The sequence below is a fragment of the Neolamprologus brichardi genome, chromosome 7 (assembly GCF_056152115.1).
Source record: "Neolamprologus brichardi isolate AB-2024 chromosome 7, ASM5615211v1, whole genome shotgun sequence".
Taxonomy (NCBI): Eukaryota; Metazoa; Chordata; class Actinopteri; order Cichliformes; family Cichlidae; genus Neolamprologus; species Neolamprologus brichardi.
The window spans coordinates 32,159,437-32,288,960 of NC_142110.1; the positions used below are offsets into that span (position 1 = coordinate 32,159,437).

The window sequence follows — 129,524 nt, forward strand, 5'->3', positions numbered from 1 at the left end:
TGTACTAAATATGTTTAAAATATGGTTAAATATATTGAAATATACATTTATTTAATGAACATATGATTTGATGAACATTATATCATTATAATATTTTTGAATTCATTTGCATTGTTAAAAATGAAAATAAATGAAACTATCTGCGACACCTAGTTTTACACTTAGATCCATACAGGTCCATGCAGTGAAAGCAGCATTGCATCTATTTATTAAACCGATTAACTGAAAACTGCACAAGGAAAATGTAAAAGTAAGCAAAATCAATATCTGACTGTGATGATAATAATGATGTTAGAACCAATTCATTAGAATAAACCAACCAGATTTAGAATAGTTAAATAAAACTCAAGTAAAACTAGGTTATTGCCCCTGTAAGGTAAGATTAAGAAGAAAGTATAAGGATTATAAAGAAAATGGCATCGACAGAAAACAGAAACAGCATCATCACAAGTCAGCCCATGCAAACCGCTAGAGAAGCAACAATGGCGAGTAATTAAAAACTGAAAGGAGAATAATTCCAGTTCATTCCACAGCAGCTTCTGATTTCTCAAGGTCACAGAACACAGCAGAAGAGCCTTCACCTAAGAAGTGATTAGCCCTGAATCCGGCATAGAGCGGCTGAGTGAACGGAGGAGAGTCATGGTTTTAGAGATGCTGTAGGACAGAATACCTGCTCTGTGATCCAGTTACACTCCAATTTTGTAAGATGGAGGGCTTGACATAGATGTAAAGTATTTGTCATAAATGAATTCATATTTGTGCGAACATTGTTATGCCCAAAATTCACTTTGATCTCCCATTCTGCTTATGCTTTTGTATGCAACTGCTATGTAAATACCAAACCCACTCCACTCTACCTCCCAGTAATGATGTCCAGTCAGACTTTCTCTGTTCAGAACCTGAGACCTGTTCATGAATCTCTCAGGGTGACCTGGATATGCCTGTTTTTTTACTCACAAATGTTGCTTTTCTGTTCTCTTCAGATAATAGCAGTCACATGTTTACAGTGTCTGGATCCAGTGTGAGCTGAGTTGAAAACTTTAAGAATTCAGCTCTGGTTTGGGGCTCTGGTTGAGGTAGCAACACGTCTACATCAGTCACTGTGCGGGAAACTTTTTGCCATCCTTCCTGAAGATCATCCTGCAGTTTATTTTTCACCTCTAATACAGCAGCCGGCACATCATCAAAGTACAGCAGAGGACGGTGTTTAGTAAAAGGTATCTCTGTAGATTCAGTAAAATTTGAGAACAAAGGGAACATGTGTAGAAACTGAGTGTGATCCTCTGTGTGAGAGAGCTGTTCCAGTTCAGCATGTTTTCTTTTCAGTTCACTGAGCTCTTCCTGCAGTTTTTCCAGAAGCTCTTTGGCTCGATTTACTTCAGTTTTCTGTTGGGATCTGATCTGTTGCTGGATATGAGAAATGTTTTTCTTGATGAGAAGGAATAGTTGTTGAAGTGTCTTCTCAGTGTCCCTCACAGCTTTATCAGCAGACATGGCCTCCACCTCCTGCAGAAGCACCATCACATCTCCTTCTCTGTTCTTGATTCTCTCCTGAGTTTTTTCACGACTTGAGTTGACCTCTTTTTGCCGTTTCAGTCCTTTCTCCTTTCATACAGTTCATACAGTAGCTGTGTCCACAGAATTCCTTGCTGCGTCGTTTCACCTCTCAAAGACAGTTATGTGAACTAGTTTAATTTTCTAAAATAGTAAGAACATTATTTAAATTACTTTATGTTAATTACACTCTTCTAAGACAAAGTAATTATTTTTCTAAATATCAGTAGGATTTTAAAAGCTTGGAGGTTTTTTTCTTGGAGGCACATTTTGAGGATAAAAGCTCCAGATATCAGATCACCTCTCTGTCTCTCTGAAGCTAACTGTGGCTAAATGCACACAGTTAGCTTCAGATCATTTCAATGTGAAATTCTTCATGATAGCTGTTTAGGCATCAATTATAATCCATATTTATCAATGACCTGCCAAGTTTCTTAAAAAATGCACACATTGCAATATATATAGATTATAGATAATAGTAGAATTTATGTATGTGCTGATAGTACAAAACAACTTTAGCAAATACATAAAAAAAAAAGAGCTGATGTTGGTATTCTGATGGGTTTCGGAAAACAGGTCAAAGCTTAAAAACCAAAAGTCCAGTGCTTGTCTTTAGGCAGAATCTCAGACAGATCAATGTTTCAAGATACTAATCCCCCAAAAAAGGACAGTATGGAAAAGACGCATGTCAGGATTCCATGTACAGTGGAACCTCAACTTACGAAAGGAATTTGTTCCACAGGGTCTTTCGTAAGGCAAAATCTTCGTAAGTCGAAGCACCTTTTTCCATTGCCTTATGAGTGAGGCGATGCTGGCTGGAGACAAAGTTCTTGGTGGAGGAGGACCTCGCTCATATTTATCAATAATTTCTCTCTTTGTTTCCATCGAGAGCACTTTACGCTTCTTCTTTTCACTCGAATCACTTGCATTAAGTTTTTTCGGCCCCATTATGAATGAAAGATAGGCTAATTGCAAATGAAAAGCACACAAAATAGAGCACTGCAACAACAATACGTCTTTGTCGATGGAGAATTGTACTTAGTAGTCAGTATAAACTTTTAATGATATAAGTTTGCATATAATAGAATACTGCATGTTGACCTTTTGATGACTTAGACTGTTGTTCACTCCAAGACTTGTTCTGTTCTCTTTTATCAGTTTCTTCCCACAGCAATAATAAGAGCTGAACACTCTTATCTTCACTCCCTAACAAGAAGAGGGGCCGCTTCCTTCAGAATCTCACACACACACACACACCTACATACGCACAAACATTCCTCTGTCTACGAACAGACGTATTCACTATTGTATTACCCTTGTATATAAATAAAGACGAGCAAAATTAGAGTGCACATCACAGGGCCCCCACTCTCGTGTGAGCGCGCTGTGACTGCCCTTGCAAGTAAAAACTGCAGCGTGTGTGTGTGTTTCTACTCTCATACTCTCAGCTGAAGAAGTGTCTTTAGAATACATCTCTTGACAGTCTTTCGTGTGGAACAGCGAAACGCAAGTACGAAAACCAAGAAGGCATTCTGGGCTCAGCCAGCGGATTTTGTTATGCAGGCATTTTGCCGTACCACAGGCAGAAATATTGCCGTTAAGTGCCTTCATAACTTGAATTTTTTGTTAAATGGGGTATTCGTAAGCCGGGGTTACACTGTATTTTGATCTTTTAGGTAAGAAGCATTATGCTTTTATGAGAGCTTTTTACATTATCTTTGTCATTAACTTTTTAAATTTTGTGAAATTTATCAAGCCATGCCAAACTGGAATAGGCTTCTTCTACTTTTTTCTTTTTCTTTTTTACAGAAACCAATTGCACATGCAAGCAAACCAAAAATTAATAAGCAAGCCCTTTGTATGAAAGAGCCAAAAATCCAAAAGTAAGTATCAAGAATCAAAGCAGTTAAGTACTCAAAAAACTTTATAGACACTGAGGACTCATGGACAACAGGAAACAAAATCTGAGACTACAAGACCGGTCCACGGTTAGGAGAGAACTGGGTTTTCTTTTAGAGACATCTAAAACAGGAATTTCTTATTTTTCAACTCGTTGCAAAATAGGCTGAGCGTAAACCAAGTCCCAACTATCATCCTAAACCTAGAGCCATTGACTTGGCATTGGTACTTACTGTATGGTCAGTAGCAAGTTTTGTTTGCTATGAGTGCTTCAGTTTGTCTTTTTTAAACATTCTTCCCTGCAAAATACTCTGTAAGGGTTAACTCATATCATGCACAGTTGCCTTATTTCTTCCTGGAGCATCATTATTGTCAAGATCGCGTGGAGGTTGTGGTGTGAGGACCCTAATGCAGATGAACAAGGCAGAACTGAACTTTAATAAAAAACGAGCCTTTATTGTGGCTAAGAACAAAACACAAGCCAAACAAAGGAAATAACCAGGGGAGAAACTAACATAAAACCTGAACTGGAAAAACTGAGTACATGAAACATGGAGATGCAGGAAAGAGGAAAAAAAACAGACGAACGGACAACAAACATGGGGACCTCATAAATACACAGAGGGATGAAGAGGGAAGAGGAAACACATGGGTAGCACAGCTGGGGTGAATAAACATAAGGACAAAACAGGAGGAAGCAAAAGTGAACACGCTGAGCACAGAACACTTGACTGTCAAAATAAAACAGGAAGCACAGAGACGCAGACCTAAGAGAAACACAGGACAAAGACACGGGGGGGTCCTTAACAGTCCAGGTGCCTTGTGCAATTGAGTTCTTCCTCAACATCTGAAGTCATCTCTATCACACACACTTACTGAGGTAATCAATTTCAGGCAATTTTTGTTTTTGCTTAAATGGGGAAGCTGTGACACACTGTCTTCTCACCTCCAGTTAAAGATTTTTAATTACTTTTTAAAATTTCTTTGTTCATTTTTATAGCAAGTAACACAGGCCCATGCCACATCACTGCACTTATAATCTGTGCTATTTTGCAATGCCCAGTCCTAGAGAAAAAAATCCCAACAATAAAACAGATAGAAAAAGAAAATAAATTAAAATGACAAAAACTTATCATCTTTAATTTCCTAAGAACATGACAATGGTAAGATCCATTAGCTTCATGTCCAAAATTTTAACTTCCCAATTCACAATTGGTGCTTTTACAGGCTTTTGCAATGTAACTTCTAGCAACCAACAACAAGTTCAACTGTCATTCATTTCTCCTTTGTTAAAAGTAAAAGATGAGGAAAGAAATAATGGTATATCAGACTGCATTAATAGGAAATGGATATATTTTGCCTGACCTCTTTAGGAGAGACCTCTTTTTCTAGACTACTTGAGCTCACACAGCTCAACACACGATCCAACATAAAGCCAAAATCCAGCGTAGAGTGGCTGAGTGAATGTGGTCTGGACTCTGTGCAGGAGAGACATGGTCTTTGAGACACTGTAAAACGACAGCATACCCGCTCTGTGATCCACGTATACTCCTATTCTGGGTGACTGAGGGCCTGAAATGACAGTTCTGATTTTGTTATGCCTCAGTTCATAACCATTTTTGAAACACTCCAGTGCCCAAGAACTGTCATTGTTCCCAAACAGACTTTCATCTCCTGTTCTGCTGATATTCTTGTATGAAACTGCCACTGAAAGTGCTCCTCCACTCCACACCACCTCCCAGTAACAACATCCAGTCAGACTCTCTCTGCTCAGGACTTGATGTCTGTTGATGAATCTGTCTGAGTGATGACTATATAAAATTTTTTTACTCATACATTTGACTTTTTTGTCCCCTTCAAATAAGAGACTTGTGTTTGCTGTGTTAAAATCCAGCGTTAGTTCTTGTGATAGTCGGAGGAACTCAGCTCTGGTTTTGGGTTCAGGTCGAGACATTACTGCATCCACTTTCCCCTCCAACTGTGAGACTGCGGCGCCAAAACGGATTTCCTGTATTTTACGTTTGAACTCTGACACAGCTGTCATCACATCCTCAAAGTACTGCAAAGTACATGTTTTAATGTCGAGTGATCCAACAGATTCATGCACATGTGACAGTGAGGTGTACGTCTGGAGAAAGTGGGTGTGATCCTGTGTATGAAAGAGCTGCCCCAGCTCAGCATCTTTCCTCTTCAGCACAGTGATCTCATTCTCTATTCTGTCCTGAAGCTCTCTTGCACGACACACTTCAGCTTTCTGACGAGATCTGATCTGCTGTTTCACATCATTAAAGATCTTCTCACTGTCCCTCACTGCTTTATCAGCAGACTGAGTGATGGCTTCCACCTCCTCCTGAAGCACCTTTATGTCTTTTTCTTTGTCCTGGATTCTCTCTTGGATTTTCTTTCGACTCACCCCAAGTTCTCTCCGCTTTTTATTCCTTTCTGCTGTAGCTGAAACTGTGTCGTGGCCTTTATGTTCATCCATGGAGCACAAATAACAGATACACTGCTGATCAGTGCGGCAAAATATCTTCATCACCTCATTGTGTTGAGAACAGATGATTTTCTTAAGCCTCTTTGATGTGTCCACCAGCTTGTGTTTCTCAAAGGCAGTAGATTCATAGTGAGGCTGGAGGTGCTGCTCACAGTAAGAGACCAGACACTGCAGACAGGACTTGATGGCTTTCAGTTTCCTCCCAGTGCAGACATCACAGGCCACATCTTTAGGTCCAGCATAGCCATGATCAGCTTGGAGTTCAGTCTTCTGCAGCTCCTCTACTAACTCTGCCAAGACAGTGTTTTTCTTCAGAGCAGGCCTCGGTATGAAGGTCTGTCTGCACTGAGGGCAACTCTGGATGTTCTTCTGATCCTCTTCATCCCAGTAGCTTTTAATACACTTCATACAGTAGCTGTGTCCACAGGGAATAGTCACCGGATCCTTCAGGAGATCCAAACAGATCGAACAGCAGATTTTTTTCTGATCCAGTCTGCTTGTTTGCCGTGCCATTATCGCTCTCAGATAACAGAATGATAAAAATAGTACTACCGCATTAAAATTAAAAACGATTTTTTTAAAAGCAAATTACACAGAAACTACACCTTCTTTATGTGTGCTTCATTTCTGCATTGGGGCTCGTTAGTAACAGCATCCTGTTGTCTTAACTTATGAGAAGATCTGTGAGAGTGAAGCTGTAGAAAAACACTGAGACTGAACACAATTGGTTGATTTTGTGAATAGGGAGGAAGTTTTCAGCCTGCAAGTCATGCCACGAAGCCACAACTCTTGAGAAAAGCACCATGTGGTTCTACCCACTGTTGACAACACAGAGTATAAGATGCAAATACTAGTCACCTTACACAACCTTAACTCAGTCCTTGACAATTTGTAGACAATTTCAAAATAACAATGTTCTTTAAAATGGATCAGTGAGTACCACTTTGCATTTATCACTCTGTCAGATCCATAAGATTATCATTAGGTATTTCAATGCTGATTACAAACTCGTTTGAGGCTAACAAATGGAAATTAGATCCCAAATTCAGAGTGGAGTTTAAGATCTTGGGAGCGCTTCACAGGGAGTGGGACTGAGGCTGCTGTTACTGCATAGATGTCTCCAGGAAACCAGCTACATTTCTACTATCAGACCACCCTTTCTTGTGTCAGAGTATAAAAACATGGGAACACATAGTTTCAGAAAATAAGAGCCCACACCTAGTGAGGAAATTCATCTGTCAGAAAACATAAAAGACCTCAGCTGTGCAGTCCAATAATACAACAGTCAGTTTGGATATTTTAACGCCCCCATGATCAAAAGGATGAGCTGCTGCAGCTGCAACTAGCTTGTTTTAAGAAACTTATTACACTGGAAGACCAAACACTTTCAATTAATGGTGAACAAACATCTCTATTTAATGTGGGTTTTCCAAAGTATGAGACTTGAGAATTTTTGTGAACATATTTTCACTTAAACTGTTCCATTTCTAGAAAAATAAGCTTAAATGTCATGCATTTAACTGTATTAATGAATATGTATTGAGTTTAAATACTCCAATATTATCCTAGAATGCAACCAACACACATTTACAGTGGTATGCAAAAGTTTGGGCGCCCTTGATTAATTTTCATGATTTTCCTTCATAAATCTTCAGTTGGTTGGATCTGCAATTTTATTTAAATGTATCATATAGCAGAGGAACACAATGATATCTGAGAAGTGAAATGAAGTTTATAGGATTTACAGAAAGTGTGCAATAGTTACTTAAACTAAATTAGGCAGGTGCATAAATTTAGGCACCCTTGTCATTTTATTGATTTGAATACCTTTAGCACTAATTATTGGAACATAAAATTTGTTTGGTAAGCTCATTGACCCTTGACATACATAAGAAAGGGTATTTAAGGTGGCCAATTGCAAGTTGTTCTCCTCTTTGCATCTTCTCTCAAGAGTGGCTACATGGGAGCCTCAAAACAACTCTTAAATGACCTGAAAACAAATATTGTTCAACATCATGGTTTAGGGGAAGGATACAAAAAGCTATCTCAGAGATTTCAGCTGTCAGTTTCCACTTTGAGGAACATAGTGAGGAAATGGAAGAACACGGGCACAGTTCTAGTTAAGGCCGGAAGTGACAGGTCAAGAAAAATCTTAGATAAGCAGAGGCGAAGGATGGTGAGAACAGTCATAGTCAACCCACAGACCAGCTCCAAAGACCTGCAACATCATCTTGCTGCAGATGGCTTCACTGTGCATCGTTCAACTATTCAGTGCACTTTTCACAAGGAGATGCTGTATGGGAGAGTAATGCAAAAGAATCCTTTTCCACGCACATGCCACAAGCAGAGTCGCTTGAGGTATGATTAAGCACATTTGGACAAGCCAGCTTCATTTTGGAATAAGGTGCTGTGGACTGATGAAACTAAAATTGAGTTATTTGGACATAACAAGAGGCGGTATGCATGGCGGAAACAGAACACAGCATTCCAAGAGCTAGCCACAGTAAAATGTGGTGGCGGTTCCATCATGTTGTGGGGTTTGTGTGACAAGTGCAGGTACTGGGAATCTTGTTAAAGTTGAGGGTTGCATGGATTCCAGTCAGTATCAGCAGATTCATGAGAACAATGTTCAAGAATCAGAGACAAAGTTGAAGTTGCACTGGGGCTGGATATTTCAACAAGACAACCACCCTAAACACTGCTCAAAATCTACTAAGACATTCATGCAGAGGATCAAGTACAACGTTCTGGAATGGCCACCTCAGTCCCCAGAGCTGAATATTATTGAAAATCTTAAGTGTTACTTAAAGCGAGCTGTCCATGCTCGGAAACCATCAAACCTGACTGAACTGGAGATGTTTTGTAAAAACAAAATGGTCCAAAATACCTTCAACCACAATCCAGACTCTCTTTGGAAGCTATAGGAAGTGTTTGGAGGCTGTTATTTCTGCAAAAGGAGGATCTACTAAATATTGATGTAATTTTTCTGTGGGGGTGCCTAAATTTATGCACCTGCCTAATTTAGTTTAAGTAACTATTGCACACTTTCTGTAAATCCTATAAACTTCATTTCACTTCTCAAATATCATTGTGTTCATCTGCTATATGATATATTTAAATATGAAAATTATCAAGGGGGCCCAAACTTTTGCATACCACTGTATACATTTAAATAAAACTAAACTAAAAAATTCTTACTGAAAATGAGGTTGGCGAAACTCATGACACAAAAAAGCAGCAAATTTAATGGAACAACATGTAAACTTGTGCATTTTACTGAACAGAGTATGAACAGAGTATAATGAGCTGATTTATATGCACTAAATAATAGCGTGAGTGTTTTGCAGTCCTGGAAGAGGAGCACCTTGAACTTTGAACACGACTGCTTAAAGATTTCTATAGTTATGATAGTCACAATCTTTATGATCACCTTACATCCTGGTTGGATTTGCTTCAATAAAACATCTCAAGGCCACCTGACATCTGATTGATTTTGATTCTGACTTCACTTCCACATTTGTTGATTCAGCATCATATTAGTGAGGGATGCTTGGGCCTTAAAAAAAATCACCTAGTACCCAGTTGAATGAAATAGATTCAAAAGCCTGCTGGAAACATTCCTCAGGGATTTTGCTAAGATCATACAGATCTGCCGGCCATATGTTGTTTACACCGAATTTTGACCCTACCCTCCGAATGTTGCAGAAACGGAGACTCTTGAGATCAGGCAGCACTTCACCAATCTTCTATTGTGCAGTTTTGGTGAATCAGTGTGAACTGAAGCCTCACTTTTGTATTTTTAGCTCACAGGAATGGCACCTGGTTTGTTCTTCTGCTGCTTATCAACCTGATAGATTGCCAGTTTCTGAAATACCAGCCTGTCTCGCACCAATAACCACGCCACGGCCAAGGTCACTTTCATCACATTCTTGATGCATGCTTAATCATCCAGGTCAGTAAACCCCAAAAAGTTGAGTCTGTTCATTTGGACGTTGCATTTTCAGTGGGAGGGCTGAAATGTTTATCCACCTGAAAATGCTACGTCCAGATGAACAGAATCAACTTTTTGGGGTTTCATCACATTCCTCATTCTGATGCTGTTTGAACTTCAGCAGGTTGTCTTGATCATATCTACCTATCTAAATGCATTAAGTTGCTGCAATATGAATGGCTGATTAGATATTTGCACTAACAAGCAGCAGACCAAGTGTACCTAATAAAGTGGTCAATTTAAAAAAAAAACTGTTATTTTTCTGATTTTTTAAAATCATTTTTACTTCTATTATTACAAATATAAGCTTTAAAAAAATAAAATAAAATTAAAGCTGCAAGCAGCATTATGAGGGCCCTCGCACCCCGACGTGTTGAGCCACGCCCAACACCTAAAACCAGCACGTCCGATCTGATGTCACATTGATGGAATTCATGCATTTAACCACCAGCTAAAATTTCATCTCATTCAATCATGATTGTAGTCGTCCCAGTAGGTGGCGCTCTAACCATTACTAATGTTTTGAAATTTTGTAGGGGGCGCTGTGGAGCAATTTCGCGCTATTCAATGAAAATGATCACATAACAACAAAACGTTCGTCACATTGGAGGTGTGCGCCAAATTTCAAGACTTTTTAAACTTTCCAAGCCCCTCAAAAGCCACTTCATTTTTCATGGTAAACTACGTTACCACCAGGGTGCGCCGTTCAGTTTAAAGTCACAATTTTCTCACTGAAGCATCATGAGGGACTGATGGTGATATTCACCGCTTTTGAGGTGGCCATGATGAACCTGTGAAAATCAGTACAACAAAATGAAAGACATGACATTTCGTGTTGCCACTAGGTGGCGCTCTGTGTATTTCTGACAATGGGCACATCAATCTGTTCAGGGCGGGTCTGACATCATGCCTGTAAAGTCTGGTACTGATCAGACTGGATTTCAGTGAGTTACACTAATTTGTTCCTTCATGGTGAGACATCAAAGTTCGCCATGCTGCTGGGGTCACACCCTTCCACGAAAACTCACAGTTTTCACTGTAACCCAAGACCAACTCCTTAAGGCTTTTCTGGACAAATTTGAGGCTGCAGATGTCACCCATCACTATACTGTACCCCAAAATGTAAAACATGACATTTCCTGTTCCCACTAGGTGGCGCTGTCCCTGATGTCAAATATGGCAGTTGAAATATGTTCAGGGGTGGAGCCTTATCATATGTGTGCTCTTTGGTCCAGGTCGGACAATGTATGATAGAATGAGAGGCAATAAGATTTTCATGGCGAATCATCGAAATTCGCCGTGGCGCCACAGCCTCACCGTATCCCGAAAACTCAAAAGCTCCACAATTTAACATGGCCCAGGTGTGTAGTTGACACTGACCAAAGATAAAGCTTATATGACCAAATCCCAAGGAGGAGTTCGAAAAAGTTCGAGGCATGGAAATGGCAAAATTAGAGCCAAAATGTCACCTTCACTTCTAAATTGCGGACTTCCTGTTGGGTTTGCGCCAATGGTCCCACTGACTTTTTTGTTCGTCTTGGCATGATACACATGTGTGCCAGATTTCATACATGTAGCTCAAATGATGTGTTCGTAGGGCTGCATTTAACAAGGCATAGGTGGCGCTCTAGAGCCATTTCCTAGTGCTCATATGTGAAACCATTAAAATACAAAATTTTTCACCAGACCTGGCATGTGTGCAAAATGTGTTAAGAGCACCAGAGCACTTTCCCATTCTTGTAATCATTGATCTCTTTTCTATTTCTAACACTCAGGACATAAAAACACCCCCTGTTTTGTGAAACCACTCCTCTTCCTGGAATTATCTGAACCATAAAACACCCTCCTCCTTCTTCCTGTTTGCCCTTTGATCAACATAACTTCCTGTTTTCTGATCCTTCCAAATATATGCCAGAGTGCAGATGTATGTAATTAACATACCATAACTGACAAGATAGCAAAGCAAGAAAAAGGAACTGAGTTTTAGTTTGGATCGGGTGGCAGGAAGTGAAACTCTCACACACTCACTCTCTCTGAGGTAAAATGGCGCAGCAAGGAATTCAGCTCGACCAGGACAAACTCTGCTGTTCGATCTGTTTGGATCTACTGAAAGATCCTGTGACTATTCCCTGCGGACACAACTACTGCATGAACTGCATCAAATGCTTCTGGGAAAGAGGTGATCTAAGGAAAATCCCCTGCTGCCCTCAGTGCAGACAGACCTTCATACCAAGACCTGCTCTGGTGAAAAACACCATGTTGGCAGAGTTAGTGGAGGAGCTGAAGAAAAGTGGACTCCAAGCTCCTCCTGCTGATCACTGCGATGCTGGATCTGAAGATGTGACCTGTGATTTTTGCATTGGGGAAAAAATGAAAGCTATCAAGTCGTGTCTGCAGTGTCTGGTCTCTTACTGTGAGCAGCACCTCCAGCCTCACTATGAATCTCCTGCCTTTAAAAAACACAAGCTAGTGGACCCCTCCCAGATGAGGATTATCTGCCCTCGCCACAATGAGGTGATGAAGATATTCTGCCGCACTGATCAACAGTGCATTTGTTATCTGTGCTCCATGGATGAGCATAAAGGTCACTGCACTGTCTCCGCTGAAGCAGAAAGGAAAGAGAGGCAGAAAGCACTTGGGGCAAGTCATGAAAAACTCCAGCAGAGAATCCAGGAGAGAGAGGAAGCCAAGAGAGTGTTTCAGCAGGAGGTGGAGGCCATTAATCACTCTGCTGATAAAGCTGTGAGGTGCAGCGAGAAGATTTTCACTGAACTGATTAAAACGATTGAGAAAAGAAGCTCTGATGTGACCCAGCAGATCAGACTTCAGCAAAAAACTGAGGTCAGTCGGGTTAAAGAGCTTCAGGAGAAGCTGCAGCAGGAGATCTCTGAGCTGAGGAGGAGAAACACTGAGCTGGAGCAGCTTTTCCACACAGAGGACCACACACAGTTTCTCTGCACTTACACCTCACTGTCACACATCAACGAATGGACAGATTCACCGAGCATCAACATCCGTCCTCTGCGCTACTTTAAGGATGTGACAGCAGCTGTGGCAAAAGCCAGGGATAAAATGCAGGAAATTTTTAGTGATGTTTATACCAACATCTCACAGACAGTGCGTGAAGTGGATGTTTTACTGCCACAACCAGATCCCAAAACAAGAGCTACATTCTTACAGTATTCCTGTCAGCTCACACTGGATCAGAGCACGGCAAACTCATTATTGATATTGTCCGAAGGGAACAGGAAAGCAACAGGAATGCCCACTTTGCTAGCGGCAGTGCAACTGGCAGTGGATTTATATGCCAACAAACCAGAATCACATGCTTTCACTAACAGGTTTCAGGTGCTGAGCAGAGAGACTCTGACTGGACGTTGTTACTGGGAGGTGGAGTGGAGCGGAGGAGGGGTTACAGTGGCAGTCACATACCGGGATATCAGCAGGAAGCAGCAAGAAGAAAGTGAATTCGGACACAATGACAAATCCTGGGCTTTGCAATGTGTCAACCAAAGATGCTTTTTCAAACATAACAAAAGAAAAACTCCCATTTCAGTCTGCTGGCCGTCCAGAGTAGGAGTGTACCTGGATCACAGAGCAGGCATTCTGTCCTTCTACAGCGTCTCTGGCACCATGACTCTCCTCCACAGAGTCCAGACCACATTCACTCAGCCCCTCTGTGCCGGACTCGGACTAGATATGGGATCCACTGCTAAGCTGTCTGACCTCAAATAGACTGGAGTTATTTAACAGCTGGTGTGAGTGGATAGAAGCTACACTAATCATGATGATGTTTGTTATGCTTCTATGATCATTTCTTTGACTAAGTACAGTAATTTGTGGGAAGTTTTGATGCATGTTCAAACATGCAGGTAAGGAAGTCCCAAAAAGTTGATTCTATTCATCTGGTTGTAGTGTTGTAATTTGTGGGGTCAAAATACAGAAATACTACATATTTCATAACTTCATTTATGTTTCTAATCATATCTCATTAAATAAGTGTCCCTGTGCTGGGTGCTTATTCATTTAATGTTTCTTTAGGTGTGTTAATAGCAGAAGAGCAGAAGAGAAAAGGTGATGAGGGTCACTGAAAAGCAACAGTCCATGATTATTAAGCCTTATTGGTGTGCAAAGTGTTCATGATATAAATGGGTGCATGTATATTTCGTACTCTGTTCAGCTGCGCTATGTGGACATTCTTTATTTTCCAGTGTTGATGCTGCCTATGGGGGTGCGCAAGGGGGAAAGTGGTGGCAGTCTGGTCTGATCAGGGGGCAACATGTGACCCCCTTTGCACGACAGGAGGTGGATCTCTCTCCTGAGGGCTTCAGCTTGCTGCGACTGTTTTATCACCAGGTCTTGGAGATTCTGGATAGCCTCCTGGTCTGTGCGTCTCCTGTAGTCCTGGAACTGTTGTCTGCCCTGGATACATTCACACATATATAGATTATAGAGTATATGGGCAAAGTAACACATGATAGCAACAAATATTTTGTATATTTTGTACAAGTCTCTGGATCTGAATGAGAAAAGCAGAAGTGCATAATTATAGCAGGATTCGCTTTTTATCCGGAACAAAAAGGAAATATTAACATATTAAAAGTATTTATGTTAAACAACACTATTAAAATAAACTGTACACCAGGTGACTGCATTATTTATTTATATATGTGTGTGTGACACCGTGGATCCCAGGCTCATCAGCCTTGCACATTGTTCACCATTTTCTTTTGGCTGGTGCTGAGTATAAGCTGTAGCTCCTTCTTCTGTTCATTCAGACTCGTTGCACTGCGGAGATGCTCCGTATTACACGTGGTCACCTCCATCACAGCTTGACGTGCCTCTTCTACCTTAGCCTGAACACACACACACCCCAAGTAGAAGATTAAAAAAAACTTAACCCGAAGTGGTTTTAAAATGTTCACTTTGCAAATGATCAAAACAGCACAGATGTAGACATCTCGCACACACACAGACAAGCATACATCCCACTGTCTGATCTCCTTGGCGTATGCAGCTTCTTTGAGGAGTTTTTCCTGCTTCAGCTCCTCCAGCCTCCTGTTCCCCGACAGCATCTGCAAAGCTTCCAAATCCACGAGCCTCCCAAACTTTGTTCTCATCAACTCGTTGCATTGCTGCTCCAGTGCTGCACCAAGATACAAGCAGGCACCCAACAGCACAGATCAACAAACACATGATCAAATCTACGCATGAAGAAAGTCACAGGAATGTTTTCTTGAAGCCATGTGGCAAATCCTGCAACACAAATCTGTATTTGTTTTCATCTGCATGTGTGTTTTCTTTTAAAGCTAATGTCTACATGTGACCTGTGAACTTCTTGTATATCTTTACACTTCAGCTCTTCCATGTCAGAGACTCTTACTCTGGATCGTGGCAGCCATGTTTCTGCGGTCGTGGATGAGCTTGGTGTGCTGCTGGCGAGCTTGACGGTGCAGATCTTTCTGATGGAGCTTTTCCACCTGCAGCTGCTGGATGCGCCCCTTCAGCCTGTCCAGCTCACTCTTGTCCAGCACCAACGCCTCGCTCAGATCTGATGGCACTGAGCCATTAACAACATACTCAATCTGGAAGACACAGGGTGAAAGTGGAAAAAAGGAGAAAACAAAAAGAAAAAGTTTAAGAACTTCTGTAATATACACTAAACTGCACTGTAACCATTTCTTTTAAATAAAACATCACAAAGTATTGCATGGAAGTCTATTATGGTGAATATTCATAATAAAAATCTGTAAAATCCAAGAAAATGTTTTGTTTTAATCCTGTTTGGCTGTGGATCAATAAAGATCAATAAAATCACGCATGCAAAAGAGTGTTCTTCTACTTTGTTTCTTCATTTGAATTTTTGTTTTATTCACTTTATTTAAAGACTTAAACATCTGTGCAACTCAATAACTCTACGAGGACAAAAAAACCCCATGTACACAGAATTTTTTTTTAATGGCTATTAAATTTTGTGGATATTGTGTGATCGCCACGGTCCAAATGCCCATTCTGAGAAAAACCTTTTATTTTCTGCAATATTCTTTTAAAATTTATAATTTCTAAAGTGTATTTTTGATTAACATACATTTAATTTTTTAAATATTAAAAAAAAGGCAGGATTTGTATAGATTTTGTAAAAGCTTGGATATTTGGTGAAATGGACTAATCAATTGTTTTTGTAGAGACTGAGCTGGTTGTACTAAGTGCACTATTAACCATCTGTTATGTGTTGTTATGACTTGCTTGAAGCAGTTTTGTCACCAGAGAATATCCAGCATGACATCCCATTTACCTGGTGCAATCTCAGAGGAACCACAACATCCAGTTCACTGATTTTCTGCAGTTTCTCCCTGTTGATTAAATCCAAGTCGTCTTCTAGTGCAGCCCGGCTGCTCTTCACCGATTTCTCCTGCAGAGCAGATCAAATCCATGCAAAAACACAAGCACAATAACATGAGTGCAAAACACACGAGTGATAACAAGAGGAAGGTACAGAAAGCCCAACAGTGATGAAAACCGATGAGTTTGACCTTTTTTGCGAGGTTGTCGTTCTCCTTCTTCAGAGCTTCAGCGCTCTTTTTCTCCTCTGTTAACAGTTCCTCCAGGTCCAGTCGACGTTCACGCAGCTGCAGTGTGTTCTCAAACAGCTCAGGTTCACAGCCTGAGACACACAAACACAGACTTATGCTTAAAGTCAAATTAAAGAGACCTATTTTCAGGCAAAAAATGAAATGACCTGAAATATGTCTTTAATGGTGCGTTTCAAAGTACTGAAACGTTTCTGTGCTCCTGCTGGAACAACAGAAAAGTTTTCACTGTTAAAAAATTAAAGGAGGTGAATGTTTTTCACCACTTTACTGACCTTCAGGGCAAATACTGTCATTCACAGCAGCTCCTCCTTCTTCACTGTCATAATCATCATCCCAGTCATCGTCTTCTTCAGAGTCTCCCTCACTGTCCTCTTCTTCTACAAACACACACTGTGATCATAAAGTACTGATGCACACATCGTTACACACACTGTGTTACTTTCCCTCACCTTCATTTCCCGTCTGCTCCTTCTTCTTCACACGTTTGATCTTCTTCTTGAAGACTTTGGTCAGAAACTCTTCATACTTATTGTTTTCCCCGAGCGAAGCCTGGAAGGCAGCGGTCAGAGCCTTCTCCCTCTCCTGCAGCTTGGCTATGTCTCTCCTCTTCATCTCCAGCTGTTCATTGCACTCTCCCAGCTTTGACTGTGAGTGATCAGAGGAAGGAAGTGTGAGGACTACAATAACTGCAGGCCCAGTGTTGTGCTTACACAGTTTTTTGGCAAACAATGATTTCCAGGCCATCAGTGTTTGGCAGCAAACACTACACAGTTATTGTAGTTATGTGTGAAAAAATGAATTGCAAATTTGAGTCACAAATCTGAGCCAGTGCAGACTTGCATGACTGCATGGCAAGAAATATTTCCTGTTTAATAAAATCTTCATGCTTCAGGTCTGTTTTCAAGTCTTTTTATCAATTTAAAGTAAGTCAGTGTTATTTTAAAGCACATTTAGCAGCAGAAAAAAATTTGAACAGAGAAAAAAAATAAGGAATGTCACTGTAAAATAGCAATGTATGAAGCCACCAGAAGCACCAAGAGTACAACAACTACTGATGAATGCAAGTGACAAGCTTTCTAAAAGCTGACAATTGTGCCGACCCTAAACAAACAAACCACTTGCTTCCACGTCTTCCTGTTATGACAGTCACCTGCATGCCCTCTGACACTAAAAACCTCCTCTTTCTCTTTCTCCATCTTTAACATCTACCTTTCAATAAGCCCAACATCTCTCCCCTGCTCGTCACCAAATGAGCCACTCTGTTTTATCCCTAAACTGTCCATTCAAAATAACGATGCATGTGGATGTGCAAAGGTGAGCTAAAACATAAGAACGCTGCTATATCCTTTTAAGCCGATTACTAAAGCGTATTATTAAATAAAAACACCAACTCCAGGCTAATTCAATCCACCTACTGTGATGCTGTTCTCCTCCGTAATGCAGGTGTTGAGCTTCCCATGTAAGCCTCCCTCTCTCCTCTGAAATTGTTTGAGGAGCAGCATCTCCTGAAAGAGCGTCACCAGGCGGAGGTCAGCCAGCTTCAGCCGCCAGTCCAGATGCAGCTTCTGTTGACACAGCAGCAGCAGCTCTGCGTCAAACTGACAAACCGCAGTCTCCATCTGAGGATAAAATCCATCCCCACATCAGTTATTATCGAGAAGACATTCCAACTAGTTGGCCTTTTATTCAGTTAAAAATCAAATTAATGTCAATGACCTCCTCCAGCAGAGTGTTCTGCTCATACAGCAGTCTGATCTCCTCCTCCTTCTGAAGCTCCTCCTCCAGCTCGCTCAGTTCTGATCCTTCGTCCACTGGTGTCTCCTCTTCTTCTCTGGTTACAGATGAAACAGACAATCTGGGAGTTTCTTCTACATCTCTCCTCTGCTCTTCTTCCTTTTTATCCGCCTCCATTTCTTTCTCCAGCTGCTCCAACAAACTCGCTGCTCCCTCCTGCTCCAAATCTCTAAACCTTTTTAAAAACAAAACAAAACAAATCGACAGTTTTTGTTTTCTAATGTTTTTCATGTCATTGTTGCAACAATGTCAAGCAAACCAACTGAAACCATTTAAATTTTTGGTTTTCAAAGAACAGCCATCCTCTGTACCTCTGCTCCCTCAGTGACCGGTATCGCTCCAAGGTGGAGTGGCTGTACCGCAGCTTCTCCTCTGGCACTTCCTCTGTTAACATGTTGGGCAGGATGGGTGGAGGCCGGCGGAGATGAACCGCCAGGCGCTGCTGGACCTTCTGCAGCCGCTGAGCCCGAGCATGCAACCAAGACACCAGACGAAGTTTGGAGTCCCGCAATGCCACGATCCGTCTGTTCACCTCACTCTGCTTTTCATGCATCTAGTGATGATGGAGTGAGTCATTAGATTATCCAGATAATTTAATAATGACATTTAAGGACCATAATTATATGCCTGCACGTAGGTGTGAAATAGATAGCACAAAGTATATTTAAAGCAGATGTGAACATCTGGGTATTAGTGTGAGTTTGTACATTTTCCTCCAAGGAAATCAGTTCTTCTCTCTTCATCTCCGCGTTCACCCGCCGGTGTTTCACCCCGCTGTAGTCCCCGATGTTCTCTTTGGCTTCACGGATGGCTTCCACGTCCTTCGGATCTTCATAGTCCTCACTTGGTTTCTCTGCGTAACTGAGACACCAAAAATCCGAACACATTTTTGAACCAGCGTTCAAATTTAAGCCCCAGCTACTCCTTAGTGGGTTAACCTGACACTGCAGAGTCACTCACATTTGTGCCCATTCCTGCTTCTTCTTTTCTATTTTGGCTCGAGCTTGCTCAGCTTTCTCTGCAGCCTTTCGAAGTCTCTCTTCCTGACGATCTCCCAGCTTGATCTTTGCTGTACGAATCACTGGATGGCATAACACCTCCTCCTCTGGATGCACACAGGTGACAATGCAGGTCAAGATATATCTTTGATGTGTAAAACAAAGACACAATCACTTTCTTACCGTCAATTTTGGTGCTGCCTTTTGCAGTCTCTGCTCTGACTTTCCTACAATTTAGTGCAGCATCTCTGTGTCCAACAGGCTCTCTGGTTGTGCTCCGATGCCTGACCTGAGCTGAAAGCTCGGCAGGCTCCGGTAAATGGTAAGTGGAGACTCTGTGGCTGGTCTGGGTGGCAACCACAATGACTATTTTTCCACCAAGAGAGTTCCTGAACCTGACATCAAGCATAGGTGTTTGTCAGTTGGCTACATACACTATTCTAAAGATACACGCTCATATTTCACTTGGCCAAAGTTTCAAGTAATGAAGTCTGTGCAGGTCAGTGGTCAGGTCAGGAACACAGCTTTGTCCCACCAACTGTTCAAGCTTTCTGTTTGAGGGGCAGGCAGTCAGAATCAGAACAAAGCTGGCTGAAAGGGAGGCTAACCTTAGAAGGAGAGGAGCTAACAGTTTGTTTCACACCAAAAAGGCTCTTTTTAAGACAAATTACTATTTTTTTGATTTGTGAATAATATAAATAGTTGTATAATAAAAACTTGCATGTACCAGTCCTGTAGTTTTTTGAGTGCTATGCTGCAGCGCTCCTGCTCCCAGGCTAGCTGCTTCCTGACCTCCATCACGCGCTGGGCTTTTAGCCTCTCTGCCTGTTTGTAACATCGCTGGTCCAGCTGCAGCTCCTACAGACACACACCAACACATACATCTAACAACAATTTACTGTGTCTATCCCTTAGTAAAACATTCCAGATCAGATTATTTTTCAGATCTCATTGAATCTCGGTTTCAGTGGCAAGGCAGCTGAATTTCCCAACTCAGGGATAGTGCACACATACACATCCCAGATTTGCATTTGTACCTCTGGTTTCAAGCGAATGTGCTCCGACAGATTCTGGTTGTCATTCAGCACTTTCTTAAATTTCTTCTGGAGTTCACTCAGGTTCTTCTGCTTTTCAGAAACCTTTAGCTCAGCCTCCTTTTGCAGTTGGTAATTTTGCAGCTTTTGCTTAGCCATCTCTAAGCTGGAACAAGGAGACATTAGAAAGTTAGAAGAGAGAAAACTTGATATTTTTCATGAGCCACAGCAAAGTTTCATTGTGAAGAGTCAAGCTTTCACCACCCCCACTTTGGCAGTTTATAACATGATGTCATGAGCTATGAAACCGAGGAACCCTGCACGCTCATATTCTGCCTTCTTGTCAACCCTGTAAAGTATGTGTAACTCTGATGTCCAAAATAAACATAATGCATTAATAAGACTTAAAAGTAGTGACTGAGACCATTAACTCATCAGGAAAATGTTTACTTAGGTCACAGATGTGATGGTTGAAAGGTTATTTTCTTTCTATGTCTTTGTGAAACAGGAGTCTCCTTCTACTGGCCATTAGAAATAATGCAGGGTTAAGGTATCTTCATGTTTCAGATCGGGTGAGCTATGTTCATCATATACAGGTGAAACTAAATTTGAATATTATGCAAAAGTTAATTTATTTCACTGATTCAACTTAAAAGGTCAAACTAATATATGATATAGACTCATTACATGAAAAGCAAGATATTTGAAGCCTTTATTTTTTATAATTGCTTCAATAGCGGCCTTCAGCTCTTCTGCATTGTTTTGGTCTCGTGTCACTCATCTTTCTCTTGGCAATGCCCCATAAATTCTCTATGGGGTTCAGGTCAGGTGAGTTTGCTGGCCACTCAAGCACAGTAATCCCATGGTCATTGAACCAGGTTTTGGGTACTTTTGGTAGTGTTGGCAGGTCCCAAGTCCTGCTGGAAAACAAAGTCAGCATTTCCATAAAGCTTGTCTGCGGAAGGAAGCATGGAGTGCTCCAAAATGTCCTGGTAGATGGCTGCATTGACTCTGGACTTAAAGCACAGTAGACCAACACCAGCATGACATGGCTCCCCAAATCAACACAGACTGTGGAAACTTCACACTGGACTTCAAGCATCTTAGATTGTGTGCCTCTCCATTCTTCCTCCAGACTCTGGGAACTTGGTTTCCAAATGAGATGCAACATTTGCTCTCATCAGAAAAGAGGACCTTCGACCACTGAGCAACAGACCAGTTCTTTTTTTTTCATTTAGCCCTTTTTCTTCCATACCTTTCCCTTCCACATAACTTTCTATTAATGTGCTTTGATACAGCACTTTGGGCACATCCAACTTCTTCTGCAATTACCTTTTGAGGCTTTCCCTCCTTATGGAGGCTGACAATGATGGTTTTATGCACAACTGTCAGGTCAGCAGTCTTCCCCATGATTGTGATTCCTATGAACCAGACTGAGAGAGCATGTAAAGGCTCAGGAACCTTATGCAGGTGTTTTGAATAATTAGCTTATTATAGTGTGACACTTTGAGCCTAAAATATTGAACCTTTTCACAATATTCAAATTTTCTGAGATTTTGAATTTGGGGTAAGCTGTAAGTCATGAGTCTATATCATATATTAGTTTTACCTTTTGAGTTGAACTACTGAAATAAATGAACTTTTGCACGATATTCAAGTTTTCGAGTTTCACCTGTATATACAGTTTATGAGAGTCCCAAAAAGAAAAAATGGTAGATATACAGAGGAAGAAATTATTAATTGATACGAAATTATAACTAAACTTGCTATTTATTCTCACCTGTAGGCTGCTGGATCTTCAATATCCTCAGTCTCATTCCCAAGAGTTATCTAAATCATGCAAAAAAGATGATATTGATACAAACTCACATATATAAAACAATTTTATTAAACGGGGTTGTCTGTCTTCCACTGAACTGTTTTACTTGGGAACACGTGACCACAAGTTCAGCATTTAGGCCTATAAAGTGCCCCTTTAGAGTTAGACTTATGAACTAGCTCAATTTTAGTCCCTTACAAACTCAAGCTGATTATTATATAACTGGTTTAAAGACAATAAGCCATCAAAATGTGACCGACCTTGGGTGAAGGAATCTTGGCTCTCTTTCTCTGCAGGCTTTGCTGCATCTCCTCTGGAGGAAGCAGGCTGAAGGAGAAGATGTTCCCGTCATCTCCCGCTGTCAGCACATACAGGTCGTCGTGGCTACAGCAGATGTGTCGCAGGTGTCCATACTGGTTGTCGTGGATGCTGAGAGTCCAGTAAGCCTGCATGGACGTGAGGCTGTGATCACCAGGCTGCAGGGGATAAATCCTGATGGAGCCCGAGTTCATGCCGCAGAGAAGCAGCTGTCTGTTGGAGCTACAACGCACCAGGAATTGCACTTCAATCACCACCCTTTTCATTCAAAACATGTAAAGTGTAAACAGCTGCACAAAAGTTTAGAAAAGCTAGTCTGTCCTCAGGCTACCTGAAGGTGATGGAACAGATGGGGTCATCCTCTGCGTTATGTACAGGCAGAAAGCTGAATGGTTCATCCTGCCGCTGCTCAGGATCCTCGTCTTGATTCTCAGAGAACTTACAGTGATATAAGAAGCCTGAGTCAAAGCCTCCCTACAGGGTTCAGAGAGACAGAAAACAGTTAGTCGTGAAGAACAAATCACACTTCAGGATATTTACCTATATCTCATCAACTTCCAGAGCTAAACAGATATCATTAACTCCTTTCTATAAAACTGCATGGCTGGTAACTGATATTTAGATACCTGCATAGGATTAAACAGAATCTCTAGACAAGGCAGGGTTTTAGCCAGAGCCAGCATTGTAATAAAATCAATGTAAACCTGTTTTGCTCATTGTTGATTAAGTTATTCAAAATGCGATTACCTGCTCAGCTCTGTTGTAGAATTGACCCATCATCTCGTTCAGTTTAGTGCTTTTCATTTGTTGCAACTTTCTGATGCAGAAAGTTAGACTGATGCTTGCTGATGAATGTGACTGTAATGTGTGGCCATTTCATTCAATTACACTAAAGACTCTCGGAGTGTACAATATATTTGAAAGTGGAGATGAGTTTTCTAGTCTTCTTGTTTTTTGGACTATATCGGATATTGCACAATGGTTTGTTTTTTGGACAGATTTGGTACCTCACCCTTTTAACTGTGGATTTTACATGTTTTTACTCACTGACAGCAAACGCAGGTTGTAGTCTAGTTTATTTTCTACTTTTGTGGGTGAAGGAACTTGGTATCATATTCCTGAATGACTGTAAGAAACAGACACATTATGAGTGTGTGTGTTTGTGTTTGTATGCATACCATGGAGAGCCAGAAGTGTCCAGGCTGTGAATAGAAGCCGCAGCAGAGAGGACTTGGTGGATCAGGGATATAGATAGGAGGTAATTCTTCCTTCTCCTCTTTTTCTTCTTCTTGCTCTACATCCAGCTTTGTTGTGTCTTTTAACTGCTCTTCTTTCGCTTTCTTCTTCTTCTCCTTTATGGCTTTATTTCTTGCAATATCCTCCTCTCTCTGAAACACAGAATTTAAAATGCAAAACATCTGATCTGAAATTACGTTTCCATTCATATTCGAGCAGCAGTTCTTTTAAACAGAGTAAAAAGGCAGGAAATAAAGAAACACCGAGTACAAAAACACAGTTAATGGAGCCATAAAAGTTAAGAACAGCGGCCGCACAATTAACCTTAGCCACAGTCTTGGTAGATAAAGTTAGTGGTTACACATCCAAGTAGTAAAACTTACATACTTAAGCTTTTATAGCTGGTTAACGTGCTCACAGTTACTGTGAACCTGCAAGCCTCTTCACCTCTCATCCGAGAAGCTTTTTCAGTTCGGCAACTGAACTGAAGAAGCTCATCGGATGAGAGGTGAAACGTTTTTAGGCAACTTAAAGAAGTCCAGACGCTTTTCTTTCCAAGCTCCTTAGACTACGATGACCTGGATGACTGAGAACCTTCACAGACATATCTGTAATTATTAATTCCTTTTCAGTTTTTCACTGGGGGAGGGCAGGCGGGCGGGGGGGTCATAGAAGAACGAGGAGGTCCCAGCACAGAGCTGTACTGCCAAAATATGAACACTCGCAGAAGTGAATGTGACAAAAACCTGACAAAAATGCATTTATTTATTCAAACAGACTAACGTCAAGAAAGACCACTTTCAGACCTTGATTCGAGACTTGATGCTTTTAAACTTGAAGGATCTTCTGGGCAGCTCCGACAGATGAAAGGTGTTGGTTGGTTTCTGAGTTGCCAGATCAGGACTGTGCACCTCAACCACATGACCGCTCTGACACAGGATGACCAGATTGTTATCGTTCTGTATAAAAAAAGTACAAAAAACAACGTTATGCAAATCTATCACAGAGACCCTTCACATTCACAGCAGCGATGATTAAACACTGAGCTTACGTGAGAATGCGGTGACCACTCCAGCGCCTGTACCGGCCCAGGGACGTGGATAAAACCGATGGGGTTGTAGTTCTCTCCAACAGTGAAGAAGAACACAGTGCAGTCAGCACTCTGAGGAGAAAGATCAGAATAAGAAGAGATATCAGAAAGATACAACAAACACCAAAACTAACCTTAAACTGATAAAGTGTCTACAGAAACTTTACAAACTTCACCTCTAGCTAACTTAGCTCTAGCTGAACTTTTAATGGGTGGAAATTCCTTCTTGCCAAAGCCAATGAATGCTGACAAAACCTAGCTTTGTGTAGCAGATGAATTTAGCCTATCTGAAGAAGCCTTGTTACTGGTACTCCATATTATATGCTTCCACAGTAGTAAACTAGAAAACCGCTTACCCCTGTGGCCAGGATCTCTCCATTTCGTTCATATGCCACAGCTGTAACAGCAGCATCATGTGGTTTGAAGGGCTGTCTAAGGCGCAGCTCGGCATCTCCTTCGGGGCTCTGTCCTGTGATAGTTTGCAGCCTCTGAGGGTTGTACAGCTCCAGCAAGCGTACTACTCCATTCTCAAAGCCGGTCACCAGTAAACCTCCACTCTGGCTCACCTTAAAGCCAACACCGGAGCCATTGTTGAGCCTTTTGAGTCACACTGGAAGAAGAATTCTGTTTTCACTGACACACTCACCTTAGCTGGAGCCCAGCATAGAGCAGTTCCTCCCTGATTAAAGCGTCTGGTGGTCAGTTCTCGTTTTGCCAGGAAGTCAAAAACTTTGACAGAGCCTGGATGGCATGGACAAAATAGCAGCTCTTACAGAGTTTGTATGTGTTTTCACATATATAGTATATTTATATAAACTATATATCTATAGTATTAGCTCTTGAGAACAGGCATGTGTGATTTTGGTGATTTTTCTCATATCTACTGACATGAAAGTGGTTCCAAATCTGGGCCCAATAGCTTTGGGGTGTGGCGACAGTTTAAGTGTAACAGCATTTTTCTTTGAAATGCATGGAACTGCTAGTGGTTGATTGGCCACTAGCACTGAATCAGTGGAAAAGGAGAGCATGGTACAGGTATGTAAGCACACATGGACTCACAGTCCAGAGTGGTTGTTGCCATCAGGTGGGATTTCTTTGATACGTCCAGGCCTTGAATCATCCCACCATGGAACGAAAACAGGCACTCTGGATCAGGACTCTGCACACAAAAGACTTTATTACACAGGCCGGAACCTGCATACTGTATTATGACACACAGTGGTTTAATGAAGTTCCTATGAAGAACGGAGAATATAACATTTTGGTCTTTATCAGTTACAATCCATCCATTTAGAAATGTCTGCACTGTTACTTGTTCATTCAAATCCCCAGTAAACAAATTGCTGCATTTACATAGCTTCTCCATAGAAACAAAAGATGCAGGAAACTTACTGTGTTGGTGAATGAAAGGTCCAGTTTCCAGATGGCTCCATTAGAATCCTACAAGTTCACACAGGAGAGAGATCAGGACCGAGGTGAGTGTGGATCATGTGTTATGGTTTCCAAGTGCAAACCTTTTTTTCTGACCTGGGCAAACCAAACGAAGGAGTGAGGCAGGGAGCTCCCCCTCACCACAGAGGAGAGGCACACATTGCGTCCGACCACCAGCTCATTATTGGGCTCCATCTCAAATCTACTGCCGTCGCTGTTACTGTCAGCTGTGTTGATCCTCTCAAAGTCCCAAACCTGATGGGAAAATTTTACTTTTGCTATTCACACATTGATACAATTTTACAACTAGAAAGAAAAAAAGAATGGTATTGATAAAAATGGTCATGGTGAAAGTATTACAGAAAATTGGTTGTACTGTAAGCACCAGGATTATCTTAAAAGAGAATGTCAGCATTTTTTTAAATAACTGCTTGAGATGATCTCAATAAATCCATCTACTCAAATCCACGCTCAACACAAATTCCAGTTTCTTTAAGAGAAAGAGAAAGTGCCTCGATATTTCTACTCTAGCCCTTAATTAAAAAATGTATGCTTGTCCAATAAAGTACTAATAATTAACAATAATGTATTTTAATCCACTAGGGCAATAGTCCCCAACATAGTTTGCAAAAGAATAATTATTTCCTCCTTCTTCAGAAAAAGTTCATTATTAATTGTACCAAATTGACTTGCAGTGGCAGTAGCCTTGGTGGAACAAGCTGAAGGACAAGAAGTATCTGCTGGCAGTTGCTACTGTTCACACCCAGGGGACACATGGCCATGCTCTGACAGGTCAAATGTTTTTGTTTTTGGCAAAGTAAGGGGACTCTATGGTTTAATGTTGTAATTGGTGTAGCAAGGATCTTACCCTGACAACACCATCAGAGCCAATCGTCATCAGCTGTCCATCTTCTAGGGAAAACGGCTGGACCGTCCCTGCATGACAGGTCCGGCCATCATTACGGCAAATCTCCACCTTGATGGTGTTCCCATCCCACACCAGCAAATTGCCCCAATCTGTTCCTGACAACACCTAAAAGGAAAAGATGAAGTGAAATATTAATTCTCTTGTACAGAGCCGATCTCGCAAAAGTTCATCTTCATTTTTTTGCTCCAATGTCCCTTGCAAGGCTCCATACTCTTGACTAAAACATGAAGTGGTATGTAAATACTTCTTTCTGAGCGTCACTGACCTCTCAAAGGACTTTAGACTAAAAACTACATTTACCCATACGTTCACACAGAGCTTTATTTCATGCACTTGTATAATTCAATCTACCTCTTATCTACAGTTAATAACAAATCACCTGTTCACTTTAATTTACACATGTAATCAATACTATAGTTGTAAAAAAGTAAAATTCTTGCTTTTTATCTGGAGACTTCACTCGATGATGTGTGGCCAGTTTCAATTTAAATGGACTAATGGGAAATTAAGAGGCTCTCTTGGAGGTAGCCTCTGACTCTCGAGTACAGACCTTTCCATCAGGAAGTTCCACGTAGCCCTCGATATCAGTTGGTACAGTTTTCCCAAAATGTCCTATAAGTCCTTGTAATTTAGGACCTGTGAATGTGTTTGCCATTTTCCAAAACCTAAGAGAGAGAGAAAGAAAACAAAATCATTCGATATTGCAAAAGAGTAAAAACCTCAACTCTGCAGTCAGAAATGACTGCAGAGTTATTTTTTGTTATTCTGACCCCAGAGTTTACCACAATATCCTCTGCATAAAACAAGAAACTAACTCAAAGTTGTTTTTGCAACATTTTCAGAGGACTATACTTTGACTTTACTTGATGTGCCCAAATCCAGACGTTGTGAGGATTCCTGGGTTATATGGGGAAAAGCTGACTCGATAGACCTCCTGTGAAATGGCCTTGCAGCTCAGTATCACCTCCTCCTGCCTCCAGTCCCACAGTGTCAGCGTGTAGTCAGGTTCACTCCCCACACTGGCCAGTATGCTTCCTTTGTGGTTAAACTCCACAAAACTGTACTCCCGCTCAGTACCACCTACAGACATGCAGGTTAAATCAAGAGCATCAAATAACATTAAGATAATAACTGCAAAATGAATCCAATTTACCTCTGAGGATGCGGTAAGGTCCCAATGAAGGATATTCATAGACTATGATGTTGGGCTGTTTTCCCTTCTCTGCTACAACAAAGTACTCTTTGCCAGGGTGGGCCTTTAACCACACACACACACAGAAAATCCAGTCATCAAGTGATTAATTATGCAACTGGACCAAATGCATTTTATAATAAGGGATTGTAAATCTTCCTGTAAATACTGCATTAAAACAATTGAGGTATTAATTGTATGTACCTCAATCATTTCTGCTTGAAAACTGTAGTTGCATAAATGTACACTTCTGCAGGAAATCTTTGGAGTGCCTACGATATAACCCACATAAGCAGCCGACCAGGTTGCTGGCATTTATTCTGGAGTTTTACATTTGATGCTAGCCGCACTGTTAAATTATAAAACTACAGCAGAAACGTTGCTGGAAATGCATAGGAGGATTTTGCGGTAGTAGACAGGCCAATCATATTAGTTGCGGGCTGAGTCAACATGATGTGTAGTTACATTTCTAGAGAGGTGCATACTGGGTTACACCGAGGGCTTTCAGAGGAATTTGGGGTTACGATGTAGTTGTGCCGTAGATTTCCCACTAAAGCTTAAATCCCCAGTAGCATTATTTAACTCCTCAATGTGCCTGCTGTCAGTCACAGAGATTGCAGATTCCGTGGGACAGTTCACTTGCATGATGAGTAATTTCCCCTTACCGTGATTGCTCCAATTCCCCCTCCACTGCAGGAGCGCAGGTATCTCTGCTCCTTGGTGTTCACATCGAGCAGGACGAGCATGTTCCCCGCTATAAAAATCAGAGTTCTGTCATCCAGCAGCTTCAGGTTTGCCCTGCGTCCACAGTCATAGCCAAAGGAGTGACTGATTGCATCATTAATTAAGGATATCAAAGTTAAAATTCACATCAGTGTTATAGAAAAATGTTTTTTAGCAAAAGTCCCATGAAAATGACAACTGCTTTTTTATAATAATGTATAAATATACTAATATCTCTGGCCCACATACTGTTTATACATACTATTACTTTAGAAGCATTAGTATTAGCAGAAAAATATATGACACATACCATAAGATAATGGCACTATAATGCTACTGTATTAAACAATATTACTGCTTAGTCTATACTACATATTACTTACAATATACACAACGCATGTTTAAATGTACAGTATATTATACTGAGCATTCATACTTACACATACACTTATATAATACAAGCTAAACATATAATGGCTGCAAACATCAGCACGATATAGAGTTAGGTAGTGTTTATAACATATTTAAATAAAATCGTGGGGTGTTTACCTTACAATATAAAGTGCCTTGAGGCAACTGTTGTTGTGATTTGCTGCTGTATAAATAAAACTTAATTGAATTGAATACATAAAAGCTGAAGTTAAAAACTACTCAAAATAAACTATGTGCACTATTCTTATAATGGAAGGTGTAAAAATATTTTTCAGCAAAGGATACGAGAGATGCAGGAGGTTCTCTGGGATTTCAGAATCGGGTGTGATGTACGGTCTGGAGTGAAGCTCTTCATATTTGTAGTACATGTCTGCAGGGAGTTGCTTTTTTGATTGGCTCCCAGCCTCCTGCTGCATTGCTGAGTGCTTGGTATCACATTCTGCGAGGAAGGAAAGATGTGAAAACCGTTTTTAGTCACTGGTGACTTGTACCATTTAATTAACTTTATTTTTCCAGCATTTTAGCACTCATAACTTAGGAACTACAGGGGACAGCCACATTTTTTAGTGCTTAATCACATTTATGTATCAATTTTACACCCACTCCAAGTGTAACAATCTACAGCCAAGGAAAGGAGGAAAGGTCGACCTTTCCTCCAGGACACTGTCTTCACAACTTATTTTCTAATTCAACCTAGGACCTTCTTGCTTTAAAGTGATAGTGCTACCACCTCACCACGCAAACTTTACACTAAAGGGAAAACACCGATATCGGGTATTGTGAAATGGTTTTTAGTGAAACGGGGTTTTACGTGGTGCATGACATAAAATGATCAGCAAACTACAATAACAACTAAGTATCTAAAACTGATTGGCTTTAGCTTGGTACATTCATGAGAATACATGCTTTATTTACCCCAAGGTTTTGGCTACATTAGCCAAAACTACTTAACACAACCTAGAACAAAGCTTAAATAGGTAGAATGAGGACATTGCAATGTACAATAAAATTCAAAATCAAAATAAATGTCTCAATAAAGTAAAAAGAGAAAATTAGAACAAAAAAACAACATTTTAAGTTTAAAATGTAAATTTAAAATATGAAATAAATTAATAATAAATAATAATGGATTTTCATTCATTAAAAGTTGAAATAAAGCGGGTTAATAAAGTAAATTAAAATAGCTGACATTAAAAAAAAAACAATTATTAATTAAACTTGGGGGAAAAATAGCATTAAACTGCCTGACCTTCATGTGAAGATGTCCGTGTGCTTTCAGTCTGTTCACTAACAAAAGTCCCGTTTTCTCCCAACATTTTCTGTTTGTTACCTGCTCTGTGAAACACACACAGACAGTCTATTATTCAAAGGTATTTATAGCTTGAAATGAAGGAAGTTAAACTTTAGAATATGATAATACACAATGCCACCAGATGGATTTAAAGTCCTATCTTCTGGATATGGCTCCGTAAAGTCTGTTGCTACGTTGCCGGGCAACGGGGAAAATCAGTGAGTTGCAAAGCCTTGTGGGTTATGTAGTTCTCAACCGTTGTCTTGCGTTTGGAGCGTAATGGGTCGTAATTTTAAAGAAAATGACATAATTTTTACAAACATGATTAACTTTAATATTAGATTAAACTAACTTGATTTTTAAGGAATTTTAAAGAATGTCTATTTCTAATTCACATCGATGTAACCACAGTAACGAGGTCTGCCCTTTTAAATGACAGTCTGTAAACAAACATGGCCGCGTTATAGTGGCTCGGAGCCCCACAAATCGAAAGAAAGAAGTTCACTTTTTGTTGGTACACTTTGGGACTGCACAACCACTCAAAGTGTTAAATATTGGGAGCTGAAACGAATAAATCTATCGGTGCGGCGTTTTTGGGCGATAATGAATTGTCGCAACAACCAACGTTTTACGGCAGTGGAGTTTCAGTTTGATTGGACGCTTTGTGCCGTAAACCGTGTCGGTTAAAGAACACATGGGACGGAGCTGAGGTAGCGTGTACATCTGAAATGTGAGTTAACTGCTCGAAAAAATCACGTTTACGTCGTTATGTTATAACAAAATGCTATTTTTATTTGCGCAATAGCAGTTGCCAACTTGTGTTATATATGTTATTAGCTAAGTAGCTTGGGTAAAAGCACCAGAAGCGCTTTATGGATCGAAAACACATTTCGACTGATGGAAAAGTGGTTTATTAATATTAAAATTTAAGCAGAGTTTCGTCATTAACAGGTTCTAGATTAACGCCTTAATTTACAAAGTGAGGAATCAAATAGTTGGCAGAGCCAGTAAGTGTATAGCAGGGAAAGCTCCCATCTGAAAGTCTTCTAAAATCCACATGAATCTACTTCTGGTGTCCTAAATGTGAGACTTGGAGATGGTTTTGAAAAAACTGTGTTCTTGTCTCAGAAGCTCGGCTTTCTGTTTATTTTTATTCTAAAGCTAAAAGCCTAGGTCAGTGTTTCTAAAGCTAAAATTGGACCACCCAGTTGCAATCACAGAACCAGTCTTCGTGATTCCAGTTCGTACAGTCTGTTAGTATCACCAGCTGTAGTGCTGCTTCTCCTGTAGATCACAGCAAAGTACACTGTACTTGCAGTAACTGATGGATAGAAAATCTCATCATCACTTTGCAGCACACAGCGAAGGATTGTGGTGCCTGCTAAGCCTCTTGTTGTATACAGCCCGAGTGTGACAGCATGAGCGGTCACTCAGGGGTTTGATGAGTATGAAAGAGATATTGATCATATGCTACACTCTCCATAACCAACAAATTTCAACCCAAATAACCGCTTGTGGAAGATTGGCGTTCCATCCTTTCTTTCTTTCTTTCTTTCTTTCTTTTTTACTTTAATCTGCGTGTATGTGACATGTTAATCTTCCTACTCTTGTCTCACTTTCTCTCTCAGACAGACATTAGGATGGAAACTCAATCAAAAAAAACCTTTTCTCCTAAAAATGGGAAGAAGTTCATGCAGAAAGGAAAAGGAAAAGGTAAAGCATCTTTTACAACAACGCTTCCAAGCTTCATCACACCAAACCAGTTTTGTGATTGCTGTGTCTCATTTTGCCCAGATTCCACAGGGACCAAATTTGGTGGAAAACCGGGCAGCAAAAAGCCCTTCAAACAGTACAACAATGCAGAGAGGAAGAGCCGACCGGGGAAGGGCCGGGATGGCGGCAAGAAACAAACAAAGTTTTCTTTCTCTAAAGGAGGGAAGAGGAAACTGACAGGTGCTAAAGATGAAGGAGGAGAGGGTGAAGGTGAGGAAGTATCTGCTCTTCCCAGACCAAATCTGACACTGCCTGTAAACATTGGAGTTGGTTGTATATCATGGGCTGAACATAATTAACACACATACATTCTGCACATATACAGCACATGTTATCAGCGCACTGCTTGTTAGTTTTAGAGTAAAAATAAATAAATACATGAGACAGACTCTCTGTGCTACAGCGTGGACAGTCAGACTGCTGAAATGACACATTCTGCTCTAAATCACTGATTCTGTGTTTGGCTTCTCCTGAGAGCCTTTCTGTTAGAGGACAGTCTTCAAAAGCAAAAGTTGTATTTCCTCTTTTATGTGAGATCAGGTCCTGGGGCTAAGAAGGTGAAGAAGGATGGGTTTAAATCAAATGAGAAGCTCACAAAGGAGGAGCTGAAGAAGAACAGGCAACAGAGAAAGAAGGACCTGAAGAGGAGTCGACAGGAAGCTGAGAGGAAGGACATGTATGAGATCATCAATCAGTCCAAACATATGTGGGGAGACCTCAGGAGGTACATGTCCACACACACACTCACTCACAGGGTCGGAGACAAGGCCGTCATTTGTGTTGCTGCGGTCGGTTCAGTATTGGATGTTTGTGTTAACAGGAAGAACTGCGAGAAAGACCTGAAGAAGAAACGGCTGAGAGAGCTTCGTGATCTGATCCATGGAAAAGTCAAACAGGTTCGTCTGTTTGTTAGAAACTGCACATTTGGATTTTCTTTATTTTTAAACCTGTTTAATTTTTCTTTAAAATGAACCCATCCTCAAATGACCATATTATGAACATTCACTCTTGTTGACATCATACAGAGCCAAGAGTGGGGAAAAAACCTCCTGAAACCTAAGCATTTGGCTCACAGGGATTACGTGTACATACACTAGCCTAATCATATATGACGGAAAATAAGAACAAACAGGATAGGCTTCCAATAAGATGTACCTTTTTAAAATGTAGTTGTCTTAGGATTGTTCATCATGTCTGCAATTAACTCAGAAAGTAAAGAGGATTAAAAGTGGACACATGGATCATTAAACATCATAAAAACAGAGGAAAACAAGCAGTTTCTTGCATTTTATTTTAATTTTATGGAATAATTTGGATTGTTATGTGACCGTGCTTTCCTTCCTCCAGATGGCGTTTGCTCACGACGCCGTGCGAGTGCTGCAGTGCTACATTCAGTTCAGCAACCACGAGCAGAGGCAGGAAGTGTTTGAGGAGCTCAAAGGTGAGCATCATAGTTTCATCTACTGTCTTTGGAAGTGTTACAGTGTGCGTGTGAGTTTCCCCAAACTCTGAGCTTTTTCATCACCAGTTAATTCAGAGGTGACGTCTAGAAAATAACCCAAATACAGACAGAAAACTCAGAATGGGCTGTGGGCATTTAGCAGTTCTGGATTTTAATGTGACAGTGGATAGTTTTCCCTTTATTTTTTATTTTTTGTTTGTTTTAACTTTTTATTCTTGCACAGAAGAAGTTTTAGAAATGGCAAAGAGGCTTTTAGCAAGAAAGGGAAATCACAAATTAACCACACATGGTGCTTTAACCAGCCAGAATCTGAGAAAACCCTGGCGTGCATGAGTAATGTACGTTCATTTTTATGCTGGCATAAAAATTCAGCACACAGTCCAAAGACATATATTTAGCAGGGTTAGGTTAATTGCTGTTTCTAAATTGGCCATAGGTGTGAATGAGAGTGTGAATGGTTGTCTGTCTTTCTCTGTTAGCCCTGTGACAGACTGGTGAGCTGTCCAGGGTGTACCCATGCCTCTGGTGCCCGGGACAGGCTCCAGCCCTCCTGCAGCCCTGATAAGGATAAGCGGAAAAGGATGGATGAATGGGAAAAATGTCTTATATGTTTGAGTAAATGGGACTACAGACCAGCAAAACTGATTAAAAATATTAGAATTCTAGTGAGGTTCCTTTGGACCTTTTCAAAACGCATGCAGGAACGGCCCTGATAACTTTGCTGGTGACGAATGATTTTTGGGTCCAGTGGGTTTTCACTGCTACTTCCCTCCAGAAAATTTATATTTTTGTCGTTTTATCAAAACCAACAGAAATCTATCAGCGCCAAAGTCATATTTGTTGCTACTGAAACTAGCTTCTGCCGCTTTTTTCAAAACACCTCATCCACGGATTATGAATAGGCAGCACATTTTCCCTTTTACATCAAAATTCAATAAGAAAGATGTGAGTAGATATAAAAAGATCCGGTTATACGTCTGTGTCCTTGTTTTCTTTTAACAGATGACATCCTGAGTTTGAGCAAGTCACAGTACGGCAGACATGTGGTGAAAAAGCTGCTGATGTACGGGTGAGTCAGCTTAGAGGGTTTTTTTCCCCTTTCTGCAGATGCCTCTTGAAACAGGTGTTTCTATTGTTTTGTCCAACCAGTTTAAATGAATTCAGCTAAATATGACAGAATAAACTGCAATGAAGTTCTGCAGTAGATAAGTGTAATCTTAGGTGTATTTATTATTTATGTATTTACTTTCTCCACAGGAACAAAGAGCTGGTGGCAGCAGTGATTAACAGGTTTAAAGGTCACGTGCGACAGATGCTCCGGCACGCCGCTGCCTCGTCCATCATCGAGTATGCGTACAATGACAAAGCGGTGCTCGCACAGAGGCTCATCCTTACAGATGAGCTATACGGCAACACCTACACTGTCTGCAAGGTAAACACACACACACACACACACAGGCTTAAAACTATTGTTTTGTATCAGCACCACCAGAGGGCAGACAAACAGGCCGACCACTATTGTGATTATTATTTTTGAGAGGTGTGTTTATTAATTGGTGTTGTGCGTCTCTTTGTCCGTGTCCAGTCATACGAGTTCAACACCCTTGAGAAAGTTGTAAGGACGAACCCGGACAAGCTGAACAACATCATGGACGAGATGAAGCAGATTCTCACACCCATGGCCCAGAAGTAAGACCAGGAAAAGAATCACCTGCAAAGTTTGATTATGAAGTCCTTTACAAATGTTTTCTGACAGAGTGTGGTTAAAGCTTTCAGTTTTGTTATACTAATGAATAAAGCAATTCACATTAAGTTGAGGTAAAATGGCAAAAGATTCAATAAAAACATTGTTTAAAATATTTTTCCTAAAGATGAGAACAAATCTAAGCTGATGTGGAAACTTTGATTTGGTTTGAGACGCATTTATGGTCAGAATTTAATTCTTTTAGATAAATTAGATCCTAAAAGAAAGTTAAAGTTATAAAATTTCATTACTGAACTTAAAAGTTACAAATAAAACCTTGAAGTCGATTCGTCCACACATATTTGAGGTTTTGTAAGTGAGTGAGAGAGATGTTACATGCTGTTTTAGACATTTGTACGCACACAAAGGTTTTTGAAAGTCAGAATTATCAAATTGGTGAGCTGAACTTATTCAGGTTTGGATGTACGCATTTGTAAAATAGTTTTAGGTCAGATTTGGTATTTCTGTTTTGTATTTGTGGATTTAAACACGCACGTGTGAGTCCTCAAAAGTTACACACAAATCATTGTACACATTTGTTAAACTTAATTTATACTTGCAGATCATATTGTACGCACTGAGACACATTTCTCTCCATATTTCGGAGTCCTGTCCATCTTTGGGTCCGTATACCTATGCGAGAAGGTTTTCTCAAACATGAACTACATGAAGTCCAAACGGTGCTCTTTCCTGACTGATGCCACTGCAGTACTGCATTAATATTACAGCCCTGATATGGAGAAGCTCTGCAATGATGTTCCGAAACAGAAATCACATTAAAAGAGCATTTAATATGCTGTTATTTTTCAATAAATATCTCTATATTTTTGACCCTGAGTTGATATAGTTTTACGTTCAGGGCTGGACCCCAGACACAGACACACGGCTCTGTTTCTCCTAGTATTCAGCCTGAGGGGCTAAAATGTCTCTTTGGTGCCCTGAGTCAGACCTAAGTTACTGTCATTCTTTTCACTCAAAGTCTGCACGTTGTGCATATGAGTGGAAGAAGGAGGTGATTTTACGTGTTTGAATCATAGGCCCCAGTTTTGAAAAATGAAGCACTGGTTTAGTTCTAGGGTGAAAGTGGCCTACATCAGTTGGCACCACTGTGGATTTTCTACTATTAGAAGTTAAAGGTTTAACCTCTTTTGAAATGCCACAAATATTCTGTCCAAACTTTTTAATCTTCAGACCAAAGCTCACAGAAGCTATCAGATGGATTTTTAGATATTTTTGTATTTTTGTATTTCAGGGAACAAGTGATCAAACACTCTCTAGTCCACAAAGTCTTCCTGGATTTCTTCCAGTGTGCTCCTGAGAAACAGAGAACGGTGAGCCTCTTTTTAAAGTTTCCATGTATTAAAGAACAGAAGCTGAATATCACTGCTTCATTGGAACTAAAAATGGAATAATAATTGTTTCTCCTTGCTCTGTTTGTTGCGATTCGAGCAGGAGATGATCGAGTCCATCAGACAGTCTGTCGTCTACATGGCCCACACTCACGACGGAGCCCGAGTGGCGATGAACTGCTTGTGGCACGGCACAGCCAAGGTGCGCACACGCTCAAATGCAACAACTGCACGTGCACATGCAGGAGTTCTGTTGTTACAGACAGTTGAGAAGCAGCCTTCACTCTTTTCTTTTTTCCTCCATGGGAGTCATTTAAAAAACTCTGCTCGAAAACAAAACTTTTGGGCTCAAAATACACGAAGAGAGAGCCTGATCGGATTTTGTTTGCGTAAAGTCTCTTGTACCCAGTTTAAAATCGGTGGCATAAATGACCTCAAGTCATCACCTGTGTTTATTTATCGGTTCATTAAGGTTAGCAGGAGGACACACAAACCCAGGCTTTTACCTGTACTAGTAAGCCAGTACAGGTAAAAGGGTTGCAGCTCCATCCACTGTGACCCCTTGGGAAATAAAGGTTAGGCTGAAAGTTGTTTTTTTTATTATTACCTATTAGCTATCAGAATTGTTCCATGTACCACAAGCCCCAGGGTAAACTGATATTGTGGTGATCAAAGAGGTTTTCTTCTGTGGTGTAAAAGCAAAGCTATCAGTTCAGTGGTGCATCTACACTCTTACCCTCAAGTTCTGGGTAGCAACCAAAAGATGAGGGGAAATGAGTTTCCTCTAGAAGATGCAAGATGGCCTGTTCTTCATTAGAATAGGAGTGAGCTCAGAGTAGAGCTGCTGCTTTATTCATGGAAAGAAGCTAGTTGAGGTGGTTCATGCATCTGATTAGGATTCCTGATGGACATCAAGTGGCAGAAGATGGATGATCATAATTATTTCCTAACGTGCCAGCCGCACATTAAAGCTTCTTCAGTTTCCCATAATCTTTAGATTGGCACCATCCAAACTTCATATATATTTAACTAATGTTGATGACTGGCAGGAAATGGAAGCGTCTGCTTCACAAAGTCATTGTTTTATTTTTTGTTTCAGGACCGAAAAGTCATCATAAAAACTATGAAGACCTACATGGTGAAATTTGCCATGGTGAGTTCATTTAATCACGTGTTGATTGATTAAACCAAAACCTACGTTTATATGTTAACAATTCATGCAAAGTGTCTGCAGGTCAATTAAAGTATGTTATAATCAGTTTGGATGTTTTTAGTGTAGTGTAAAATAACTTCATGGTTGTATGTCTGCCAAAAAATAATCACTGTCAGTGTGTATTTCTGTACTTTGTATTCTCACCTCCACTTCTACCTCTCATTAGTCTTATTTTTCTTGTGGATTTCTGTCAGTGTTTCAGAAGTTTTGTGATGAAATTCTGTTCTTGATGTATCTTCTAAAACGTCTCAGACAACTTGTTATGTGCACAATTGTTCAAAACTAGAAAATAGCAGCTGATTATTAGATCTCTTTAAAGATACATTGTTCTGAAATTAAAATTCCTCAGAGTGAGTAAGAGTGAGGACTGATATATGTATGTATCCACAGGGGGAGTTTGCTCACCTGGTTCTTTTGGCCATATTTGACTGTGTGGACGACACCAAGCTGGTCAAACAGGCTGTGCTCTCAGTAAGTCAAATGCAAAATACTTCATTGGTATGCAGACTCAAATGGTTTTGGAGCCCAGCAGGAATCTGCAAACTGACTAGAGAGTGTAGAGAAAAATGACTGTGAGTGGCCTGAGCCAAAGTGCAAATCTGTCTGAACAGGAACAGGGCAGACACACACTGCCACAGCAAAAGAAACCTTAGCTTCAGACTTGGATGGTTCCTGGACTCATATGCTCCTGACTGGGAGGGGAAAGAATGCAAAGCATGACATGTTTAAGAAGTATCCCCATTAAAAACTCATTTGTGTCCCACCTTTCCAGGAGATCCTAGAATCTCTGGATGAGGTTGTAGGTAACAAGTACGGTAAAAAGGTCCTGGTGTACCTGCTGAGCCCCAGAGACCCGGCTCACCTGGTGCCGGAGATCATCAAGGTGTTGGAGCAGGGAGACGGAAACGCACACAGGTAACAGCAATATGGACGGTTTTGTTTAATCCAAGAAAGTAAAAATAAATAGTAATGCTGACATATAAAAGTCTGAGATGGAGTGAAGGTCACATGTTTCTGCTCTGTTCAGTAAAAAGGACACAGCAACTCGGAGGAAGGAGCTGCTGGAAGTTGTCTCCCCACCGCTGCTGGAGTACCTGTGTAACAACGCAGCTGCCATGGCGATGGACAAGGCGACCAGCGTCACCATCAGCGACATCTTGGCGTCGGCCTGTGGGGACCTGCGGCCCGCCATGACGGCTGTGGCTCAGCTGGCCAATCAGGAGTTGGTACCAGGAGGGATTAAAGGCGAGGTGTGTGTCAGCAGTTAGAAACAGAGCACAAAAGTGTCAACATTTAAACAACAAATATGAATATGAAAGGATTTTTTTTTTTTAATTGGATATTCACTAAAAGAAGCTTTGATGGTGACTTTATGTTTGATGCGCTGTGCTCTTTGTGCCCTCTGTAGCTTCACATGGCAGAGCATCCAGCAGGACACCTGGTGCTGAAGTGGCTCATAGAGCAGGACGTCACGCTGGCAGAGGCTGGCAAGGAAGGTAAGGACACTCTGACACACACACGGTAAACTGGTTTTAATGAGAATGTTGTTGAATTCAAGGTCATTTCTGACGGTGTGCTGAGCATTTAAAAAACCTGTTTAAGTGGGTTTCTTAGATTAGCTTGAGTCGTTTTCACACAAACTCCAGATATTTGCAGGGGAATCAGGCTGGATTTAGATGTGTTCACAATGCTGGGAACACTGTGTTTTTTTAGACAAGCAGGCAGGACACATGACACCTGCTTGGAAGCAGCAGCTGTAAATAAATAAATAAAATTTTGTCAACAGCCTGGCTGCAGCATTTTGCACAACCTGTAGACGATCCAGAGAACCTTTGCTTAGACACATAAAGAAAGAGTTACAATAGTCCAAGCGTGAGGAAATAAATGCATGTATAGCAATCTCCAGTTCAGGGTGAGATAAAATAGGGCTTAACTTAGCCACATTTCTTAAATGATAAAAACAAGATCGAACCAGAGATTTCACATGCCCATCCAATGTGAGAGTCGAGTCAAAAGGTACACCTAAATTCTTGATAGAGGATTTGACATACACTGAAAGAGGACCAAGGGTTTTCACTGTCTGGGATAAAAATCTGTCAGGAGCGCATACGAGGACTTAAGTTTTCCCCTCGTTGAGTTGGAGGAAATTTGCAGCCATCCAATGTTTGATGGAATCTAAGCAGTCATTCAGAAGCTGAAGCTTAGATAAATCCTGGGGCTTAAAAGAGATGTACAACTGAATATCATCAGCATAACAGTGATAAGAAATGTCCTCAAAAGAACCCATTATATGCTGGAGGGGGAGAAGATATATATTAAGAACAATAAAGGCCCCAAGACCGAACCCTGAGGGACACCACAAGTAAGGGAGGTAGAAGATGACCTAAAATCGGAGACCACCACAGAAAAAGATTGGTGATGTAGATATGAGGAGAACCACTCGAAAGCAGTACCCGATACACCAACCCAATGCTTAAGCCTTTCAAGGAGGCTGCGGTGGTCAGCAGTGTCAAAAGCCGATGTTAGGTTCAACATAAGTAGGACTGAGCATTTTCCTGCATCATTACTCATCAGAATGTCACTTGAGACCCTAAGAAGGGCTGTTTCTGTGGAGTGAGCTCTGCGAAAGCCAGACTGAAACTTATTGCAAATGCTATGTTTGTCCAGAGCTGCTATAAGTTGCTTAGCCACAACCTTTTCTAGAAGCTTAGCAATTAACGGTAATTTAGAGATAGGTCTGTAGCTGCTCCAAAGAGAGGGAGTCTAGCTGAAGTTTTTTTAAAAGTGGGAGAATAGCAGCATTTTTAAGATAAACCGGAACTATGCCAGATGCCATTGAAGAGTTGATTAGAGTGAGCACAGATGGACCAATAACCTGGAAGACATTTTTGAATAATGATGCAGGAACAATGTCAAGTGGACAAGAGGATGCTTTCACTGAATTCGCTAGTTTTACCACCTCAGGTAGTGAAACGGGAGAGAAAGTATCCAAAATGACGTGCCGAGATGGGGTTGAGATCGACATAACAGGTGCTGAATGAGAAAAATTCATTCTTACGTTCTTCATCTTTGCAAGCAGAAAAGAAAGAAAACTGTCAAGTCGTCCTCATTAGATGAAATAGCGGCTGCAGGAAGAGCAGGAGTAACAATGTCCCTAATTGTGTTGAATAGCACCTTAGGATTACCTCTGCTCTTTGTAACTAAGTGTGAGAAATAGGCAGCCCTCGCATCTCTGATAGCATTATTAAAAGAAGCTAAATGGTCCTTTAGGTAGAGGAGATGAACATTTAGATGGGTTTTCCTCCACCTGCGCTCCGCTTTACGACAATCACGTTTTAGACCGCAAATACTGTCATTTAGCCAAGGAGGAGATTTGCAAGCAGAAACTCTCATTTTAACTGGACAAATATAATCTAAAATAGAAAGGCAATAATTATTCAAAAGATTGGTTGAATAATCAACATCATTATGAGGAGATAGTAGGTTAAAAGCATCCGCAAATTTCTCAGCTGTGGAGGAGTCTAAGATACGAGAGCTAAGTATCCGTTGAACAGGGGACAAAAGCCCATTAAAAGACAAGTTAAAAACAATAACATGGTAATCACAAATAAAAATGTCCTCAGAGCAAATAATATCAATAGTTATACCCAAAGTAAAAACAAGGTCCAGTGTCCAGCTGTCACACTTTTAGCATACCGCCAGGTTAAAGACCAGCTAATGCCTGATTCAACTGAGCTGGACATTGTGTTCTCATTGGCAACTCTCTAGAGCAATGTCTCCAAATGTTAATGGCCACATGTGTGAAAACAGCTTAGTGCCTGTCCCCTCTAACCCGATTGAGGATTTAGTCAGTTATAGCTATGGATCAAAAGAGAGAAGTGAACTTTTTAAAAACATGAGTACGCTAGAAGCAGACAGCTGGTATTCAGTGGACTAAAAGCCAAACACACAGCTTTGGAGTGTGTCTCTGCTGAGCTGAACAACAGAACCACAAACCACCACAAACTGCAATACTCCTACATACCTGCAGGAAAATCACTTCACATCAGGGCTAGAAAGTGGAAACTATGTATCTTCTTATCTCTGTATCTTGTTAATCTCTGCCTGTCTGTTTTACCCTCTCAGAGCGATTTGGGAGGATCCTCGTGGACACAGTAGGAACAAATAAGATGAAGAGCTGGGCCAAAGTCAACAGAGGAGCCATGGTGCTCTGCAGGTCAGTGAACAAACACATTTTTATCACTTCAGAGGATATTTCTTGAGGGTTGTATAACAACTGAAGTTCAGCTCAGATAGTCTTTTTATTAACTGGCTGGACAAAAACTCAAACCCCAGTCAGGGATGAAGGGTATCATAATGTCAAATGTCACATGACTCTTCTTTAGCACAAAATAACCTCTGAGTGCCGCCTACTTCCATCCTAGATATTATCAGATGATGATGATAAAATGGTGATTAAAAATCTATCAAGAGCATAAGAATCTAACCGTAAGAGCAGATAATCGATACTGATTTTAAAACATGCTCAAAGAACATGTGAAAACATGGCACTTCCAGCTAATTTTAAACTGAAGATAACCATGTGTTTGTTCTAAGGACCAACAGGGGGCGACTCTGGTATCACAAAGAAACCGTTTACCCTCTTTTTTTGTAAATTAAAGTTTTTTGGGGGGGGGGTTTCTTTGCAGTTTGCTGAACAGCTGTGACAAGTCTGTGGCTGCGGAGGTGAAGGCGGTGCTGGAGTCCATCAGGTCGGAGCTTAGCAGCATCAGCAACAACAAAGGCGTGGAAATCCTGCTGGAGAATCTGAACAAGTAGACCTTTTTCTTCCAAACAAACTGCTGATGTTTAACCCATCGCTGCCTCTGTGGCACCAACACCTGCATGACTGTGAGCGATTGAAGCAGAAAATGGGAACATTTTTCAGGAAGTGGATACAACCTGACACACTGCTGTGTAATTACAGTGGATGGGAATTTTTTTGGAATCTGGGAAATTAGGAAAAGTGTTTGGAAAAATGGTCACCGCTACAAGAAAACAGATTACAAACATGGAAGAACAGCTGGCAGTTCAAAAGTCAACGGACAGCACACACAAATTCTCAGATAATCAGTTTCGAGTCCATTACTGTCTTTGAAACTCAGCACTTCATAATTTACATTAAACAAATCTGGACAAAGTGATGGGTTTCATGGACAGAAGCTAAAATGTTTAGATACAGAGCTGATTAGTGAATGGGAAACAGCCTCTGTCTGCGATTGATGAGCTTAGCATGACTGAATGAATCATGACGAGATCTTCAAGAAATGAACAGAGGTCTCTTATACTTACTGTAATTATAAGAGAAAATCCTGCTTATTTTATGCTTGGGGTCTTCTCCAGTTGACTTGATTTTAAAATCTATGCTCAGGCCAACTGAACATGCAACTCTGCAGGTCATTAAAAGCACAGAAAAGGTGTGACAAGTAAAACCATGTGCATAACATGACAAAGCCCAAAGTTTTTTGGTAATTTGTGTGAACTAGGATTCATCTGGTCAGCCTTCAGATTTGTTTTGTAAGATTTTATGTTGTAAGCATCAGCTACAAAGTTACTGTGTTTGCAAAATAAAGACTATTGTGACAATTATCATAATATGAATTTTTTTATGTGATGCTGACACAGAACCCCAAAACCTGAGTGTGAGCAAGCAAGTAATCAACAAGCATAGTCAAAGTAGACTTTAAAATGTTGGTTTATTTCAGTGAGCGGAAGAACCTGTCACATTTCTGCCATAGATATTGTTCCAATGGTTGGTGCTCATGGTAAATGGACTGGTAATACCTGTAAGATAAATAACTTTGAACTCTGAATCATGCAAAGCCACTCCTATAGAGCCTAAGAATAAAAATATTTAGGGGGAAATGAACATAATGGGTCCTCTTTGACAATGTCATGCATGTAATTTGATTATGTTGCTTTCCTGTGAAAGAACCTGGCTCAATTCTTCTTTTTGCCATTTGAAGCAAGAAATTGCTTCAAAAAAATCTGATATTTTATAAAAGAAGGTTGTCGGCTCCAGAGATACAGTGATTCATATTTTGAGGATAGAAATTTCTGTACACAAACTGTTGAAGACAAGATGAGAAACCATTTCATTCTTACAGAGACTCATAGAGCAGATAAACAGGTCTCTCAGGCACTGTCCAGATGTTGGATGATTCAATGTTATCGGGTCCCATGTCGGGGATGGAGGCTTTAACAGCTTCACCACAGACAGGTTTGGAATAAATAAACACCTTTAATTCAGAGGACATTTTTTTTTGACTTTGAGAATTGGAATTGCAATTAAAAAAAAAACCTTGTACAACAATAATAAGCAAAAGTGATACTACATATAAATTTGGCCACAGCCCCCCTTCAAGGTTATCTCCTTTTGCACCAGTGAACTGTTTCCAGTGCTGCTTTCAGTTTGGGTCACTCTAGAAATTCTGTCCTGATCATTTTAAATCCCTTCTGTGTAAAACTAACCGTTGACTTTTGTGCCAAGGATCATTGCTTGTGAGAGTTGAGACCTGGGATACTTCAGGTCAGGACTGTGAGCAGGAGCAATTGTGGGAGTGTTCATGAACAGAGGCAGATATGCATCTACAAAAGGTATTTAAACCTTGGTTAAAAATAAATTTGGGGGCTTGTCCAGGATCGGTACTTCTGGCCTATAACCTGAATTTTTGTTGCTACCCAGCTCACAAAGCTAAAACATAAAATTGAGACTGACATCGGATCATTTAGAAATGTGAGTTTTTATTCAATTTCTAAATAATCTAAGTTTACACACAGAAAAATAAATTTAAACACTGTAGCCAGGAGAGCATGACCTAGCAAGAAGAAGTGGTGGTGCATTAAACACCAACTAAGTCAGTTTATCAGGTCCATGGTTATCTGTTAAGGTCATACACCCCCACAGGTTTGCACTGCAAAGCCAATAGGAGTTGCAGGGAGCACAACAGAGCAAGAGTATCCGGTCATTAAGTCTGACGTCACTAGCCGTTTCTGGGCCTAAACTCCGCTGCAGGTCCATATATCAAACGATCACTATGGCATTACTGAGAGTTGAAAAACTGTCTAAAGTCTTTCATTTTTAATAAAATGATCAGCGTTCTGCTCTACCAGGTGTAACAATTGAGTTTAACATTCAGGCATACATGAAAACGGAATTTATGACATTTAACGGAGTTAGAAGTTAGCAGGAAGTTAGCTCGCTAGCTTCTATCTAAATACAATATAGCATGTCCTGACTGCGGGGTTTTTGAAACAAATTAAAACGTACAGCTCTGTTATCACTTCCAACATAAATGAAGACAGAAAACTAAACAGCAGTGACGTTTTTGGGTTACTGAAGTTTGGCTATAGCTGGTATATAATGATGTGCTACATGACCGCTAGCGACACAGCTATGTTAGCATAATATAAACAAACTAACTTTTTTTCCACTCGATAAAAGTTAACGTGAGTGTTCTCGGTGGTCAGGAACAAATATAATCGCATGGCAGGATGCTGTAAAAGGACCAAACTTCAGCCAGGAGAACAACTGAGATAATCCATCCACAATACGAGGTTAGTCATTCATATACTGCTGCATGGGCTGGGCTGTAGTTACATCCTAAGGTTTTAAAAACTGAGCTTAAATAAATGATTAGCGGTAATAAAAGCCGAGGGAGGTCAACAGTGATCACTGACTGTTTTAGGAGCTTTTTGAGATTAAATAGAAGAAAATACAAAACATTAAACATGTTAACAACACAAAAGCCATATGAAATGCAGACTACTTTAGGCCCGGAAGTAGGATTCGTCATGTCATCACTTAACGACCGGATAGTAACCAAATTTGAACCACCTGTGTTTTTTGGGTTTTTTTAATGGGCGGGATTACATCATGTATAATGGGAGGATGGATGAAAGTATGCATAAATAAACAGGTTTGCCAATTCTGTGGCCAGAAAGTCCTCAAGTTTGACTTTAAATGGCTTCTGGAAGTTGTTTCACTGAAATGTCTCTTGCCACATTAGTTTTCACTTCCACCAGTGCTGGCATCTGAACAGTAAATAGTTCTATTATGAACAATAATATTGCTCTGAACATTGTGAGAACAATTTGTAAAAATAACTGAATAACCTGAAAAAGAGGTAGAATGACAAGTACAATTCCTGGCTTCTATTTACCTGTACACCCCCTAACTGATATCAGAAAAGTGTTGTTGGTGGAGGAAGTTTCCAGCAGCATCTCACCATCCGGCAGTTCATCCAGATAGAGTCTAGCTTATATGGAAATTTCAGGTACTGTCTGCAGTATGTGTGATCAGGAACCTGTCACACATGTCACAAACACATGTTTGTAATTCTTCTCTTAAAACTTCTACAAGCTACTGTCATCACTTTTGGTGAATGGTGTCATCGCAGAACTCTGAGAACTTCTTTGCTGCCCTCCTGGCAAAGCCCACCTTCCCACGAGCCTTGGTCACAGCAGTGTACTCATGGGCCTTGAGCTTGGTGTAATAATCAGAGAATTTGTTGTAGAGGACGGAGATGGGCATGCCATTGAGAATGATGCCAAAGGAGATGCAGGCGAAGGCAAAGATACGTCCAAGGTTGGTCTCTGGGTACATGTCGCCATAGCCCACTGTGGAAATACTCACCTGAGGGGTGAAAGAGACAATAACTAAAGATGCAAAGGTAGACAGAGATTGAAGGATCTTAGGTAGGATTTACTGAAACATATCTTTCTTTTTTGTCCCACCACACAAACACTTACTTGTATACATTGTTATGTGTTATGTAAAACACTGGTTCTAAAATGAAGTGTAAGATCTTCATTTCGTGTACGTTGAATCAGTGGATATGAGTTAAAAGTCATAAATAGGGGTTTCATGTCCAGAAACACAGACATTAACAGATGCCAAGAGGCAACAGTACATTTACTGGTACACCTTGCTTGTCTTAATTGGCAAAGATTCAACAAGTTGCTGGAAACATTCCTCAGAGATTTTGGTCCATATTAACATGATAGCATTAGATTTGTTGGACTTACATTCCTGATGCAACTCTCCTGTTCCACCACTTATTTGCATTAATGAGCAGTTGAGCAAGTGTACTTAACAAAAATTGTTGGTGTAATTGTGTGTCGACTCACAGCAGCCCACCACCATGCGTGTGGCATGGAGGTGAAGTTGGTGTTGTAGCCATCATGCTCCACTGTGTACACCATGGCTGAAAACATGAAGATTCCCATGCCAATAAAGAGCAGCAAACATCCCACCTGGAGAGATATTTTAGAGCAATTTCAGCATTTAGTTAAACACTTTCTTCATATTTCTCTCAACCTGCAGATAAACCCTGACCTGCTGGTAGCACTGTCTTAGCGTGAAGCCAAAGGCTCTGAGGCCCGTTGAGTGACGAGCCAACTTCAAGATCCTGAAGATTCTCATCAGACGCATTATCCTCAGAACCTGCCCAACCTACAGAGAGGGGAAAAAACACTACTAAACATGGATAAGACCACCATATTTAAAGTTTAACAACAACAACTCTCCCGCCTTTTCTTTACCTTCCCGACACGTGCTACTGTCTCAATGTCTCCAGAGTGCACATGGATGTCCTTGTCTTCAAAGCATTCCAAGATCATCTGCAAGTAGTGTGGCAGGATAGCGATCAGATCAACTGTGTTCAGCATGCTGCGTCCAAAACATTTCAGGTCAGGGGTGGAGATCAGGCGCAGCAGGTACTCCAGGGTGAAAAAGCTGATGCATAACGTCTCGACGTACTCGCCGTAGAACCTGCCGCTGGGCTCACCTGATGGTGTCTAGAACAGAGAATATAAAGATAAAGCTTCTGTTCTGAAACAATAAAGGATCAGTCATGGTTTTAGTGTTATAGACACCTTGTACTGCATCTCCTCAACGGTGTTGAGGGTCATGGCGACCAGCGACACCAGCACAAACATGGAGGATGCGACTGCCACAAGCTTGGCTGTGATCGAGGAGAATGGCATCTCCATTAGGTTCCAGATTTTCCTCCGGGTCTGCCCAAAGGCCATGCTGTTAAATAACACCTCATTCTCCTCGGTTTCTACCTGCAGGATGGAAATGCATGAGCAACAGGATACAAACAGCATTTTTTGTTTGTTTTTTAGAGGGGAGTCAAACTTGATGCTCACTAGAAACAACCAGAAAAATAGGCAGTATAAAAACATCTTATTTTTCATTGAGGATAAAACTAGACGAATGAAATGTCAGGACAAGTCACAAAGATGAAACGCGCTTGAATTAAAGTAAAAAACGGGCACAGCAAACTGTAATGGAAACATCTGTATAAATCTGTGCCAAGGAAAAGCTTATTCTCTTCTCCCCATCTGTCAAGACAGCAGAGCAGAGCGCTGATTTATAATGTAGGTCAAACAGACTCAGAGTCAGCCAGCAGATTACTGCCAAATCAGAGTTAAAAAAAATAACTGCTGAACCAATGAGGCAGCAGTAGGTGATGAACCCGTGACATTTTATTTTGCAGCACTGTTAAACATATGGAGTCGAACCGGTGGTAAAATAAATAAAGTCACTGATTACAAACTGCCTCCTGTGTCCTGTGGATTATCCACTTCTTACGGAGAAGGGTCTAAGTTTTCTAGGCTGTGAGGGCTGCAAATAAAAATCCATGGCCACGTATATGTGTGTGTGTTACATTTGAAGACGGAAATCCCAAAAGGGTCACAAGATAAACATGAGGGATCCTGACATGAGATCTTGCACTTATTTTTGAGAACTTTTATAAAACGCAGCACATAAAAGATATGTTTCCTATTTGGTCCTCTAACATTTAGCATCCATGAAAAAAGCCCCACCCACCTGTAATTCAAAATATTTATTTATGAGGGTCAGCTAATTACAAGAAAACTGGTTTAAAGAAAAGAGACAGGGAGCTATAAAGGTTGTTTCAGACAGATGGTGAACTGAGCGCCTGCACTATGGTGTGGTATAAGATAAATACTGTGAATCATGCAAAGGTTTTTTAAGTCTGTTCAACTGAGGTGAACTTGAGCACAATAATGTAAATGTTTATTTATTACACACAATTTAAGTAAAAATGCACAAAAAGTGTGACATTACTCACCAGATCACCCATCTCTGTAATCAGCTGCTTCTGTATTTTCAGCTGCTCGTTCAGCTCGTCCTGCCTCTCTTCAAAGGAGATGCGGCAGCAGCGCTGGCTGTTTTTGATTCTGACCCCCCAGTAGTTTATCTCCTCCAGGAAGTTTCGGGGACACAGCTCGTCTTTAATCCACAACACTCCAGTTCTGACAGAGAGGAAAGAGACAAGAAAACAGCATCCATGATCATTCCGAGATATCACAAAGGAGTGTCCCTGTGTTGACTTATAACCTCACGTGTTTTATGTCACCTGTAGAAATTAAAGATGTTGTGGAAAATTGTTGGGTCGCGGTCAAAGAAGAACTCGTTGCGCTGGACGACGTAGTCATCGCAGAGGTCCAGCTTCCTGCTATGGTCTGTGTATGTGGCCAAGCGACCGATCCGAGTCTTCGGATACCTGGCGGCTAACCTGTAAGGTAGGTGATACACCTGAGAAATAAAAAGAATTAATCTCTTCTCTTTAGCATAGACATTTGAAAAAACATGGAAAAAAATTTCATTACAATTACAAAATGCTAATATCACAAAAAACATGCAATGTACAAAACCAGTTTAAAAAATCCAGTTTTTATTCATTGCTCACAACTAGCGCAATTGTAAAACTTATAGTAGCTTTGTTTGGTGGCCTGTAGGTGGCGATATTTGCAGCTCTTCAACTTTCCAACCAAATTTTCTCTAGTGAACACTTACAGGGAGTCCCATCCCCACAGACGCCGTTGTTCTAGTCAATAAAAATCCTAGTATTTTATTTGTCTGATGCTCTACTGTGTGCTGTAATCTGCTGATAACACAGCACTCCACTGGTGGCCCAAAGACTAAGGATGAGACTTCAAAATGCAGATTTGAAAACCAGTGGATGATATCATGGGGGCTACATCCATCTTTTATATACAGTCTTTGGTTTTAACACTCTCTGATGACTGCGAGCTTTGGGTAGTTACTGGAAAAAGTCAGAGTGAACTCAGAGGAGACCTCCTGAATCTGTAAGTTTCTATGGGATTGGATCAGAACCACTGATTCCACGGGGTCAGCAGTAACATCTGAGCAAGACGGCTGTGACAGATATGCAGCTCACAGTCTGATAATGACGTATGAGTGCCACCTCTGCTGCTTGTTAATAAGTGTCAGGTTCAGTCCTTCTAACAGTAAAATAAAAATATTAGCAGTTATGCAAAAGTTAAGTGGAGTTACCGTTCCTCCAACATTGATGTTGAGAATGAAGTGTTTGGTTGGAGAATTCAGCAGGCGGGAGGGAGACACTGGCAATCGATCCTCCACCTCCTCGTTTTCATACTCGGCATAAATATCGTAGATGTCTCTGCCAAGGTCCTTCAAAATATAACAAAACACAAAATGAACAGAAAAACTGAAAAATATCAGCTTAGATATGATCGTAGTAAAATAGTAGATTTGTTTTTGCTCATCACAGTTCCAATTAGGTGAATGCTACTCTACACCAAACCTTTTGTGTAATTTTTACCTTATTGGTTGCCGTGACAGATGACTTTCCAAACTTATGAGAAAAATAAGTGGCATGGTGGTTCACTAAATTGCATTTCTGTCTCACATCATAGCAAGATGGTTCCCAGTTCACCTAGTCATCTACAGTCTTCTGCGTGGAGTTTGCTCTGAGTACTTCAGCAAATTTAAATAGCAGATTCTGAACTGGCTGTGGATTTGAGGAAAACACAGTGCAGATGGAATACTAAGTCCAATTCCACTTCCTGCTTGGCATCCTTGCCAAAGATTTCACTGAAGAGCTCCACATCACATTTAAGTTCCAGTTTTACTTTAATGTTGCTGTTGATTTGTTGCTTATAGTAGCCTGTACTATTTTTATTCATTACCGTTCTGCTGTGAGACGACAAGTTCCCCTGTGGCATCAATAAAGTACCCATTTACCTCTCCATATCTATCCATCCATGCATCCTACTTGATCTTATATTTGAGAGTCTTAGCTTGAGCACTAGAATGTGGTTCAATGCTGAAAAAACACAACGGCCGTAAAACCATGGAAGCTGTCTCAGCCTCACTGAACTTGATGAATCTGAACAAAAAATAACCAAAATCCAAAGGTATAGCTCAAATGTGTTTTTTAAAAATAGCTCCATCAAATCAAACAAATCCCAAATGGACCGAGTGACTGACCTGCATGGAGTTCCATGGTTTAATGAAGGCGCTGATCAGGTCCAGATGTTCCACCGTTTCTTTGACCTCTTGGGTCCGGCTGCCGGGCTTGTAGCTGGAGAATAAACTCCTGCTTCGAGCTCTGAGGTGGTTAAACATGATCGCTGCTTTAAGTGTTAAGTGTAAACTGCACAGAGACACGTCGCATTTACAGACACATTCAGTAATAAAGAAATCATACTGTTCACACACATGCACGCAGCTGGCAGAGAGATATCACACGCAGAGTGATGAGGGAAGTGATTCTCCGTGCCTAATGCTGCTGACTGAGATGATCCGGGTGCTTAAAGTTTTAAATACTATTATCCTCTGTCCATCTCCTGATCTCTCAAGCTCTCCCTCTCCTCCCACTTTCACATAAGTTTACAAATCTGGTAAATTAGGGTCATAAATGTGATCATTTTAATACTATTCTAAGATGTCAGTCCAGTCCACTGCTTTGTACAAGACAGTATTTGTTAACAACTGCTAGTTTTGTTCAATACCCAAAGAAAACTCTTAATTTAAAACAGCATCTGAAACGTAATGATACTGAGCAGCTATAAAATGCAGTTCTGACATTCATTGCCAACGGATAGCATAAGAAAAAATTAGAGTAACAATTTCTTTGTAGGTGACTGTAGGTGTCAAAATCTCTGTACCCTACAGAACACATGCAGATCTAAAGTTCTGTCATTGTTATACTTCACTACACATGGACATTGATCTGGTCTGTAAAGTAGCTGAGGGGATTATTGATCAGTTTCATCTGCTTTGGTGTACATTTTAGTACAATGACACTACTGTTAGCGATACCTGGACCTTACAGTGTTTCCAGAGGGAGCCCAATTCCTCCAGGCTGGCACATCAATACATGCCATTGCCAAAAGGTTTGCTGTTTCCTCCAGCACAGTCTCATAACCATGGAGGATATTCCAGGTAATAGGCAGCAGAGCTGGGCAGGCCTGCAGAAGGTACTTAACCCATTAGCAGGACCAGTATCTGCTCCTTTGTGCAAGGAGCACAGTTGCATAATGACCTCCAGCAGGCCACTGGTGTGAACATCTGACCAAGCAATCAGAAGACAGCTTCCAGAGGTTGATCTGAGGGCCCAACATCCTCTAGTAAGCTCTGTGCTCACTACACCGTGGAGTCCGACTTACATTTGCCATAGAAGACCAGAACTGTTAGATCTGCCACTAGTGGGACGATGAAGGAAAACCACTGACTGGCCCCAAACTCCCCTGTGGTAAATCCAATAGAACACCTCGGGGACATTATGTTTCAGTCTAAATCTGGGAGATGATCCCCTTAGACTTCATTCACTGTGTCATTAGGAGATTTCTCCAACATTGACAGGCACACATACAAGCACGTGGTGGGACAAAGAGTACCAATGCTGCCAGGCTGCACCTCCGTTCATCCCTGGTCCCGACCTGGGATTTTTTTTCCCCACTCAGATCTGATTTTTTGTGTTCTTAAAGTCTTTCTTAAAATGTTCCTTTAAGTTTTTTTGAATAGCGTAGTTTATGAAAGAAACTTGTGAGCTAGTAACTCGGCACTAGCTTGTCCAAATATGGTAATTTCTGGCTCATCAAAAATTGTCATTATCAATGATTTGACATAATGTTGCAGCATCTATGTCCATCTTTTATGCAGTACATTGTTTCAAGCCTCACTTCACTGAAAAATGTATTTTGAGGCTCTGAGGGGAAGCGTCGCTCCTTTGACTCAACTGACATGAATCGGGCATCTGATCATTTGAGGGTTTCCAGCTTGCAAGAGATCCAGAAGACACTCAAGGATCCTCCACAGTATGGAAAAACTAAATTAACCCCCCTGTTATGTTGGTTTCCAGGAACACCAATTATGCTCCTGGGTTAATTTGACCTGGGGCAAATTTACTCATCCAAAAGTGTCAGAAACACTGGCATTGATTGTTTTACGATTTTTTTTTATAATTGATTTTTTTCATTTTCTGTAGTGATGCAGATGACATGTGACATCTCTTCTGTTCTGGGTCAATCTGACCCGCAACATAACAGGAGGGTTAACCTGCTGTCACCTTGAGCCAACGGTGGATGAACAGATGGATTTTATGTAGTAAATAACATCACAGTTTGTTTTCTAAAAACAAAAAAAAACTGGAAAGCAAGGCATCTACTGTTCCCAGCAGTGAATTAAAAGACATTTTTGGTTTTAAGACACAAAGTTTGGATATTTCAGTTGATACGATCTTGGGAAAGTATTTCCCGTTGTTCAGAGCGCTCCTTAAATGCATCACAACAAACCTCGATTTTCAAATATCTGATGTAGCCTTCCTTCAGATGCCACAGAGTTTCGCATTTTAAATCTCTGCCTTAATCCAAGTGTGTGCGTTTGATGCATTTCCTGCAATTATAATTCAAGTAGTTAGGTGGAGATTAATCCTTCCTGCAGTTAAACAGGGATAATAAAAAGATGGAGGCGAACTCAGTTTCTCAACCCACTTCCCTTTACATACACGCATCCTCATGTTTGCCCCTGATCTGACTGAGGGCAGATTAAACTGTGCTGGAAGCAGAGGAGGAGAGTTTAAGTCATTACATACAGAGTCAGTCCTGCTTGTGGTGATTGCTTCATGTCATTTGCTGCTAAAGAAAATGATAATTTTAAAGGAAAGCTTTAAGGACATGGTAACTGGTAGTTCAGGGGCTCCCTAATTATTATCTAAGAAAATGAGCATTTATCTGATCCACCTCTAACTCGCTGTGTGCTGCTGAGGACTTTAATAACTGCAGCGGCAAGTCCCTAGACTTAGATGAAAGTTGTTCTGTTACTACTACCTGTTCCACTTGGTCTAGGGGGAGGTACGCACACACATGCATTAACATTTTTAGTTCTCTTGCACCCAAATTTACCCTTATAGTTTGCTTTGAGCATGAGAAAACTAGATATTTTTGGAGTTATGCTATGCCCAAAATCCTCTAATGGGCCTACTGTTCACTGCCTGGGATTTGCCATAGCATAACGGAATTGGCACACAAAACTGATCTTTTGTGCTTTTCACAGATGTGCTCGTGGCGAACCGGCATTCATGTGAATGACGTCTGGAGAGACCATGGAAACATTGCTTCACACCACCTGTTTGGTGGGTCTGTGATTATGTGGAGAGGAATACCCATGCTGGGACGTACAGATCTTTACAACACCACAACTGCAATCAAGTATTGGGATGAAATCCTTTGACCCCATCATCAGACCCAATGCTGATGCAGTGGGTCCTAAGCTCCAGGTTCCTGCTGGTGCACAACATTGCCCAGCATCATGCAGATATAGTATGGCTGTAATGGTTAACCAATGACTGTTTTCTACAGTCATTGGTTAACAGACAAAGTTACAACTACTGTTGTAATATCAGTCATGTCAAATCAGCAAACGTAATGTTGTACTTGCCTTGTAGAATAATCAGCTCTGCTGAGTGAAATTCTGGTATTTTGCCTGCACCTATAGTTTTCTTGATAACCAAGATTTGACAAAAGAAAAGATTTGTACAGCTCAGGAACAGGCTTTAAAACAGTCCACAAATCAGTGGGTGAGGTCACAGAGGCCATGTATCACAAAAATTTATGCATGAGAAAAAACAAAGAACAAGATTTTCTGAGCAAAGTTGTGGATTAAATTTTAATTCCGAAGTGATTCGCAGATCAGTTTCTTCACAGATACAGAGTCTTCCCATTTTATTGGTGTCCCCCCTTCTTTGTACAAGGCTAGAAAAAGTTCACAGCAACAGCACAAACATACAAAATAGTTTTACCAAATTCATTGTGTTTTGTTTTTTCCTTCTTAAATACATTTGAGCCGCTGGTATGACGCCCAACCATAGCAAAAGAACTGATCAAGTCAAATGTATACAATCTTATTTACACAAGGAGCATTTGATCAAAGTGCATTGAAGAGTCCTGATTGACGATCATGTCCAAAGGATGATGGGCAAATATGTACAGTGTTTACAAAAGCTGTAACTATGGTTATTTCACAAGCATCATAATAATAATAATAATAATAATAAGCCTGTAAGAATGCATTCTAAGAGGTGGTGATGGCAAGAAAACACTTAAATTAATGAAAGAAAACTTAGATTTGAGATATTACTGCCCAAACATGATCGTACATAAATATTCACATCTGAGGAAGCAACAAATAAAATCTGGACCGCATCCTCTCCTTATTAAAGCCTTACTTCTAAAGGACCCTTGACCCCTCGTGTTTTGTGCAGCCTTCAAACATTCGCCGTGTCAGATTCTGGGAGCCCAGATGAGGAGGAGATCAAACTGACAATTCATCCCTCTCAACTGTTGTGACACGATGCCAGCAAGCTTCTTAAAGAGGGCGGGGCAAAGAAATGACTGGAAAATGTCTGCGGCCCAAAAATAATGGAAAAAAAAAAATCCTTACAACTTTGGATGTAGAGCGAAACCAGTCGGGACAGAATTCATTGCAATATTTACATAATAAATAACATTTCCTCTTCACCACACACAGTGGTTTAATGTACTTCAGAAGGCATGTGGTCGTACTATAAGGTCTGCTGCTGCTGCTACGGTCAAGCGTCGGCACTGGAACGAGGCGGCGCGGTGTAACCGTGAAAAAATAAAAAAGACCCAACACGATCAGGATAAATCATCCTCTGTGCTCACTATCGAAATCTGAAGGAAGATGAAGGGAGGGGGAGGAGAGAGGAAGACCGGTTTAGAAATGCTCACAACAACAGCACTTTAAAGGCTCGTTCATTCCAAGCTGCACTGTCTGCTGCATTCATGAACTAAGACAGTGTGCTGGTTTAAAGGGAAGGCGTGTGCTGCAGGTATTGAACTCATGTTGCCTTTTGAAACGTCTGCTGCAGCTGTGAGGGCGACAGCAGAGGCTCGTGTCCATCTTGTGGCCCCGGTCGGGCTTAGGTTAATCGGTTTAATCTGTATATGCGCTTTGCAGACGGCCAACAATGAACATTAAGGATTACTATGGGCCACAAGGTCATGGTGAGAGTGGAGGTCATTAACATGCAGGCTCCATCTTCCGAAGCCTGGCTGGAATCATTTAAGCTGCTCAGAAACTGCAGCTCGTGGTTATTTTCACCTTCGCTGAGGAGGTTACGTGACTGGTTCAGTTCATTTGTTGGGAGGATTACACAAAATGCTGGCCAGGTGTATGAGGTGGTAAAAAACAGACAGGCATTGTTGAGGACAACTTCACAAGGACTCTAGTCCTTTACCACTGCCCACGCCTGGTTACCTACTTACTGATTGCATGCACAGAGTGATGGTATTGTGTTTTAGTTACTCTGGTGATTTGAGGCCATGGTTTATTTACAGCTCCAATAATTTATGAGTAAATTGAGCTAACATTGATTGCTCACAACCTAAGGTGACAGGTGCACCGAGTTATTCCTGGGTTGTTTTTATTTGCTTAGAATTGTTTATTATTTCAATGCCTTGCACACCAACATGTGAATAAAGCTTCACCAACAAAATGTCTCAAGCTGAAATTTCCAAATTCCCAGTCTGAATTGTCATCTGGAACGAACTGTTAATCACTACCCTGAGTTAACAACGGTGTTCGTGGATTCTTCACTCACCGCGGGGTACGTGTGTCCTACATTGGCGCCATGCCTCGTGATGTCAATGTTGAGGTCTTCTTCTGTGGTCTTCAGGTAGACTGGGTTGTCAAAGTTCATGCTTTTCTGGTTCTTCAGCTGCCAGTTCCTCCACATCAGGTAGCCACCTGCTGCCGCCATCGCCAGTAGCACTGAGAGGAGAGACGAACAGTCAGGAGTCAAACCCCCCCAAAAAGTGCCAAGGATCTGAAATTAGTATTTTAATTAGTTTGCGCAAGTGTGTGGGCGGCGTCTACTCACAGACGGGTAGTATGGCCCAGGCAGCAGCAGAACCTCTGGCTGTCGAATTCACTTGAATTGATGTGCTCACATTGGCTTCTGAAAGACAAAACAAGGCACATGCCAACAGCCAACATGTTTAAAAATATTTCCTTAGACTTTGACTACCAGTTAGGTTTCCAATCAAGAAGCAGAATAAAGTGAAAATCCAAAATCATTTTGGCAACTGGTTTTTAATTGTTTAAAGAAAACAGCATCTGATGAGTCCATTTCATTTCCCCAGTCTACTTGACTCAGTGTGTTCTTGTATCAGTGTCAAGTGAGGGTGGAAAAGAAGCTTTGCTGAATGCAGTAACAGACCTCAGGAGAAGAGAAAGTTTGATTTGCTTGTACTACCAGCTGGCCCGCTTTGCTATCACTGTGAAACTATTAAATTCTTGCAATGTGTCAACATTTTGGTTCAGAGTAAAATATTGAAAGTACTCCTGGCCTCATTCTTTCAATGAATTCATACCTCACCCTTCAAATTAGTGTAAACCATCATTTTGGAGTGCTGATCGCATATGTGACAAAATCAATAGACGTAATCAAAGTTCAATCTGTCCAAATCTTTGGTTTGATTTATTAAAGCTAGAACATCCTTAGCTTCACTTTGTTTACCAAACATCAGCTCCAATCATTATGTTGCAATAAATACCTTGTCTACCAAATCAAAGCGAAACGCACAGACTCAAGAAACAGTCTTTGTGTTCAAGAAGATTTCAGTCTGAGATCCAGGTTCACTTGGATAAAGAGACTTTAGGGCATTTTGTTTAGCTTTTGTAGACAAAGTTCAGAAAGGTCAGACTTCTCTTGTTCTATGTGGGACACTGTTTTTTATAAATAGAATAATGGCTTAAATTCAAACAGAAAACGGTAAAGTTCTAAAATTCACCAGCATACATGGTTTTTAAAGTTTAGTAGTTTCTATAATGTGTAAAAAAAGTCAGGGGTAAAGTGGAAGCTCTTTAACTGCTTATTACAGTTTAAATAAAGCATTTATCAGCAGAAGAAAGTGTGTTTGGAGCCACGTCAAACTAAACTACAGCCTGTGTCTTTATGGTAATGAAGGATATCAGAACAATGCAACAGTGTTTTGCAGCAACAATGGAGCTCAGTGACAGAGGAAGAGGATATAGCAGGCTTTGGATACTTGGGCATGATTTCGTAGGAGGATTAATTCATTGTTCTGTCATTTGTTGATAGAGGTCTATTTTTCTTTCTTTGATTTTTGACATCCTGCAACAGCTCATCTAAAAATAGGACATTAATCAAAATGTTCAGGACTGCAAGACTTCTTTGACTCTTCGTGTAAGCACAAATGTTATGCTCTCCCAAGAAAGCTGAGATCACAGTTTGAAAAGAAGCGTTGGGGAAGGAGGGGGTTACAGTCTGAGAATTGCTGATTCCTGCTTCTCTTGCACAACTTCATTTCTTGATGATGCCTGAAGGATTTGTGCTACAATCCCTTTGTGTTGCAGTAATATAACAGTCACGTCTTAATTACCAGATTATGCCAAACTTTAAATGGGAAAGTGATTTTAGTGATGAAGCTTCCTTGTTCCTGCCACTAGGTGTTGCTCATGTGCTGTGCTCTCAATAGTGTAATGAACTGTGGTTTAATCAGCTGAAACGGAGGCAAACAGCTTTTACCTCCAAGTACAGCATAAAAAACCCTCCGTGGTCAAATTGCCTATATGAGTTTCATGAGAACAAACTCCACTTTAGAAATGGGGAGGATCTCATCAGCAGACCTTGTGTTTCTGATTAGGGTTGCTGTATGCATTTTTAGCATTTTACAGAGGATTAGAACAAAGTTCCTGAAGTTGCTAGAGTTGTTTATGCAGTAATCACATTTTAGACCTTGTGAGTCTGATCTGTTTGACACATGGCCGACAATTCACACATCCAACATGAGAAAGTGCAGCGCACTGCCCGCTTTGTTTCCAACAAATGTTAAACATGCAACAAGAGACCTGAGAGGACTTCCTCACACAGTCCTACATTACATTTATCTGCACAAAACAATGAACCTGAGATTAGAAGAAAAGCACATTTATGCAGCTGAGATTTAACAAAATTCTTACAACCAAAAACAGACAAATATAAAGAGGTTAAATTACATTTTAACCTGAGGAGTGAAATCAACGAAATCTAGATAACATGACCTGAAAATCAAATTTAACAGCACAGGAGATGAAAATATACCAAAGTTGGACATAATCCTAGTTTATTATTATTATTATTAATAAATGAATAGATTCTTTGTCCCTTTGGATGAATTATGTTTTTTCTGTGCAAAATGTATAGTACTCAAATATATTTAGAGACTTATATCAGCTCATTAATGTACATGTGCAGATATTCTCAGACTAAGACTTCATCAGGTCAAGAGCGACTCGTCTAGAGTTACTGTGTTGTTTTGGCTACAGGTTACATCTGGGAGTTCAAAATAGGCATTCTGTTAAGGAGCTTATTGACCTGCTGGATGTTGAGAGGTGAGCAAATATTTTGTGGCCCAGGCATTTTCATATTTTGTTAAATATGTGTGTATATACAGAGCAGACTGTCCCTAGATTTGGGTTCCATAATTTATATTTTGGACAAAGCCAAGATGAATTCCATCATTTTCTGTGGGCAGCAATAAGGGTAACACTGGAGGAATGGACTCTAAAATCACTGAGCACAAATACCGCTGTATAGAGACACTGATGCAACAACTGCCCGTTACACTATGGTTATGTGTCTGCAATTCTAATTCCTGCAAGCTTATCAACCAAGTGTGTTACAGTAATCAAAGGCCGATTAATCACATTTGAGAACTTACAGATTCATGCAACATTAATGGCCATCCTCTTTAGGCATGAAAAGATGAATAAAATACTTGAGAAAAAAAAATCCTGATTGATGTCATAATTCATGCATGACAGGGTTAGATAATTACAATGACACACGTCACACATCTATAGTAAAATTAAATGACCAGTGGGTGGCAGCGTATGGAGTGAGACATCAGTGTCCAATGTAGTGGTTTATGTGCAGGAATATCATCAGCACTGATACCAATACAACAAAACAGCCTTTGAATAGCTGTCCACTGTAGTGACCACTATGCCTGAAAGGGTTAATATTGACACCCGCAGGCTACTTTACTACCTGAAATCAGCCCACTGTGTTATATTAAAAACAAAACAAAAAAACCAAACACATTTTGTGCATCTTTAGCACAGATAAAGACCAAAGCACAAGCAGAAGCTAGCATAACAGACGTGGAAAAAAAAGTAAGCCCCAAGCGGTCAAAAATCTCCACAGCACCATGGACACAAGAAACCTTTAATTTTGGCTTTAATCAAACAAAAAGCTGATTAAATGAGTAGGTTGGGGGAAGGATGGGATGTACCCAAAAACATTTAAGACAGATGTTCCCCAGTTAACAATTCAAATTGAAAATGCCTCCTTGATCCATGGTGAGGGAGGATAAAAGCCTGTTTTTGTTTTTTTTTATTCATTTTTGAACCAAGCCCAACATTCTTTAAAGCGAGCCATCAGCGAGCCAGAGACAAACGCAGTGCAGCCAACAGTTTTACCTGGGGGTGGCTGTATTAGAGCTTTCCCAGCATCCTTTGAAGGACCTTTGAACGTAGGGTCTGTACAGAGAGAGTCAAGAATCATGCTTTTGAGACACACAAAACTTAACAGAGGGTGTCCTATTTTTTAAAAAACCAAGCAGCACACATGCAAGTAGGCCTTCTTTGAATATAGACCAGATCTCAGGAGACAAAGCTAGTAAATAAATGCTCTGAAGCACTGATCCATTTTTGTTCAGTGAGAGGAAAGCCAAGCTAAGTAGAGAACCATGACAACAGCAGCAATGTCACATCTTTAAATTAAGATTACCCTTGTGGTTCTCCTGCTTTGATATGACGAATGCTGGACGAGTGAGAGGACGACTCAAAGGCAATTTCACAGATTCAAAGCTGCAGCGCACTATAAAAATGCATCAATTAGGACGTCTCTACCAGCATCTGTACAACCAGGAAGGACAGCTACAGCAACAATAAAACCTTTATAGCTGGATCAATATGATCTTGATTAGCAGAGGCAGCAGTGTTAGGATGTCTCAGGGCTTGAAATGAACAAGTCAGACTGAAAAAGCAATATTAACACAGTCAAGACCAAACTAAAGCAGTTTCCAAAACCTTTATCTACCACAGAAAAACACTTTCAGATCAAATCACTCATAAAACTCGCAAAGATTAAAATTGGAATTGAACCGCAGTAACCTTGTGTGAGGGCCATTAATTATTTTGTTTGCAATTATATTGACTCAGACTGCACAATATTTTTGGCCGTTATGATGTGACTGTCAGGTTGAAACTTCTTTTTTCCACTTTTTCTATGACACTTGTCATATGTCATGAGGAAGGTGGGGCTAGCTGGATGGCTATAAACAGTCAATGGGAAACAAAAGCAAATGTATAATTGGGAAGCAAAATGTACACAGCTCTGGTTTCACATCATTAGGCTCAAATGCATTCATTTTAGAAAAAAAAAAAAAACAACTCAGATTGCCATCATGGAAAAACCTGCTACATACGTAACCCTGAACATTGACGGGTTGATCAAAGTCTCAGGTATGACATACAAGCATCAGCTAACATAACCCCGAGCATAGCCTTAAGTAGAGATGAGCAATGTGCTACATGTGTCTGGTAAGCTCACCTCTTTCCTTCCAACACCAAATCTCTCCTTTCCAAAACTATATCTCCAGACCCTAGAAAGGTTTTATACTCCAACATGTCAATATGTCCCCAAACACACAAAAAGGAAAAAGCAAGCACCTGCAAACTAAGGATCATCTTTGAGGCTTTGGTTCAACTTTACTTTTTGGGCAAACGGGAAAAGCCAGGAGCAAGCTTTCAGCTTTCAAATCTGCAGAAGGGTAAAGCACGTGTTTGCCACACTCCTTTGACTTCACATTTGACTTTAATCCAATAATCAGTAAATTCCAAATGCAATGAAAACGTATCTGATAAAAGGCAAGGAAGTTTAGGACAGTCTGTAAAACAGTGGTCTCAGTATGCATTTTGCTTAATATAAACAGCCTGTCATTTTTATAGGTTTGTGTATGAACGGCAAGAAAAAAGCATTTAATTAGACAATGTTTGATTGAGATAATTGAGAAATTTTGGATACAATATTGGCAGCTTTATAGAAAGATGGGACCTGTGATGAATGATACCAAATGATAAACAGTGGAACAAGTCTCAGCAGAGTTGGAAAATCCATGAAACGCGCTGTATTTCAGCCTGAGATGGTGCAGTCTGAAGGAAAAACACTCCCCAGTTGCCTCTAAAGACTGTTATACGAATCCCTCTGTAGTAGTTTGAGGTCCAAACCCTGAAGTGAAGAGCAATGCTCATTACTCTCCCCCCCGTGCCACACTAACAAGATTAGGGCCGGTCCAAACTGCAGCCGCACAATGCTCTACAGTTCCCCATTCGGTCCAGCTGCAACGGCTGTAAAATGGGATAAATGTGTTATCTGCTGGTTTAGTAAAGAGCAACGAGGCCTTTGACAATGAAGCCTTTGAATACGAGGAAGGTGGAGGCGCTTTTAGCAAGTGACAGACATCCTATTTTAACTCCTCCCACACTATTCTCACTCTTTATTAACAGGATAGACAGGTGTGAAAATACAGTTTCATATAAAGACATCAACAAAAAAAAAAAACTATATACAAACAGGTCTGTACAGAATCAGTCTCATAGCTGCAAATACAGATGCCAAGGAGATAAAGACAAGTACGCACTTTCACATCCCGCCAGTCAGGGTGGTACTTTCAGTTATTAGAGTGGCTGTAAAGAGTCTGGAGACAGCTCGAGGTTCCCTAACAGTCTATGAGATGGTGACTCAGGCTGCAGGGATGCTCACTACACGAAGGCCTTGTATATCTGCAAAGAACCCAGGCTGTAAAGTCTGCTGCAGAGCACCAGGAATTTATTTGTGCACAGTTCATGGCATCAAAGCTTTAATGACCCAAATGGCAACTGGGAATCTTCATAACCACAGTATTACCCACCACCATCATGCAGAAAACACTGTTACATGCCCCTCTGCAACCCCAGCAGCATCAATCTGCACAGCAATGTCAGAGGCTGGACTAAAACTTTCTAACTATAGCAGTGATAACTCCATGTTCTACCCCCCCTGACACTATACAGCTGTGGTTCAAGCTTTTTCTGAATGACCCACCAAAAGCTGAATTAGAGCTCATGCCCCACACTTGAATTTTTAAAATCAAATGAGCGAAACAAAAGGATCCAAGTTGAATTCAAGTTAAAACGCTTAAAAATTTACCTGCACTTTTCTCTTTTCATTCTAGCTGACCATCTAGAATTCATCTTATAAGTTACAGAAGAGAAACTGAACAGAGAATCTGAAGAGAAAGGACCTATTGTGGATACTTCATCTTTTTGCACTGGGAGCTTCATAAGGTGTTCTAAAGGGCCCCCACTGTGGACCACACTGAGAACTATGGGCCTACTCTGATCTTCTGGTTGTAGATGCAGGCATGCACACCTACAGAAAGACATTCCTTCAGTTAAAGTTTTGGACACTCCTCGGAAAATATTTTGCAACAAAACCGAACAATACAATCTGCTGCTGAGGTCTCTAGGCACCATCTTTGACTGCATTTGACAAATTTAGTCCTTGCTCTGCTCGGCACAGTGACACATGAGCCAATTCTCCGTCTGCTGTAAGCTCAGGTTATAGTGCCCCTCCAGCTTGCACCACATCTTTAAATCACCAGCTGCACTCCAAGACGGTACAGCTGGAGGAGGCCTGAGCCTCTCTGGAGAGGCAGCTGAATGGATCAAGTTTGAAAAGTCTGGAATGTGCTGCAAGGATTATGCTGAGCTCAGTGAGGGATTTTAAATATGCTTGAGTGCCCACTCAAGCATATTTAAAATCAGCTGGAAACTGTTGAACAGTTTTATTTGACTGAACCAGCGAGTTTCCTTTAACAAGCTCCCACCTTTAACCTTTAGACCATTACAGAGCTGACCTGCTGTGCATGAGGCCAAGGGACTCTGATAAAACTTCAACTATATATTAAAATAAGAGTAAAAAAATAAATCTGAGGAAAATGAAACTTGAACCACCAGATATTGTACACTAAGAAAGAAAAGCTGTAAAACCTGTCAAACCTCCCAGAACTCAAAAATAAGGAGGTAAGTGGAGAAGACTCTTAAAGAAAGCCGAACAGGCTAACTAGAGAGACTTTCACACTGGAGGACAGGAGTGCAGAGAGTTGTCACGGAGATGTTCCAGTACTTTGTGTACACCAGTGTCTTGGTCTACAGCTCGAGTCCAATTAGGAGAGAGTTTGTGTGCTGAATTTGGCTGTCAGGTTCCTATCTGACAGTGCTTCACTATGAAAAGGATAATCTGTGGGAGCAAAGAAAGGAGCTGGACTGCTCAAGACAAACAACTAAGGGAAGAGGACAGTGTTTCTAGGCAACCTTTCCCTGGCAAAAAAAGGAGGCAGAAGGAGAGAAGGGCTGCAGTTTGATTTTTGTTTTTTTTTTAAGTGCACTAGTTCAATTCTTACAATTCTCACATCTAACAGTAACAAGCACACTGGTACTTGGCCATTTCTGGTGTCCAAACTCCTTGCTTTCGAAGTTAAAATAAATCTTAAAGTTGATGGAAATTTGAGTGCCGATGCAAGCAGATGTAGTCTTGCTCTAGACAAACACTGAAAACTTATTTTTGCAAAATCTGCAGTCACATTAAAGCCATCTCAGCTCTATTGTCAAAGTACAGAGACAAGGTTAAACTACAGTTGTGCTACTGGAAACATCTGAAAAGGTATCAAACAGTGGGAGTGCGGAGTTCTCCAAGGACCTGTTCCTGAACCTGCTTTCCCTATAATATCTCAGAATATGGAATACATGCAGGTCCATAACTAAAGTCAGAGTTACTGAAGAATGCTGTGAAGTGATTAGGGTCCCATATAATCGTTAAATGGTAGCTGCCTGAAAATATATTGCATGTAAGTTCCATATACAGGCTTGTTAGATCCATCTCAGCACCATGCTGTGCATCTTAAAGCATGAGCTTTAGTAAAAGAAAGGAACAGGAGTGTCTGCCTTCATTTTATCAGTATGCCACAGTGTAAGCTTTCTCTGCAGCCCTCAAAGAAAAAAAACAACAAAAAAACTGGACAATTTAAAAAAATAAATAAAAATCAGCCAACAGTCTCATCCAGAGCACAAAACACACTTCAGTGAAGTGATTAGACGAAAAGATTGCTTTCAGGGAAAATGTTCAATGCTTTAATTACTAGCAAGTAAAGCTGTGTTGCACAAGTATGCAATTCAACGGACCAATAATAATGAAAAGGTAGGAGATGTTTATTGCACCACCACATGTAATGCTTCTGCTCCAAAACTACCCCCCTCATCTTCTCAATAATTTCAAACTAAACTCCAGTTCTGCAATAGTTACGCTCAATATTTACTGACGCCTACAGAAGTTCTCAAGCAAAGAATGTGTCTTATGTGGTTTACCTAGATGTCTACAAAAGGGGAACCAGCAGTTAAACAACTGAACTGGAGAATATTTGATCCCGGTGCCAAAATGATCAAAAGACTGTTTCTTTGAGTTAATGTGAATAAGAGGCTCCAGTCACTAAAGAGGAGTCATGGAACCGGTGAAATCCTTCATAATCAAGCTTCAAAAGTTCAGAGTACAAGTTTATTTCCTAAGGATGTCGCAGCAGTGACACTGTTGTGGTTTCCTATTCTGATGTTCATTTCACAATACTGTGCAAGTCTTTCATGAAGCGCAATCAACCTTTTCCATTATTCATGTCAAGATTAAGCCAATCCAGCATTTTTTTATTTATTTTTTTCAAACCAGTCATCCCATCAATCTGTAAGCATAGTTCAACTATGACAGTCTGGTTAATACTGAAAGGAGGGGGTTACACACAGTACAGTTTGTGTACTTGTAGTTGTTTTTAGGGCTTCTTCATAATTAATGTTTCTTTGGTTCCAGCTTTTGTTTTGGGTATGTAGTTGCATTTTCTAAGTTATTTAATAATATCTGTCCCTGCTTGGGGATTGTAGATTGAAATTAGTAGCCAACTTCATCTCTCATGAAATTAAAGTTTTAGTTTTATTCTTCATCAGAAACAAAAACAATTTCAGCCTGGGGCCATTTTCATAATTTGGACCCATTAGGCTCAGCAGTGGTAAATGTCTTGAATTATAATTACACTATGGTAGGAGTTTGTGTTTGGCCCTTTTGCCCCAGTTTCACATAATGCTGCCGATGTTACGAGCCAGGCCCAGAGTGATGTGGGCTGTGGTATGACTGGTATGCATGGAGCCTTAACTCAGGATGTTGAATTAAGAAAAGCTTCATTCATCCATCAAGGCTGGGAGGTTTGTGTGACAACTCATTTACATCCAAGGCCTTTTCATACAAATTCCATTTTCAGATTCTGCATTCAGAATCAGAGACAAGACAGCTGCACTGCATTTGTAAAAACCTGTTCATGCCTTTTTATGATAACAGAAATAAATCAGGATTCAATAACTTGGTCAATAAAGAACAAGGACTGATGACTGTAATAGTATCAATTAAATCATTGTCCCAAAGGGTTGAGGTCAGAGATCTGGAGGGATAAACTGAAGCACTGTCTCGGAACCAGACCAAATCCCTGCAGTCAGCTTCCAAAATCTTGTGGCAGATCTTTCCACAGCAGCCGAGGTCAGCCACAGACTTGCTCTCATGATTTAAAAATGAAAACATTTAACAATCTCATGGTTGGTGTTGTGTCCATTCAGCTGCCACAGCACTAACAGTCACACTCCACTCAGTGCAGAGAAATGAAGACTGCACAGGGTGGGACTGAACCCCCAGGGGGAAACAACCCCCCCCCCCCCAAAAAAAAAAAAAAACCAAAACACAAGAGCTCTGGGTTTCTTTCAGCAGAAAAACGCAACAATGGAGTGGAAGAGGGATCAACGTCAGGATCCGACACAATTCAGCTGTCAGGATGAAACACTTCCCAACGCAGGAGGAGACGAAGCTGCAGCTGAGATGTGAAGGAGGACGATGTTGAGACTTGCCAAAAAGGTGCTGAAAAACTGGATCACAACACCGAGTGACTCAGCTACTGTTCAGCTGTCAGACTACTAATACAAACAGACAGCTGGGTTTTTGGCTGGCATGGATACAGATAGAAACCAAGACACACAGTGGGAGCACACACCACGGAAACATGCTTGGAAAACCGTAGAATTAGACTGAATTTATTCCGTCTTCCAGCTGTTTCTGTGTTTTGGTGGCTAACCTGTGAAACCTAAGCTCCTTTTTACCTTTTCTTTAATAGAGTCACATTTGAAATGAGCAGCAGGGAGTATGAAGCAGAAAGGAAGGGAAACAATTGGCTTAACAAAAAAACAAAAACCAGGTGGATGTGTGAAGACAATGAGGTGGTGTACCCATTCTCAGAACCGCTGAGGTTTGGCACCTTCCTGCTTTCCATTTTTCCTAATACTTTTATGCAGTCTTACTAATTGTATTGTGTTTTAGGGCTTCAAATGTCCAAACTACAAAAACAGCAGAGCTTCTAAAGCCACTTTGCTGGAGATTCACAATAGTGACTGGAATGAGAACTGACAGGAGTGTGCACAATTTTTTCACAACTCATCAAAAAACCACTCTACCTCTGATGGGATGTTCCTGCTGCTGAATAATTTGGTTTCTCTTCATGTAAATCTGAAGATTTACTTTTCCCTCCATGTTCTCCTTCCATGTTACAACTAATAAAATATTTCATTTTGTTTAGATTAACACTGCATTTGCATTTTTTAAGATCACGCAGTCCAGGGTTTTCATCAGCATATTTCAAGCCTGGCAGCCCACAGAACCAAAGAACTGGGAGTGGTTACCATTTATTTTTAAGATGCTTTAACATAAGAGCTACAAGTTCAGGAAGTAGCCAAGCAAGCATTCACTTATGTTCTTGACAACCCTACATTACTTTTTAATTCATGCTGCAAGTGGGGAAAAAAAGAAAAAAAAAAAAAGGTGTGCTTGTGAAGAAGCAGTAATGTGAGAACCACAGACAGCTCTGCTGTTCCACTAATCCACACAGTATGTCATGTGGTTGGCCATGCAGCTTTTATTGAACAAGACCATCTGACCAGACTAAAAATACTTAAAAAAAAAAATTCAATCTAGAGGCTGGACACTGCCCAAATACTGCATGCACCATCTCAAGCCATCACTCATAAGCATGCAGTGTTGTGTTTAACATTAATGACATGTTAATGTCATTAGCTCACCAAGTGTGTAGCTAATGTTTGTGCAACAGCAGCAGCATTGTTTTCACTAGCAAAGATCCACCCTGTCTGGTTTTTGCCAGGCCTGTGGTACCAGTCTCCAGAGTCTTGACTTCCTGTTTATAAATGGTGCCGTCAACTAAATTCTGTTGTGTATACAAATTAATGACAGTTGCTAACACGAGAAAACAAATGCAGAGAACAGAACATCGCCTTTGCATGGGATAGATAATAATTACAGTATGTGTGAAAATGCTTGTCCAAACATGAGGAGAGATCATTAAAGAGCTGGATGGAGTTCATGTCACCAAAACAAAACCGTATGGCATCTTTACAAGCGCTGGACCATTTTACAGTACAAGCTTGTATGCAGATCATGACTTGTACCATCAGACTTTATAAACAACTGCTGCTGGCACATTTCAGATATATCTGAATACTGCCCGTACTTCAAATGCTCACAAATGAATCATTAGTATTTGTTTCAATTCTATAAACATGTCAAAATTTATGTTGTAGCATTCAAGTTTGCAGCTTTGGTGAGATTTGCTCCGGGGTTCAGGTGTAAACACACAGATGAAGTGCCAAAACACAAATCAAGCCCGCGAGGGTGCCGTGACTCACCAGGTCTGCAGCGCAAGCCGTCAGCAGTCAGCTCCTGGCCCTCGGGACACACGCACGTATATTTGGGGGAGTGTTTGTTGATCTGTGGTGCAGGCAGGCACATGTAGCTGCAGCCTCCATTTTCACCTTTCTCTGAGCACCAGTTAGTACCTGCACACAAAGGTTAGCAGCTCTGATCAGACTGATCTGAGGGGCAAATAAAAGCTAATCAAACCATTTCAGTTAACAAGTGTAACATGGGTACATTAAATCCACAGTGAAAGGAGCTTTAACGCCCTCTTCTACTATGAAGTATATCCACAGGTTGACGGAACAAAATTAGGGTTTAAGTATAATCCATAGTGTGATCGTCGACATTTTCATCCTATGGATCTTTGCACACATGATCGTTATAAACCAAGAGGACACATTTTGATAGACTAAGTGTTTAAATAAAGTTTAAATATTACAGATTAACCATAAAATATCAAGAAACTAATACTGTACACTTAGAAGCGGTAAAGTGGTGGTATGTATTGCATACATAAGTATACTGTACATCATGGAAACAAATACTGCTGAGTTTCTATACTGGCCACTTTATTAGGCCCATTTAGCATTACTGTGTTGGACCCAATGGTGATCTCATTGATACAGGTATAGCCCACTGACAGAGCTCAATGGTCATGGATCTTTACCTTTCTTATGAGAACTTTAAGAGGATTGACTGGCTTATGTTTCCCTTTATAATCCAATCAGAGCACATGTGACTTTAAGGCTTCACAAACATGTGAGGATAAATTACAGATCGGGGCTCGACGTACTAGCCTTCTCTGTTCAACCCTTTACATGATTCTCAACTTGGTTGCATCATTAGCTATTAAAACTCGTGTCAATTATGGCGACATGATCACAGCTTAAAATTATAATTATCACTAGCACTCCTTGTACCTTGATCATGTGTAATTACAGTAATTTCTGATTACTTTCCCCTCATTAGCTTTCATTAACTCAGAAGTGACATCAGCTCTGATACTGGGGTTCCTGTGATGTCACCGAGCCTGCAGGAGTAAAGATTTCCAAGCTTAAGTATTAATATCCGTCAGTTCCTCCTGTGCTAGTTTCAGCTCCCTCCTTTCTTACCTGACAGCTGAATGAGCTCATGGTACACTATGATGTCCTGGGGGTCGTTCAGGTTGCTGGCCAGCGTAACCACGTCGGAGCCTGTGAACTTGTTTGCACCGTAGATTGCTTCCTTTTCCCCATCAGTCCAGAAGACTCGATCCTGGACAAAGGGCAGAAGAATAAACAAAAACTTTAACGCTGAAGAAGTCTACTCATAAACATCACAGCAATACAAAACTTCCATAAATCACTGTCATCACACAAGTGCTTAAGTGCCATCACAGACTTTGCTGTCAGCTTTGTGTCATTACAAGAAAACTTGCTCCCATTAAGATTTGGGCAGATTTGTAGACTGATGAAAACTTTGTTACAAAATTGCAGAATAAAGCCAGAGTTAGCACTAAAGCACTAAGTAGCACAAGAAATGTATTCCCTTCAGGAAGCAATACATGACTTCTTAAAAAGTAAATCATAATTTGAGTAAAGTCCTCCAACACCACGTTTAATATGACCCATTAAATTATCAGAAACAATTTCAGTGGCATAACATACCAACATTTATATATCTTAGAAACCATTACATGTCATTTGTTGTGATATTGTTTTATACCAATATAAAATAAGAGTTAATTCTACAATAATCTGTAAACTGAGTAGCCCCTCATCAATTGTAAGAAATGTATGAATGCACAGTAATATAAGTCACATCTGCTCAGATCATGTGTGGTGTTCCTGCACTGCACGCTGCAAAGTTGCATCTAAATATTCTGATGAAGCTGCCACTTGGCTTTTGATGCTTACGTTAAGCCCGTTCATGTGTTAATATATTAAAATTTAAAGGACGAGGACTTTTCATAATGACTGAACGCGATTTAACCCCTGAAAAGCTTCATGGACTCTAGATATAAGCAAAATTTTGCTTCAACATAAATGTTCCTGATGATAATAAATGGATAGATTTTTATAAACTGTGCTGTTAGGAGAAATCTGATGATCGTTTTAGACCTCATGCCATCGTGTGAATAAATGTGCCATCTGTCTGAGCGAGAACATGTTAACACAAGTGGGTGTAGGTCGATTAGACAGCCAGAGTGCTACATGTAAATGACTGTGCTTCCAAAGGTTAGATGTGGAAGAAGTGGTGTGAATGCAACGAGGAACCCAGCTTTGAAACAACCAATTCTGTTAGGATAGGATAGCATAATCTTACAATTAATTAAATTTGATGTGGAGCCTAGACAAGCATGTGTTTTTGACCTCGAAGCAAATCTCACACAGGCAACAGCAGAGGACTTGTGCACATGGAAAGCTGCACAGCGGACCACTAATCAACATCTCAATCATGTGCTGGCAAGAGGGGACCAGGTGAGAGACCCTCAGAGTGGTGTCTTATGTCATTTATGGTTGCTAGAGTTTCGCACTTATAGGAAGGTTACCCAGCTCTAATTGTAATATCAGTAACCTATGTAGGGCTAGGTTCACATCTATACTTTTATACAGAATACCTGAAAACCCCACAAAACCACACGGGAAATTCTTTATTCAAGAACTGGAAGGTAAAAATGTACACAGAACACTCGATTTGAAAGGTAATATCTTCTAGTTGTTTTGCATGTTGTTAAACACAAACATCAAGTGTTTTGGTGGATACTAAAACATGTCATTAGCAGATCATGTACAATACATTGAGGGTGACTGGGTTGATTAAAGGATTTTGTGCAACAAAACCCTTTATCATACTTGTACATGGTTTGAAGCTGGGAGCAGCTTTTCCTTCCCTGCGTTTGATTTTTGTAATTTTACTTCTTAAAACTAGGACCAGTTTGTTTCGGTAGATGAAACGCCATCAAGGACAAGGCAACTGGCACCAAAGACATTTAAAAACATGCAAATAAACTCGTGTACACAGGTGATGAGGTCAGTGGCAAATTTTCCCAACAGATTTCTTAAATGCAGTGTGCAATAACTGATTGTGTCATGAAACCAATTTCCTGGATCAGAACTACATTTTAAAAACGTTTTGTTTATTATCCTGAGATATGTGACCCAGACTGGTTTAGAGAAAAGACAAATGCAGTACCTCAAAAACGGTGAGAGCAAAGGGGTGAGCGAGGTACTCTGAAGACTGGAGCACTTTATTCCTGTTGTCCCCGTTTAGGTCGACGCTACAGAGCATGTGCAGCTTTGAGTCGACCCAGTACAACCTGCCTTTGATCAGATCTGGGGTAAAAAGAAAAAAAGAAAAAGAAAAAAGAAATAAGCAGAAATTAAATGGGAAGACTAAAGAAGGGAGAACAATGGGAAGGAAAGTGGAAAGCAGACAAAAATAAGTGGAATGAGATGAAAGAGATTAAATTGTTGTACTGATGATTCTTTAACAGGATGAATCAACTGACTTTTAGTCTTAATGGTGAAAACGTCACAAAAGAAAGCCGCACTGCAGTTTGTTTACCCATTTCTTTCTGTGAAAGGTCACTGTCCAAGTCAATTTAAAACACTTCAAGCATTTCCTGTAAGGTATTTTCAAGCTTTCCAGCACCTTGTAGTTATTGTAAGTAAATACTGAGATTACACCATTTTACTAGAAACGATGTAACAAAACAATCAGATGAATGAGAACTGAGAGAAACCGTATTTCACCAGAAAGCCTGACTAACAACCTACAAGCATCTACAGCTGCTACTGCAACATAGCCATCACTTCACAACAACCCCCCCCCCCCCCCCCCCCCCCCCATTTTGGGTTATTTAGTATTTTGGTCTAAATAACCCAAAATGTGATGTCCACAGATGTGGACGCCAGGTCCTAGGAGGTTAAAGAGTGAACTATTCAAATACCAAGTGATTTATAGTCAAAGTATTAAAATCACAGGCAGCTTTAAGTGCTTGTGCTGAAATTCTCGCAGTGACATCACTAAAATTTAAGACCAATCCAGTCTGAATTTAAGATTTTTTAAAATGACCTGTAGACCCCCCAGACTTAAAGAAAAACGTGCAGTGACTTGTTGGTTTGTTCCTACCCAGTGTGATGCCATTAGGCCACTGGATGTCTGTCGCCACCAGAACCCGTCTGTCCACTCCGTTCATACCAGATTTCTCTATCTTGGCTGGCTCTCCCCAGTCAGACCAGTACAGAAACCTGTAGGACCGACACAATCATGAGTAAAAGCAGACCATCAGTGGGAGATCAGAAGGGTTTCATCCAACACCAAAATGAGCCGTCCACTTACCCAGACAGCGGATCCACAGCAATATCGGCCGGTTCTTTGAGGCCCCTGTTAAACAGAACTTTCTGCTTGGTACCATTGAAACTGGCCACAGAGATTGTTTTGGTTGCGAGATCAGACCAGTACAAGTTCTTGTAGATCCAGTCCACAGCGATTCCCACTGGAGTCTGCACGTTGTCAATGACTTTCTTATGGGTGCCAATGTCTACACGCTTGTCCAGAAGAGTGCTGAGTGGAGAAGAGTTCAGCATCGACAGACACAGAGAATATATCCATTTATACAGTTTTTCAAATGCTGCTAGGACTCCCAGTATATTATCCTTTCAGTCTGAGACCTCTATATCTCATAAAATTCAAAACTATTGCAGGCAGAAAAACGCACTGCTTTAACAGAGCAGAGGAAAAAAATTAAGTTTACCTTACAAATAAAATCCATTTACCCTGTGAAGTTACAACTACATTGTGCTGCACTGTCAATGCCTCCCATAGTCCTACAACAATACTCTATTGCCCGTTTGCCTGTGTCATTCCCTCTAATCACCTACTACCCTACCTGTAGATTGCCTTCTGGCCCAGGTCAGCCCAGAAAATGGTCTGCTGGTCAAAGTCTGCATCCAGAGCCACTGCGTTTCTCTGCTGCTCCACAATCTGAGTGTACTCCTTCCTCTCCAGGCCCAGACGACGGATATCACGGCGGTTGGTGAAGATCAGGCAGGGCTCCTTACCTGAGGACAGGAAAGGGGTTATTGAATGATGACGACGACCTTTCCAAAGTGTTTTATGGCTTCCATTTACTGTTTAGGACAAATTATTGGTCAGTTCTTAAAACTAAGCCTGCTTTGAAAATATACACCTTAAAAAAAAAAAAATAAAAAAAAAAAAAATCAATTCACCACCCAGCTCTCGTGCCAACCCATAATTTTCCCCATTATTCCACAGAATTGTCATTCTGCTGGATTTTTTTTCCATAGCTGAAAGCTGCATTAAAACCAGTGCTTACAGTTAATTAGCTTCACCCATTTAATACTAATGCAATCCAACAACAGCCCTGTGTTAAAACGCTGCCTTCCACTCTGAAAGCCTTTCCGAAAAGAGAAACACACCATTTCAACTTGTGGACCTTCATATGCTGTAAACATCCCTCCTCCTGACATTAAAACAAGTGTTTGTTTTTTTTTAGCAGCGAACAAGCCTAAATGTTTAATACTGATTTGACATACAAAGGCACTATCATCACTTTGCATCCACAAATTATGGACCTTTTTGAGTCAATGGCGTGAACTTGCTGCACTTTGGAGTGAGAGCCCACAGTATAGTGGTTGAACTCTATCACTTAGTTCTTTTGGGCTGCAAACTATATTACTGTTGGCAATAAGGGAGCTGGAGAATTTGAGTGAACTCCCCCCCCCCCCCCCCAAAGAACAAAAAGATCTGTGGGTATGTTTTCAGCACTCTTACCTCGATGTATCTGAAGCAGTTAGTCAACTAAAACCTCAAAGCTGCTGGTTATAAGCAATGACAAACCAAATGCAACGCCTACAATTTTTCTGGCAACAAATCATACGCACACCAAAGGTCATAACCCTGATCAGACATGAAGCTGCCAGTTCAGTCACATCAGCAATCTGTAAGGAGTTCAGTGTCATCCAAAGCCACTGCAGCACAGACACACTGGATGCAGCCGTTTGTGAAAAGTAGGAGTAAGTGAGGCTCAATTTTGGATCACGATGGACAAATCCAAGTTTTTGGGTCTGTACGGGACAGACGTCTCCATTTATAACCAGTTGCACATGTGAGCATCAAAGTGACTCCGCTGCCCCCCCCCCCAGTACATGAATATATCCTGAAATGTCTTTTCTGCCATGAAGATGATATTTCACCATAATCTTTCAAAAGAGCCCAAGTTTGCGTTGCTCAGGGCTATTCCTGCAGGATCTGAGGGGTCAGCTCAGAGTATTACTCTGATCAGGAGAAGAGACCCATTTCCACAATACTTTACGAGACACCAAATTTTTTGTTTAGCTCGAGGGATGCAAAACACCGTATTATCCAGAGATCGGGACCCAGACAGTGGCAGAACCAACAATATAGACTAAAATATGATCAAAATGTTGAGGTGAAATTTTTAATAAGTTCACCCAGCTGCTAACTCACCAACAGCCTTGCAGACGCCGGTGGTCGGATCCATCTGATAGCCGTTGTGGCATTCACACTTGTACCCTCCCTTCAGGTTGATGCAGATCTGACTGCAAATGCCGGGATTCATGCACTCATCGATATCTGCAGAAGAGGAGCAGAAAGGCGAATCATGAGGCGTGTGTGAAGAAAGAACAGCTGTATGCGGCATGTTTAATCTATCAAATCTGCTAAATGCCTCAGTTTGAATAATCAAATCTTTCTATGGGGGCTCAACAGCTGTATAGTCCGCGTGTATTGATGAAAATTTATCTTGCTTTTCAAAAATAGGATGTTCCTGGGATTCCCACTGCATGAGATTGTAAAGTGATTTGAGCCTCGAATACACAAAATGCAAATTAAAAGTTGCTTTAATTGCCGCTGATGTTTTGCCAGAACACTCGACGATCTGCTCTCATCAGAATTAGATGTAAATTTATCAAACGTTTTCCAGTTTAGTGATCATTCTACATCCTGAAGTAGATTAAACGCCTCTGTGGAACCAGTGGGGTTCATACAGATGGGATTATACACGTTTACCAAATATCCAAAGCAGGGTTTGAGGCCAAGATTGGCTCAATAACAGAACTGTGACGGATCAGTGCCTCCTAAACGTAACCAAGAGGATTTCTGCTTTTAGGAAAACAGATTACAACACGCCCAATCACATTACACGCCAAACCCTTCAGAGGCCAGAAGTGCACAACACCACCAGCCCATCTGACCCACCCCTGTGATTAGATATTTGAGGGCAAGCATAATTAAATTTTCCTTAAGTCTTAAAGGTTTTAGATTGAATTCAGTGTATTAAAGTTGTTTGCTTTTTGGATGGATGCCTATACTTGTGTTCATTCAGACAGTCTCACACTTTTGAACCCTTTTAGAAAAATGCATTATCCGGTGTTGAATAATAGTTTCCCAATGCTAAATACTGTAGTGTTGTCAAAACTGATTTAAAATTTGATCTTTTAGCATTTTTCACCAAGCTGTGTAATGCAGAGATCGCATACCTCCGCAGGTCTTGTGGTCTATAAGCTGGAGCCCAGGCGTGCAGTCACACTCGTAGCCAATCACCATGTCTTTACAGATGTGCGAGCAGCCACCGTTGTTCAGGAGACACTCGTTAAAATCTGGAACACAGGAAACAGCTCTGTAGTTGTGTGTCCAATTAGATCTAAAAGGTTACGATAAGGTGGCTTGGGAGAAGTCTGAGTCAAAGCTAAGCGAGGATTGTATTCACTGAAAGATCTTCAAACCACAAGAGGTTTGAATATCATGAATTGGCATTTGTTAGTAGACTCAGAGGGTGGAACACAATATGGAAAAGCACCACAACTTTCAAGAAAAATAAAATTTAAAACAAGAAAGGCTAAAACATGCATCAGTAGTTCATCAGTAACCTGTGTGGATGTGAAGCAATGTACTGTGTAAGGTAGCCAGAAGATAAGCAACCAATTGGAAAACCAGAGTGATGACGAGCGACTGTTCAGCCATTCCCAATTTTTAATATTTTGCTTCCAAGGAGACACTAGTTATTCTCAAAGCTTCAAAATGTCTTTTAAAGGTTCTTTGGACACCAACTGGTTTTTTACTCATTTTTCAGAGCAATGTTTGTTAAGACACTTATTTGCCTTTTTATGTAGTGTTAACTAAAAGGCACGAACCAGTGTTGTGTTGAGGTCTTTGGAGCATCACAGTGCAATAATGAAAGCTGGGTAAACAGGTGTGGCCTAATTGCTTTTAAATCTGCTTTAAAACAAAACTGCAATTTCATCCTCTTGTATTAAAGGAATCTGGCTTTCTGAAGTTGTCCTTATCTTGTTCTTTATACATCAAGCGTGTGTATGAAAGCAACAGGCAGCAACAAGAACCAACAACTGGTGTCCTTGTCAGGATTACCCTCCTTTAACATGCACTTGGCTGACCATCATTTACATCAGCAAAAAGTCAAAGGCTGTACTTACAGCACAAAGACCATGTTTGTAATTAGTGCGCTTGTTGAAATCTTAAAATGCACAACTGTAATTGTTACGAGAATAAACCAAACAGCAGGGAGAGACTGATCTCCCAGAACCCTGCAATCACAACAGTAAGCACATGTGCATGTTCTGGGTGGTCAGAGCAAATCTCTATCTAAAAACCTCCCGAAGCTGAAATAGGAGAAAAATGAACCAAATGCATGACAAACTGAAGAAAATCCCTCAGCATGGCATCAGCTTAGAAGAAGCTGGCGTAAACTTCAGTTCACGGTGCTTTAGTTTGTCTGTGGGCAGAGAGCGTCAGTACAGAGATGGCTGAAATTCACCATCATTAAGCACATACAGTGTGATTTATTAAGGTGCAAGGCTTAATGAGTCACAGGAGAACATCCTTTCACGTGCTCAAGCTACAGCTGTTATTCATTTCTGTTGGAGGTGGGGGGGTTAGGATGTCACCATTGCTTTTCATTTCCATTTCAGCACTCTGAACACTTGTTTGGCCACCAAGAATAAGTTTTATGTACCCCAATATGCATTTTGACAATATACACTAGTTCTGTACAACAATCTGTAACATTCTTACATAAATAATCATGAATTGTCATGCAGATTTGTCAAGGTTTCTTCATGAGTGATTGTAGATTTCTTTTTATATTATTTGCAGATCTTTTCATCTGTTTGAGCTGCAGGCGAATTCATACATTTAGTATTCTGATTGTGGAAAGCCTGATAGTCACTTTTGGTTGAGTTGTTTGATCCATGAAAGAGAATTATTTAGACCTGAACTGTAGGACGCATGAAAGATTCATGGACTGATTTACGTCAAAAAAATCCACATATTAGCAGCATAAATCCATGTGTAGCACAGAGGAAGGAATGTCATTGCCTGAAATAAACTCTCCCGGATACTTTCAGGCCCGCGGGAAAAGACATCTGAACTCGCTGAAAAGCAAGTCATCTCCTGAACACGTTTCATCTTTTCATTGCAGTGAAGCATCAATGTCAAAATCAGCTTTCTAGAAACTCCAGTTTAGACGTTTGACTACTTTACATCACTGATGTTTGGAAGTCTCAACTGGGAAAATATCAGAAGACGTTTACAAGTAGTGACATTTTCACATTATACAAGACTCTGGGATGACTGCACCTGAAATTAAAAGCATTGTTTAGATTTGCAGATTATCAGGGAAATCTGAAAACAAGGAGAAAACGCAAACATTTTTATTTTGGTCACGTGGTGTGTCACTCTGATGGGAAAACTTCAGGACCTTGATGCTTTGACCACTAAAAGCCACTGCTGCCCAGAACCCACTGAGATGTTCGTGCTGTTCTGGGGGGGGAGGAGCAAGTCTGTGGCCTAAGAGGGGCATGATCCAGACTTAAAATCAGTCATGGATGAATTCAGTTACATTTTTTAACTTAAAAAATAAAAATGAACACTTACTGCATTCCTTGATCGGTTCGTCGCTCCAGTCGGGACAGTCTCTGACCTTGTTGCACACTTTGCTCATCTCTATGCACTCCCCGCTGCGACACTTGAACTTCTCTGGACCATTACACTGAGTCACTGCAGGGAGGAGGAAGGAGGACGAGGAAGAAGAAAAATAACCTCATTCAACATTTGGATGTTAGGGTCAGAATTAAAACATGAAATCAGGGAGTTCAGGCTAGTTGTGGTTGTGCGATGATGTAGGGGATATTGTCTGGGCACACTCTGGGCTCCTTAGTACCAACTGAGCATTGCTTAAACATCACAGGCTGCGTGTGTATCGCTGCTCCATCCCTTTATGTCTACAATGAACTCATCAGATGGCTGCTTCCAACAGGACAATGCACCATGTCAAAGCTCAAACTGGTTTTTGAACATGAAAATTTGTGACACTTTTTGAGTACAGTGAACTCAGCTTCTAGCATCATCTGTCAGAGTAAATATTACATAACAAATGTAATCACATAAGTTTCTAAAACTACACTGGAGCAAAATCAGCAAAACAAGATAATTGCGTGTTTGTTTTTTCACCGAATATACATCTTCTAGATTAGGACACAAAAATGAAACTGCCACAAATCTGGAGAGTGACAGCTTTCCTTTGAAGAAACAAGGAGCACCACCTGAGGTTGACTGTTACAAAAAACCCTGAAAAATGTCAACATTTGCATGCCCAGAGCAGCTTTAAAATTAAACACTGTTGGTACCTCAGGTGCGCCTCAAGATGTAGAAATGGAAACTTGCATGTTGGAGAAGAATCCCCGCCCCCCAAATAAAAAAAACAAAAGCAAAAAAAACAAAATGCACTCAGGTGATGAGTTTGTGAACATTCACACCAACATGCAACACTTACTGTTTCTACAGTTTGCCTCGTCTGATCCGTCTGCACAGTCTCTGAGGCCATTACACTGTCTGCTGCTCAGGATGCAGTTTCCATCGTCACATTTGAACTGATCCGACCCACAGGTGCGAACAGCTGCCAAGGACACAAACATGTGTTACACATGTGCTGACATGGACTACTCTTTAAACACTAAACATTTGTGAATATTCAGTGAACCATTTAAAATCCATTCATCAGTGCAGAATAACTAAAATACCCAAGTTTGAGTTCAGCCAATTTGTGATAGCTGTTCACTCAAAGATGAGTGAAAAGAAAAACATCACTAGATAATTATGTTTGTATTCATAAGCACCATATTAAAACTATCAGCCACAAAAGCTCTTGGAAGTAAAAAACAAAGCCAATTAAAAATGTGCAGATGACTGACATCTTGTTTTGTTTTTTACTGAATCCTAATCACAGCATGGATTAAAGTGGAGAGCATCGGACTGATAGGCAACGAACAGATTATCAGGTAATTAATGGAAGAAACGTAGGAGTGTAGCACCCACAGCTGGAGGGTTTGCTTTATTAAACCTCTTTTTAACACTGAAATAATTTAAGCCAGTTTTTACCAAACAGTTTTCTTTGATACAGACGAAATGAAAACAAGTGAAAGCCAAGTTTTCTACAGAAGCAATACTGCTAATCTGTTCTGTAGAAATTGATACTCAGCACTTTTGTTAGAACAGCTGTTTGATGCTATATCCAAGTGTGCATCCACTTTCTGCCATTTATCTGCGTTTGGCTAACAGAGGGCAGCGATCTGAGCAGAGACGCCCAGACCTGGGCATGGGTGTTGGACTTCCTCACTGGCAGAACTCAGGTGGTGAGGGTGGGTAGATGCGTCTAACAGCATCACCATCAACACAGGAGCACCACAGGGATGTGTCCTCTCGCCACTGCTCTACTCCCTCTACACTTCAGGCTGTGTGGCCACCCATGGCTCCAACACCATTGTGAAGTTTGCTGACGACACAGTGGTGTTGGGTGCCATCTCCAACAACGATGAGGCGGCCTACATGGACGAAGTGAAGAATCTGGCATCATGGTGCCAAGACAACCACCTCCAGCTGAACGTTGGAAAGACCAAGGAGCTGGTGGTGGACTTCAGAAGGAGTCAGCACAGAGACTACAAGCCCATTATCATCAATGGAGCTCCAGTGGAGAGGGTGCAGTCCTTCAAGTATTCCACATCTCCTCAGACCTGACATGGTCTGCCCACATTCAGGTCCAGACCAAAAAGGCTAGGCAGCGCCTGAACCACCTACGACAACTGAGGAAGTTCAGGGTCTCTCCAAAGATCCTCAGGATTTTCTATACAGGCGCTGTGGAGAGCATCCTCACACAGAACATCGCATCCTGGTTTGGGAACAGCTGTGTGAAGGACCAAAAAGCTCTCCAGAGAGTGATCCGTACAGCAGAACGCTGCTGCAGGATTGCTCTCCCCCCGCTTCAGGACACCTACACCAGGAGATGCCGGACTAGAGCGGCGCAGATACAGAAGGACCCATCCTGGCAACAAACTGTTCCAACTTCTGCAATCCGGTAGAAGGTTCCACATCATCCGGACAAGGACAGACTCAAGAGGAGCTTCTATCCCCAAGCCATCCGGGCCCTAACACACGCACGCATGGGCCCTCTCACGTCATCCATAAGTGACTGAGACAGGACTCTTCCAAACACTCTAAACCCAGGCACAATGTACATTTCAAATTCCTTTAATTTTAAATATGTTTATATTGTCTATCCTGTAAAATGTTCAGATTGTCTCTTCTTATTTAATCCACTTAATGTACAGAATTCACCTGCTTGCTGCATACAATGCTACTACTGCACAGTCACCTAATGTATATAATAGTTAATGTTCTTCCGCTCTCCCCCCTTTTGCACAAGTCGAGGAGCGTGTCACTGTGTTATACTTGTATAACTATGCATGTGATGAATAAAGAACCTTGAACCTCCCCTCAGAGGACTACAAAGGCATTCCCAAGCCAGCCGAGACACACTCTCCAATGTGTCCTGGGTCTGTCTCAGGACCGTTTCCCCCGTAAGACATTCCCAAAGCTACTCAACTAGGAGGTATCCAGCAGGCATCCTAGTAAGATGTCAAGCACCTGAACTGCCTTGTTTCAATGTGAAGGAGTAGTGGCTCTATGCCAAGTGCCGCCAAAATGGTGGGTGATAATCGTTGTGTGACCATTTCACTTTATGTGCGAACAGAAGCTCCACCCGCTGGCTGTTGGGAAAGGCTACCCATCAGAACAACACTGGATCAAATGGAGCTGGAAAGGAGCCCAAACTGCTTGTTTCAGATAGAGGATAAACTACAGCTTACTGTCCAGTATCAGCTAAAGATTATTTGGGATTGTGAATCACGCAAAGCTTATGTACATACGACAGTTCGCTTCGTCACTGCCATCCTTGCAGTCGGAGTCACCGTCACACCTCCACTTCTTGTGAATGCACTCTCCTGAGCGACACTGCATCTCGCTGGGCGAGCACTTGGCTGGGGGTGTTGGGTGTCGACCACAGCGGGATGGAGACTCATCTGATTGGTCCTGTTAGGACACAAGGTGACTTTTAGGGCACCGCAAGAGCTGATACTCATTTACTTTACAGAGAAAGTGACATGATCATATTACAGGACCTCCTGATTGGTTAAGTTGTGTTAAAGTGTGTTAAAGTGTGTTGCAATATTTATTTCAGCAAATATTCAGTTTGCAAAATTTTCTATGTGCCGTTTTCTTGCCTCTTCTAGCAATTTTCTGGAAGGGAGCCTGCCATATCAAGTCAAAGTAAATACCAGTTACAATGGAAAACAGGTTATAATAAAGTGTTTGACCTTACGTGACCATCAGATTAAAGACTGCCAGCAGGAGCAAAAAGCAAACATGTACAGTCTAAAAAGGACATTTGTCTTCTTGGTCAGTGCTAGTTATCAAAAACACACTACACAATTTAAATGACCGTTTAAAAAAAACAAAAACAAAAAAACAAAACACACAACAAAAAACCCCAAACAAACCACAAATTCCGGAATTCAAACCGCTTCTATTTCACGTGGTCTTTGGAAGGGTTTGGAAAACTTGTCTGTTGAATTGTGTTGAGTTTAAAGTTAAGCACGGCCATGCCATGAGAATAAAAGCACTTCAAATTTTATTTCAAACTACTGCCTTGGAGTTCTTTGATTTAGCATATATAATTTAGTCAGTTTTACACTTTCAATCTGGAGCTTTCATTAAGAATTGAAGCTTTTGAATAAATCCCCTGGAAATGCAGAGTGCTGACCAAAAATACATGTAAATTATATAACGAAAAGCTTAAAAAGCTGGAACCATTAAATTTCAATGTGCAACTCTGCAATACTTTTACATAATTTAAAGGTCTGAGGTGTTGGTTGAACAAAGCATCATTGTAGTGGTGTCAGACTCCGCTCTGGGACTGTCTTTTGGACTTTTGAAAGCTACAGAAACCACCTGTGGGAACCATTCATCCTTTCAGTCGGGCAAAAATCATAATTCAGGAGTTTTTGGGGACTTGAGACTGCTTGTCAGAGAAAAAAAAAAGTTAATAGTCTAACAAACAAACAGCTGTTGTGCCACCTTTTCAATTAATCACAGCATCACCAGTTGCCTGACAGAGAAACTCCCAATTTGCACAGCAGTACAGCAACATTAAGTCCCTCCAGCTGATCCAAGCAGACAGAAAAGATTTGCCAAGCCAGGTGTAACAACACTGTTTGCCACACATGAGCAACTCATGTTGACAATATTTTATTTATTTTTAAAATGATGCCGACTGACAAAGCCTCCATAAAGTAATTTCACTGAGGCATCCTGGAGTATCAACAGCTGTGGATGATGGAGCTTGGGGGGGGAGGTTTCTTTACATTACAGGAACAATCTGAAGGCACAGACTGCCTCCCTTCACCATTCATAAATACAACAGGTCTGAACTCTAGTTAAAGAGTTAACTAGTTGACTCTAGTGAATTTTGCAGAGAAGCAACATTGAGTGCATCATCCTAAAGTTTTGTTGGCAAACTCCCGACTCAACAAAATTGTGAGTGTCTAACTTAAACCTAGTAAACCTGGCAGGGAGAGCTGATGGCTCAGACTGTTCACCTATCAGGCAAGCCGACTGGACAGCCATTTGCTTGTCTAGGCTACTGATGATGTTCCTGGCAATGACAGGTGTGCTTTTTAAAAAAACAAAAACAAAAAGAGTTCTCCGGCCATCAGCAGCTTATTTCATATTAAAGTGTGAAATTGAGGTTTAAGTCACTGTAATCTGAAATACAATGTCTGACTAAAAAGCAAACTTTATTCCTTTATTAAACCAGCTCTGAAACAAGTTAAAACAAGCACATCTGTTATGTAATACTTTAATACAAACTTATTTACTAGGGTCTGGTTTGAGTGTATGAGAAACTTTTGTCAAGCGGCATGTTAAAGGTCATTTGTGGATTTTATAATTCTAATGAGACATTTTAAAACTTTTAAACCAAGTTTTGCACCATCAGCCACTGAAGGACAGAGCCCAGACACATACACACAGTACCTCTCACACTATTATTTACATATGATCTGGAAGTGGAGGGGGCATACAGGTCACAGATGTCATAGCCAGAAGCATTTAGCACTTAGATCTCTGATGATTAGCTCATTAATTAGAATTAATCTCTGCCAAACAGACCAGAACAGGATCAAGAGAAGCAGCAGGAAGGAGTTTCTCACACTTTCATCATCTCAGAAAGTCACCGAGTCTCATGGGAGCAGATTAATGGAGTGTGAGAACGCATGTGTCTGCTGCTCCGTAATACTGACACAGGGCAGGCGGGGTGTGAGGAGCAGAGAGGGAACAATAACGACATTCCCACTGAACACAGCCCTTTAAATATTTGTGAGTGTGAGTGTTTGTGTCCGGTGAGCCAATTAATGGGTACGCAGCATATTGTTGCATCAGTAGAACTTGTTCTGCAGTGTGTGAAAATATTTGTGCGTGTGTATGAGGCAGATCAGTGGCTGCTGGGTGGTACGAGAGAATTAAGCTTGCAAAACTGGTGTGCATGGATGTGTGCGCCTAGGGATGTCATACTGCTTTCTTTACAGTGAGGCTACACCCATTTAGGAAATGAGGGAGTGAACTTGTGCATCTTTGCTGTACACCTGCCTTGAATTTCCCACATGCATTTCAGGTGTACAGCAACGATGCACAAGTTCACTCCCTCATTTCCTAAATGGGTGTAACCTCACTGTAAAGAAAGCAGTATGACATCCCTAGGCGCGCCGCGCACATCCATGCACACCAGTTTTGCAAGCTTAATTTTCTCGTGTTGTTTATTTAAACTTGAGCATGAACTTGTACAAAATGTAGCAAAATATTAAAAAAAAAAAAACAGTTTTATTGATTAAAAACACACTATCGGATTCATATCGTATCGGCAGAAATCCAAATTTATGATATCGGTATTGGACATAAAAAAGTGGTATCGTGCCATCTCTACTGCAGATACTTAAGGCTCAACAAAAACACCTGAAGACAAAGTGAAGATGCAAAGCCAGAGTCAGGAAACCCGAGTTTTAACTGCATGTCCCAGTCACAGATTTTGCCTATTCAATGTAGGATCTTAAAATAAAGTTTTAATGTTATAAAAGAAAAGTGATTTAGAAGAGACCAGATTGTATTCATGTACAAAAATGAGTTTCCTCATAAAAAGGAAAGAGCGAGCTTAAGCTTTTATTCATCAAGTGAAGAACATCAGTATTTTAAGGGTAGACTAAAGTTTGAGTTAACTATGCATATAAATGGTGAAGTATTACAAGAGCAGAAAATGATTCAATACCTCTTCATGAATACGTATTTTAAGTATCAGTTAATAACTATGGTGGGGTGTTAAATATCGTACCATTGATTGGCAGTCTGCCTCAAATCCTCAAATTAAGACAGTATTCCTACTGCAACCCTGACAAAGGTTCTCTTTTTAATATCTTGATGTAAAATGATTTGTCATGCCCATCCATTTCATGGAGTTTGGCATTATTCAGCGCCTCCTCTGAGTCAGATTTCAGTTCTGGCATTCAGTGTTCTCTAGCCAAGTCAAAATGGTCCTCCAGAATAAAGTGCAAGATCAGATTTGTGTCATCTGACATGTGGCAGATGCATCTCCCCTCCAGCCTGTGTGTGGGTGTGTAGAATGCTGACACAGGAGGAGCTCTGTGACCAGTTAACTCAGCGAGTTTGCAGTTTCTGGATTGGTGCACTCGTTGTCTGCAGCCGACATCCCCCTCATCCCTCTCCTCACCTCTACTGCTCCCACTGAAGAGCCAGCATTCATTTCTCCGTTTTGTCCATACGACGGTTTTAAAGACAGACGTTAAAACGGTGACATCACCCACTGGGTTTCAACTCCACATTTTGGCACTACATCTGTAGTATTTCAGTTGCTGTCATGGTAGTTTGTTTGGTACCAGAAGTAACCACTCTTAGATCCGAGGGTGGCGTGCACTGTGGCAGTTGAACAGCAAGTTGGAGTCATAGTATGGTTGTGCTGATGGATGTTGTTAGTGACCAACAATGGTCAAAAATAATGTCAATTATATCAAGTGTTTGAGCCACATGTGTATAGCATAGCACCACAACAACCTCCTTTGCTGCCCAGCAGTGATGCTACTGGTGATGCCACAGTGGTACTGTACTACTGAGGTATCACCAGTATCTTGTAATTCTAATTAGTTCAAGATGCTAACACTAGTATTTCACTCTAAACACAACTTCATCACAAACTCTTGGACAGATTATTACACAGCAGCCAATTCTATTCTAAAATCCAGTTTTAAAGAACACAAGACTCTGGAAACTGCTTTTGGCACATCTGTGTCGGCTTAATGTTTTGGCCCTGGTGGTTGCAGCTGGGTTGTATTCATTAGATTTAATCAATTTGGGTCCTAAAAACAAACACTGACCTGGGTTCAACACATTCTCATAGTAAGTAAAAGGCAAGTTTTGACAGCAGTGTTGTGAGATTAAGCAAATAAGTGCTAAAAAGCTACACTGGTCAAAGGTCAGGTTTACTGATCAGAACACCATAAGAATTTAATCCTACATGGGTCGTTTAGTTTGAATCAGCATAACACCAAAACACTTTCCTGCCATGCTACCATACTTTAGTCAGACTCTAATCATCTGCTCCCATTAATAAATAACTGAAACAGGCTGGGTCACAAGGACCATATTCAGTTAAGAATTGTGTCAGAGTGCATGTTGCAAATTAGTGTGTGGTGTTTTTTCTTACCTGGCAGTCAACGTCATCATCACACACCCAGCTAGCCGGGATGCATGAAGAGTTTCCACACTGGAACTCACTGGGCCCGCAGGAGGACGGCGCGCACTCCACCTCATCCGAGCCATCGCCGCAGTCATCCTCGCTATTACACACAAAGTTCCGGGAGATGCAGCGTCCACTGGCACATGTAAACTCATTTGGGGCACATGTGATGTTTCCTGGAGAGGGTTATGGGAAAAATGTGAGTGTGCTGTGAAAGGACTGACAGCACAGAATTTTTAATGCAGTAACAGTAATAAGACATTTTTTTTAAAGCTAGAATTTATTTATGACCTCTGTTTACTGTTATTACAGCTTAAAAACAATAAGCTAAACTTAATAAGTTTCAAGCTTCAGCCTTATTTGGTTTCCCTGAACAAGCAGCAGAGGACATGTCTCAGATTAACAAGCACAATGCCACGCTTCAGCACTTCAAAACATTTGTCACATGAACACACAGGCCGAGTCCTGAAAAGTTCACACAGGGCAGAACTGAGTCAACAACTTGCTGTGTGCCTGTTAACGACTTCCATCCAAAATATTCAATATTTAAAATACTGCGTTTTGTGTTTACAAGTCCAGCTTGATGACCAGTTCGCAGCCATTTTTAAAACCTCAACCGCAAAACCCATCATGTGTGCACCTCTCTGCTTTCTCCAATAACACCAGTATTAGTTTAGTGCAACGACTGGAAGCAACTGGAAGCTCCAAGAATGCGCGAGACATTGAGGTTGCAAGACTTTGATTTACACTGTATTGTGGCAGTTCACCGTCTAAGCACGCTACACTGCAGTAAATCATCTCAGCACACAGTTCAAGGACAACAGGGGTGCAGACTCAACAGGAACAAACAATTAACCGTAGCTGAGCATTGAGTGTTTTCAGCTGCTTCAGAGCCGATACTAAGCAGTATTTACACAATGATATATGTATAGTGTCACACATTAGTGCTAATGCTCAAAATTGGCACCTTTTAGACAACAGGAGTCATGCACACACAAATGTGGAAAACCAATTATTAAAATCTTCCAAGATATGATGGCTTAAAAGTACGCAAGCCATTTTAATGTGTATGCGAAGTAATCATTTGCCCTAATTAAAAATCTAAATGTCTACAGGGTGCTTCACTGTCAGATTGTGTTATCATTCAGACCGGGCTGTGCAGGAAAAGCCGTTAGTGTGTTTATGCAAAAATTTAGGATAAACAGCTGGAGGAGGCAAACTGATACCAGCGATTAGAATCAGTTTTAGTACTTCAATAAAAGCTGGAAACCAAATGCTACAAGTAATAAGCAGTACTTTGAACACTTCTGAAACACTTAAACACACCAAGAACTTATGTGCACTTGTGATATTAATGAGATGGCAAAGAAAACTGCTCAGCTGCAGCTCTAAAGGAGACTTCAAATGGCTTCACAGTGATTGTCTCAATTCATTAAGTCCACGGCAGCATTTCTGCAGCTCCCAGCATCACGGTGCTCATCAATGAACAGCAAACATGAGAAATGAAGATGTCACTGCTTAGCTGTGACAAACTACACGACGAGTGTTTGATGGCAACCTGGGAATGTTTTTAATCCCAAAGGATTTCAAGAACACTGAACAATATCCTCATCACTTTTAGTGAATTTAGAAATGAATAGCCAGTTTTTGAAATCAACTGAAGTCATGTGCATGGCAAGCCAAACAGCGTCCACCTACCACAGTTGACCTCGTCCTCGCCGCTGTCGCAGTCCTTCTCACCGTCACATTTCCAGAAGACTGGGATACACTGGGTGGAGCCGGCGCCACAGCTAAACTCATTCATCCGGCATGTCCTCATGTCTGTATGGAAAGAAAACAAACAGATCTTAGATATTTTCATGTTCTGTCATATATTCCATATATAATTTTTTAAAAATGTTTAACATATTGTGTTTTGTAAATTACATGTTTTCTCCCTTTACCAACACAGGAAATCAAAAAGACAGAACAGCAGAGATGTTTGGCGTTCTGTTGCAGTCACTAAAAAGGCCAAAATGTACCACTAAGAGTCCAGCTGACTGCTGGTGCTGTTCCAATGAATGATGTATTCTACAGGGATATTAAAAAGGACCAATTTAAGCTGAGACGGCTCAACTGTCTGCATGCTTTTGTAAGCAGAGGTAAGAATGTAAAACTCCTTTACATGGGGTTTAGGAAACGATGCACATCATGTTCACATGATGAACAAAAACACAGTATCATCTAAAGGCTGCAGCGACTCCGTTACCTTTTAGGTTCATTCGTGGCGGCTCCAATGACAGTAACTGACATTTTGTGAGAGATGGAGGGCTTGGGGCAACGTTATGCTGCACTGAGGTGCGACTGAAAACAAAGTCAGATGTTCACAACACCTCAAGAACCATACAACTGCAAGCTGTTACATAATCCATTTAGCTGGAACAGCAACAGCTTTGATGCAGCAAAATCGTATTTATACAGTGTTGAGATTCCTTTCATGTTTACGGTGCAAATATTTTCCCAGTTAATCTGTCAGAATATACATGATCTTTTCCATTGTCTTGGGTTTAGTTTTAGCATTGTCAACTTTCTTGATCATGTACTTTATTTTAAAACCCAGCTACTAATACAATACAATCCCCTTTATGGCCAGAAAAGGGGTTAAATTCCATCTCCAGAAATGCGACTCAGAATTCTACCGAACTATCAGGAAGCCCATTTTTCCTCCTCCAGGGTACATATTCCTCTAACAATACTTACTTTGATAAAATTTCAGCTTCAAGATCAAGTTTGCTTCTTATCCCTTCATCTCACACTGGAGATAAGCAGCATGCACATAAAACTGGCTGTGCAGTGATAAGAGCTGCTCGGTGGAGCAGCAGATTGAGGTGAACACAAGAGTGATTCACAGATGTATGAATTATTGACTATGAGAATTGTAGTTTGGGTGATAAGCCAGGCTGGTGATATACTGACATAATTCTGAACACAGTTTGGTCTCTCAGCTGTACACTGTAATGACAGTGCACAGGAGCCAGTGTGCGCACTAACACTTATCCCCATCACTGACTAGTTGATTTTGCAGTCTCCTCTTCACTCTTAAGGATATGGGGTGAAAAGTTCCAGTTCAGCCATTAATCAGTAGAGTACAAGTTTCTGCATAGTCTGTACACTGCACGCGCACACAAAGTACTTGAGCAGGCTGGTTTGATGCCTGCATCAGAATGAAGGTTATTTCACTGAATGGCATGCTTGTTGGTGCCAGACAGGCTGACCTGAGCCTTTCAGAAACCGCTGATATGCTGGGATTTTGTTACCCGTCTTTAGTCACGTTATTCAGCTCCTGCTCAAACTCTATGATTGACTCGCAGGGGTTAGAAGTTCCTAATTCACGATGCAGGGTCTCACACTATACAGCCTGATGCTCTGATGTGACCCAAGCGCTCACTGTGCATCCATAACATGAAGGTTATAACAAAATTGTCTCTCGCTCTGTGAGTGACACACAGACCACCGCCATCAACTTTGCTAAATTGCTAATGAAAAGCATTGATCAGGCAGCTGTGATTGAGCAGCAATGTCCATCCAACTATTTTCACGGTTGTTGTGGTCGTGATAATTTTGTGAGGCCACATCAAAAAGGCTCAGATGAGATTGCCAAAGTTCTACAAGTTGTGCTTTCATCGCTTGTGTCCAGATCACACGCTGCACTGCTGTGCTGCTCCGTCTTTTCACTTTCATTTCTGTGTTTGCTCATGCGCAGTGTGACAGGCTGCGGTGACACCCTCACGATGGCCAACAGGATTTCAAACAGGTTTGATTTTCTTATGACCAAGCGATTGATGATCGGGAGCTGGTCGTGAGGTGTTAATCGCTTCTCGTTACCCCATGCATACTACACGATGCACGACACACGATGAAGGCGAAACTCGGGCCGATCCCCAAAACGGTCGCACGACTGAAAAATCGGCTCAAAATGGGCCAAAAAAAATTTAAAAAAAAAAAATAATAATAATCGCACAGTGTATGCCAAGCTTAACAAGACCAAGAAATTAACTACTTGCACCACTGGGAACTAGTTCTTGTAGAGAACTGCTTCTCTATTCCCATCCCTATCCAACCAGGTACTAGCAAGGTATACAAAAATTAAGTGACTGAAGAAGTCAAATTTGAGTTAGCAGTTGGGAAAGTCCAGCAAACTACAATTAAGCTTAACAAAATTTGTATCATGGCATTTTAAGATTCTGGTAGTTTCACAGCAAATGACATTAACATTTCTCATTAACATTTTTGCCTAAGGAGGCCTTTATAGGGGCTTACAAAGGCTCATTCATCTCCCTTTGGACTAGAAATAAAAATAAATAAATAATTTGTCTATTTAAACTAGTGATGTTTCCACAGTGAAGCTGGCTTTGAAAGAAACTCCATTTGGACCCTTCCTTCCAACCTTCGTGGCAAATGACTGCCTCCAGGTAAAACCTCCATTGCCTGAAAATTCTTCATATTTTATTAACTCTGTAAAGTCTGAACTATGAAAAACCAAACTCTTGTTTTGAATCCAACTGGACTTTTTATGGAATCTTCTGAGGAAAGAAAAGTCTTGAAAACTGAAACACTCATGTACACATCTGTTGGCTTAATCTTAATTCTGTGATTAAATCAAAGACCAAACGGCAGCTCTGTGTCATCCATTTGTCTTTACCGATCTTGAACGTAGCTCTGAGCCCTTCCAAGCTAACATACACATGCAGTTTCCCCTCAATACACTGATAAGTGCTCCCAGTAACCAATTACGTAGAATCTGAAATGAAATTGAGACTGGTATATCAATTACACCACAAGATTAAATACATGTTAACATTGTTTAAAGGAAGCAAGCTTTAAATTATTAATCTTATTTAATGCTACTTCCAATCATGAACACTTTCCAAGCCTCGAGTTTACACCAATTTAAATTTCTTTCACTAGCCACAAAAACTGACACTTGAGACAAAGCAAACATGGAATAAGCCTGCCAAGAGCCACATAGTGAAACTTGGCCTGTTCTGCAAGTTCTGTTTATCAAGAGGTCTCAAGTGTTTTTGTACAGGAAAATAAACTGAAATAATTTCCAGAAATGCAACTGTAGTACAAAAGTCCTTCATGCAAATATGAATGAGAAACAGGCATGTAGCCACTCATAGACAACGTCACTCTGTTGCCTGCTGTAAAGTCATGAGCAACAGCTGGTCAAACAGTACAGAGATAACTGCTACAGTAACAGTGTTGACTGGCACGTACACCACTGTAGTTATGACTGGAACTTCTCTCACACAGACTGATATCCCTTTCAAGACCTTCAGTTGACCGAGACACTTTTCCAAGTGAAAAATGAGACATGCACTACAAGCTTTTGTAGAGCATAAACCCTACAAAAGCTCAAGCTGATTTCAGAAAAAAAAAAAACCCACTTAGATGAGTTAAATTATTTCAATCAGGGGAGAAAGAAAAAACAAATAAATAAAAAATAAGGGGGGGGGGGGGCAATTAAATGGCAACTGAAAGTTACTTTGTTCTTAAACTTGGGAATGTGGCTCCCCAACCCACCGGGCCATACTCGCACATGCCAACATTGCCGTTTATCCTGGGGTTGTTATTCTCCTCAGATGTGTTACTACAGTAGAGCGTCTCACCACTTCAAGCTTCTCTAACAACTCGTCAGTTAATGTTCATAAATACACAAACAACGCCTCTTACCACTGATTATAAATAATATCTATGAATTAATTTTTTAAACACCAGTTATATACAAGTTCCCATTCATAAATATTTTCTATTCTATTGGTTTGTGCTCAAACCTTGATAATGTTGCAATACAGACCTCTAACATTTGCTTGCTGGCCTACGTATGTGCTGCGTATGTTGCATTTGTAATTGCATTTTGTAACAAGCTAGTGGATGGACAGACAGACACTTTTTACGTACGCACAACTTTATAATGAGAGCTGCTTTTTGACAGGAGCGATTCAGTTCTGAAAGCACTCCCAAATACTCTCCTGTTATGTTGGTTTCCAGGAACAGCAGTTATGCTCCTGGGTTAATTTGACCCGGGACAAATTTACTCATTCAAAAGTGTCAAACACTGGCATTGATTATTTTACAATTTTCTTTTAAAATTGATTTTTCTCGTTTTCTGTAGTGATGCAGATGACATGTGACATCTCTTCTGTTCTGGGTGAATCTGACCCGCAACATAACAGGAGGGTTAACCTGCAGCTCACTAACCTTGTTTGCGCCCCCATTATTTTAGCGTTTTGCCTGACTGTCCTTTGGAGCCCCTAATGGGGTTTTGTGCTCTTGTATTAACAGTAAAATAATGTCCAGTGTCAGTTTTTACTGTTTACATTGTTGAGTATTGATACTTTTAAAAATTGGTGACCTATAACTACTTTTTCCACTTGTGGTCCAATCCAATACATTGTTACGGGCATTTGTATACATCTGGTACAAATTCATTACCAGTGCTAAAATATGAAGTCCCCGAATCATTTTATGGGCAAAACACAAAGTTCAACTTAATTATTTTACTAAATAACAAAATCAAAGTGTAACAAAGGTCTTTAAGATGACATCACCTATGCATTTGCTTTTATTTAGGCCAAAACTAAACAGGCCGAGGATAAATACAGTGAAAGAAAAACAGCAAGTTATTTTTCCCCTTACCGAGTCTTTCGACTGCTGCATCCTGCTGTCATGTACAGTCACCATATTCTCCTTTTCTTGCGCCTCAAACCTGCGTTGGTGTGTGGAGCTGACAAGATTCAGCTGAAGTCAAATTATATTTAATGGTGTCACCACAGCATGCTGTGTTACTATAAGTAAAAGCTTCCCAACAGGTGTTTGAACCAGCATCCATCAGGCTTCTGCTGATGGATGCGACTGAAAGGAAAAACACGACTACTGTTGGATCTTTTCAGCCATGTCCACTTGCTTCACTACAGTTGGCAGTTAAGTAAAAAGAAAACCTTGTTACTCCCAACATTAGTCTGCTTTAGCCAGAACACTGAAACCTCACAACTGTCCAAACTAGTCTAATCATTACTTTGTCACATTCAACATGATCTGCTTTACACTGGGTCAAAATGTAGTCCACAGGCAATAAGATATGTTTATTGTCAAATACACAGAGAAGGGTTTGTCTTCAATTTATCCAACGCGACCTGGCTGCTTAGTATTCCAAGACATTCTAGTTCTCATTTGTCCCATCTGGGAAGCCATACACTGATTTGCAGTTACTCTGAATGGATAACAGCAGGTGGTCAGCCAAGTCTTCTTTAACAGTGGTTGTATTATACAAAGTTATTTCAATGTTTGAACTGATGCACAGGGGGATGAATTAGAGATTTAATTCCTTTTCATTCATTTCACTGACGACTTTACAGTGGAATTTCTCTCCATTTTATAGGCCTAAAAGTCTTTTTTTTCCCCCACTTCACCCACTTTGTCTTTCTAACTCTGTAGGAATTCGGTTTGAGCCTTAGCAACACCTAACAGCCAACGGCTTGGAACAACTAATGCTGAAACGACTCCCCAATGGGTCCCGCTCATGTTTTGGCAGAGAGCACCAAACATCCCCTCACAGGAGTGCAGAAGGGATTGGCCCCAACTCTAAGATGTTGCTTTTCTGCTGGTTGTTACTTTCGTATCGTTTTCAGGTTTGTGCACTGAACCTGCTGAGCTGAAATACTGCAGTGGGAGGAAAGGGACTATACCAGACACACGACTGCTCATTGTGAAAACTCAGAGCTGGTGCGCAACCCTGTCAGACACCTGAGATGCTCTGCTGCCCCAGCAAATCTCACTCCAAACACTGACAAAAGAAGTGTGGACACCCCGTGTTCCAAGTTAAATTTAGTGCCTGGTTCCATAATTGTAACATTCACCATTTGCTTGCGTTTTCCACCCACTCCCCCCCCATCATGTTGAAAGTCATGTCTGTAACAAGTTCAACACTGTCTAACTGTAAAGTCATTATTTTAGTCCATTTATTGCAATAATTTAAACCCCCACAACAAAACTCAGTTCATTCCAACCTTCACTGTCATGCAAGTCGAGTTCTAGGTCACAGAAATGACAATAGGAATTCTCAGCAAACAGGGACTTTAGGACTAAAATGTAGTTTGATTTTCTGCTTTAAAAATATCAAAGGAAGGGTGTTGATGTGTGCCAGACGAGAGTTTGTGTTCTTTTACAGCAGCATTCATGAGCTATACTTTCTGCATTTTTATCATCTGCAATCCAGATTTTAAAGCTGCAGTGAAACCACTTTCATCTCCACTCTGATGTTTATCTATACACCTGAGGAGACACCAAAGTCCATTTGTCATTAACGCAGCACAGTGGAGGCAGCACAGAAGTGATTCATTGAAGATCATCATCATGAGTCATCCCTGATTTCAACAAGCACCTTGGTGAGACCTCATATCACAACATTTAAAGCACAGCAGCTTTCCCATTTACACAACTTATTTATTTGACAGTACTGCTTGTAGGGGGACTCCTCCCTCACTGCTTTCAAGTACCTCGCTGAATTTCTGCAGCAGCATGAGCGTCTGTTATGAACAGCAGGAAGACTTTACCATTCACTTTGAGGAGCTTATAAAAAACCCAGTTTGACCTCATGGAAAGCTTATTAACGTTTATAAATGTGCTCTAGCATGAGTAAAAGCAACTGTGCTTGAAAATACAAGTTCAGCCACAGTTTTAGCTTCCCACAAAGGGCAGGTATGACACTTTAACCAGTTAAAATCTGTAGAAAGCTCTGCATCGGGAACATCTTGCTGCACTATTTGAATACATTTCAATGTGCAATTGAAATGTATTCAATTTCATTAAATGTAGGCCAAGATTTATTTATTTTTTTTTTTTTTTTTAATTAGTACTTTTGAACTTCCATTGTGTTGGTTTTTGGGGCCTAGAAGTGACCATTTATGGAAAAGTGTGTGGACTGTTATCAGCAAATGCTATCAGTGCTTCAACAAGCCACATCCATGAAATCTTAAACCAGCTAATTAGTGCAGAGTAAGAAACTTTTAAATCAATTTAACTCATTACAACTGAAGCACAAACTTCACCAACAACATCAAGCCATTAGTCACTTTAAGACATTAAAATGCACCAAGACTCACAAATGACGACAAAACAGTTTCTGTACCAGGCTGCAAGCATGCTTTTAATACTGTAAAAGGTGGGCCTCAAATGGGCATTACAGGACCAGCAGCAGGAGAAGCTGCTCCTCGAGCCAATGCAAACCTAATACTGTACCAGGCAGCAAACCAAACATGCAAACTAACATGCATAGACATTTGATCATGGGTGCTTCAACTGTCAACTCTAATCTTAGAATTCATTTCATATTTTCACTTCGTTTTTAATGCATGGTCTGGGATCCCACTCACTACCAGTTATTGGGAAGCAGCTTTAGCTTTCATGCACCAAGCTGCTGGAGCAACAGACTAACTGATAACACATTTAAAGACTAGCGTTTAAAACCACACAAGTCAGACGAGCCATCACTTTTACATCAAATTTGGGTTTTTGAAATCATCGTGTGTCATTTCTATCGGTCTATTGTTGCCTTTATCATCTCTGGTTATGATTCTATTATTAATTCAGCTAATTACACTTATCAATTCTGTTTTCCATAATTCATATAGTACAACTTTTGCTTTTTGGGGTGACAATGGACTTCCACCTCAACTAAAATGTGGTATAAAAATAACGTTTTGCTTGCTTGCTATAAGTGTGATGCGTGCTTGTGTCTGCCCCGACCCCATAGGAGGAAGGCCTACATCCTTGTGGCTGATGTGAGCCAGTCACAAGGATGTGAGCCAAAGAAGGCTGGACAAACAATTTTTAGGTCAGTTTATCCTCGCTGTTTTTTTGGGGGCTGAACCTACAGTTTCCACTGCAGTTTGTTTCTTTCACAGAATTAAAGTATCTCATGCTGCTTGACCTCTTGAGAGAGATGTGTATACAAGCTCAGGTTTCACACGTTAATGTTCATGATATTGTTCCTTGTCGTTAATCTTAATCTGTGTGATGGCTGCTGTGCAAACCTGTGAATGAACCCATTTTCCTCCAAGTAATTTATAAATTAACAGGAGTAACCGACCTGCATACAGCAGTGTTCTCTCCAGCGGCAGATACAGCAGGAACAATAATCAATCTTGCAGCATGCAAACCTTTTACTCAGCACTAAAAAGACTTCAGTTCTGGGGCTCTCACTGTGCGCCATCGAGGCTGATTATTTAGACCCCAAGACCAATTCTTTGCCCCATTGGTCTTATAATAACCGTACTCCTAACTGCTGGGGAAAACTAAAAGCACTACCCCCTTCCTGTTTCTGTTACAGCCAAGCCTAGATTTTCTTAAAAGATTTACATGGGGTTGCAGACCGAACAGCACATTGAAATGACCACCACCACGTTAAAGTTGGTGACATTTCATATTGATTGCATTGTAAAATTTACAATAAAGTAAGGTTAATCTAATGAGATAATCAGGCGTTTAGACAATTACATTCTTACAAACTGAAAGTTTCCACTTTAACAGCTTACAGGTTCAAAACTAAATTCTTACCGAAAGATTCATATTTACTTTAGTTGCACATGTAACACTTGACTGTTGGTGTAGCGCAGCGTTCATCGAAAATCATCTACTTACGGCAGATGTCCAAGCTCTCATCAGAACCATCTTCACAGTCGGGCTCCCCATCGCAGTGCCACCGCTTCGGGACACACTGCCCATTGTCACACACAAAGTCCAACTCCGCACAAGTCTTTTTAACTGAAACATGGGAGAGAAAATGAAATCACTGTTTGAATGAAATGTCTCACATTATACAAAGAAAAACACATAATATCAAGGGAAAGATCAAATCCATACTAGCACACTTCATGAATATGAATTCATTTTTGCTCCTCTCCTGTGAAAAGGTCACCAGTTTACAACCTGTTCTGATTAAGCAAGATTCAAACACTACATTTGCATAAGGAATGCAGTCGAAACAGTCCTCGGGAGGTTTGAGTGTCTCGCTCATTTTCCATCAAAGGGAGACTGAAGACAAAAATAAAGTGTAATTTTTATTTGGTTGTAGGTCTGTTCTGGGACCTCACAACCCTTCAAACAGAACAGAACATATCAGTGACAGTCATGAAAAGGAAGCAGCTCTCACACTGCTTTAGCTTTACAGATTTATTGCACCACAAACATTTTGACATTTCAAGCACCGCTGCCTTTTAGACTATACAGTGATGCAATCCTATACTGAAGCTACATGCCCCCCCCCCCAAAAAAAAAAAAACAAAACAAAAAAAAAAACCTGCCAACACACATGTTTAAACCCAAATCTTCATGGTCCAACTAGAAACTACATTAGTTCACTTGTGTTTGAAGACAGCCAAGCACAATAGATGCGTGCTATAGCCAAAGAACCATGAATGCCCAAAGCCTGTAAATGGTTGTGAACGACTGGCTTGGTGGTTCATTCCTTTCCACTTTTATTTTATTCTCCATTAATATCAATAAAGTGCTAAAACCATTTAAAGCTACGAGCTTCCCCCCCCCATTTTAGTGACCATATAAACATAAGGTTTACAAAACTAGGTAATAATAATGTAATAATTTACAGGTCTGTCAACTTCTACAAACAGTATATATGCATAAGAGCACTCAGAGTGCAACTTTACCCAAAGGGCGAGGGTTATAATAAAATGTGATTTTTTTACGTTGTTAGCATTGTTAATATGGAAATTAGAATGACAAAGACGCTAGCATTGGCACAAATGCTCTATGAAAACAATGCAGATGTCATTAATGGGGACGCCATAACACGTATAAAAATGTTTTACGATCTTCGTTTGAGCTCATTATGCTCCAAATAACTAATATTTCTTTAAGAGGTTTGGAGAATATCCACTTCCTCCCCAATTCGTGTGACCCTGACCCTTGACTGAAGCATTACATACCAAAAGGGTGAATTTTATCTTTACGATTGGAGCAGAACTAGCTGAAATCTTGGGCATTCGATTTTGACCTTGGCTGCAAACAATGAATTTCAAGGTCAAATGCTTAGGCCTTGTGGGACATGAGTACCTAGGTCGGCTATTTGTTATTAGCCTCTACATCACAGTATTTGAAAATGTTTGTGTAGCATTCAGTTTTTAAGCTAGACTGCAAACAGACAAACTAAACGATCACATACTCCCTTTGGAAGGAGAATAAGTGAAATTCTAGGAACAATAAAGTCTGGAGTATAATCGTTTACTTGTCCTTTTGCCATGTTAATTATGTGGTTACACCTTGGACTTTCATAACGCAACCTTTAAATTATTCTCGGTAACATTCTTACATTAAAAAGGAAAATACACCTTTATGCAAGTGCAGTCTCCAGGCTATGTTGGATTGTTGAATCTCATAAACCAAAGTTTCAAAGAATCTGATAGGAAAGACAAGAAATTTGGGGAAGATGTTAATTTCTCATGTCTGGTAGAAAAGACAAAGGTTTCCAAGAAAACTTGTGAAACAACAAACTCCAACACTAGCATCTCTACTGGAGGCTCACGAAAACACTTCAGCCCTCTTCACCGTCTGACCAGAATACAAATACAGACTTCAGAACCAACTCCAATTTGAAGCTCATGACAACAGCCAGCCACAGTGGGACTCATTACCAAACTCTTCTTTTATTAATTAAATCTGGATTCTCATCTTTCACGCATCAGTGAGCCTCAGTTCAGTCTGGGCTGAAAGTAAAACAGCTCTGATCTCCCAGAGAGAATAACAGTCTGAGACTCAAATACAACAACACGTCAGCAGCTGAGAGAGCGTGAAGGAATAAAACTAATTTTTAGTTTTCAGTTTACCATCACTGTTCACAAAACCAGTCATCTGCTTCTGTTCTAACTGGCTATAAATAAAACCCCAAATCTTCCCTGCAGTCACTCTCGATGCTGTGTATAATGTACACTTCCACAAAACCCGTTTGAAATAAAGTTCCCAGTCTAATTAAAGTTGGCCATCAGGAAATCCTGCAAAACATTGTTGGGAATCAAGTATGGTCATTTAGAGAGTGCTAAAGCACAGTACTGTATACTGGTAAACCTACACGCTCTTAAAAAGGAACAATATAATCGTTCCATCTCAATTATCTTGTTTTAATTGTTGGAAGCCATAATTTCAATTAACAGCAAAGCCCTACTTCCTCTCCCATCATCCCTTGTTTTTTTTTCCTCCCTCCTAGCACCATCACATGACCCAGATAGATGAAAGTATAGGAGACACACACACAGCTGTAACTATATTTAGCTCTGCTCTATGTGCCACCTTGACATCACTAGGTCATCATGTCCCAAGGGAACCTAGCAAAGCTCCTGATGGGGACTGAGCCAACATGGCAGGTTCTGAATGTCATGAGATTATATTCATGTGTGCAAATGTTAAGATGAGGAGAATAAGCCATCAACTCCACTCTTAAAACTCAGTTAAGGGTACGAAAGGAGTGGTCGATGTGATTCGAATGCATTTATCTGCATCAGACAAAATGTGTGCAGCATTCGTCAGGTCCTTTTATGACTTAAATACTGGTGGATCAATTTGAACCTCCTACGTCGCTTTATTCAAGTTCTTACTTTCAAACTTAGGCATCCATGGTGCCCACCTACCCATCTAGCATGGTGACGACAGTCTTTATGACTGAGGGGTAAAAGGCAATTTTGAGGGATTTTTAAACACAAAATGCACGTAATAAATTGATGGGATAAACAATCTTTCATTTCAGTTTTAAGAATGAAAGCAGTAATCAGCAGGTGTAATTAAAAATATATAATTATAATCTTAATACATAAAAAAAAATTAATAATTAAAATGAATTCAAATCTGGCACCCTGTGAGCTGACCTTTACAGACAGCTCAGACTCCATTTCCTGCTTAATTTACATGTTGTTCACATTGGCAGGAAAACGTGTTTAATTGCAAGCAAGGAGGACTGTCGTTCAGCCGCCCACACTCCAAAAGGCCACAAATGGTGTAAATAATTCGTTTCCAGCCCAGTTACAGCAAGAGAGACATAAATGGCAACTGATCCACAGAGCAGTGCAGACAAGCTCCAGGCAAACATTGACACTGAGGGCTTTCAGGAGGTGAGCAAGTAAGGAAGAGACATTCTCATTAGACTCTGATGACAAAAATAAAAATCAGTTTGTTAATCCATCTGATTTTTGACTGTTACACTGTCTGTGGTCTGTATTGAGAACAAGTGTCTTCTGAGTAGTAAAAAGAAAAAAGTCAGTTGTTTAGAAAGCTCAGATGCGTCATGTTCACACCTCAAAACTAAAAAGTAAAATTGAAGTTTGGTCAGGGATATCAGCAACTCCTACTTTCATGAATAAGAGTCAATAATGAATTAAGCACAAAAAGAGCAATTCTAATCATTTACTCCCCCCGGTTCCACGCTAACACTGACCTGACTGTGGGACCAACAAATTTATTCTGGCTTATTAGTTTCACTCCTCACCCATGTAATGCATTTGATGGATTATGTTAACTTCACATGTTTACATTTCCGATGGGACTGACATAATCTGTACGCCAACCAAATCCAGAATCAGTTTTGTTGTGTTGTTACAGAAGTGAACTGAGGCGGTGACATTTAGGCCACCAATTCATCCTTCCATGAGCAGGATGGCATGTGGGAGTCAAAATAAACTCTCACGTGTTCAGAGTGATAAAGGAACATGTCACCAAGTATATTTGGCACTATGATATATTTTTACACATTTCTCAATAACCATAGCTCTAAAGCATAAAGTAAGATGCTTGTATAACTGGAGCCTGGCAGACTAAGTGTTACCAACACAATCACTTCATTGGGGATTTAAAAGATTTGATATATTTAACTCCAGTAATATCTGGACATCTACAATTCCCAGCTCTGTATGTCAGCACAATAGATTTAAAACTTAACAAGATGCAGAAAACCTGTTTTGGACTCTTTAATGGTCAAAGATTGAGCCAATTTGATGATGGACTCTGAAGCTTCTTGGACACATACCTGACAGTGGGCAGGTAGCATCCCAGGAATGTAGTTGCATATTCCAGAGACTGAGACCTCAACTACTGATGGGTCTATTTGGTAGCAATATGCAGTGTAAACTGTATTACTGATCACTGGAAGGACAAGAACTGCATGAAAAGCATCAGTCACTTGTTCACTACTCTAATAACCAGGATTCTGACAGTGTCTACGAGACATTTCTCATTTTCACAGCTCTGACTTAAAAATCAGTTAAAAGTTCTTAGTAAAGTTAACAGTGAAAGCAGCTCAGCTTCACTCATAACAAGAATACAGACAAGTGTGCAGGTATAAATGTAACCTGTGTTAACGCGATCTAAGCACAGAACCAACCCAGCTACAGGCTGCAGCACTCTCAGAAAGTGTCTCCGAAAGAGTGTGGGTGATGAACGTAACCACTCGACATCACCAATCCTTTTGTTCACAAAGTCGTGCTGTAAAATCTCAAGTTGAGCACATTTGCAATCTTTGTGTTTGAAACCTTTGAGTCCACCAAGGACTAATTTACAAAATGATCTCATCATAAACTTGGAAATAAGGACTCAGGACAGCAAAGCATTCATCAAGGTCAGAGCAAGGGAGCCGAGGTCTGTTTCAAAGATTTCTATAAATGTCCACAGTGCTTGCTGGTCATTAGAAAACTAAAAAGTCTGAAGCCAGAAAACCACATTCATCTTTTATAGTCTACAGAGTTGGTACATTCTGAAAATATCCCTTTTGCCTCAATAAAAATTCCTTCAGAACATGCAGTCAAGAGAGGAACCCTCTCTAGGAGGCACGCGGATCATTATCCAAGTCTGTCAAGGAGGAGAAGAAGAAAAAAAAAAAAAACTTCACGAGAGCACAGTTCACCACAGGGTACAAATCCATAAGTTTCAAAATAAGGCCATTGCCAGAATTTGTCAAAATGCATATCTAAAAGAATAATGCAGGATTAGCTCCAAAATGGCATTGATTTTAGAGATGACAGAAGATCAGTCAGCACAAGCATAACTGGAACTTTGAATGGGCATGATATGAACTATACAACAGCCTCATTAGAAAGATAGTGGAGGCATGTCTATGTGATGCATGGGCATGTGCAGCATCGTACAGAGAAGCTGGATGAAGTCTGATGTGCATCAGAACATTTAGCTCAGATTCAGCCAAATGCAGTAAAGTAGTTTGGACAGTGCCTCTCAGTACCAACCGATAACCACCCAAAGACATATAGCAGCTTAAGTGGAATATTCTTCAGTGTCCAAGTGCAATACATTTCCTCAACTACTTAAATTAAAGTTTAGAGTGTGCACTTCAACTCCATCTCGATCATTTCCACTGTGGTGGTGTACAGAGGTAAGATTGATGAATTTTCTTAAATACACTTTAGCCAGTTTTCAGAATCTGGCATTAGCTATATTCAAGAGATCTTCATCCAAAGAACACAGATGAGAATTTGTGTGTGGCAAAGGTAAATTACATTTCCTGACATATGCAAAGGTCTGATGACCTGAATGTAATAATCTATTATAGTCTGGGACACTTTGAAACCATTTACTTCAGTGATTCGTAACTGAACAAATCTGGCCACGTGCATTAGTCTTAGTCCTTCACACTTCAAGTTGTTGGCATGGCTGTGTGACAGCAGAGTGTTTTCCTCACCACATGAGTTCTCGTCGCTGCCGTCGCTGCAGTCCTCATCTCCGTCACACTGCCACACGGACGGGATGCAGCGACCGTTTCCACACTGAAATTGATTGGCTTCACATTCTGTCTTCGTACCTACAGAGGACGACAAAGACAGTTTGAGAGAGAGAGAAGAAGAAAAAAACAAAAACAAAACGCGCAACTTATTATAGTCCCAAATGTTTCCACAAATAATTTGGTGTCTGGGATGTCATTTCCATTTTGTTTTAGTTCCATCAAGGTTCGCTCCAGTGCTTAAATCTCCTTTTAAAGAACATTAGTTGCCACATATTTTGAAATTCACAGTAACTTGTTTCACAATTCAAACTTCAACAACTAAAACGTAACACTAGTATTTCACAAAGAAATGACAATTTCATGTCAACTGGAAAACATGTTCAACAGTAAACTGAGTAGTTGTTGGGCTTTGCAACTAACAGTTTAATTACAGCAACAACTTTGACTCATCGCTTAAGATAACAAATTGTGCTCGTTTTAACTTCACCAATACGCTCCTATTTTGTCTTTAAGTACAGTGGAGCCTATCCTAGCCGTCTTGGGGTGAGAGACAGGTCGCCAATCTGTCGCAGGGCACAGACAACCATTCGCACTCACATTCACTACTGCAGGCAATTTAGAGTTACCAATTAACCTATCCCCATTAGGACTGGGCCATATCATACCGTTCACGGTAATACTGGTATAATTTTGGGCAACGATAGGAAAATGAAATATTGTGATAGAATATGGGTAAAACGTGCATGCGCAGTGCCTATGTTTTGATACATACATGGCAGAAAAAGCGTGCCGGCAATGCAGAATGAGAAAGGCGAAAGCGGATCATTGAATGAAACTGATGAACTTGAATTAGTTTGTAAAAATGCTGCAACTTTGTGGTGTGGAACTGGTTTAGCTTTCGTCCGTCAGATACACAAAGCGCTATTTTTGGTAGAGCATGCTAGCGGGCCGTCATTATTACTGTGTTTTTTGGAAAATACGGCACACTTAAAATCAATCCTTTGATTTTTCTGAAAATCGACAGTGCCCCTTATAATCCCGTGTGCCTTATGTATGAATTCTGGTTGTGTTTACTGACCTCGAAACGAAAATCGCTCAGCGCTCGAAAATCTGTCAAATGTTTCAGTACGACTTTGCTAAGCTACGAAGCCGCCCCGCTTGATGGATTGTCGGAGCATTACGGCTATCGTAGGCAGGAGCCTCGCGGAGTGATACGTACCGTGCTTCAACATAATATTACTGTATTGTGTGCATAACCTCTTTAAGTTTTGTGGATATTATATACATGGTTATGGTGAGGATATGTGAGCCAATTTCCACTGGAAAGGCATTTTGGTTAAACTGTCAGCAAGGAATTTGCACTGTTAAATTTGTATATAACTTTAATGCACATAAAAAAAAACAGCTGCTTGTTTAAAGTGAAAATATGTTTTGTGCACGAATAAAGTTGTGGAGTTGTAAAGTATCTTGTCTAGTGTCAATTATATCATCAGTCATATCGTTAGCGCAAATTTTCAAATGTATATTGTGATAAATATTTTTGGTCATATCGCCCTGCTCTAATCCCCATTATCTGCATGTCTTTGGACTGTGGGAGGAAGCTGGAGTACCCAGAGAGAACCCACGTGAACACTGGGAGAACATGCAAACTCCACACAGAAAAACCCCAGCCTGAACTCAGGACGTTCTTGCTGTGAGGCAAAAGTGCAAACTATGGTCTCAAGGTCAAACCATCACCCAGAAATATGCAGCGAGTAACTTTAAAAATCTGAAATAATGCTACCATGCAGAACTTATTTAATACTATACAAACAGGTTCTCTTTGCTAGTGGAAAGAGGAATATATAAAAAAAAAAAAAAAAAAAAAAAAAAAAAAAAAAAAAAAAAAATCACAAGAATATGAAAAATTTGAAACGTTTTTTTAAGTAGGGTTAAATTTTGTTAAAACATGGATTTCCCCACAGTGCCATAACTATAGGAAGCTCTTACGTGCTTGGACGGCTCCAAAACCCACCAGTTCCCCCACTCTTATCTTGAAAGTATAATGGCTGCGAACCAGCCCCAAGGCATTCTTATCTAGCCCTATAGCCAATTACCTATTGTGTTCGGTTCTTTATATCATTCAGATTCAGTGGAGCCCCAACAGCCAAGATTACCATGTTTACCACATCACTATAATTTAGTAAGCTGGAATAAATAAGTGGGGTGGAAAAAAAATAAAATAAATTGATGGCTTAACCAGAAGAATGACTTCGGTTTCTCCATAAAAAACAGATTCCAATTATGAGTTTTAAAAGTCTACTTGTGTCCTAAATGACAAAACAATCCCACTTTCAATACACTGTAATGCACCTACCCACAGCCTGCGATGAGATATCAAAGCCTCTTAAATACAGACATTAAAATGAAAACCTTAAGCTCATTTTGACACTTTACAAGTAAAACAGACATAAGCAAAGCACCGATTTGCAGACAGTACTGTGAAGTGCAGTCTATTATTAGAGTACTGGAGGCACTACTCCAGGTCTTAAAATACCACAGTCTGACCTTGCTTTAGTGTGGACTGTCTGCCTGACCAGGTGGATAACTGGAGCACATGATGATCAAAAGCAGCCCAGAGGAAGTCACGGTTCCAACTGAATCTGTATGCCACTGAGGTCAGGTGTTGATGTATGAAAAAAAAAGTTTGCCCCCGATAAAATTTGAGATGTGTATAAAACATCAAAAGCACTGCAGGAACGCACACCAGAATTATAGCCCTGTCAGGCCAGAAAGAGCCTCTAAAAACTGCATTCAGACACTGAAACGCCATCTGAAGGATACTTAAGTGGGTCAGCAGCTCCTTTAGAGAGAAAAACACCCCACACTGATTTGAACCTGAACAGCTTCGGGCCTTTAGCTGAAGCTGCAACACTTTATTCAAGATCTACATCAATGAAACCATGCCACAGTTTCAAGACGTGCTGCAGCCAACACCAACGACTGATATTCAAATGTTTTGCAAGAGGCCAGACACTTTTAAAAAAAAAAAATTAAAAAAAAATGCAAAGCTGTCAACTTTAATATGTCACTGCTAGCATCAGGGGAAGGGGGGGGTCATGACGCGAGCCAGCTTTACACTCTGGCAAGACGAGTCCATTTGATAATTTTCTACAAACAGTCACATCCAATTTATGCTTTCACTGATCAGTAGGTATGGGCATTTCAAATCTGACTTCTCTTCATTCTAAACCACTCATGTGACTGCAGAGTTGTGGCAGATTTTTGATGCTTGAGCATTTTCAGCCACACATCTTTGGCTTCTGACATTTTCCTCTTACATAGCATATGAAATGGCAAGGCTAAGTTCCCCGTAGTTGGTACATTTGTTGAATGTATTATAGCATTATTGTTTTTGTTTGTTTGTTTTTTAATCTAACAAATTCCAGGGCTCGCAAAATTTCAAAATCCCTGGTAGCCCTTCGGGCAGGCACTTTTTGGTTTTTGGTAGCCCAAAATAAATTTAAGTAGCCCAAATAAAAAATATTTTATTGTATAATATATTAAAGAAAACAAAACATCAATCAAAAAAATTGTTAAAACACAGCTGTATAAACATTACAATCAACTCAAATATCTGGTTCTAATTAAACAGAAATTTCTGTGAACTTGTTAGAACTGTGCAGAACATGAATTAGTCTGTGTCAGACCCTGAATCTGAAATTTCCACTGAAGTCACGGATGAGAAAATGCCACTCGACGTTGAGGGCATAGCATCTCCTTCATCAGCTTTCTCTTCCTGTGCATTGCCCTCCATTTCACTGCTCTTTGTTCTTGTCGGGGTTTTATGATCCAGGTGTCTTGAACCTTTTCCAGAAACGAATCGACTTGTCAGGGCAAAAAGATTCAACTGTTTCCCCATTAATGGAGAGTTGCATGCAGTCATTCAGTGTTCCAGGGTGTAGAGAGGTACGATGTGTTGTCTTCACTCGGTTCATGCAAGAAAATCCTCTCTCGCAGATGGCTGTTGATGGACTAAGTGTCAGCATTAATTTCACCAGCAACAAGATATGAGAGAGGTGTTCTGGATTCTCAGAGAGGAGATCTCTGTACAAGCAATCTACTTTGCGACCCCGGCGTTCTGCAAGCCACATTTTTAGAGCCATCCATTCTTGTGGAATTTTCTCTTTCTCTTCTGCATCTAGCAAACAGGCAAAATGTGTGACAAGATAATCCACCTTTTCATCCCCATAATTTGCTAGTTCTTCTCTGGGGTAGGGAAGAGTGGAAGGGTCAAAAACCTTGAAACAAGAGAGAGGCTTTTCATTGAGATTTTTAAATCTGTTGTCCATGTACTTTACTGTGTTGTCAATCTTCTGGATCTCTGCACCAAAGGTCTCTTTGTCTGTTCCTTCACCTCTTCTAGCAGGTCGCTTACTTTTTGTTAGCCGAGTTCCACAGTAGGAAATGCTACCAACCTGGTTCGCTGTGAACTTTGTGTCCAAGGTTTTCTGATATTCTCCTGGTTTTGTTTTTGGGCTGAGTAAGCGTGATGTTGTGCTCTCAACTAACTGATTTGTTCATGTGATGTTTAGGTTATCATGCTGAAAATCAGTACAGCACTTGTATAAGATGGTACTGTAGTCCAACATGAAATGCAGGAAGCGAACAAATTTCTCAGTTCTCATCTCCTGCACCACACCCTTGGCTGCATCCTCGGCTTTGACATCACTTCCTTCTGCCATGTTCTCCATATGAACAACAGTGGGAGTGTAATTTTTTTCCACAGCCTTTAGACACCTCAGCCGGCTTGGAAGCCACCGTGTGCTCTTCAGGCCACTGAAATGTGCCAGCTTCTCATTTAGCAGTTCACTTATTTCTGTCAGCTCTCTTCGCTTCTTTGGGGAATAGTAGTACATCTTAAAGATGGTTTTCAGTGCATCTTCAAATTTCACCAGGTACTCACAGCCTTTCACGCTATCCAGCACGGCTAGCTCTAGTTTGTGTGCCACACAGTGGATTGTTATGATGTGGGGTATCCTCTGTTTCAGTCTCCCAGCTACTCCTGTTTTCTCACCCATCACTGCAGCACCATCAAAATTTGCACAAACTACTTTATTTTTCCATGCGTCTTCTCTGATACCCATGGTGTTCACTGCTTCATCAATAGCCTCTAAAATACCTGCAGCATTTGCACTCTTGACTGGCTGACATTTGATCATGTATGTGGATATGTCACCATTATCCCTCACATACCTGACGTGAACCAGCTCCTGTTCTATTATACCAGTGTCTGTACTGCCATCTGCAAGAATAGATAAGAACCTGCTTTCTTGAATTTCCTTTTCAATCTGGTCTCTTGAAGTTTGTGCTATTGCTCCAATAAACTCTCTGCAAGCATGGTCATTGAGGTAAGTGGAACCAAGATCTAGGCCATTTGCTTTCTGAAGTTTGCAAAGACTGCTAAAGTTCACTCTTTGCCACATAGTACGCAGTTCTAAACAGCTTTTTCAGGACTTCTTGTTGTCCTTTGTTTATTTTTATTATGGTTTTTGCAATTTGTGTTTGTCTTTTTTGGCTCAGCAGAACTAAAATACCTGCGTAAATCCATCTGTTTTTACACATGCCAGCGATTTATTTATTTAATTTTTTTTTTTTAATTCTCTGCGCAACCAACCTCTAGCACATTTAAGCTTGCCACGTTTGAAAAGTAAGCTAGTGAGTGATGTTGTGTCCTGTCTGACTATACCATATTGCACCACTAGAGGGTGGTGTCGTGAAATAAGAGGAAAGTGCAGTCGGGAAATTGTAGAGTTAGAATATAGTTAAGACTGCTAACTGATAACTCGATGTGTCTCCCTGTTACCTCTACGATCTAAAGTTATGTGCTGCATTTATTAAAGAGCACTGTTCTTTGATGAGGACTGGCAGGGCTGAGAGATTCTGGTAGCCCGACTGGAAATATTGCTAGCCCTGGGACGTCGGGCTAGCGATTTTGCGAGCCCTGAATTCTTCAGAGCTTAATACATCAGCTAAAGTATCCATGTAAGATTTTACAGGGAAAACATTGTAAGTTACAGAGCTTTGACAAGTTATAAAGCACAGGAGGCGGCAGCATTTTTTCAGGGATAAAAACATTTAAGCTTACTTTAAAAAAAAAAAAACCAAAACAACAAACTCCAACCAAATCAATAATACACCCAAGTAGGAAACAAAACACTTGGGAAGGACATTCTTAATGAGTCAACAGGGTCAAGTTAATCATCATCAAAGCTCTCCTTTTTTACAAACACAGCCTTGTAGATTAAGGGTGTGACTAAAGGCTTTATATCCCGAAGTCAAATTTACTCTTGTCAAACCATCTACAGAGATGCTAAACACAAGCACAGCGCTGCACTAACAAAGCAAAGACTTGAACGCTTCATCAGAGCATGCTGTTGATCAGAGTCCAGCAGCTTCACCGCACAGAAGGACGCAAATACACAGCCTGCAGACATCCATCCATCCAAGACTACACCACCTGTACTTACAGAGTTCATTTCATTCATTTTCCATTACATCAGGTAAGTATTTTCACCATATTAAAATTATAAAGCATTAATCTAAAGAGACCAAACAATCATTAACCAAGACAGAAATCACAGAAAGGAGGAAATGTTTAGAGAAAAGGTCAGTGGTAAAGGCAAATTATTTTAAACTGCAAAAAAAAAAAAAAAGTATATTTCTCTAATGCAAAACATTCATAGCAACTGTTTTAATGGTGGAGGGCACTGTGGGAAACCTACAATGAAGTGGATAAGATCCAACAGCTTTAACCTTCATATTACTGAGAGGAGTCAATTATGACTGCAGCCACATTTATACAGGCCATTGTTCCAATTTTTTGAAATTTTAAATAATGTATCCCACTGTGAACCTGACAGGCTACACCATAACTTCACTCATTGATATAGTACGGCTCTGGGAATTAAGTATCTTTCTCAAAAGTGACAATGAAAATAGCCCAATTGAAGGAAATCAGTCAGGTTGATGCCTTTAATCAAACTGATTGAAAAAATGAAAAAAGGCAATAGATCATTTTATAATGTCTGTAAGAGCGGGAGGAAATTTATAATTTAAAAAAATGCTATTTTTAAAAAGGAATGATTAAATGACTCCACATGTTATTGTGAATTTGCGTAACTTCTTTAAAACCTTCCTTTATATATCCTCATGGCCACATTTGTCACAAGTTTCATTCGACTTGACAGTGATGTATGGACTTGGATAACGGGCAAGATGATTAGAAATGATAAGAGACTAAGATTCTGTTCGTATTAAAAAAAGTTACTACAAGAAGATCCATCCAAAAACATGTCAAGATGTTTTGTTTTCTGATGACTTGAGAAAATAAAGTCTGACCATGACAAATACATTTCCTGGAAAAAGGAGAAACTGCTAAATGAGTCAAGCAATTACATAAAGACTTCCCATTTTTAATATGACCAAAACAAGCTGGGTAAAAGCAGACAAAGCTGAATAAATAAAGCACTCTGAGAGCCTCACTAACATTCACATTGGATCTGGGAATTCACTGAAGTCTTTAATAAGCACTGCCAAGCAAAAGTGTTGAGGTGTTAATGAAAGAAACAAAAAATAAATAGGGGGGGGGGGGGGGGGAACTTATCCAGCACCTAGTGTTTTCTTTAATCCCTCAGCACTGCAGTGTTTCTGGGAAGACCTTATATTTTATGAAGAAAATTAATAAATTAAACTGTTATGAAGCCAGAGACATTGGCCATCAGCTCAATGAGCAACAGAATCCATTAACAACTGGGTTCAACAACTCCTGACCCGTCTTCTGAACATATTCACATCTACGCAAATAAAAATACACAAGCAGATAGAAAGTTATTCATGATTTCTCCAAACTACCAACATGCCAAGAGTCAGTTTGTCTCAGAAGAAAAAGATGTACATGAAAAAAACTACTCAAAAATAAATGAGCATTTATTAAATAATAATGCTCCATAAATAAATGAAAACTATGTTGTTTTTGGTGCATAACAAAGAGCTCACAATTGTGCAGTCAAAATGTAAACTAAAAGACGCTGAGCATAGTAACAAAGACAGATTTCACAGCTGCTCTGTTCCCAACTTCTACTGTGTGACTGACAGCCTGGAGTTTGAAATCCTCTTCGTAACCATGTCTCTTAACAGGTGCCATTTATGGTCCTTATACACACACAATACGGTAATATTACGTTGAAGCACAGTACGTATCACTCCGCGAGGCTCCTCGGTAGGCGTAATTCTCCGACAATCGACCAAGCCGGTGCAGCTCCGTAGCTTACCAAAGTCAAACTAAAACATTTTTTTGACAGATTGCTGAGCGCCGTGTACCACATAAAATCGGTTCGCGGTCATCAAGCACAACCAGAATTCATACATAAGGCGCGCTGTCAGCTTTTGAGAGAATGAAAGGATTTTAGGCCGTGCATGGCGTTAGCGTGGTCAGCTCGTTAGCGTGGTTAGCTCGTTAACACGTTGACGCCGTCCAGCCCCACGCACGGGGCGATGCGCAGTAACTCGTTGAAGATGGACACGGCAAATCTCCGTTAACGAAGATTTGCCTTGTCCATCTTGTCGCTGCCTGCAGGTGAAGCATTGGGAGGGGGAGTTGTGTTCAGTGAAGGAGAGGCGAGGCCGAGTAACGTTGCGTAAAGACAAAAGCGGATGAAAGAGAGACAAACTTGTGGCTCCACAACTATAATTATAACGTAACAGACTATATCGATATAAAAGATATTGTCACATCTTATATATTGTATAAAAATATATCGATATTTTTAAAAAACTCGATATATCGCCCAGCCCTACGTACAAGGCTTGATTTTCAGCGAGTGATTACACATATTGGGCACAGTTTAACCAATTCTGTGCAACTGCAACTACTCTAAGGGCAATGATTACAGCAGTATTTGTATCTGACCAAGAAACGCAAACCAGCAACTTGCAAGTTACTGATCTCCCATGCCACCCCCCAACAATATGACGCACTTTAAGCAACCGCTTTGGCAACATTGGGAAGGGAAAAAACCCTTTTAATAGGAAGAAACCTCAAGCACAACCAGGCACAGGGAGGGGGGTGACCAGTTGGGGTGAGGGGAGGAATGAGGAAACGAGATAAAAACCACGACATTGATCTTAGTCACTCATAAGGCTCATTCACAATTCAAATGTAGCCTTGACCTTGTGCACAATGATCATCCTATTGGTTTTCACCCAAACTGTGCACAAGTTTCACTAAAATCTGACCCAAGCAGCAACAATTTGTGAATTATGAAATGACAGCAGATAGTTATTCGGTCCTTCAACCAGATAAGTTAATAAGCCTGAGAATGACCCTCACTCCTCAACACAACCCCTACATGGTGGGTGACTTAAGAATAAGTCTACTAGTCCCCTTCTGATTTATATGGCCTAACACTGAACACGTACCGTTTATGTCCCCTGAAGTGTCCATCCTTTTACAGTGTTCACCTTCATACTACTCAGCCCAGTTGTTCATGTTTCATTTCAAGGGGAAGAGAAAAAAAAAAAAAGGGGGGGGGGGGGGGGGGAGGGGTAGTAGAAAATCCAACCTTGGACAAATAACTGCATATCTGCATGTTACAGGAACAAAAGTCCCGACTCATCACACTGCTGATGTACATTTAATGCCGACTGAGGTAAAGAGTGAGATTACATAAAGAGAGCCTCTGGCACCCAGTAGCTGTTAATTCCAAAACAAATCGTCACCATGTAAACCAGAGAAAAATCATAAAAGGTCCAGCAGCAACACTGATGCAGCTTTGGCACTTTGAGAGTCACCTCCAGTTTCTGTGGGACTCTAAAGTGAATCCAAAAAGAAACCAACAGAAGCCCAAAGCACAGTAGAAATATAAAAAACATGCAGCATTTGCTAGTGTAAACATGAGGTGTAGTAAATGGGGTGCAGCGGCGCATACAAGTAACCATGAAGCCAAGCTGCAGGGAATGGTAAATGTATTCCTGTTTTTGGTTTCTTTAAGAGCGTATCCTCCTGGGTTACTATTCCAATATCTACACAGAAAACCATCGACTTGCTGTCTGGAAAACTGCACTTTGATCCACACATCGCAACAACACACCTCAGTAGTAAGCTCGAGTATACAAACCTGTACGAGCTCTTTCTCCCTGCAGTGTCAGATTCAATTTTGAGCTGAGAGTTGAAGCCTGAACCCTCCAGACTGTACAGAGTGAAGACTACCGCTTACAATGACACGAGAAATGTCGCTCTGCTTTAATGTCATTCTTTGTTCGCACCTTTACATTAAATATTTTAACATGACTAAAGATCACATTACTTAGCCATGTTTTACAGACTCTGCATACGTCAGCTTTTTTTTTTTGAAGCCCAACACGTCCAAGAAAAAACAAAACAAAAACCTGGCCTCTGATTGTAGTTATTATTTAAATATTGCTGCTGGCCAGCTAGTCTCACTTTCAACCATCTGGTATATAAAAACTTGATTTCTGATTTGCTGTTTACTTTTGTTTGAGCAGCACAGAAGCAGGTTCAGATTGGTCTGTCATTTTCCAGAATACTGGCTCGAGCGCACCGACTGCAGTTTTCCACCAAATCGAGTTTATAGCTTAATTTATTATTTTTTTTAAGTTCCAGTTGATGCATGCATTTTTAAGTGTGTGCAGCCACCTCACTCCCACAATATTCACAGAATATTTGGTTAGTAGCAGCACTGGAGTATTTGAACAACCATGATTGAAAATGTTCAACTTTTCAGAACAAGCAGCACGAGCAAAACTTTGGTGTAGTAACAGATGATGATACCTGGAACACAAGTATGATTTCTACATAGTTGCCCATCCATAACTCCAAATGGCTCCTGTGACACGACACTGAGCTCAGAAACTGCAGCAGAAAATAATTTGAGCCAAATTTAAAAAGCTTTTGCTCTGCAAAAGGAAGACTACCCTCACCAGCTGCTGTCCAGCACAACTGAACCCTGTTGAATCAGCACTTACAAAGGCTGCTGGTTTCTGTGTTCTGTTATTCATTGTCACAAAACAGACGTGGTATTCTTAATTGAAGAAAAGGACCTATGTCCATGGACACACTGCCACAAACTCTACTGCACTAATTTTCTGTTGCGCAGCCACTCTCCTCAAATATATTAAAGAAAAAAACTTTTAAAAAGCCCACACCTAAAAAAAATTTAAATTAATTATTTTATTGACTTAACCTGTCACACTGACCTCGTTTCATGTTTTGTGCAATACAGATATTGGTTGCCACCTTTCTCATTGGCACCCACAGTAATAGATGCTTAAGCAATTTAGATTTTTAATATCGTGTACACCAGTTAACTGAAATGTAGCGATGCCATCTGCCACCATCCAAGTCGGGATTCCTGGAGAAATTAGAGCACTTCTCCATCACTGTGAGGTGGAAAGCATTGTGAACCAGCACTGTTCTGCATTACTTGGCACAGAGCACGAACTGTTTAATGTCTCAGTAAACTGTCAAAAACCACAATCTGGACACTAACATGTGATGAATGAATGGCACTGCTGCTGCTAGCTCTGCAAACGTCAGCCATAACATGTATGCATGGAACAAAGCAACCTTAAAATACACACAATGTTAACATGCTTGACTAGATTTAGACCGTTCAGTTAGTTTCACTACTTTAAGACTAATTTACAGAATATTCTCCATTACTACTGTGAGAAATACAACCCAACTTTGTCAGCTAAGGATTTTGTAGACTCATTAAAAAAAAGATTCATTTTAACTAAAGACCTAATTATTTTGGCACACTTTAACTGAAGACATAAGCTTAACGCATTTTATTTCTCATGATCTGCTAGTAGTAGTACTCCCCCTAATTTAAACCACAGATTCAACAGGCATGGAGCTGTAATGAACCGTCTCCTGCCCAAAATAGCAGCTCATTGTGTGCTATAGAACTGCTTTCACAGTTGAGGTCATGGTGATGCAGTTTTCCCCAGTAACAGAAACGTTTGCAGTGCTCTCCTCCTCCTCCTGTCCACCTCCCCGCCCACTTCAAGAATCAAGCGCACCCCCACATAGCCGCCCCCCCTCTCTAGCTGAGGATCTGGGTCTAGCATGGTATCGCAGTAACCATGGAGGGAAAAAAATACATCCATTTTAATCAGGCCAGGGTTGCCGCTGCTGATCTCGCTGTTGCCTAATTTGCGTGGCATCTTGTTCAAATAGGCTCACACGGTCTGTGTGTGTGTGTATGTTCGTTCAGGCCTGGTGAGAAGCTGAGAATGAGACAGTGGTGGTGGTGGGTGTATTGTGTGTGGAGTGTGTGTGCATTACAAGCACTTCTGATTCACCAGGTTTCCCCCAAAGGCCATTTTTCCACAGCAGGCTGGAATTCAAGGAATGCATCTCTTTCAATAACTAGGAGTCGTTTCATGATTAAATTTAATATTTTGTGCACAGGTTAATTTTATTTATATATCGCCAGCTCACAACCACCGTTTTATGGAACCTTTTTATTATAAATCTCTACAATAGAGAGAGAACCCCAACCATCAAACAACTGATGGAAGGAGAAGCTCCCTTTAACAGGAAGAGAGCACCAGCAGAACCAGGCTCAGGGAGGGGCAGTCACCAGTGGAGGGCGTGAAGCACAGAAAATATTGCCATTTCTTTTCTTCTAATGTTAAACACACATTTAAAAAATAGATAAATAAAAATATAATTGGGGCCAAAAAGGAAATGCTAAAATTTCTTCAACAAGCACCAACCAAAGAAAATATAAACCAACCAAGTAGTGTCTTAAAGCTGCACTAATGGTCAGCAGGGGGCCACTGCTCTTACTGCAAAAAAATAAATAAAAATTAAAAAACAAAAACAAGACTATGGGGAAAAAAAGCCCTCACCTTACTTTGACCTCAGTTGACATTGAGCTCATGCACCAGTTGCAGTCTTAGAGTAAAGCACTAAGTTTATTTTCTAAATTCTGGTCAATATTAGAGCCAATAAGGAGAATTATGAGGGTAAGTCCACTGCCTTACTACTTGTCACTCAAATGGTTAACCAGTGATTGTGCTGCATCCACAATTTCAAAGAGCTTGCTGAAAGGATTATCTCTTGATTGGCCTGGGAATTCCTTAGAGATCTCCAGGAGGAAAGTGTTGCATGAAGGAAGGACTGGAAGAAAGTCTGGAAAACCCTGATGTTCCCACAACATGACTTCAGATAAGTGGATAAAACTGATCAAAACATACACATGGGGGTTTTTAGGCTTCTTAAAGGGACTGATACATTTATAAATTACTGAATTCTTAAAATAACTTTACAAAAATGCTCGACTACAATGTAGCCATTTTCACACAAAATTACTAGTTTGATTCAACTGTGCAATAACCCCTAAAGCACAGCATTTAATGATCTTCTTTATTATACATAATGGTGAATCTGGGTCTGTTGAGCAAACTAAAGATGTAACTGATCAGTGCAAGTTCAAAAGCCAATGAAAGCATCAATATTCACGTCCCCCACATGTTTAAATGTTAATTGCGAGATTGACTATGTTATGTTGTTATTAGCTGTTAATAGCTTATGTGTGTGCTTCTGATTAGCTTACCACATTACTAGGACAAAGTTTGGGGTTTGGGCAGGTTTCAGACAAGTTTTAGGCCTTTGGAAATGAATCATTTAGGGGTTCCTCCCCGATTCCTAAACTTTGCTTGTAAATGACTAAACTTAGCATTTTGCTAGTAATGCCATAGTTGCTGAAAACTTTAAAAGCATCCTGAAACCTGTAACCAGATATTGTGTGTTGACAAGGCTTAGGAAAATCTCCAGTATTGGCTGCAACATTGTGCTAAAACTAAGCTATCCACAGTGCACAATTATGAGAGAAGAAACTAATCACTGACAGTACTCACATATACCGACATGTGGACCAGGTCCAGAGTCATGTATGCACCTCAGTTTAGACCAATATGGATGGATGCATGAAACAAACTCTAGCAATACTGAAGCACTTTTTATAATAACCTACTTTCAGCTGCTCCGTTATTCCCAAAACAATCCCAAAGGACTTCAGTCTTCTCTCAAGATCAAGTTGGTAATCTTTCTTTTGTTAGGGGCGATCATGGCTCAAGAGTTGGCCGTTCGTCTTGTAATCGGAAGGTTGCCGGTTTGAGCCCCAGCTCGGACAGTCTCAGTCGTTGTGCGAGTTGTGTGAGATAATATCTTGCCCAGTATTATATTGGGCAAGACACTTCACCTGTTGCCTACTGGTGGTGGTCAGAGGGCCTGGTGGCGCCAGTGTCCGGCAGCCAGGGCACCAGTGTGTGAATGGGTGAATGACTGAATGTAGTGTAAAGCGCTTTGGGGTCCTTAGGGACTAAGTAAAGTGCTATACAAATACAGGCCATTTAGCATTTTGTTAGGCAAATGTGATAACCATTAGACTATGAAGTCATCGTAATCAAGGGAAAAAAAGACAAGATATGTTCTGGATTTTGCATTTTGAGGCTTCATCACAGCTGCTGCCATGCTACACTGATGACACTAGAATATTACTTAAACATTAACAAACCTCCAAAAATCACACAGCAAGCCATGTTATTTGGCAGCCAATTCCGTTAAAAATGCTCCAAGCAGCATAAGTTCAGTAGCTCTAATTAGATGAAGTGAGGCCCTGTAACAGACAATCTGTTACAAAAGCCTGTGTTGGGACACCTGATAAATGAGTTATTAAAAGTATAATGAAAAATAAATAAATCACCTTCTCTAGCAGTTATTAAAGGGGGGAAATCCACCAATAGAGATCAAAATCAATATGCTTAATTCCTCAACGTTTTGGCACTTCATATTTTCAGTCACAGATGTTGCCAAAAAATGGATGCGTTTACTATTTATGGAAATCCATATATAAATTCTAGAGGTCCCTCTACATCTACGCATCAATCTTTACATTGATACAGAGTTTAGATTAGAGAGGATCGATGTATGACTATGGTTCTGAGGTAATTAAATGCAGTTAAGCTCATTCTAATTAGCCCCTTGTCTGTATCCATATATGTAAAAGTATCCATATGATACAATGTTTAAAAAAATATAATTTAGCAGGTGCACCACAGAATTTAAGTGAGGGGTTTGTCTGACAAACAAATATTTCTCCCAAAAAAGTTGCTCATATATTTGAGTGTATACAGCCCAGTTGTGCTTAAGTAGTCCACCTCCACATGCCCATTTCTGAACCCGAAACAAACAAAAGCCCTGCAACTTTTTAACTTTTGATTATCGCTATGCTCTGAACTTGTAACCGACACTCCGTGATATTTTCTGTTAATCTGCAGACCAGAGCGCTTTCTCCATTCCACAACCATGAAATCATCAACAGCTGCAACCCCAGTGCGCACAGCTCTACAAGTACCACCAGCTGCTAACGGCTCGAGCTTGGCCACTTTGCTCTTAATTGGGCCTTCACTGGGATCCCCTGCAGTACGTAATTTGCGCCCCCCCCCCCCCCAAAAAAAAAAAAAAGAAAAAAAATCCGTCAACTGCTGATACCCCTTTCCCTAAACTGCGGGGCTGCTTACTACCCTTATTTGTGGCTTTTTCTCTCCGTGTTAACGCACTGTGTCCACCCTTTTCAGCCTACCCACCCCCTTTCCCCAGTCCGCTTCCACTTTATGAATAAATAAATAAATTACGAAGCTCGATGGGGGTGGAGATGACAGGAGAAAATCCCAACAGTCTAAGTAAAGGAGAAATCAGGACGACAAGGGTTTACAATTTGAATGGCTGCGGGTCTTCAGGGCTAAATTAAATGACCGTGGGGCTAATTGGCCATCAACGAGCAGCGCTGAACCCAACGGGGCCACCCCCCTTCATGTAGTTTCCAATAATAAATAGAGCTAAAATATTGCAGATTCAGATTCATTTAAAGCGCGTATTTCTCATTTTGTTCCCTTAAGAAAGACGCAGTTTGAGAGCTTTCCTCGATTAGAAGCGGCAGGGGTTGAGTGGCCCAAGGTGCAGCCAAGCACGGGCTTTTCTTCAAGGAGCAGCCAAGACAGGTGTGCAGCTCCGTTTAAGGTTAGCTAACCTCACCGCACAGGGTGCGCGGTTCGCCGCTACGGTGACTCCAAATGCGCGCGCGCACACACACGCACACACACAAAAGAAATGGTGGCTCGGGACTTACCGTAAACGTTAACGAAGCGCTGGAGACATATTAGCATCGGCAGCAGAAGGATCCCCTGTGTGGACGTGACCATCTCTGGCAGTGCGAAAAAGAAAAAAAAAACCGTGCAGCTGCTAGCTGGGCTACCTCAACACTGCCCGTCTTCCCTGTCGCGCGCTGGCCTGCTTTGCTCTCTGATTTTGCCGGTTCACACGCAAGCCACACATGCGCACACAAAGAATAAGTAGAGTAGAGCAGAAGGGCCGCTTTTGCCTGCTGACGCCACACAGACCTGAGTCCGGCCGAGGGGAGAGGAGCACTGAGAATAAGACACGGAGGCGTCCGCGCGCACACCACGCGTCTTTTGATCTCCTTCTACAACCGCGAGCCGTGCGGGCTCGCGTCCTGTCCTATCAAGGCTAAATCCATTTCCCCAAATTGACGGTAACGAGCGGAGACCGGTCAGGTCGTTAGGTATTGGTGCCACAGCTGAGGAGGATTTTTTTTTCCTCCTTCAATACGTCTTCGGCACATTGTTAACCCTTCGCTACCCGCATGAAGTAATAAAACAATAAAGCACATTTTATATGGCAAGAAACACTTCAAAGAAACTGGTAACTGTGTATCATAACACAGCAGTTCTATCTTAAATCAAAGATAAATTAAGACACAGTTGGCTCCTTCAATATCCATTATGAATATATTTTTGCATATACTTCAAACATAAGGGCAGTAACTATGACTGCGATACTTATATACAGCAAACGTGCTGTATATAAGCTTTGTTTTCACACTTAAAGAGGTAAAATTATTATTGTTATTATTATTAATGGTAAGTGCTATCTGTGAAACGCATAATCAAAATTGCACATCCTCATTGGTGTGACATGACATAGGTGGGTGGGGCTAGCATCAAACATGAAGAAACTATAGGCTGAGATGTCATCAGCCTGAGTAGTGTCTGTCATGTGGCGTATCAAAGATAAAGGGCAAACCACTTATGGAAACATGAGTTTGATCTACTCCTGCAAGAAAAGCAGTAAAAAATAAATAAATAAAATTAATGTGAGGTTATGTGTCTGTTTATGAATTTGATTTTAGAAGATTGGGCATGTGTTAAATGGTCTTGTACTAGAATAGAATATGTTATGTTTATGTTCTGTATTCTCTAGATCAGGGATGTCAAACTGTTGGGCACATACTTTTATCTTTAATGGACTACAACAATGGAGCTCCACTTCTTAGTTTAACTACACATTCAATCTCTGAGATGTCCTAATATTAGAAGAAGTAGTGCAGTTTCATCTCAGTTTTTTTCCGTGATTACAAAATTATGGAAAAAGGTCTGATAGCTCATTGGCCAGGCTATTCTGTCAATATTAAACAGAAGGTTTTTTGGTAATTTGAATAATATCTGTAGTAGATAGTCAAAAAGCATGAATGTACTTTGGTGTCGTATGAAGTGCCATGGTGGTCTTCATCATTAAGAAAATCTATTTAAAAATTTCGTTTTCCAAAGCCATCCAGGGGAGCCAGATTACTGTCTTTGTTGAGACAATTCCCTTGTGCCTTATGTTTGACACTCCTGGTCCAGATTACTGGCTCCAATATGTTGCACAGACTCTAAATCAACAAGTTAATGTTCATGCGCCAGCCGAATTCTGTGAGAAAGATATTGCTAATTCCACACCACACCTTGCTAATTTGGAGGATGGGTGGTCACAAGTAGTGCATCTGTTTTTTGTTTTTTTTTATCCAGCCGTCCATCTTCTCCCACGTCACATGGCCAGCAGTCTAAACAGAAATTCCCAGACCTCCTTCTCCACAGCCACCACCTCCAGCTCTTCTGGTGGGACCCTGAGGAGTTTACAACAAATCACATAATCTCTTATGTCTCAAGAGACATAATCTCCTGAGTGTTAGATAGACCTAACACTCAGACACGGCCAAAATGCATAGGAAGTTTTCGGGAAGCATCATTATAAGATCTGCTGAACCCTACTGTCTTTATTAGTCCACTAAAATCAGGTGGTTGTAGCTAATATAGTAATGCATTTGAAATCCTTTGCCTTCACCAGTGAGGGTGGCAACACTTTCCAGCTCACTCCACTGAAAAAGGAGTTGTTGGGATCATGAGGAAAGCAGCTTTATACTATTAATACTATTATAGATTAATTTTTAAACCTTCAACAATATCAAAGTACAAGGATAAAACAAATTGTGCTATACATGTCCTAAACCTAGACAAAAATGTGTCTTGTTTTTTTTGTGTTCTGTTTTTCATTTTCAGTCTGATTTCATTAAGTTACCAATCCTTTGGATTACCGATAGAGTTATAATACACCTTTTTAGTGGAAAAGTCACAGCGCTCAGTTAAAGAAGCAATGGAAGATTTTTTCAGCTACCAACCCTCACGCGCCGCTGTTGTTTCTCAGTTTAATAGTGCACTTGCACTGCAAAACAAACACAAAAGATCATAAAAGGACTCCAAAGACACATAAAAGGCTCTATTCGTCTGATAGAGACTTAAAATAATGACAAAGAGACAAAAAAGAAAAGCAAAACAACTCCTCCCTAAAAATCTAAATGACTACATAGAGACATTAAGTAACTATAAACACAGATAAAAGAAGCAATACAACTAATGACTGCAGTATATTACTTTCAGTCTATACCTTCACAGACATATTTCAGTCTTTCTTCTTCTAATTATCCTGATTAGAAGAAGAAAAAAAGACCTGGGCAATTTTTTTTAATGTATTGATAGGTTCACAAAACAGCAGCCTTGTATTGTGTTCAATATATTTTTCGACTTTATTACCAGTGCAATGAAGTCTGCGGGATATACTCGTGTCCTTTCAGTAAGAAATCACTGCACCATTTGTTTAACAGCGGCCCCTGTGGCCACATGTGGTAATTATAGAACAATGGCGCAAAAAAAAAAAAAAAAAATCCCAGTATTTCTTTTCAGCTCTTCCTTGACTATTTTCAAAGAGGAAATAAGGCTTTATCTATAAAAAGTGATACATTTGAAGATTATATAAGTACTGAATCCAAATACCCAAATAAGAAAAGCAGAAGTTATCCCATTTACACATTTTTATATGTGGAATGCCTGGAGATCAAATGTGTTATCATTTCAGCACAGAAAGACTGAAATCACCTAGCACCTCAAGAGCACCACGTGTTGGTTTCACTGCCAGTCATTTTGTAAGAGCATATGTCTCACTTTCCAAATACTGAATAACAAATTTCCGAGCCAAATTCAGCTGTAGGTTTTTTTCCTCTCTTAGTCTGAAACTATTTCCCCCCCATTTTGATCACCAGGCCTTTGGGATTTCCACAGGGCTGCGTGGTGCCAGGTTTTATAAACTCTCAGAGTTCTTATCACAGGATTGAACCTCATTCTTAGTGATGGCTTTTGGCTGCTGATACACCCCTAGGCTCACTCTGTCCCAGATTTTCACGTCCCCTAAAAACACACACACACACACACACACACACACGCACACACATACAGAAACCACTGTATAATTCTGTAACAGGAAGTGCTTCTCTCTGATTGTGTCTTTCTTGTAGTGTCGTGTTCAGAATTTTTGGAAGGAATCTCAGGAGGAAAGTTTGTCTTTTAAAAAAGATTTACTTTGCTTTTGGCAGTTGAAATTACAAGTTTACACATTGCTGTAGACCTCTACGTGAACCAACAGCATGTTTCACAAAAAGGATGACACTCAAGTGGGCTGTACAACATTATATAGTGAGACAAAAACATAGATTATAGCGGCTATCTTCCTCCCGCACAGACTTGGCAGTCTTGGTGTCTGCTCCGAAGCATCCTCTTATTTCCGTGACTTCGTCTGGTATCTGCTTCCTCGTCTGTAAGAGACAGAAAAGCAAAACACCTCTCTGCCTAGCCTTGATAATCTAATGTTATTATCCATTGTTCTTCTAGTGATTCAAAGTTGGTTTAGAATATCATGTCCGGGACTCTCTGACCTAGAGAATTATTCTAATCACAATCTATGTGTGTAAGCATGTTTGCAGTTACCCCTCTGCACTCTAAGTCCTTTCCTACAATATATCAGTCCAGACAGTCACGCCGAACGAAGTTTATGACCTTCAGAAGACTGAGTGCCAACTTATTATGAGCACATTTGCAGTAAATGTATGAAAATGATTATAACCACTTATTTTGGTAAAAGAAATCAAACATTTTCAGTCCCAACAGCAGTCATCTCCAAACATCCACAGACTGATTACAGATCTAAAGGTTTAGAAATCTAGTCTGGTATGAGATACAACCTTCGAAGTAGTATTTTCCACTTGTAGAAAATGTTCAGAATTTATTTGCCAGGCTTGATGCTTATTTCTTAAAGTGAATCATTTTGAATGCTTATCAGACACAATAGCATTTCGCAACAGTTTACAATACTGCACAACACAATTTCACAACTCAGGATACAACAATCATCTTTCTTTTACTCTGCATAGTGCTGATTGGCAGGTTAGTTATAAAAAAAAAGCCCATTGCTATTGATCTTAATCTGCTGTAATGCCTGTTTCTATCTATTTGATTTGCCAGCTAGTGCAACTGTAGATAATTTTGCAGAAGACAATGGAAGGTGCACACTGGTATTTCTACTGTGTCAACATAATAGCTGCAGTAAAATAAATGTGAGTACTGTGTTTCTTGTGCAACCCTAACTTTAAAGGAGTATTATGACACTTTGGAAATGTTTTTTACACCAGTGTTGCATCTGTGCACCAAATGAAATGTAAAAAAAAAAAAAGGTTTTAGAGGGATTTACATGTTTCCAATCTTGGAGATTGATTTCCTGGAGAGGAAACCTCACAGTGACAGCAGGTTTTCTGTCACAAGAATAATCTTTATAATATTGTCTTAAATTACCCTCTATTTCTCTTACTTAAAGTACGCATTAAACTGAGATTACACACAGTTACTTATGTGTTATCGTCATCCGTTCCCTAACTGAGTAATGTTGCTGACCATGTCCATACTTTTATGACCACAGTGTGCCCATCCTCTGATGGTTGCTTCCAGCAGGATAACACACCATGTCGCAAAAGCTGGTTTCTTGAACATGAGTTCACTGTACTCAAATGGCCTCCACAGTCACCATATTTCAATCCAATAGCACACTTTTGGGATGTGGCAGAACCAGAGATCCACATCATGAATGTGACAAATCTGCAGTAACTGCGTGATGCTGTCATATCAAAATAAACCAAAATATCTGAGGAATGCTTCTAGCATCTTGTTGAATCTATGCCATGAATAATTAAGGGAGTTCTGAAAGCAAAATGAGGTCCAAATCAAATCCACGATGAGGATATGTCTGTGTCAAGCATCAGATAGCTTAGTAAGCTAAAATCACTTCCTGGTGGCCAAAAGAAATCAGTACACCCCAGCCATTTATACTGTGTAAAAAACCCCGCAGGTGAAAAAAATATGTCAGCATCAGTAAGATAACAAATGCTTTCTTTAGCCCATATTTATAGGATATAATCAGCCAATCTTTCAGATGGAAAGATTGGCTGCATATTCTGAAATAAAACTGAGTTGTACTATGTACTAACTTTTTAAAAATGTGTTATCCTAAGAATCCTATTTCACAAGAAAGTCTGGCCCAACCAACTAAACAATCTTCTAAATATCTCTAACCATGCATATAAACCAGTGTACATGGACAGATGCACAAGGAACTGTTATGTCAAAGTCTGAAAATTAGACATAAACCATAGACGTATTTATTTTATTCTAATAGTGACTGTAATCATAACTGCCTGTCATCTGTTCACTTTCAAGAAAGTTCAAGTTGTGCGATAACTTACTGATGTCATCGTGATTTTGGCATTAGTCACACTTTCATGTTGAAAATGAGCCAAGCAGTGAACAAAGTACACACACAAGCAACAGGATGTGACCTCATCTCCATGTTTGAAGAATCCAAACATGTAAGATGGGTAATATTTACACTTGTCTACATATATAGAAGTACGTACCGATTTCATATCTGACATGTTATTGTTGGTTTTCACATTTTTATCCTTTTTTTCCACAGAAAGGTTTGAGATTAATAGGTTAGTACGTTAATTTGAGTTTAAAATGAAAGTTTCAGTGCTAAAGTCTAAAGTATATTTGACATTTGACATTTAAAGATAGATTTGGACTTTATTAACTTACTAAAAGATCAATTTTCTAGGGCAAAAATGTTAAAGGAGTTTTCTTAACTCTTCTGAAACAGGAATATATTAGCACTCATGCAGTAACATGAACATGTAACTTTCAGAGTATGGACATAAAATCTTTTCATGGCAGGAAAAAAGGGGGATGTTCATCTGACAGTGAGGATGTGAACTTGGTGAGAGCGATAGTGAGGAGTGGATCTCAAAATGATGTTTGAGGAGCACTTACAGTAGGAGGTCAGGAGTCAATTAAGTGTCACTGTTGTGTGCCTGAATGTCTCACTGGATGGTTATGACTGACTAGAAGACCCCAAACTCAAAAGTCCTCTGTTTCACATTCATCAGCATCTGTTCCCCACAGAACAGTTATCAATGTCAGACATAATCAAACACACAGAAACATATACAATCAATTACACAAGCAGACTAGCCCATGCATACATGCATACCCTTGGAATTTGATGATGTATACATTAAAAAGCACTTCTAGGCTCCCTAAAAGTAGGATGAATTATTTTTTTCTTCAAAAAAATGAAAGTCATGCCATAGAGAGTTGGATGACTCTTTTTATTTTCAGTGTGCTGTAAGTGTGATACAGATTCTGTACCGGAGAAATATGTTATATACATGTAACTTGCTGACAACAACATCTGAGGTGTCTGCAGGAACATGGAAGGCCCCAGTCCATGAAATCTTTAACGCACACCTCCAAAACCCAAATCCAAAAACTCAAGCTTCAGTTGAAAAAATACATTTACCCAGTGAAATAATGCAGCCTGCATTAAACATAGGTAAGTCCTAAAAATATTTTTAATGCACAAAATATTAGCAGGTAACGAGCTGACATTAGGCGCCTTTTAAACTCATTAACTGTAAACCAGAAATCTGATTGATAGGTGATCAAATACTTATTTCCTTCATGAAAATGCAAATTCATATATAAGTTTTTTGAAATGCTTTTTTGGGGACTTTTTTGTTATTGTTTTGTCTCCCACTGTTCAAATAAACCTACCACTGAAATTATAGACTGATCATTTCCTTGTTAGTGGGCAAAATTACAAAATCTGCAGGAGTTCATATCATTTTTCCATGACTGTATCTGGTGTGTTAGCAGGGTAGTGATGAAGGCTGTCAAATTTGATCATAAGACAAATTATGGCTAAACTGCTCACATGTGGGGCATCAGTCCCTGTTGCTTAGTTTGTCATTTATTTCATTTGAGCATTAAAAAGCAGGAAAGAAATTAGGAATTTTATATAGACTCCTTGAGCAACGGCAGCTACAAAGAGATATCTAACTTCAACTCATACCCTTTCAGAGCCTGGTTCTGCCAGAGGTTTCTTCCTGTTTAAATTGTGTTTTTCCTTCCCACTGTCACCAAGTGCTTACGCAAATTTTTTTACCTTTCATTTTTGGAGTTTTCCCTCTTTTGTTTTAGGGTTTTTACCCTACAATATAAAGGGGCAACTGTTTTGTGATTTAATGCAATATACTCATCTTTTCCCACGGCAAAATTAATTGCCCAACCTGAATTTATACAGTAAATTACTGGATTTTTCCATTTAAGTCATTTTATTGATAAATTAACATCTAAAAACGTTAGTACATCAGTTTCAGTCTTAGGATTTTTCTGGATTATGTCACTTTTTTGCCTTTTTTGGATATGTCTGCTTTCCTGGAGTGTGAGTTAAAGCAGGAGCACAAAGAGAAATGTGAAGTGACAGAACAGCTTTGGTTACACAGAAGAAATTTTAAAAAAAGTTAGGCAGCTTCACACACTTTTTCAAACCCGAGCCCAGGAGGCTTTTATTTTTTACATTTTAATCTCATCATGTAAAAAAAATGACCCTGTTCTGTTTGTTCAAATCCAGCAGAGAAATTGCATTTCTTAACCAGAGCGATACACACAGCCTACAGATACCAGTGCTTCCTCAGACCAAATAGCTTTATCCTCATCTCCCCAGGAAGCTGTGAGAGCTCACCACTGGCTGAAAGCAGATATTTAATCATGGTCAGATCTGGGCCAGGTTTCTGAAGATGTTTGTTACCAAAGGGGGAGCGTCTTTATCTCTGTGAGAAAGCAAAAAGCTGCAGCCTCTCTTTAGGATTTAGATTTTCTCTACCAAGCCTTCCGAGAAAGAGGTAGAGAAGAGAGAGGGAGTGTGTGCTGTGATCTAATGGCACACCGTAATGACTGATCTCATCACTATAAGCTAAATATATACACCAAAGATCTGGAAACTGAAAATCTCGACAAAGGATAGGAAATCAGAGGGGTGTGCAGGCTCAGAAAGTGAATACAAGCCTCAGATTAACACAATATAATTGGTTAATGTGTATCGTGTAACATTTGTAACTCGTGCCATATAATAAAAATATACCAAACGTATGTGCTTAATGCAAAGAAGCCAAAGGAACGCTGTGTCACTGTGTTTGGCAGTGTACACAGAGCAGCATGGAAGAAGATTATGTCAAAAGAATATCTTCTCTACTTGGGTTGTATCCAGAAGTCATTTAAATAAAAGGAATAAACATGATCTTTCTTATCAACTTGTTTAGTGCTGATGTTTGCC

The 129,524-nt window shown here is 40.4% G+C and overlaps 6 protein-coding genes and 1 pseudogene across 12 annotated transcripts; 2 read left to right on the forward strand and 5 right to left on the reverse strand.

Annotated features, from left to right (window-relative positions):
- Positions 1 to 4,252: 4,252 nt before the first annotated feature.
- On the reverse strand, positions 4,253 to 6,460 carry LOC102781513 (E3 ubiquitin/ISG15 ligase TRIM25-like). The gene has a single exon (XM_035913746.2). The coding sequence runs from the start codon at positions 6,458 to 6,460 to the stop codon at positions 4,847 to 4,849; it is 1,614 nt and encodes a 537-aa protein (XP_035769639.2). The 3' UTR covers positions 4,253 to 4,846.
- A 5,349-nt stretch (positions 6,461 to 11,809) lies between these two features.
- Positions 11,810 to 15,594, forward strand: LOC102793107 (tripartite motif-containing protein 16-like). Its single transcript, XM_006782075.3, has 2 exons — positions 11,810 to 13,696; positions 14,150 to 15,594. Exon 1 carries the CDS (start codon positions 11,982 to 11,984, stop codon positions 13,671 to 13,673), a length of 1,692 nt encoding a protein of 563 aa, XP_006782138.2. The 5' UTR covers positions 11,810 to 11,981; the 3' UTR covers positions 13,674 to 13,696; positions 14,150 to 15,594.
- cfap44 (cilia and flagella associated protein 44) lies at positions 14,120 to 31,013 on the reverse strand. Of its 3 annotated transcripts, none has more exons than XM_087843492.1 (35): positions 30,947 to 31,012; positions 30,776 to 30,861; positions 29,812 to 29,965; positions 29,037 to 29,199; positions 28,333 to 28,435; positions 28,043 to 28,259; positions 27,730 to 27,844; positions 27,120 to 27,284; positions 26,348 to 26,506; positions 26,213 to 26,260; positions 25,880 to 25,979; positions 25,467 to 25,561; positions 25,177 to 25,386; positions 24,782 to 24,892; positions 24,537 to 24,689; positions 23,673 to 23,882; positions 22,826 to 22,968; positions 22,437 to 22,716; positions 22,138 to 22,187; positions 20,361 to 20,523; positions 20,051 to 20,181; positions 19,507 to 19,718; positions 19,286 to 19,430; positions 19,033 to 19,186; positions 18,637 to 18,878; positions 18,248 to 18,500; positions 17,947 to 18,150; positions 16,981 to 17,176; positions 16,804 to 16,908; positions 16,472 to 16,602; positions 16,234 to 16,350; positions 15,322 to 15,523; positions 14,924 to 15,084; positions 14,660 to 14,794; positions 14,120 to 14,360 (listed from the first exon to the last, which is right to left on the reverse strand). In XM_087843492.1, exons 2-35 carry the CDS (start codon positions 30,840 to 30,842, stop codon positions 14,139 to 14,141), a joined length of 5,316 nt encoding a protein of 1,771 aa, XP_087699618.1. In that variant the 5' UTR covers positions 30,843 to 30,861; positions 30,947 to 31,012; the 3' UTR covers positions 14,120 to 14,138. The 3 variants fall into 3 exon arrangements, with proteins under 3 accessions (XP_087699618.1, XP_087699619.1, XP_087699620.1); XM_087843493.1 differs by having other exon boundaries at positions 30,776 to 30,856; positions 30,947 to 31,004; XM_087843494.1 differs by having other exon boundaries at positions 16,804 to 16,905; positions 30,776 to 31,013.
- Positions 31,014 to 31,263: 250 nt separating this feature from the next.
- pum3 (pumilio RNA-binding family member 3) lies at positions 31,264 to 43,992 on the forward strand. 4 transcript variants are annotated; one of them, XM_006803449.2, is made up of 18 exons: positions 31,264 to 31,547; positions 32,446 to 32,530; positions 32,612 to 32,800; positions 33,131 to 33,314; positions 33,411 to 33,486; positions 33,938 to 34,031; positions 35,055 to 35,121; positions 35,310 to 35,484; positions 35,638 to 35,741; positions 37,049 to 37,127; positions 37,249 to 37,347; positions 38,245 to 38,298; positions 38,749 to 38,829; positions 39,131 to 39,273; positions 39,386 to 39,608; positions 39,767 to 39,854; positions 42,484 to 42,574; positions 43,047 to 43,992. In XM_006803449.2, the coding sequence occupies exons 2-18, from the start codon at positions 32,458 to 32,460 to the stop codon at positions 43,174 to 43,176; spliced, it is 1,950 nt and encodes a 649-aa protein (XP_006803512.2). In that variant the 5' UTR covers positions 31,264 to 31,547; positions 32,446 to 32,457; the 3' UTR covers positions 43,177 to 43,992. The 4 variants fall into 4 exon arrangements, with proteins under 4 accessions (XP_006803512.2, XP_087699621.1, XP_006803513.2 ...); XM_087843495.1 differs by having other exon boundaries at positions 32,446 to 32,522; positions 32,610 to 32,800; XM_006803450.2 differs by having other exon boundaries at positions 32,450 to 32,530.
- Positions 43,993 to 46,676: 2,684 nt separating this feature from the next.
- kcnv2a (potassium channel, subfamily V, member 2a) lies at positions 46,677 to 51,823 on the reverse strand. Its single transcript, XM_006803537.2, has 9 exons — positions 51,686 to 51,823; positions 50,729 to 50,866; positions 49,788 to 49,966; positions 49,500 to 49,683; positions 48,274 to 48,465; positions 47,941 to 48,195; positions 47,735 to 47,851; positions 47,527 to 47,652; positions 46,677 to 47,032 (listed from the first exon to the last, which is right to left on the reverse strand). The coding sequence occupies exons 1-9, from the start codon at positions 51,821 to 51,823 to the stop codon at positions 46,769 to 46,771; spliced, it is 1,593 nt and encodes a 530-aa protein (XP_006803600.1). The 3' UTR covers positions 46,677 to 46,768.
- A 3,515-nt stretch (positions 51,824 to 55,338) lies between these two features.
- vldlr (very low density lipoprotein receptor) lies at positions 55,339 to 121,250 on the reverse strand. 2 transcript variants are annotated; one of them, XM_087843497.1, is made up of 20 exons: positions 120,766 to 121,250; positions 104,522 to 104,641; positions 98,473 to 98,595; positions 89,488 to 89,610; positions 87,757 to 87,965; positions 82,859 to 83,021; positions 80,431 to 80,553; positions 79,533 to 79,655; positions 77,120 to 77,239; positions 76,089 to 76,214; positions 74,488 to 74,659; positions 73,938 to 74,162; positions 73,728 to 73,846; positions 72,789 to 72,928; positions 70,727 to 70,868; positions 69,605 to 69,754; positions 61,205 to 61,264; positions 57,600 to 57,677; positions 57,321 to 57,490; positions 55,339 to 56,391 (listed from the first exon to the last, which is right to left on the reverse strand). In XM_087843497.1, the coding sequence occupies exons 1-20, from the start codon at positions 120,836 to 120,838 to the stop codon at positions 56,356 to 56,358; spliced, it is 2,595 nt and encodes an 864-aa protein (XP_087699623.1). In that variant the 5' UTR covers positions 120,839 to 121,250; the 3' UTR covers positions 55,339 to 56,355. The 2 variants fall into 2 exon arrangements, with proteins under 2 accessions (XP_087699623.1, XP_087699624.1); XM_087843498.1 differs by lacking the exon at positions 61,205 to 61,264.
- Positions 108,237 to 110,167, reverse strand: LOC148102074 (zinc finger protein 862-like; annotated as a pseudogene).
- Positions 121,251 to 129,524: the final 8,274 nt, after the last annotated feature.

Bases quoted from the DNA above. Each gene is read 5' to 3' on its own strand.
- LOC102781513 (XM_035913746.2), bottom strand. From the start codon at position 6,460: ATGGCACGGCAAACAAGCAGACTGGATCAGAAAAAAATCTGCTGTTCG.
- LOC102793107 (XM_006782075.3), top strand. From the start codon at position 11,982: ATGGCGCAGCAAGGAATTCAGCTCGACCAGGACAAACTCTGCTGTTCG.
- cfap44 (XM_087843492.1), bottom strand. From the start codon at position 30,842: ATGTTGGGAGAAAACGGGACTTTTGTTAGTGAACAGACTGAAAGCACA. The intron at 20,182-20,360 runs GTACAAATGCAA...GTGTGTCTGTAG, and splicing joins ACATTCGCTTGAAACCAGAG to GAGCTGCAGCTGGACCAGCG. The intron at 16,603-16,803 runs GTCAGTAAAGTG...TGTGTGTCTCAG, and splicing joins TGACAGTATTTGCCCTGAAG to GCTGTGAACCTGAGCTGTTT.
- pum3 (XM_006803449.2), top strand. From the start codon at position 32,458: ATGGAAACTCAATCAAAAAAAACCTTTTCTCCTAAAAATGGGAAGAAG. The intron at 32,531-32,611 runs GTAAAGCATCTT...CATTTTGCCCAG, and splicing joins GCAGAAAGGAAAAGGAAAAG to ATTCCACAGGGACCAAATTT. The intron at 33,487-33,937 runs GTTCGTCTGTTT...TCCTTCCTCCAG, and splicing joins TCCATGGAAAAGTCAAACAG to ATGGCGTTTGCTCACGACGC.
- kcnv2a (XM_006803537.2), bottom strand. From the start codon at position 51,823: ATGTTTAACCACCTCAGAGCTCGAAGCAGGAGTTTATTCTCCAGCTAC. The intron at 49,967-50,728 runs GTAACTCCACTT...TTTATTTCTCAG, and splicing joins ACATCAATGTTGGAGGAACG to GTGTATCACCTACCTTACAG. The intron at 48,466-49,499 runs GTGAGTAATGTC...TCCATCCTGCAG, and splicing joins TTACAGAGATGGGTGATCTG to GTAGAAACCGAGGAGAATGA.
- vldlr (XM_087843497.1), bottom strand. From the start codon at position 120,838: ATGGTCACGTCCACACAGGGGATCCTTCTGCTGCCGATGCTAATATGT. The intron at 77,240-79,532 runs GTAAGTGTTCAT...CCTGTGTTCCAG, and splicing joins CGAACCGATCAAGGAATGCA to ATTTTAACGAGTGTCTCCTG. The intron at 70,869-72,788 runs GTACTGCATTTG...CCCTTTGTCCAG, and splicing joins TTGCTCTCACCGTTTTTGAG to GATCGAGTCTTCTGGACTGA.